Raw genomic sequence first — 144,179 nt, 5'->3', positions numbered from 1 at the left:
GACCTGTGGTGATAATGGATGAAGTATAGTAGCCAAGAGAATGGTCCAAGTGATCCCCCAGCCTTTTCTCCCTGTCATCTTGGTCGGATCAAATGTAAAGTCCGTTGTCCAGAAAGATTTCTTGTGCTGTGTAGGTAAACCCCAAATTAGTCCACATCACTTCACATATTCAGCCCTTCCGATGGACACGCTGGCCAGTTCATATGTACTTCGGTCTGGACGGCCCCATATTGGACTCAGAGATCAACACCCTTGAGACAACGCTCACATGAGTGATCTCCCAAGAAATTGCTGATCTGCAGCATTCCCTACCTGGTCCATGAGGTATTGTGGATTTGCTCGGGTGTGGATCTCTGGACTCGTTCTTAGGGCATATAGAAGATGAAGTCTAGGACTCTTCATGTCTCAATGATTGGGCATCCAAACAATGCTCTGAGCCTCCGTGGCCAGTGGGCTGGCCAACCATAGCCCAGAGTGCAAGATGTGTGTCACCCAAGACCAATCTCTACGGAATAGACCTCCTCATTCTCTAGCCTCATGTGTGTCAGAGACAGAGCCCACTCCCTTCCAGGAGGGAACTTTCAAGACCCTCCAATTGCAGGCATCATCACAGGGCTCCTGGAAGTTCAGGCAATCGACCCACCTTTCCTTCCATATGACTGTAGACACAACAAACACACTGGTACTGGCCCCAGGCACCACACTCCCAGTAAGCACTCCATGAGAGGGAGGGCTTGTGCTTATCCACCTGTGGAACAGGCACCTGAAATAGTCCGGTTACATCTCGGTAAAAATGCCTCTGTTTGGAGGGCTCCCCTGTGGCTTCGGCTATGGAAATATGGATTCCGAAGTGTGGAGCTGAAAATGCCCCATTGGGAATGTCTTCTTCAGGGGTTCCACCCAGGGCCTCCTGCTTGGGGGAGAGCATTGAGGCATGGTTGCCTTGTTTGTGCACCGTGAAGTCTTGTTTCAAATAGCCATGAAGCACAATTCTTTTTTCACAGGTAGGAACTCCCTTGAGGTATTCTGCCCACTGATCCCCTGAAGATATCACATGTTCCAACACCAAGCCTCTAGAATCCACCTTTAGCTTGGGAGCCTGATGAGAGTGGTGGCTATGAGTCTACAGATGGAGATAATAGTGTTCCTCCAAGAGGACCACCCATCTGATGGATCCAATTTTCCATCAACCTCGACATACCTCCAGAGCAAGAGCTCATGGAGTCCATCGTTGAACTCCCAAGGTTTGAGGGTGAGAATTTCCCACATATGGCCCATCACACACCTCTTTTCTCACAGAGAGGTTGTCAGGTCACAAGGCTCCATGGGCATAATATCAGTGCCATGGCCACCTCTGAGACTGCACCTTTCAGAAGGAAGGCAACTCCACACACACTGGGGAACCAAATTTTCACTATCATGATCGATATCTGATAACATGGGTAGCACTTCAGGGTCAAGTGCTTTCTCAGTCACGGCCTCACACGAATACACAGGACAGAATCTCTTTTGGAGAGAAAATATGTCATTCCAAACACCCAAGCAAAACTCCCCTGGACAATGACATCAAGGAACGACTGAGGAAGAACACCCTATGAGCTGCAATTTCAATAGGAAGGGACTTTTCCGCTTAGGGACAGTAAAGTGTGTCATTTAACTTGACCCACACCTCGTGTCCTTTGAGAAGACATGGGAGCCACGCAGGGAGGACTGCTTGCAACCGACATATTTCTAGAGACAGGCCAAGAACGAGTGAAAATCTCATGCAGGAGGCCTGATATAGCCTTCGTGTCTGATAGTCCCCGGAAACACAGACAAGGCCATGGGAATGAAACTGTGCCCTGGAATGTGGCTTCTATCCAAATCTCATCTCTCTCTCTCTCTCTCTCTCACTCTCACTCTCTCTCTCTCTCTCTCTCTCTCTCTCTCTCTCTCTCTCTCTCTCTCTCCCTGGCTCTCGGCTTCTTCCTCCTTCACATTCTCTCAAATCCTACGCATCCAAGGTTATCTGTGCTGGTCCAGGTTGGCATATCTCAGCCTGGAGGGCAGTCAAATTCTTTCACCAAGATTTTCCATCAGTCTTCCAAACTCCTATCAAATATGAAAGCATTTTTCCTGAAATAACTACTCTGCTTGTATGGAGATATCCCACCATTCACAGTACCCCTATCTTACCATTGTCAGCCCTTCACACTGACCGATAACCATCCCATTGGTACTGCGTTCTATATGGTCACATATTTACTCCGAGATCAACATCTTTTCAACCACCTACACCTAAGGGACCTAGTGAGAATTCACTTATCTGCAGCACGCCCCAAGTGTGCTCGTGAGGTGGATCTCTCGACTCCTTCTAAGGGGAGTTGGGAGATGAAGTCTCTGACTCTCCATGTCTCACTGAAGTGGCACCTCAGAAGTGGTCTGAGACCCTTCAGCAGGGTTTCAATGACAATGGGACAGAGGTCAAGTATTCGGTCCCCTAAAACCAGTCTCCATTTGGGACAATCCTCCTCCTGCTCTACACCCTCAATTGGCAGGCCAGAGGCCCCTCTCGTCCAAGAGGGAAACCTCAAGACTTGCCATGGAGCCCTCACCACAGGGCTCACGGAGGAGAAGAAGAGAGACTCCTGAAATGCCTGACACCTGAGTATCCCACAAAACAGCCAGCAGTGGAACTAGTCACCCCACTTCAATCCAGCACCCCATTAGACAGGACTTGTTCTGATCAACCTGTGAAATACCCACCAGACATATTCCAGCTTCATTCTCAGGCAATTTGTTACTGTGGATAGCTAGTGCGTGATTTCATCTATTGACGTGTATGTTCAGAAGCAGGGAATGGTCCTTCTCCCCATTCCATTATTTCCTCAGGATTGATACTGAAGGCCTCGTCCTCGGGTGAAGGCAGAGGGGTCTAGTTTCAAGGTTTGAGCTCTGGAATGAGATTTATCATCCCGGGAATACTTAGGCGTCTTTTTTCCCCTGTTGGAAAAGACTGGAAGTGATATGCTCATGGTCCCTTTCAGATATTTCTTAATGCAAAAGCAAGCCTGAGCAGTGGATATTTATTTACTCAGGAGCAGGATGAGAATGGTGGCCCTGAGAAGAATGCTGGAAAGAACACTTATCATCCAATTGTTCAATACATCCAATGGATCGTCCTTTAATTTAGTATCAACCTACCTCCAGATCATGAGCTCAGGCTCCCCCATGTACAACAATTGAGGGGAGACGGTGAGAGCTTCCCACTTTGGGCCCATCCCTCGCCTCTCTTCTCACAGAGGGTCTGTGGTGTCACAATGCTTGGTGGGCAGCATGCCATTGCCATGCCAACCATTGGGCCTGAACTTCTCAGATGGAAGGCAACTCCAACTCCTCTGTGCCCACCTGCTCTCTACAGAAGGATGGCTCTTCCCCTGAACGTGTGTCAGGCTCAACACGGTGATTCAAGAACTGCTTCCCAGGAATACAGAGTCTACAATCTCATTTGGAAAGAACATATGTGATAGAAAATGACCCACTCCCCACGGAGCCTGTACATGAAAACCATGCCCGATGGAGGAAGAACAACACACGAGCATCCCTTTCCATGGGAGGATGCTGTTACACTGAAGAAAACTATTCAATAACTTTTAACCTGATTTCCACCCCATGCCATTGGAGAAGATATAGGGACCATACCAAGGCTTTCAAACCTGTCTTCCAATATGGAGCTGGTATTGTAATGGACACATTTTGGGAGTCAGGCCAGGAAGGAGAGAAGACTCTGGTGCAAGTGTGCTGGTTTGTCCCATTCGTGTATATCCACCTGAAACAAACACATGTCCTTGGAGAAATTATCCTGCCATTGACCGTTGCTTGACTCAACAGCTCCTTTACCTCTCTCTCGCCTTCTTTTGATCTCCTTCTCTCTAGCTCTCTCACTCCCTCCTTTGCCCCCCTTCAAATTCTCTTGAATCCTCCTGCTACAAGTTGACCTGTGGTGATAATGGATGAAGTATAGTAGCCAAGAGAATGGTCCAAGTGATCCCCCAGCCTTTTCTCCCTGTCATCTTGGTCGGATCAAATGTAAAGTCCGTTGTCCAGAAAGATTTCTTGTGCTGTGTAGGTAAACCCCAAATTAGTCCACATCACTTCACATATTCAGCCCTTCCGATGGACACGCTGGCCAGTTCATATGTACTTCGGTCTGGACGGCCCCATATTGGACTCAGAGATCAACACCCTTGAGACAACGCTCACATGAGTGATCTCCCAAGAAATTGCTGATCTGCAGCATTCCCTACCTGGTCCATGAGGTATTGTGGATTTGCTCGGGTGTGGATCTCTGGACTCGTTCTTAGGGCATATAGAAGATGACGTCTAGGACTCTTCATGTCTCAATGATTGGGCATCCAAACAATGCTCTGAGCCTCCGTGGCCAGTGGGCTGTCCAACCATAGCCCAGAGTGCAAGATGTGTGTCACCCAAGACCAATCTCTACGGAATAGACCTCCTCATTCTCTAGCCTCATGAGTGTCAGAGACAGAGCCCACTCCCTTCCAGGAGGGAACTTTCAAGACCCTCCAATTGCAGGCATCATCACAGGGCTCCTGGAAGTTCAGGCAATCGACCCACCTTTCCTTCCATATGACTGTAGACACAACAAACACACTGGCACTGGCCCCAGGCACCACACTCCCAGTAAGCACTCCATGAGAGGGAGGGCTTGTGCTTATCCACCTGTGGAACAGGCACCTGAAATAGTCCGGTTACATCTCGGTAAAAATGCCTCTGTTTGGAGGGCTCCCCTGTGGCTTCGGCTATGGAAATATGGATTCCGAAGTGTGGAGCTGAAAATGCCCCATTGGGAATGTCTTCTTCAGGGGTTCCATCCAGGGCCTCCAGCTTGGGGGAGAGCATTGGGGCATGGTTTCCTTGTTTGTGCACCGTGAGGTCTTGTTTCAAATAGCCATGAAGCACAATTCTTTTTTCACAGGTAGGAACTCCCTTGAGGTATTCTGCCCACTGATCCCCTGAAGATATCACATGTTCCAACACCAAGCCTCTAGAATCCACCTTTAGCTTGGGAGCCTGATGAGAGTGGTGGCTATGAGTCTACAGATGGAGATAATAGTGTTCCTCCAAGAGGACCACCCATCTGATGCATTCAACTTTCCATCAACCTCGACATACCTCCAGAGCAAGAGCTCATGGAGTCCATCGTTGAACTCCCAAGGTTTGAGGGTGAGAATTTCCCACATATGGCCCGTCACACACCTCTTTTCTCACAGAGAGGTTGTCAGGTCACAAGGCTCCATGGGCATAATATCAGTGCCATGGCCACCTCTGAGACTGCACCTTTCAGAAGGAAGGCAACTCCACACACACTGGGGAACCAAATTTTCACTATCATGATCGATATCTGATAACATGGGTAGCACTTCAGGGTCAAGTGCTTTCTCAGTCACGGCCTCACACGAATACACAGGACAGAATCTCTTTTGGAGAGAAAATATGTCATTCCAAACACCCAAGCAAAACTCCCCTGGACAATGACATCAAGGAACGACTGAGGAAGAACACCCTATGAGCTGCAATTTCAATAGGAAGGGACTTTTCCGCTTAGGGACAGTAAAGTGTGTCATTTAACTTGACCCACACCTCGTGTCCTTTGAGAAGACATGGGAGCCACGCAGGGAGGACTGCTTGCAACCGACATATTTCTAGAGACAGGCCAAGAACGAGTGAAAATCTCATGCAGGAGGCCTGATATAGCCTTCGTGTCTGATAGTCCCCGGAAACACAGACAAGGCCATGGGAATGAAACTGTGCCCTGGAATGTGACTTCTATCCAAATCTCATCTCTCTCTCTCTCTCTCTCTCACTCTCACTCTCTCTCTCTCTCTCTCTCTCTCTCTCTCTCTCTCTCTCTCCCTGGCTCTCGGCTTCTTCCTCCTTCACATTCTCTCAAATCCTACGCATCCAAGGTTATCTGTGCTGGTCCAGGTTGGCATATCTCAGCCTGGAGGGCAGTCAAATTCTTTCACCAAGATTTTCCATCAGTCTTCCAAACTCCTATCAAATATGAAAGCATTTTTCCTGAAATAACTACTCTGCTTGTATGGAGATATCCCACCATTCACAGTACCCCTATCTTACCATTGTCAGCCCTTCACACTGACCGATAACCATCCCATTGGTACTGCGTTCTACATGGTCACATATTTACTCCGAGATCAACATCTTTTCAACCACCTACACCTAAGGGACCTAGTGAGAATTCACTTATCTGCAGCACGCCCCAAGTGTGCTCGTGAGGTGGATCTCTCGACTCCTTCTAAGGGGAGTTGGGAGATGAAGTCTCTGACTCTCCATGTCTCACTGAAGTGGCACCTCAGAAGTGGTCTGAGACCCTTCAGCAGGGTTTCAATGACAATGGGACAGAGGTCAAGTATTCGGTCCCCTAAAACCAGTCTCCATTTGGGACAATCCTCCTCCTGCTCTACACCCTCAACTGGCAGGCCAGAGGCCCCTCTCGTCCAAGAGGGAAACCTCAAGACTTGCCATGGAGCCCTCACCACAGGGCTCACGGAGGAGAAGAAGAGAGACTCCTGAAATGCCTGACACCTGAGTAGCCCACAAAACAGCCAGCAGTGGAACTAGTCACCCCACTTCAATCCAGCACCCCATTAGACAGGACTTGTTCTGATCAACATGTGAAATACCCACCAGACATATTCCAGCTTCATTCTCAGGAAATTTGTTACTGTGGATAGCTAGTGCGTGATTTCATCTATTGACGTGTATGTTCAGAAGCAGGGAATGGTCCTTCTCCCCATTCCATTATTTCCTCAGGATTGATACTGAAGGCCTCGTCCTCGGGTGAAGGCAGAGGGGTCTAGTTTCAAGGTTTGAGCTCTGGAATGAGATTTATCATCCCGGGAATACTTAGGCGTCTTTTTTCCCCTGTTGGAAAAGACTGGAAGTGATATGCTCACTGGTCCCTTTCAGATATTTCTTAATGCCAAAGCAAGCCTGAGCAGTGGATATTTATTTACTCAGGAGCAGGATGAGAATGGTGGCCCTGAGAAGAATGCTGGAAAGAACACTTATCATCCAATTGTTCAATACATCCAATGGATCGTCCTTTAATTTAGTATCAACCTACCTCCAGATCATGAGCTCAGGCTCCCCCATGTACAACAATTGAGGGGAGACGGTGAGAGCTTCCCACTTTGGGCCCATCCCTCGCCTCTCTTCTCACAGAGGGTCTGTGGTGTCACAATGCTTGGTGGGCAGCATGCCATTGCCCTGCCAACCATTGGGCCTGAACTTCTCAGATGGAAGGCAACTCCAACTCCTCTGTGCCCACCTGCTCTCTACAGAAGGATGGCTCTTCCCCTGAACGTGTGTCAGGCTCAACACGGTGATTCAAGAACTGCTTCCCAGGAATACAGAGTCTACAATCTCATTTGGAAAGAACATATGTGATAGAAAATGACCCACTCCCCACGGAGCCTGTACATGAAAACCATGGCCGATGGAGGAAGAACAACACACGAGCATCCCTTTCCATGGGAGGATGCTGTTACACTGAAGAAAACTATTCAATAACTTTTAACCTGATTTCCACCCCATGCCATTGGAGAAGATATAGGGACCATACCAAGGCTTTCAAACCTGTCTTCCAATATGGAGCTGGTATTGTAATGGACACATTTTGGGAGTCAGGTCAGGAAGGAGAGAAGACTCTGGTGCAAGTGTGCTGGTTTTTCCCATTCGTGTGATATCCCCCTTAAACAAACACATGTCCTTGGAGAAATTATCCTGCCATTGACCGTTGCTTGACTCAACAGCTCCTTTACCTCTCTCTCGCCTTCTTTTGATCTCCTTCTCTCTAGCTCTCTCACTCCCTCCTTTGCCCCCCTTCAAATTCTCTTGAATCCTCCTGCTACAAGTTGACCTGTGGTGATAATGGATGAAGTATAGTAGCCAAGAGAATGGTCCAAGTGATCCCCCAGCCTTTTCTCCCTGTCATCTTGGTCGGATCAAATGTAAAGTCCGTTGTCCAGAAAGATTTCTTGTGCTGTGTAGGTAAACCCCAAATTAGTCCACATCACTTCACATATTCAGCCCTTCCGATGGACACGCTGGCCAGTTCATATGTACTTCGGTCTGGACGGCCCCATATTGGACTCAGAGATCAACACCCTTGAGACAACGCTCACATGAGTGATCTCCCAAGAAATTGCTGATCTGCAGCATTCCCTACCTGGTCCATGAGGTATTGTGGATTTGCTCGGGTGTGGATCTCTGGACTCGTTCTTAGGGCATATAGAAGATGACGTCTAGGACTCTTCATGTCTCAATGATTGGGCATCCAAACAATGCTCTGAGCCTCCGTGGCCAGTGGGCTGTCCAACCATAGCCCAGAGTGCAAGATGTGTGTCACCCAAGACCAATCTCTACGGAATAGACCTCCTCATTCTCTAGCCTCATGAGTGTCAGAGACAGAGCCCACTCCCTTCCAGGAGGGAACTTTCAAGACCCTCCAATTGCAGGCATCATCACAGGGCTCCTGGAAGTTCAGGCAATCGACCCACCTTTCCTTCCATATGACTGTAGACACAACAAACACACTGGCACTGGCCCCAGGCACCACACTCCCAGTAAGCACTCCATGAGAGGGAGGGCTTGTGCTTATCCACCTGTGGAACAGGCACCTGAAATAGTCCGGTTACATCTCGGTAAAAATGCCTCTGTTTGGAGGGCTCCCCTGTGGCTTCGGCTATGGAAATATGGATTCCGAAGTGTGGAGCTGAAAATGCCCCATTGGGAATGTCTTCTTCAGGGGTTCCATCCAGGGCCTCCAGCTTGGGGGAGAGCATTGGGGCATGGTTTCCTTGTTTGTGCACCGTGAGGTCTTGTTTCAAATAGCCATGAAGCACAATTCTTTTTTCACAGGTAGGAACTCCCTTGAGGTATTCTGCCCACTGATCCCCTGAAGATATCACATGTTCCAACACCAAGCCTCTAGAATCCACCTTTAGCTTGGGAGCCTGATGAGAGTGGTGGCTATGAGTCTACAGATGGAGATAATAGTGTTCCTCCAAGAGGACCACCCATCTGATGCATTCAACTTTCCATCAACCTCGACATACCTCCAGAGCAAGAGCTCATGGAGTCCATCGTTGAACTCCCAAGGTTTGAGGGTGAGAATTTCCCACATATGGCCCGTCACACACCTCTTTTCTCACAGAGAGGTTGTCAGGTCACAAGGCTCCATGGGCATAATATCAGTGCCATGGCCACCTCTGAGACTGCACCTTTCAGAAGGAAGGCAACTCCACACACACTGGGGAACCAAATTTTCACTATCATGATCGATATCTGATAACATGGGTAGCACTTCAGGGTCAAGTGCTTTCTCAGTCACGGCCTCACACGAATACACAGGACAGAATCTCTTTTGGAGAGAAAATATGTCATTCCAAACACCCAAGCAAAACTCCCCTGGACAATGACATCAAGGAACGACTGAGGAAGAACACCCTATGAGCTGCAATTTCAATAGGAAGGGACTTTTCCGCTTAGGGACAGTAAAGTGTGTCATTTAACTTGACCCACACCTCGTGTCCTTTGAGAAGACATGGGAGCCACGCAGGGAGGACTGCTTGCAACCGACATATTTCTAGAGACAGGCCAAGAACGAGTGAAAATCTCATGCAGGAGGCCTGATATAGCCTTCGTGTCTGATAGTCCCCGGAAACACAGACAAGGCCATGGGAATGAAACTGTGCCCTGGAATGTGACTTCTATCCAAATCTCATCTCTCTCTCTCTCTCTCTCTCACTCTCACTCTCTCTCTCTCTCTCTCTCTCTCTCTCTCTCTCTCTCTCTCCCTGGCTCTCGGCTTCTTCCTCCTTCACATTCTCTCAAATCCTACGCATCCAAGGTTATCTGTGCTGGTCCAGGTTGGCATATCTCAGCCTGGAGGGCAGTCAAATTCTTTCACCAAGATTTTCCATCAGTCTTCCAAACTCCTATCAAATATGAAAGCATTTTTCCTGAAATAACTACTCTGCTTGTATGGAGATATCCCACCATTCACAGTACCCCTATCTTACCATTGTCAGCCCTTCACACTGACCGATAACCATCCCATTGGTACTGCGTTCTACATGGTCACATATTTACTCCGAGATCAACATCTTTTCAACCACCTACACCTAAGGGACCTAGTGAGAATTCACTTATCTGCAGCACGCCCCAAGTGTGCTCGTGAGGTGGATCTCTCGACTCCTTCTAAGGGGAGTTGGGAGATGAAGTCTCTGACTCTCCATGTCTCACTGAAGTGGCACCTCAGAAGTGGTCTGAGACCCTTCAGCAGGGTTTCAATGACAATGGGACAGAGGTCAAGTATTCGGTCCCCTAAAACCAGTCTCCATTTGGGACAATCCTCCTCCTGCTCTACACCCTCAACTGGCAGGCCAGAGGCCCCTCTCGTCCAAGAGGGAAACCTCAAGACTTGCCATGGAGCCCTCACCACAGGGCTCACGGAGGAGAAGAAGAGAGACTCCTGAAATGCCTGACACCTGAGTAGCCCACAAAACAGCCAGCAGTGGAACTAGTCACCCCACTTCAATCCAGCACCCCATTAGACAGGACTTGTTCTGATCAACATGTGAAATACCCACCAGACATATTCCAGCTTCATTCTCAGGAAATTTGTTACTGTGGATAGCTAGTGCGTGATTTCATCTATTGACGTGTATGTTCAGAAGCAGGGAATGGTCCTTCTCCCCATTCCATTATTTCCTCAGGATTGATACTGAAGGCCTCGTCCTCGGGTGAAGGCAGAGGGGTCTAGTTTCAAGGTTTGAGCTCTGGAATGAGATTTATCATCCCGGGAATACTTAGGCGTCTTTTTTCCCCTGTTGGAAAAGACTGGAAGTGATATGCTCACTGGTCCCTTTCAGATATTTCTTAATGCCAAAGCAAGCCTGAGCAGTGGATATTTATTTACTCAGGAGCAGGATGAGAATGGTGGCCCTGAGAAGAATGCTGGAAAGAACACTTATCATCCAATTGTTCAATACATCCAATGGATCGTCCTTTAATTTAGTATCAACCTACCTCCAGATCATGAGCTCAGGCTCCCCCATGTACAACAATTGAGGGGAGACGGTGAGAGCTTCCCACTTTGGGCCCATCCCTCGCCTCTCTTCTCACAGAGGGTCTGTGGTGTCACAATGCTTGGTGGGCAGCATGCCATTGCCCTGCCAACCATTGGGCCTGAACTTCTCAGATGGAAGGCAACTCCAACTCCTCTGTGCCCACCTGCTCTCTACAGAAGGATGGCTCTTCCCCTGAACGTGTGTCAGGCTCAACACGGTGATTCAAGAACTGCTTCCCAGGAATACAGAGTCTACAATCTCATTTGGAAAGAACATATGTGATAGAAAATGACCCACTCCCCACGGAGCCTGTACATGAAAACCATGGCCGATGGAGGAAGAACAACACACGAGCATCCCTTTCCATGGGAGGATGCTGTTACACTGAAGAAAACTATTCAATAACTTTTAACCTGATTTCCACCCCATGCCATTGGAGAAGATATAGGGACCATACCAAGGCTTTCAAACCTGTCTTCCAATATGGAGCTGGTATTGTAATGGACACATTTTGGGAGTCAGGCCAGGAAGGAGAGAAGACTCTGGTGCAAGTGTGCTGGTTTGTCCCATTCGTGTATATCCACCTTAAACAAACACATGTCCTTGGAGAAATTATCCTGCCATTGACCGTTGCTTGACTCAACAGCTCCTTTACCTCTCTCTCGCCTTCTTTTGATCTCCTTCTCTCTAGCTCTCTCACTCCCTCCTTTGCCCCCCTTCAAATTCTCTTGAATCCTCCTGCTACAAGTTGACCTGTGGTGATAATGGATGAAGTATAGTAGCCAAGAGAATGGTCCAAGTGATCCCCCAGCCTTTTCTCCCTGTCATCTTGGTCGGATCAAATGTAAAGTCCGTTGTCCAGAAAGATTTCTTGTGCTGTGTAGGTAAACCCCAAATTAGTCCACATCACTTCACATATTCAGCCCTTCCGATGGACACGCTGGCCAGTTCATATGTACTTCGGTCTGGACGGCCCCATATTGGACTCAGAGATCAACACCCTTGAGACAACGCTCACATGAGTGATCTCCCAAGAAATTGCTGATCTGCAGCATTCCCTACCTGGTCCATGAGGTATTGTGGATTTGCTCGGGTGTGGATCTCTGGACTCGTTCTTAGGGCATATAGAAGATGACGTCTAGGACTCTTCATGTCTCAATGATTGGGCATCCAAACAATGGTCTGAGCCTCCGTGGCCAGTGGGCTGGCCAACCATAGCCCAGAGTGCAAGATGTGTGTCACCCAAGACCAATCTCTACGGAATAGACCTCCTCATTCTCTAGCCTCATGTGTGTCAGAGACAGAGCCCACTCCCTTCCAGGAGGGAACTTTCAAGACCCTCCAATTGCAGGCATCATCACAGGGCTCCTGGAAGTTCAGGCAATCGACCCACCTTTCCTTCCATATGACTGTAGACACAACAAACACACTGGCACTGGCCCCAGGCACCACACTCCCAGTAAGCACTCCATGAGAGGGAGGGCTTGTGCTTATCCACCTGTGGAACAGGCACCTGAAATAGTCCGGTTACATCTCGGTAAAAATGCCTCTGTTTGGAGGGCTCCCCTGTGGCTTCGGCTATGGAAATATGGATTCCGAAGTGTGGAGCTGAAAATGCCCCATTGGGAATGTCTTCTTCAGGGGTTCCATCCAGGGCCTCCTGCTTGGGGGAGAGCATTGGGGCATGGTTTCCTTGTTTGTGCACCGTGAGGTCTTGTTTCAAATAGCCATGAAGCACAATTCTTTTTTCACAGGTAGGAACTCCCTTGAGGTATTCTGCCCACTGATCCCCTGAAGATATCACATGTTCCAACACCAAGCCTCTAGAATCCACCTTTAGCTTGGGAGCCTGATGAGAGTGGTGGCTATGAGTCTACAGATGGAGATAATAGTGTTCCTCCAAGAGGACCACCCATCTGATGCATTCAACTTTCCATCAACCTCGACATACCTCCAGAGCAAGAGCTCATGGAGTCCATCGTTGAACTCCCAAGGTTTGAGGGTGAGAATTTCCCACATATGGCCCGTCACACACCTCTTTTCTCACAGAGAGGTTGTCAGGTCACAAGGCTCCATGGGCATAATATCAGTGCCATGGCCACCTCTGAGACTGCACCTTTCAGAAGGAAGGCAACTCCACACACACTGGGGAACCAAATTTTCACTATCATGATGGATATCTGATAACATGGGTAGCACTTCAGGGTCAAGTGCTTTCTCAGTCACGGCCTCACACGAATACACAGGACAGAATCTCTTTTGGAGAGAAAATATGTCATTCCAAACACCCAAGCAAAACTCCCCTGGACAATGACATCAAGGAACGACTGAGGAAGAACACCCTATGAGCTGCAATTTCAATAGGAAGGGACTTTTCCGCTTAGGGACAGTAAAGTGTGTCATTTAACTTGACCCACACCTCGTGTCCTTTGAGAAGACATGGGAGCCACGCAGGGAGGACTGCTTGCAACCGACATATTTCTAGAGACAGGCCAAGAACGAGTGAAAATCTCATGCAGGAGGCCTGATATAGCCTTCGTGTCTGATAGTCCCCGGAAACACAGACAAGGCCATGGGAATGAAACTGTGCCCTGGAATGTGGCTTCTATCCAAATCTCATCTCTCTCTCTCTCTCTCTCTCACTCTCACTCTCTCTCTCTCTCTCTCTCTCTCTCTCTCTCTCTCTCTCTCTCCCTGGCTCTCGGCTTCTTCCTCCTTCACATTCTCTCAAATCCTACGCATCCAAGGTTATCTGTGCTGGTCCAGGTTGGCATATCTCAGCCTGGAGGGCAGTCAAATTCTTTCACCAAGATTTTCCATCAGTCTTCCAAACTCCTATCAAATATGAAAGCATTTTTCCTGAAATAACTACTCTGCTTGTATGGAGATATCCCACCATTCACAGTACCCCTATCTTACCATTGTCAGCCCTTCACACTGACCGATAACCATCCCATTGGTACTGCGTTCTACATGGTCACATATTTACTCCGAGATCAACATCTTTTCAACCACCTACACCTAAGGGACCTAGTGAGAATTCACTTATCTGCAGCACGCCCCAAGTGTGCTCGTGAGGTGGATCTCTCGACTCCTTCTAAGGGGAGTTGGGAGATGAAGTCTCTGACTCTCCATGTCTCACTGAAGTGGCACCTCAGAAGTGGTCTGAGACCCTTCAGCAGGGTTTCAATGACAATGGGACAGAGGTCAAGTATTCGGTCCCCTAAAACCAGTCTCCATTTGGGACAATCCTCCTCCTGCTCTACACCCTCAATTGGCAGGCCAGAGGCCCCTCTCGTCCAAGAGGGAAACCTCAAGACTTGCCATGGAGCCCTCACCACAGGGCTCACGGAGGAGAAGAAGAGAGACTCCTGAAATGCCTGACACCTGAGTAGCCCACAAAACAGCCAGCAGTGGAACTAGTCACCCCACTTCAATCCAGCACCCCATTAGACAGGACTTGTTCTGATCAACCTGTGAAATACCCACCAGACATATTCCAGCTTCATTCTCAGGCAATTTGTTACTGTGGATAGCTAGTGCGTGATTTCATCTATTGACGTGTATGTTCAGAAGCAGGGAATGGTCCTTCTCCCCATTCCATTATTTCCTCAGGATTGATACTGAAGGCCTCGTCCTCGGGTGAAGGCAGAGGGGTCTAGTTTCAAGGTTTGAGCTCTGGAATGAGATTTATCATCCCGGGAATACTTAGGCGTCTTTTTTCCCCTGTTGGAAAAGACTGGAAGTGATATGCTCACTGGTCCCTTTCAGATATTTCTTAATGCCAAAGCAAGCCTGAGCAGTGGATATTTATTTACTCAGGAGCAGGATGAGAATGGTGGCCCTGAGAAGAATGCTGGAAAGAACACTTATCATCCAATTGTTCAATACATCCAATGGATCGTCCTTTAATTTAGTATCAACCTACCTCCAGATCATGAGCTCAGGCTCCCCCATGTACAACAATTGAGGGGAGACGGTGAGAGCTTCCCACTTTGGGCCCATCCCTCGCCTCTCTTCTCACAGAGGGTCTGTGGTGTCACAATGCTTGGTGGGCAGCATGCCATTGCCCTGCCAACCATTGGGCCTGAACTTCTCAGATGGAAGGCAACTCCAACTCCTCTGTGCCCACCTGCTCTCTACAGAAGGATGGCTCTTCCCCTGAACGTGTGTCAGGCTCAACACGGTGATTCAAGAACTGCTTCCCAGGAATACAGAGTCTACAATCTCATTTGGAAAGAACATATGTGATAGAAAATGACCCACTCCCCACGGAGCCTGTACATGAAAACCATGGCCGATGGAGGAAGAACAACACACGAGCATCCCTTTCCATGGGAGGATGCTGTTACACTGAAGAAAACTATTCAATATCTTTTAACCTGATTTCCACCCCATGCCATTGGAGAAGATATAGGGACCATACCAAGGCTTTCAAACCTGTCTTCCAATATGGAGCTGGTATTGTAATGGACACATTTTGGGAGTCAGGTCAGGAAGGAGAGAAGACTCTGGTGCAAGTGTGCTGGTTTGTCCCATTCGTGTGATATCCACCTTAAACAAACACATGTCCTTGGAGAAATTATCCTGCCATTGACCGTTGCTTGACTCAACAGCTCCTTTACCTCTCTCTCGCCTTCTTTTGATCTCCTTCTCTCTAGCTCTCTCACTCCCTCCTTTGCCCCCCTTCAAATTCTCTTGAATCCTCCTGCTACAAGTTGACCTGTGGTGATAATGGATGAAGTATAGTAGCCAAGAGAATGGTCCAAGTGATCCCCCAGCCTTTTCTCCCTGTCATCTTGGTCGGATCAAATGTAAAGTCCGTTGTCCAGAAAGATTTCTTGTGCTGTGTAGGTAAACCCCAAATTAGTCCACATCACTTCACATATTCAGCCCTTCCGATGGACACGCTGGCCAGTTCATATGTACTTCGGTCTGGACGGCCCCATATTGGACTCAGAGATCAACACCCTTGAGACAACGCTCACATGAGTGATCTCCCAAGAAATTGCTGATCTGCAGCATTCCCTACCTGGTCCATGAGGTATTGTGGATTTGCTCGGGTGTGGATCTCTGGACTCGTTCTTAGGGCATATAGAAGATGAAGTCTAGGACTCTTCATGTCTCAATGATTGGGCATCCAAACAATGCTCTGAGCCTCCGTGGCCAGTGGGCTGTCCAACCATAGCCCAGAGTGCAAGATGTGTGTCACCCAAGACCAATCTCTACGGAATAGACCTCCTCATTCTCTAGCCTCATGTGTGTCAGAGACAGAGCCCACTCCCTTCCAGGAGGGAACTTTCAAGACCCTCCAATTGCAGGCATCATCACAGGGCTCCTGGAAGTTCAGGCAATCGACCCACCTTTCTTTCCATATGACTGTAGACACAACAAACACACTGGCACTGGCCCCAGGCACCACACTCCCAGTAAGCACTCCATGAGAGGGAGGGCTTGTGCTTATCCACCTGTGGAACAGGCACCTGAAATAGTCCGGTTACATCTCGGTAAAAATGCCTCTGTTTGGAGGGCTCCCCTGTGGCTTCGGCTATGGAAATATGGATTCCGAAGTGTGGAGCTGAAAATGCCCCATTGGGAATGTCTTCTTCAGGGGTTCCACCCAGGGCCTCCTGCTTGGGGGAGAGCATTGGGGCATGGTTTCCTTGTTTGTGCACCGTGAGGTCTTGTTTCAAATAGCCATGAAGCACAATTCTTTTTTCACAGGTAGGAACTCCCTTGAGGTATTCTGCCCACTGATCCCCTGAAGATATCACATGTTCCAACACCAAGCCTCTAGAATCCACCTTTAGCTTGGGAGCCTGATGGGAGTGGTGGCTATGAGTCTACAGATGGAGATAATAGTGTTCCTCCAAGAGGACCACCCATCTGATGGATCCAACTTTCCATCAACCTCGACATACCTCCAGAGCAAGAGCTCATGGAGTCCATCGTTGAACTCCCAAGGTTTGAGGGTGAGAATTTCCCACATATGGCCCATCACACACCTCTTTTCTCACAGAGAGGTTGTCAGGTCACAAGGCTCCATGGGCATAATATCAGTGCCATGGCCACCTCTGAGACTGCACCTTTCAGAAGGAAGGCAACTCCACACACACTGGGGAACCAAATTTTCACTATCATGATCGATATCTGATAACATGGGTAGCACTTCAGGGTCAAGTGCTTTCTCAGTCACGGCCTCACACGAATACACAGGACAGAATCTCTTTTGGAGAGAAAATATGTCATTCCAAACACCCAAGCAAAACTCCCCTGGACAATGACATCAAGGAACGACTGAGGAAGAACACCCTATGAGCTGCAATTTCAATAGGAAGGGACTTTTCCGCTTAGGGACAGTAAAGTGTGTCATTTAACTTGACCCACACCTCGTGTCCTTTGAGAAGACATGGGAGCCACGCAGGGAGGACTGCTTGCAACCGCCATATTTCTAGAGACAGGCCAAGAACGAGTGAAAATCTCATGCAGGAGGCCTGATATAGCCTTCGTGTCTGATAGTCCCCGGAAACACAGACAAGGCCATGGGAATGAAACTGTGCCCTGGAATGTGACTTCTATCCAAATCTCATCTCTCTCTCTCTCTCTCTCTCTCTCTCTCTCTCCCTGGCTCTCGGCTTCTTCCTCCTTCACATTCTCTCAAATCCTACGCATCCAAGGTTATCTGTGCTGGTCCAGGTTGGCATATCTCAGCCTGGAGGGCAGTCAAATTCTTTCACCAAGATTTTCCATCAGTCTTCCAAACTCCTATCAAATATGAAAGCATTTTTCCTGAAATAACTACTCTGCTTGTATGGAGATATCCCACCATTCACAGTACCCCTATCTTACCATTGTCAGCCCTTCACACTGACCGATAACCATCCCATTGGTACTGCGTTCTACATGGTCACATATTTACTCCGAGATCAACATCTTTTCAACCACCTACACCTAAGGGACCTAGTGAGAATTCACTTATCTGCAGCACGCCCCAAGTGTGCTCGTGAGGTGGATCTCTCGACTCCTTCTAAGGGGAGTTGGGAGATGAAGTCTCTGACTCTCCATGTCTCACTGAAGTGGCACCTCAGAAGTGGTCTGAGACCCTTCAGCAGGGTTTCAATGACAATGGGACAGAGGTCAAGTATTCGGTCCCCTAAAACCAGTTTCCATTTGGGACAATCCTCCTCCTGCTCTACACCCTCAATTGGCAGGCCAGAGGCCCCTCTCGTCCAAGAGGGAAACCTCAAGACTTGCCATGGAGCCCTCACCACAGGGCTCACGGAGGAGAAGAAGAGAGACTCCTGAAATGCCTGACACCTGAGTATCCCACAAAACAGCCAGCAGTGGAACTAGTCACCCCACTTCAATCCAGCACCCCATTAGACAGGACTTGTTCTGATCAACATGTGAAATACCCACCAGACATATTCCAGCTTCATTCTCAGGAAATTTGTTACTGTGGATAGCTAGTGCGTGATTTCATCTATTGACGTGTATGTTCAGAAGCAGGGAATGGTCCTTCTCCCCATTCCATTATTTCCTCAGGATTGATACTGAAGGCCTCGTCCTCGGGTGAAGGCAGAGGGGTCTAGTTTCAAGGTTTGAGCTCTGGAATGAGATTTATCATCCCGGGAATACTTAGGCGTCTTTTTTCCCCTGTTGGAAAAGACTGGAAGTGATATGCTCATGGTCCCTTTCAGATATTTCTTAATGCAAAAGCAAGCCTGAGCAGTGGATATTTATTTACTCAGGAGCAGGATGAGAATGGTGGCCCTGAGAAGAATGCTGGAAAGAACACTTATCATCCAATTGTTCAATACATCCAATGGATCGTCCTTTAATTTAGTATCAACCTACCTCCAGATCATGAGCTCAGGCTCCCCCATGTACAACAATTGAGGGGAGACGGTGAGAGCTTCCCACTTTGGGCCCATCCCTCGCCTCTCTTCTCACAGAGGGTCTGTGGTGTCACAATGCTTGGTGGGCAGCATGCCATTGCCATGCCAACCATTGGGCCTGAACTTCTCAGATGGAAGGCAACTCCAACTCCTCTGTGCCCACCTGCTCTCTACAGAAGGATGGCTCTTCCCCTGAACGTGTGTCAGGCTCAACACGGTGATTCAAGAACTGCTTCCCAGGAATACAGAGTCTACAATCTCATTTGGAAAGAACATATGTGATAGAAAATGACCCACTCCCCACGGAGCCTGTACATGAAAACCATGCCCGATGGAGGAAGAACAACACACGAGCATCCCTTTCCATGGGAGGATGCTGTTACACTGAAGAAAACTATTCAATAACTTTTAACCTGATTTCCACCCCATGCCATTGGAGAAGATATAGGGACCATACCAAGGCTTTCAAACCTGTCTTCCAATATGGAGCTGGTATTGTAATGGACACATTTTGGGAGTCAGGCCAGGAAGGAGAGAAGACTCTGGTGCACGTGTGCTGGTTTGTCCCATTCGTGTATATCCACCTGAAACAAACACATGTCCTTGGAGAAATTATCCTGCCATTGACCGTTGCTTGACTCAACAGCTCCTTTACCTCTCTCTCGCCTTCTTTTGATCTCCTTCTCTCTAGCTCTCTCACTCCCTCCTTTGCCCCCCTTCAAATTCTCTTGAATCCTCCTGCTACAAGTTGACCTGTGGTGATAATGGATGAAGTATAGTAGCCAAGAGAATGGTCCAAGTGATCCCCCAGCCTTTTCTCCCTGTCATCTTGGTCGGATCAAATGTAAAGTCCGTTGTCCAGAAAGATTTCTTGTGCTGTGTAGGTAAACCCCAAATAAGTCCACATCACTTCACATATTCAGCCCTTCCGATGGACACGCTGGCCAGTTCATATGTACTTCGGTCTGGACGGCCCCATATTGGACTCAGAGATCAACACCCTTGAGACAACGCTCACATGAGTGATCTCCCAAGAAATTGCTGATCTGCAGCATTCCCTACCTGGTCCATGAGGTATTGTGGATTTGCTCGGGTGTGAATCTCTGGACTCGTTCTTAGGGCATATAGAATATGACGTCTAGGACTCTTCATGTCTCAATGATTGGGCATCCAAACAATGGTCTGAGCCTCCGTGGCCAGTGGGCTGTCCAACCATAGCCCAGAGTGCAAGATGTGTGTCACCCAAGACCAATCTCTACGGAATAGACCTCCTCATTCTCTAGCCTCATGTGTGTCAGAGACAGAGCCCACTCCCTTCCAGGAGGGAACTTTCAAGACCCTCCAATTGCAGGCATCATCACAGGGCTCCTGGAAGTTCAGGCAATCGACCCACCTTTCCTTCCATATGACTGTAGACACAACAAACACACTGGCACTGGCCCCAGGCACCACACTCCCAGTAAGCACTCCATGAGAGGGAGGGCTTGTGCTTATCCACCTGTGGAACAGGCACCTGAAATAGTCCGGTTACATCTCGGTAAAAATGCCTCTGTTTGGAGGGCTCCCCTGTGGCTTCGGCTATGGAAATATGGATTCCGAAGTGTGGAGCTGAAAATGCCCCATTGGGAATGTCTTCTTCAGGGGTTCCACCCAGGGCCTCCTGCTTGGGGGAGAGCATTGGGGCATGGTTTCCTTGTTTGTGCACCGTGAGGTCTTGTTTCAAATAGCCATGAAGCACAATTCTTTTTTCACAGGTAGGAACTCTCTTGAGGTATTCTGCCCACTGATCCCCTGAAGATATCACATGTTCCAACACCAAGCCTCTAGAATCCACCTTTAGCTTGGGAGCCTGATGAGAGTGGTGGCTATGAGTCTACAGATGGAGATAATAGTGTTCCTCCAAGAGGACCACCCATCTGATGGATCCAATTTTCCATCAACCTCGACATACCTCCAGAGCAAGAGCTCATGGAGTCCATCGTTGAACTCCCAAGGTTTGAGGGTGAGAATTTCCCACATATGGCCCGTCACACACCTCTTTTCTCACAGAGAGGTTGTCAGGTCACAAGGCTCCATGGGCATAATATCAGTGCCATGGCCACCTCTGAGACTGCACCTTTCAGAAGGAAGGCAACTCCACACACACTGGGGAACCAAATTTTCACTATCATGATGGATATCTGATAACATGGGTAGCACTTCAGGGTCAAGTGCTTTCTCAGTCACGGCCTCACACGAATACACAGGACAGAATCTCTTTTGGAGAGAAAATATGTCATTCCAAACACCCAAGCAAAACTCCCCTGGACAATGACATCAAGGAACGACTGAGGAAGAACACCCTATGAGCTGCAATTTCAATAGGAAGGGACTTTTCCGCTTAGGGACAGTAAAGTGTGTCATTTAACTTGACCCACACCTCGTGTCCTTTGAGAAGACATGGGAGCCACGCAGGGAGGACTGCTTGCAACCGACATATTTCTAGAGACAGGCCAAGAACGAGTGAAAATCTCATGCAGGAGGCCTGATATAGCCTTCGTGTCTGATAGTCCCCGGAAACACAGACAAGGCCATGGGAATGAAACTGTGCCCTGGAATGTGGCTTCTATCCAAATCTCATCTCTCTCTCTCTCTCTCTCTCACTCTCACTCTCTCTCTCTCTCTCTCTCTCTCTCTCTCTCTCTCTCTCTCCCTGGCTCTCGGCTTCTTCCTCCTTCACATTCTCTCAAATCCTACGCATCCAAGGTTATCTGTGCTGGTCCAGGTTGGCATATCTCAGCCTGGAGGGCAGTCAAATTCTTTCACCAAGATTTTCCATCAGTCTTCCAAACTCCTATCAAATATGAAAGCATTTTTCCTGAAATAACTACTCTGCTTGTATGGAGATATCCCACCATTCACAGTACCCCTATCTTACCATTGTCAGCCCTTCACACTGACCGATAACCATCCCATTGGTACTGCGTTCTACATGGTCACATATTTACTCCGAGATCAACATCTTTTCAACCACCTACACCTAAGGGACCTAGTGAGAATTCACTTATCTGCAGCACGCCCCAAGTGTGCTCGTGAGGTGGATCTCTCGACTCCTTCTAAGGGGAGTTGGGAGATGAAGTCTCTGACTCTCCATGTCTCACTGAAGTGGCACCTCAGAAGTGGTCTGAGACCCTTCAGCAGGGTTTCAATGACAATGGGACAGAGGTCAAGTATTCGGTCCCCTAAAACCAGTCTCCATTTGGGACAATCCTCCTCCTGCTCTACACCCTCAATTGGCAGGCCAGAGGCCCCTCTCGTCCAAGAGGGAAACCTCAAGACTTGCCATGGAGCCCTCACCACAGGGCTCACGGAGGAGAAGAAGAGAGACTCCTGAAATGCCTGACACCTGAGTATCCCACAAAACAGCCAGCAGTGGAACTAGTCACCCCACTTCAATCCAGCACCCCATTAGACAGGACTTGTTCTGATCAACATGTGAAATACCCACCAGACATATTCCAGCTTCATTCTCAGGCAATTTGTTACTGTGGATAGCTAGTGCGTGATTTCATCTATTGACGTGTATGTTCAGAAGCAGGGAATGGTCCTTCTCCCCATTCCATTATTTCCTCAGGATTGATACTGAAGGCCTCGTCCTCGGGTGAAGGCAGAGGGGTCTAGTTTCAAGGTTTGAGCTCTGGAATGAGATTTATCATCCCGGGAATACTTAGGCGTCTTTTTTCCCCTGTTGGAAAAGACTGGAAGTGATATGCTCACTGGTCCCTTTCAGATATTTCTTAATGCCAAAGCAAGCCTGAGCAGTGGATATTTATTTACTCAGGAGCAGGATGAGAATGGTGGCCCTGAGAAGAATGCTGGAAAGAACACTTATCATCCAATTGTTCAATACATCCAATGGATCGTCCTTTAATTTAGTATCAACCTACCTCCAGATCATGAGCTCAGGCTCCCCCATGTACAACAATTGAGGGGAGACGGTGAGAGCTTCCCACTTTGGGCCCATCCCTCGCCTCTCTTCTCACAGAGGGTCTGTGGTGTCACAATGCTTGGTGGGCAGCATGCCATTGCCCTGCCAACCATTGGGCCTGAACTTCTCAGATGGAAGGCAACTCCAACTCCTCTGTGCCCACCTGCTCTCTACAGAAGGATGGCTCTTCCCCTGAACGTGTGTCAGGCTCAACACGGTGATTCAAGAACTGCTTCCCAGGAATACAGAGTCTACAATCTCATTTGGAAAGAACATATGTGATAGAAAATGACCCACTCCCCACGGAGCCTGTACATGAAAACCATGGCCGATGGAGGAAGAACAACACACGAGCATCCCTTTCCATGGGAGGATGCTGTTACACTGAAGAAAACTATTCAATAACTTTTAACCTGATTTCCACCCCATGCCATTGGAGAAGATATAGGGACCATACCAAGGCTTTCAAACCTGTCTTCCAATATGGAGCTGGTATTGTAATGGACACATTTTGGGAGTCAGGTCAGGAAGGAGAGAAGACTCTGGTGCAAGTGTGCTGGTTTGTCCCATTCGTGTGATATCCCCCTTAAACAAACACATGTCCTTGGAGAAATTATCCTGCCATTGACCGTTGCTTGACTCAACAGCTCCTTTACCTCTCTCTCGCCTTCTTTTGATCTCCTTCTCTCTAGCTCTCTCACTCCCTCCTTTGCCCCCCTTCAAATTCTCTTGAATCCTCCTGCTACAAGTTGACCTGTGGTGATAATGGATGAAGTATAGTAGCCAAGAGAATGGTCCAAGTGATCCCCCAGCCTTTTCTCCCTGTCATCTTGGTCGGATCAAATGTAAAGTCCGTTGTCCAGAAAGATTTCTTGTGCTGTGTAGGTAAACCCCAAATTAGTCCACATCACTTCACATATTCAGCCCTTCCGATGGACACGCTGGCCAGTTCATATGTACTTCGGTCTGGACGGCCCCATATTGGACTCAGAGATCAACACCCTTGAGACAACGCTCACATGAGTGATCTCCCAAGAAATTGCTGATCTGCAGCATTCCCTACCTGGTCCATGAGGTATTGTGGATTTGCTCGGGTGTGGATCTCTGGACTCGTTCTTAGGGCATATAGAAGATGACGTCTAGGACTCTTCATGTCTCAATGATTGGGCATCCAAACAATGCTCTGAGCCTCCGTGGCCAGTGGGCTGTCCAACCATAGCCCAGAGTGCAAGATGTGTGTCACCCAAGACCAATCTCTACGGAATAGACCTCCTCATTCTCTAGCCTCATGTGTGTCAGAGACAGAGCCCACTCCCTTCCAGGAGGGAACTTTCAAGACCCTCCAATTGCAGGCATCATCACAGGGCTCCTGGAAGTTCAGGCAATCGACCCACCTTTCCTTCCATATGACTGTAGACACAACAAACACACTGGCACTGGCCCCAGGCACCACACTCCCAGTAAGCACTCCATGAGAGGGAGGGCTTGTGCTTATCCACCTGTGGAACAGGCACCTGAAATAGTCCGGTTACATCTCGGTAAAAATGCCTCTGTTTGGAGGGCTCCCCTGTGGCTTCGGCTATGGAAATATGGATTCCGAAGTGTGGAGCTGAAAATGCCCCATTGGGAATGTCTTCTTCAGGGGTTCCATCCAGGGCCTCAGGCTTGGGGCAGAGCATTGGGGCATGGTTTCCTTGTTTGTGCCCTGGGATGTCTTGTTTCAAATGGCCATGAAGCCCAATTCCTTTTTCACATGTAGGAACTCCCTTGAGGTATTCTGCCCACTGATCCCCTGAAGATATCACATGTTCCAACACCAAGCCTCTAGAATCCACATTGAGCTTGGGAGCCTGATGAGAGTGGTGGCTATGAGTCTACAGATGGAGATAATAGTGTTCCTCCAAGAGGACCACCCATCTGATGCATCCAATTTTCCATCAACCTCGACATACCTCCAGAGCAAGAGCTCATGGAGTCCATCGTTGAACTCCCAAGGTTTGAGGGTGAGAATTTCCCACATATGGCCCGTCACACACCTCTTTTCTCACAGAGAGGTTGTCAGGTCACAAGGCTCCATGGGCATAATATCAGTGCCATGGCCACCTCTGAGACTGCACCTTTCAGAAGGAAGGCAACTCCACACACACTGGGGAACCAAATTTTCACTATCATGATGGATATCTGATAACATGGGTAGCACTTCAGGGTCAAGTGCTTTCTCAGTCACGGCCTCACACGAATACACAGGACAGAATCTCTTTTGGAGAGAAAATATGTCATTCCAAACACCCAAGCAAAACTCCCCTGGACAATGACATCAAGGAACGACTGAGGAAGAACACCCTATGAGCTGCAATTTCAATAGGAAGGGACTTTTCCGCTTAGGGACAGTAAAGTGTGTCATTTAACTTGACCCACACCTCGTGTCCTTTGAGAAGACATGGGAGCCACGCAGGGAGGACTGCTTGCAACCGCCATATTTCTAGAGACAGGCCAAGAACGAGTGAAAATCTCATGCAGGAGGCCTGATATAGCCTTCGTGTCTGATAGTCCCCGGAAACACAGACAAGGCCATGGGAATGAAACTGTGCCCTGGAATGTGACTTCTATCCAAATCTCATCTCTCTCTCTCTCTCTCTCTCTCTCTCTCTCTCTCTCTCTCTCTCTCTCTCTCTCTCTCTCCCTGGCTCTCGGCTTCTTCCTCCTTCACATTCTCTCAAATCCTACGCATCCAAGGTTATCTGTGCTGGTCCAGGTTGGCATATCTCAGCCTGGAGGGCAGTCAAATTCTTTCACCAAGATTTTCCATCAGTCTTCCAAACTCCTATCAAATATGAAAGCATTTTTCCTGAAATAACTACTCTGCTTGTATGGAGATATCCCACCATTCACAGTACCCCTATCTTACCATTGTCAGCCCTTCACACTGACCGATAACCATCCCATTGGTACTGCGTTCTACATGGTCACATATTTACTCCGAGATCAACATCTTTTCAACCACCTACACCTAAGGGACCTAGTGAGAATTCACTTATCTGCAGCACGCCCCAAGTGTGCTCGTGAGGTGGATCTCTCGACTCCTTCTAAGGGGAGTTGGGAGATGAAGTCTCTGACTCTCCATGTCTCACTGAAGTGGCACCTCAGAAGTGGTCTGAGACCCTTCAGCAGGGTTTCAATGACAATGGGACAGAGGTCAAGTATTCGGTCCCCTAAAACCAGTCTCCATTTGGGACAATCCTCCTCCTGCTCTACACCCTCAATTGGCAGGCCAGAGGCCCCTCTCGTCCAAGAGGGAAACCTCAAGACTTGCCATGGAGCCCTCACCACAGGGCTCACGGAGGAGAAGAAGAGAGACTCCTGAAATGCCTGACACCTGAGTATCCCACAAAACAGCCAGCAGTGGAACTAGTCACCCCACTTCAATCCAGCACCCCATTAGACAGGACTTGTTCTGATCAACATGTGAAATACCCACCAGACATATTCCAGCTTCATTCTCAGGCAATTTGTTACTGTGGATAGCTAGTGCGTGATTTCATCTATTGACGTGTATGTTCAGAAGCAGGGAATGGTCCTTCTCCCCATTCCATTATTTCCTCAGGATTGATACTGAAGGCCTCGTCCTCGGGTGAAGGCAGAGGGGTCTAGTTTCAAGGTTTGAGCTCTGGAATGAGATTTATCATCCCGGGAATACTTAGGCGTCTTTTTTCCCCTGTTGGAAAAGACTGGAAGTGATATGCTCACTGGTCCCTTTCAGATATTTCTTAATGCCAAAGCAAGCCTGAGCAGTGGATATTTATTTACTCAGGAGCAGGATGAGAATGGTGGCCCTGAGAAGAATGCTGGAAAGAACACTTATCATCCAATTGTTCAATACATCCAATGGATCGTCCTTTAATTTAGTATCAACCTACCTCCAGATCATGAGCTCAGGCTCCCCCATGTACAACAATTGAGGGGAGACGGTGAGAGCTTCCCACTTTGGGCCCATCCCTCGCCTCTCTTCTCACAGAGGGTCTGTGGTGTCACAATGCTTGGTGGGCAGCATGCCATTGCCCTGCCAACCATTGGGCCTGAACTTCTCAGATGGAAGGCAACTCCAACTCCTCTGTGCCCACCTGCTCTCTACAGAAGGATGGCTCTTCCCCTGAACGTGTGTCAGGCTCAACACGGTGATTCAAGAACTGCTTCCCAGGAATACAGAGTCTACAATCTCATTTGGAAAGAACATATGTGATAGAAAATGACCCACTCCCCACGGAGCCTGTACATGAAAACCATGGCCGATGGAGGAAGAACAACACATGAGCATCCCTTTCCATGGGAGGATGCTGTTACACTGAAGAAAACTATTCAATAACTTTTAACCTGATTTCCACCCCATGCCATTGGAGAAGATATAGGGACCATACCAAGGCTTTCAAACCTGTCTTCCAATATGGAGCTGGTATTGTAATGGACACATTTTGGGAGTCAGGCCAGGAAGGAGAGAAGACTCTGGTGCAAGTGTGCTGGTTTGTCCCATTCGTGTGATATCCACCTTAAACAAACACATGTCCTTGGAGAAATTATCCTGCCATTGACCGTTGCTTGACTCAACAGCTCCTTTACCTCTCTCTCGCCTTCTTTTGATCTCCTTCTCTCTAGCTCTCTCACTCCCTCCTTTGCCCCCCTTCAAATTCTCTTGAATCCTCCTGCTACAAGTTGACCTGTGGTGATAATGGATGAAGTATAGTAGCCAAGAGAATGGTCCAAGTGATCCCCCAGCCTTTTCTCCCTGTCATCTTGGTCGGATCAAATGTAAAGTCCGTTGTCCAGAAAGATTTCTTGTGCTGTGTAGGTAAACCCCAAATTAGTCCACATCACTTCACATATTCAGCCCTTCCGATGGACACGCTGGCCAGTTCATATGTACTTCGGTCTGGACGGCCCCATATTGGACTCAGAGATCAACACCCTTGAGACAACGCTCACATGAGTGATCTCCCAAGAAATTGCTGATCTGCAGCATTCCCTACCTGGTCCATGAGGTATTGTGGATTTGCTCGGGTGTGAATCTCTGGACTCGTTCTTAGGGCATATAGAAGATGACGTCTAGGACTCTTCATGTCTCAATGATTGGGCATCCAAACAATGGTCTGAGCCTCCGTGGCCAGTGGGCTGGCCAACCATAGCCCAGAGTGCAAGATGTGTGTCACCCAAGACCAATCTCTACGGAATAGACCTCCTCATTCTCTAGCCTCAGGATTGTCAGGGGCAGAGCCCACTCCCTTCCAGGAGGGAACTTTCAAGACCCTCCAATTGCAGGCATCATCACAGGGCTCCTGGAAGTTCAGGCAATCGACCCACCTTTCCTTCCATATGACTGTAGACACAACAAACACACTGGCACTGGCCCCAGGCACCACACTCCCAGTAAGCACTCCATGAGAGGGAGGGCTTGTGCTTATCCACCTGTGGAACAGGCACCTGAAATAGTCCGGTTACATCTCGGTAAAAATGCCTCTGTTTGGAGGGCTCCCCTGTGGCTTCGGCTATGGAAATATGGATTCCGAAGTGTGGAGCTGAAAATGCCCCATTGGGAATGTCTTCTTCAGGGGTTCCATCCAGGGCCTCCTGCTTGGGGGAGAGCATTGGGGCATGGTTTCCTTGTTTGTGCACCGTGAGGTCTTGTTTCAAATAGCCATGAAGCACAATTCTTTTTTCACAGGTAGGAACTCCCTTGAGGTATTCTGCCCACTGATCCCCTGAAGATATCACATGTTCCAACACCAAGCCTCTAGAATCCACCTTTAGCTTGGGAGCCTGATGAGAGTGGTGGCTATGAGTCTACAGATGGAGATAATAGTGTTCCTCCAAGAGGACCACCCATCTGATGGATCCAACTTTCCATCAACCTCGACATACCTCCAGAGCAAGAGCTCATGGAGTCCATCGTTGAACTCCCAAGGTTTGAGGGTGAGAATTTCCCACATATGGCCCGTCACACACCTCTTTTCTCACAGACAGGTTGTCAGGTCACAAGGCTCCATGGGCATAATATCAGTGCCATGGCCACCTCTGAGACTGCACCTTTCAGAAGGAAGGCAACTCCACACACACTGGGGAACCAAATTTTCACTATCATGATGGATATCTGATAACATGGGTAGCACTTCAGGGTCAAGTGCTTTCTCAGTCACGGCCTCACACGAATACACAGGACAGAATCTCTTTTGGAGAGAAAATATGTCATTCCAAACACCCAAGCAAAACTCCCCTGGACAATGACATCAAGGAACGACTGAGGAAGAACACCCTATGAGCTGCAATTTCAATAGGAAGGGACTTTTCCGCTTAGGGACAGTAAAGTGTGTCATTTAACTTGACCCACACCTCGTGTCCTTTGAGAAGACATGGGAGCCACGCAGGGAGGACTGCTTGCAACCGACATATTTCTAGAGACAGGCCAAGAACGAGTGAAAATCTCATGCAGGAGGCCAGATATAGCCTTCGTGTCTGATAGTCCCCGGAAACACAGACAAGGCCATGGGAATGAAACTGTGCCCTGGAATGTGGCTTCTATCCAAATCTCATCTCTCTCTCTCTCTCTCTCTCTCACTCTCTCTCTCTCTCTCTCCCTGGCTGTCGGCTTCTTCCTCCTTCACATTCTCTCAAATCCTACGCATCCAAGGTTATCTGTGCTGGTCCAGGTTGGCATATCTCAGCCTGGAGGGCAGTCAAATTCTTTCACCAAGACTTTCCATCAGTCTTCCAAACTCCTATCAAATATAAAAGCATTTTTCCTGAAATAACTACTCTGCTTGTATGGAGATATCCCACCATTCACAGTACCCCTATCTTACCATTGTCAGCCCTTCACACTGACCGATAACCATCCCATTGGTACTGCGTTCTACATGGTCACATATTTACTCCGAGATCAACATCTTTTCAACCACCTACACCTAAGGGACCTAGTGAGAATTCACTTATCTGCAGCACGCCCCAAGTGTGCTCGTGAGGTGGATCTCTCGACTCCTTCTAAGGGGAGTTGGGAGATGAAGTCTCTGACTCTCCATGTCTCAGTGAATTGGCACCTCAGAAGTGGTCTGAGACCCTTCAGCAGGGTTTCAATGACAATGGGACAGAGGTCAAGTATTCGGTCCCCTAAAACCAGTCTCCATTTGGAACAATCCTCCTCCTGCTCTGCACCCTCAATTGGCAGGCCAGAGGCCCCTCTCGTCCAAGAGGGAAACCTCAAGACTTGCCATGGAGCCCTCACCACAGGGCTCACGGAGGAGAAGAAGAGAGACTCCTGAAATGCCTGACACCTGAGTAGCCCACAAAAGAGCCAGCAGTGGAACTAGTCACCCCACTTCAATCCAGCACCCCATTAGACAGGACTTGTTCTGATCAACCTGTGAAATACCCACCAGACATATTCCAGCTTCATTCTCAGGAAATTTGTTACTGTGGACAGCTAGTGCGTGATTTCATCTATTGACGTGTATGTTCAGAAGCAGGGAATGGTCCTTCTCCCCATTCAAATATTTCCTCAGGATTGATACTGAAGGCCTCGTCCTCGGGTGAAGGCAGAGGGGTCTAGTTTCAAGGTTTGAGCTCTGGAATGAGATTTATCATCCCGGGAATACTTAGGCGTCTTTTTTCCCCTGTTGGAAAAGACTGGAAGTGATATGCTCATGGTCCCTTTCAGATATTTCTTAATGCAAAAGCAAGCCTGAGCAGTGGATATGTATTTACTCAGTAGCAGGATGAGAATGGTGGCCCTGAGAAGAATGCTGGAAAGAACACTTATCATCCAAATGTTCAATACATCCAATGGATCCTCCTTTAATTTAGTATCAACCTACCTCCAGATCATGATCTCAGGCTGCCCGATGTACAACAATTGAGGGGAGACGGTGAGAGCTTCCCACTTTGGGCCCATCCCTCGCCTCTCTTCTCACAGAGGGTCTGTGGTGTCACAATGCTTGGTGGGCAGCATGCCATTGCCATGCCAACCATTGGGCCTGAACTTTTCAGATGGAAGGCAACTCCACCTCCTCTGTGCCCACCTGCTCTCTACAGAAGGATTGCTCTTCCACTGAACGTGTGTCGGGCTCAACACTGTGATACAAGAACTGCTTCCCAGGAATACAGAGTCTACAATCTCATTTGGAAAGAACATATGTGATAGAAAATGACCCACTCCCCACGAAGCCTGTACATGAAAACCATGGCCGATGGAGGAAGAACAACACACGAGCATCCCTTTCCATGGGAGGATGCTGTTACACTGAAGAAAACTATTCAATATCTTTTAACCTGATTTCCACCCCATGCCATTGGAGAAGATATAGGGACCATACCAAGGCTTTCAAACCTGTCTTCCAGTATGGAGCTGGTATTGTACTGGACACATTTTTGGAGTCAGGCCAGGAAGAAGAGAAGACTCTGGTGCAAGAGTGGTGGTTTGTCCCATTCGTGTGATATCCACCTTAAACAAACACATGTCCTTGGAGAAATTATCCTGCCATTGACCGTTGCTTGACTCAACAGCTCCTTTACCTCTCTCTCGCCTTCTTTTGATCTCCTTCTCTCTAGCTCTCTCACTCTCTCCTTTGCCCCCCTTCAAATTCTCTTGAATCCTCCTGCTACAAGTTGACCTGTGGTGATAATGGATGAAGTATAGTAGCCAAGAGAATGGTCCAAGTGATCCCCCAGCCTTTTCTCCCTGTCATCTTGGTCGGATCAAATGTGAAGTCCGTTGTCCAGAAAGATTTCTTGTGCTGTGTAGGTAAACCCCAAATAAGTCCACATCACTTCACATATTCAGCCCTTCCGATGGACACGCTGGCCAGTTCATATGTACCTCGGTCTGGACGGCCCCATATTGGACTCAGAGATCAACACCCTTGAGACAACGCTCACATGAGTGATCTCCCAAGAAATTGCTGATCTGCAGCACTCCCTACCTGGTCCATGAGGTATTGTGGATTTGCTCGGGTGTGGATCTCTGGACTCGTTCTTAGGGCATATAGAAGATGACGTCTAGGACTCTTCATGTCTCAATGATTGGGCATCCAAACAATGCTCTGAGCCTCCGTGGCCAGTGGGCTGGCCAACCATAGCCCAGAGTGCAAGATGTGTGTCACCCAAGACCAATCTCTACGGAATAGACCTCCTCATTCTCTAGCCTCAGGATTGTCAGGGACAGAGCCCACTCCCTTCCAGGAGGGAACTTTCAAGACCCTCCAATTGCAGGCATCATCACAGGGCTCCTGGAAGTTCAGGCAATCGACCCACCTTTCCTTCCATATGACTGTAGACACAACAAACACACTGGCACTGGCCCCAGGCACCACACTCCCAGTAAGCACTCCATGAGAGGGAGGGCTTGTGCTTATCCACCTGTGGAACAGGCACCTGAAATAGTCCGGTTACATCTCGGTAAAAATGCCTCTGTTTGGAGGGCTCCCCTGTGGCTTCGGCTATGGAAATATGGATTCCGAAGTGTGGAGCTGAAAATGCCCCATTGGGAATGTCTTCTTCAGGGGTTCCATCCAGGGCCTCCTGCTTGGGGGAGAGCATTGGGGCATGGTTTCCTTGTTTGTGCACCGTGAGGTCTTGTTTCAAATAGCCATGAAGCACAATTCTTTTTTCACAGGTAGGAACTCCCTTGAGGTATTCTGCCCACTGATCCCCTGAAGATATCACATGTTCCAACACCAAGCCTCTAGAATCCACCTTTAGCTTGGGAGCCTGATGAGAGTGGTGGCTATGAGTCTACAGATGGAGATAATAGTGTTCCTCCAAGAGGACCACCCATCTGATGGATCCAACTTTCCATCAACCTCGACATACCTCCAGAGCAAGAGCTCATGGAGTCCATCGTTGAACTCCCAAGGTTTGAGGGTGAGAATTTCCCACATATGGCCCGTCACACACCTCTTTTCTCACAGACAGGTTGTCAGGTCACAAGGCTCCATGGGCATAATATCAGTGCCATGGCCACCTCTGAGACTGCACCTTTCAGAAGGAAGGCAACTCCACACACACTGGGGAACCAAATTTTCACTATCATGATGGATATCTGATAACATGGGTAGCACTTCAGGGTCAAGTGCTTTCTCAGTCACGGCCTCACACGAATACACAGGACAGAATCTCTTTTGGAGAGAAAATATGTCATTCCAAACACCCAAGCAAAACTCCCCTGGACAATGACATCAAGGAACGACTGAGGAAGAACACCCTATGAGCTGCAATTTCAATAGGAAGGGACTTTTCCGCTTAGGGACAGTAAAGTGTGTCATTTAACTTGACCCACACCTCGTGTCCTTTGAGAAGACATGGGAGCCACGCAGGGAGGACTGCTTGCAACCGACATATTTCTAGAGACAGGCCAAGAACGAGTGAAAATCTCATGCAGGAGGCCTGATATAGCCTTCGTGTCTGATAGTCCCCGGAAACACAGACAAGGCCATGGGAATGAAACTGTGCCCTGGAATGTGGCTTCTATCCAAATCTCATCTCTCTCTCTCTCTCTCTCTCACTCTCTCTCTCTCTCTCTCCCTGGCTGTCGGCTTCTTCCTCCTTCACATTCTCTCAAATTCTACGCATCCAAGGTTATCTGTGCTGGTCCAGGTTGGCATATCTCAGCCTGGAGGGCAGTCAAATTCTTTCACCAAGATTTTCCATCAGTCTTCCAAACTCCTATCAAATATGAAAGCATTTTTCCTGAAATAACTACTCTGCTTGTATGGAGATATCCCACCATTCACAGTACCCCTATCTTACCATTGTCAGCCCTTCACACTGACTGATAACCATCCCATTGGTACTGCGTTCTACATGGTCACATATTTACTCCGAGATCAACATCTTTTCAACCACCTACACCTAAGGGACCTAGTGAGAATTCACTTATCTGCAGCACGCCCCAAGTGTGCTCGTGAGGTGGATCTCTCGACTCCTTCTAAGGGGAGTTGGGAGATGAAGTCTCTGACTCTCCATGTCTCACTGAAGTGGCACCTCAGAAGTGGTCTGAGACCCTTCAGCAGGGTTTCAATGACAATGGGACAGAGGTCAAGTATTCGGTCCCCTAAAACCAGTCTCCATTTGGGACAATCCTCCTCCTGCTCTACACCCTCAATTGGCAGGCCAGAGGCCCCTCTCGTCCAAGAGGGAAACCTCAAGACTTGCCATGGAGCCCTCACCACAGGGCTCACGGAGGAGAAGAAGAGAGACTCCTGAAATGCCTGACACCTGAGTATCCCACAAAACAGCCAGCAGTGGAACTAGTCACCCCACTTCAATCCAGCACCCCATTAGACAGGAAGTGTTCTGATCAACCTGTGAAATACCCACCAGACATATTCCAGCTTCATTCTCAGGAAATTTGTTACTGTGGATAGCTAGTGCGTGATTTCATCTATTGACGTGTATGTTCAGAAGCAGGGAATGGTCCTTCTCCCCATTCAAATATTTCCTCAGGATTGATACTGAAGGCCTCGTCCTCGGGTGAAGGCAGAGGGGCCTAGTTTCAAGGTTTGAGCTCTGGAATGAGATTTATCATCCCGGGAATACTTAGGCGTCTTTTTTCCCCTGTTGGAAAAGACTGGAAGTGATATGCTCATGGTCCCTTTCAGATATTTCTTAATGCAAAAGCAACCCTGAGCAGTGGATATGTATTTACTCAGTAGCAGGATGAGAATGGTGGCCCTGAGAAGAATGCTGGAAAGAACACTTATCATCCAAATGTTCAATACATCCAATGGATCCTCCTTTAATTTAGTATCAACCTACCTCCAGATCATGATCTCAGGCTGCCCGATGTACAACAATTGAGGGGAGACGGTGAGAGCTTCCCACTTTGGGCCCATCCCTCGCCTCTCTTCTCACAGAGGGTCTGTGGTGTCACAATGCTTGGTGGGCAGCATGCCATTGCCATGCCAACCATTGGGCCTGAACTTCTCAGATGGAAGGCAACTCCACCTCCTCTGTGCCCACCTGCTCTCTACAGAAGGATTGCTCTTCCACTGAACGTGTGTCGGGCTCAACACTGTGATACAAGAACTGCTTCCCAGGAATACAGAGTCTACAATCTCATTTGGAAAGAACATATGTGATAGAAAATGACCCACTCCCCACGAAGCCTGTACATGAAAACCATGGCCGATGGAGGAAGAACAACACACGAGCATCCCTTTCCATGGGAGGATGCTGTTACACTGAAGAAAACTATTCAATATCTTTTAACCTGATTTCCACCCCATGCCATTGGAGAAGATATAGGGACCATACCAAGGCTTTCAAACCTGTCCTCCAGTATGGAGCTGGTATTGTAATGGACACATTTTGGGAGTCAGGCCAGGAAGGAGACTCTGGTGCAAGTGTGCTGGTTTGTCCCATTCGTGTGATATCCACCTTAAACAAACACATGTCCTTGGAGAAATTATCCTGCCATTGACCGTTGCTTGACTCAACAGCTCCTTTACCTCTCTCTCGCCTTCTTTTGATCTCCTTCTCTCTAGCTCTCTCACTCCCTCCTTTGCCCCCCTTCAAATTCTCTTGAATCCTCCTGCTACAAGTTGACCTGTGGTGATAATGGATGAAGTATAGTAGCCAAGAGAATGGTCCAAGTGATCCCCCAGCCTTTTCTCCCTGTCATCTTGGTCGGATCAAATGTAAAGTCCGTTGTCCAGAAAGATTTCTTGTGCTGTGTAGGTAAACCCCAAATAAGTCCACATCACTTCACATATTCAGCCCTTCCGATGGACACGCTGGCCAGTTCATATGTACTTCGGTCTGGACGGCCCCATATTGGACTCAGAGATCAACACCCTTGAGACAACGCTCACATGAGTGATCTCCCAAGAAATTGCTGATCTGCAGCACTCCCTACCTGGTCCATGAGGTATTGTGTATTTGCTCGGGTGTGGATCTCTGGACTCGTTCTTAGGGCATATAGAAGATGACGTCTAGGACTCTTCATGTCTCAATGATTGGGCATCCAAACAATGCTCTGAGCCTCCGTGGCCAGTGGGCTGGCCAACCATAGCCCAGAGTGCAAGATGTGTGTCACCCAAGACCAATCTCTAAGGAATAGACCTCCTCATTCTCTAGCCTCAGGATTGTCAGGGACAGAGCCCACTCCCTTCCAGGAGGGAACTTTCAAGACCCTCCAATTGCAGGCATCATCACAGGGCTCCTGGAACTTCAGGCAATCGACCCACCTTTCCTTCCATATGACTGTAGACACAACAAACACACTGGCACTGGCCCCAGGCACCACACTCCCAGTAAGCACTCCATGAGAGGGAGGGCTTGTGCTTATCCACCTGTGGAACAGGCACCTGAAATAGTCCGGTTACATCTCGGTAAAAATGCCTCTGTTTGGAGGGCTCCCCTGTGGCTTCGGCTATGGAAATATGGATTCCGAAGTGTGGAGCTGAAAATGCCCCATTGGGAATGTCTTCTTCAGGGGTTCCATCCAGGGCCTCCTGCTTGGGGGAGAGCATTGGGGCATGGTTTACTTGTTTGTGCACCGTGAGGTTTTGTTTCAAATAGCCATGAAGCACAATTCTTTTTTCACATGTAGGAACTCCCTTGAGGTATTCTGCCCACTGATCCCCTGAAGATATCACATGTTCCAACACCAAGCCTCTAGAATCCACCTTTAGCTTGGGAGCCTGATGAGAGTGGTGGCTATGAGTCTACAGATGGAGATAATAGTGTTCCTCCAAGAGGACCACCCATCTGATGGATCCAACTTTCCATCAACCTCGACATACCTCCAGAGCAAGAGCTCATGGAGTCCATCGTTGAACTCCCAAGGTTTGAGGGTGAGAATTTCCCACATATGGCCCGTCACACACCTCTTTTCTCACAGACAGGTTGTCAGGTCACAAGGCTCCATGGGCATAATATCAGTGCCATGGCCACCTCTGAGACTGCACCTTTCAGAAGGAAGGCAACTCCACACACACTGGGGAACCAAATTTTCACTATCATGATGGATATCTGATAACATGGGTAGCACTTCAGGGTCAAGTGCTTTCTCAGTCACGGCCTCACACGAATACACAGGACAGAATCTCTTTTGGAGAGAAAATATGTCATTCCAAACACCCAAGCAAAACTCCCCTGGACAATGACATCAAGGAACGACTGAGGAAGAACACCCTATGAGCTGCAATTTCAATAGGAAGGGACTTTTCCGCTTAGGGACAGTAAAGTGTGTCATTTAACTTGACCCACACCTCGTGTCCTTTGAGAAGACATGGGAGCCACGCAGGGAGGACTGCTTGCAACCGACATATTTCTAGAGACAGGCCAAGAACGAGTGAAAATCTCATGCAAATGGCCTGATATAGCCTTTGCCTCTAATAGTCCCCTTAAACACAGACGTGGGCTTGGGAATGAAATTGTGCCCTGGAATATGGCTTCTATCCAAATCTCATCTCTCTCTCTCTCACTATCTCTCTCGGCTTCTTCCTCCTTCACATTCTCTCGAATCCTCCTCATCCAAGGTGATCTGTGCTGTCCAGGTTGGCTTATCTCAACTAGGAGTGCAGTCAAATTCTTGAACCAAGATTTTCCATCAGTCTTCCAAAATGCGATCAAATACCGAAGCATTACTCCTGAAAAACCTATTCTGTTTGTATGAAGAATTTCCACCTTACACAGTGTACCCCTATCTTGCCATTGTCAGCCCTTCACACTGAGAGTTAACCATCCCATTAGTACTGCGTTCTACATGGTCACATATTTGACTTCGCGATCAACATCTTTTCAACCACCTACACATAAGGGACCTAGTGAGAATTCACTTCTCTGCAGCACACCCCACGTTTGGGATCAGGTGTGTGAATTTGCTGGTGAGGTGTATCTCTCGACCCTTTCTAAGTGGATTTCGGAAATGAAGTCTCTGACTCTCCATGTCCCAGTGAATTGGCATCTAAGAAGGGGTCTGGTCACCCTTCCGCATGATCTGAATGACAATGGGACAGAGTGTAAGGATTCGGTCCCCTAAAACCAGTCTCCATTTGGGACAATCCTCCTCCTTCTCTAGACCCTCAATTGGCAGGCCAGAGGCCCCTCTCATCCAGAGGGAATCCTCAAGACCTGCCCATGTAGCCCTCACCGCAGGGCTCACGGAGGAGAAGAAGAGAGACTCCTGAAATTCCTGACAATTGTGTGCCTCACAAACAAGCCAGCATTGGAACTAGTCACCCCACTTCAATCCAGCACCCCTTTACACAGCACCTATTCTGATCAACGTGTGAAATACGCACCAGACATATCCAAGCTTCATTCTCAGGAAATTTGTTACTGTGGATAGCTAGTGTGTGCTTTCATCTATTGACATGTATGTTCCAAAGTAGGGAATTTTCCTTCCCCACATTCCAATATTTCCTCAGGTTTGATATTGAGGTCCTCGTCCTTGGTTGAAAGCAGAGGGGCCTATTTTCATGGTTTGAGCTCTGGAATGAGATTTATCATCCCGGTAATACTTTGGATTCTTTTTTACCCTGTTGGCAATGACTGGAAGTGATATGCTCACTGGTCCCTTTCAGATAAGTCATAATCCAAAATCATGCCTGAGCAGTGGCTATTTACTCATGAGCCTGATGATGATGGTGGCCAGGAGAAAATTGCTGCAAGTACTACTTATCATCAAGTGTCCAATTCATCCAATGGATCATGCTTTAATTTAGTATCAACCTACCTCCAAGTCGTGAGCTCAGGCTGCCCGATGTACAACTATTGAGGGGTGACGTTGAGAGCTTCCCACTTTGGACCCATCCCTCGCCTCTCTTCTCACAGAGGGTCTGTGGTGTCACAATGCTTGGTGGGCAGCATGCCATTGCCATGGCAACGATTGGGCCAGAACTTCTCAGATGGAAGGCAACTCCACCTCCTCTGTGCCCACCTGCTCTCTACAGAAGGATGGCTCTTCCCCTGAACGTGTGTCGGGCTCAACACGGTGTTTCATGAACTGCTTCCCAGGAATTCACAGGTTACAATCTCATTTGGAAAGAAAATATGTGATTGAAAATGTCCCACTCGCTAGATATTGGCCAAGATAACGGAGGAATTGGGGGACATGCTCACCCTCTCCCACAATCACACCAAAATTCTACATCTACAAAATAAATGACTCACTCAGAACTGCAAAAAAACTTTTGCAGAGGATCCCAAACTCCAATAACAGCAAGAAGGTCATGACATTATTGGGCAGAACGGGGGAAAATCGGAGAGTGAGAGAAGGTTAATCCGAGCGAGGCGGGTGCTCACGAAAGGGAACTGCAGTGGAGAAAGGGATACCCCACCCTGTAATTTCATCTACCAGGGGAATTTTCAAAGGAAACGGAGGCATCTCCAGATGCAGAGAACAATGTAGAAGTAAGTTGGAGTACAGAGAAGCCGATCAAAACCCAACGGACCTTCTGAACTTGGGGACAGTCACCAAAACTTGAGATGAGTGTGTGGAGGCTTGGCACCGAGACCTCGGCTCCAGAGGTAAGTCCCCAGGCTGGGGGGTCAGGGCAGAGTGGAAACAACTTGGCAGGTCTAGAAACCATTTGACGGGGCAGAGTCTGCCTGGGAGACTAGAAAACAAAGCTGTCGCAGAGGAAGAGAACAATACTCTAGGAGCAGGGAAGTGGAAAGCCGCATCAGAAGGATCCTGGGAGAAGAGCCTGGACAGCGCCCCTGCTGGGGAGGGGAGAGAAGAAGGGGTGGGTCCCCATAGAATACCCCCCATGCCAGAGGAAGGTTACAAGCACGCTAGCTAGCTGAAAGCTGTGCTTCCTAGTGCATCCCCTCCACCCACACCTGCCACCCCCTATGCTCTCACAAGACATGGGGCTGTCTGCCATTCAGGAGGGCTGGACTCAAAAATTGCCTGAAGCCTACCACCGCAGGGGCTGTCCCTGAGCAGGCCTGCTTGCGCTTTGGAGGGGCTACACTTCCACAGAGAAGCACCAAACACCACCAGCCCCCAAGAAAATGCCTGCAGCCCAGAAAAGCTAGAACAAGCTTAGCCAGGCTGTGAATAGATCGGCCTAATTCTTGGACAGTTTTTCTGATTCGGGTTGCCCTGGTGAGGAGCCTCTTGGGTATCCAACGGCCCTGCTACCCACCCAAGCCCGCAGGGGATGCTCTAGTAGATCAGCTGCATAGGACTGCCAGCTCCAGGCAGGATCCCTTGCAGCCCAGAAAAGCTGCAACAAGCCTGGCTGAGTCGGGAAAAGATCTCAGATGGTTTTTCTGAGTCAGGCTGCCCTGGGGAGGAGCATCTTGGGTCTCCAACGGCCCTGACACGCGCCCAAGCCCCCGGGGGGTGCCCTACTCCCGTGAAATAACTGCTCAGCACCTCCGGTCCCCTGGAGGACCACCTGCAGCCCAGAAAAGCTGCCACAAGCTCAGCCAGACTGTGAAAAGAACCGCCTACATTCTCAGGCTGTCCTTCTGAGTTGGGCTGCCCTAGGGAAGAGCCTCTTATGTGCTCAGTGACCCAGATAGCTGCTTCAGCCCCCAGGGGGGGCTGCACCCCTGAGGAGCAGCTGCCCAACACAGCCAACCCCCTGCAAGAACCCCACAGCCTCAAAACACCAGAGCAAGCTCTGCAGGACCAAGTGAACTCTGCTACCATCGTGCTGTGGACCTCCCAGTCCTGGCTGCCCTCAGGAAGTCCTCCTTTGCTTCAAAGAAACACTGTTAGACCCATCAACACTCCAGAAAAGCCACACTGCCTCAAAAAATTGACCAACAATGCCAGCCCTCAGGAAATATTCCACGGCAGTGACAAGGCAAACACTGCCCAGTCACGGAGAGTACAACTCGCTCAGGAGAAAGAAAACAACAAGCAAGATGAAGAAGCTGAGAAACCACCCCCAGTCAAACCAACAGGAGGACTCACCTAAAACAGTCAACAATGAAACAGATCTCGGCAGTCTGACAGACCTGGAGTTCAAAAGAGAAATAGTGAATATACGGAAGGAATTAAGAGAAGATAGGAACAGTAATGCAGATACCCACAGAAGGGAACTAGAAAATATAAGGAGGAGCCAAGAAAAACTAGAACATTCATTTGCAGAGATGCAAACTGAACCAGGGCCAGTAAAAACCAGAATGAATAATGCAGAAGAACGAATCAGTGATATGGAAGATAGAATAATGGAAATCCCTCCATCCGGTCAACAGACAGAAAACCGAATCAAAACACTGGAAAGCAATATAAGAGACCTATGGGATAATATAAAGCAGGCCAATCTACGCATAATAGGAATTCCAGAAGGAGTAGAAAAAGATAAGGGAATGGAAAATATATTTGAAGAAATTATCGCTGGAAATTTCCCAAATCTAAAGGATACTGGGTTGAAGATACAAGAAGCACAGAGCGCCCCAAACAAACGGAACACAAACAGACTCACACCAAGACACATCTTAATAAAAATGGCAAAAGTTAGGGATAAAGAGAGGATCCTAAAGGCAGCAAGAGAAAAACAGAATGTTCCCTACAAGGGAACCCCCATAAGCATATCAGCTGATTTCTCTACAGAAACACTACAGGCCAGGAGGGAATGGCAAGAGATATTTAAAGTGTTCAAAGGAGATAATATGCAACCTGGAATACTCTATCCAGAAAGAATATCATTTCAAATAGAAGGGGAAATGAAAACTTTTCCAAACAAACAAAAATGGAAAGAATACAGCAACACAAAACCCAGGTTAAAGGAAATATTGAAAGGGCTTCTCTAAACCAAAAAGAAAGGAAGGAAAGGGAGGAAAAGGGAAAAGAAAACAAAAAGAAGAAGAAGAAGAGGAAGAACTAGGACTGAGGAAACCGCAATCAGAGAGCAGTCACTCAAATATTTAATCCTGAACATGCTTCAAACAAAATAAAAGTAAAAAGAAAAAAATAAAAAAGAGTCATCAAAACCATAAAATGTGGGCAAGGGATGTTAGGAATTAAATAACCCTTTTTGTTTGTTTGTATGCCTCTCTTCTTAATTTTATATGGTAATGAAGTGTTTGAACTTACAGGAACATCAGGCTAAAACACGCAGTTATGGGAAGGGGTTAGCATACTTAAAAAACAGGGAAACCACAAGCCAAAACCAAAGATTGCATTTCCACTAATTAAAAAAATATACTCAAGCAGATAATAACAGGAGACCAACCAATCAAAAAAAAAAAAAAAAGGAAGAATGGAGAACCATAGAATCAACTGGAACACGAGGTTCAAATGGCAATAAATAATCATATATCCATTATCACCTTAAATATCAATGGGCTGAATGCCCCAATCAGAAGACACAGAGTGGCTGAGTGGATAAAAAGGCAAAACCCTTCAATATGCTGCCTGCAAGAAACTCACCTTAGGACAAAAGACACATATAGACTGAAAGGGAAAGGGTGGGGAAAAATATTTCACGCCAATCGACATGACAGAAAAGCAGGAGTCGCAACGCTCATATCAGACAAAAGAGACTTTAAAACAAAAGACATAAAGAAAGACAAAGAAGGACACTATTTAATGATTAAGGGATCCATCCAAGGAGAGGATGTTACTATCATCAACATATATGCCCCAAATATAGGAGCACACAGATACATACAACAAATATTCACAGACATAAAGGGAGATATTGATGAGAATACAGTCATAGTAGGAGACCTCAATACCCACCTCACATCAATGCACAGATCCTCTAGACAGAAAACCAATAAAGCAACAGACATCCTAAAGGAAACAAGAGAAAAGGTAGACTTCATTGATATCTTCAGGACACGACATCCAAGAAAAGCAGAATACACATTCTTCTCAAATGCTCATGGAACACTCTCAAGAATCGACCACATCTTGGGACACAAAGCGAATCTCAATAAATTTAGGAGCGTAGAAATTATCTCAAGTATCTTCTCTGACCACAAGGCCATGAAATTAGAAATCAACCATGGGAGAAGCAAAGAGAAAAAACCTACTCCATGGAGACTACACAACATGCTACTAAAAAACCAATGGGTCAATGAGGAAATCAAGAAGGACATTAAAAACTACCTTGAAACAAAGGATAATGAAGACACAACCTCTCCAAGTCGATGGGATGCTGCGAACGCAGTGCTCAGAGGGAAATGTACAGCAATGCAGGCCTTTCTCAAAAAAGAAGAAAGATCCCAAATGGACAACTTAACCCTCCACCTAAACGAACGAGAAAAAGAAGAACCAAAAAGTCCTCAAGTCAGCAGAAGGAAGGAAATTGTAAAAATCAAAGAAGAAATCAATAAAATAGAGACGCAAAAAGCAATAGAGAAAAGTAATAAAACCAAGAGCTTGTTCTTTGAAAAGGTGAACAAAATGGACAAACCCCTGGCCAGAATCACTCAAAAGAGGAGAGAAAGAACCCACATAACCAAAATTAGAAATGAAAAAGGAGAAATCACAACGGATACAGCAGAAATACAAAAAACCATAAGAGAATACTATGAACAACTGTATGGCAACAAGTTGGACAATCTGGAAGAAACGGACCATTTTCTAGAATCTTACAGCCTGCCAAAACTGAATCAAGAAGAAACAGACCAACTGAACAGACCGATCACTAGAAATGAAATTGAAGAGGTCATAAAATCACTGCCTACAAATAAAAGTCCAGGACCAGATGGCTTCACAGGTGAATTCTATCAAACATATAACGAGGAATTGGTGCCCATCCTCCTTAAACTCTTTCAAAAGGTGGAAGAAGAAGGAATACTCCCAAAGACATTCGATGAGGCCACCATCACCCTCATTCCAAAACCAGACAGACATACCACCAGAAAAGAAAACTATCGCCCGATATCATTGATGAATATAGATGCAAAAATTCTCAACAAAGCTAGCTAACCGAAACCAACAACATACCAAAAAAATTATACAGCATGACCAGGTTGGGTTCATCCCAGGTTCAGAAGGATGGTTCAACATACGCAAATCAATCAGCATCATACACCACATGAACAATCAAAAGTCAAAAATCATAAGATCATCTCAATAGACGCAGAAAAAGCATGTGACAAAGTTCCACATCCATTCCTGATCAAGACCCTCGCAAAAGTGGGTATAGAGGGAACATTCCTGAATATCATCAAAGCCATTTATGAGAAACCCACAACAAATATAATCCTCAATGGGGAAAAACGGAAAGCCTTCTCACTCAAATCGAACCAGACAGCATGCCGACTCTCACCACTGCTCTTCAGCATCGTTTTGGAACTCCTAGCCACAGCAATTAGACAAAAAAAACTACAACAGCAATTACACAAACAAAAGAAATAAAAGGCATCCATATAGGAAGAGAAGAGATCAAACTGTCACTGTATGAAAATGACATGATACCATACCTAGAAAACCCTAAGGACTCAACCCCAAAACTCCTTCAACTGATTAATAACTTCAGCAAAGTAGCAGGATATAAGATTAACATTCAGAAGTCAGTTGAATTTCTGTTTACCAGCAATGAAACATTAGAAAAGGAATACAAAAATACGATACCTTTAAAATTGTACCTCACAAAATCAAATACCTCGGAATACACCCTACCGAGGAGGTAAAGGACGTATATGCCGAGAACTATAAAACTTTAATCAAAGAAATCAAAGAAGATGTAAAGAAATGGAAAGCTAGTCCATGTTCCTGGACTGTCAAAATCAATATTGCAAAAATGGCCATCCTACCCAAAGCAATCTACAGATTCAAGGCCATCCCTATCAAATTACCCATGACATTTTTCTCAGAACTAAAACAAACAATCCAAACATTTATATGGAGCAACAAAAGACCCTAATCGCCAAAGAAATCCTGAGAAACAAAAACCAAGCAGGAGGCGTAACGCTCCCAGACTTCAAGAAATACTACAAAGCCACAGTCATCAAAACAGTGTGGTATTGGTACCAAAACAGACAGACAGACCAATGCAACAGAATAGAGAATCCGGAAAGAAACGCTGACACCAAGGGTCAATTAATCTTGGACAAGGGAGGCAAGAACATCAAATGGGAAAAGGAAAGACTATTGAGCAAGCATTGCTGGGAAACCTGGACAGCTGCATGCAAAGCAATGAATCGAGAACACACCCTCACACCATGCACACAAATAAACTCAAAATGGCTGAAAGACTTAAATATACGACAGGACACCATCAAATTCCTAGAAGTAAACATATGCAAAACAACCTCTGACATCAACATCATGAATATTTTCTCAGGTCAGCCTCCCAAAGCAATAGACATTAGAGCAAAAATAAACCCATGGGACCTCATCAAACTGAAAAGCTTTTGCACAGCAAAGGAAACCCAAAAGAAAACAAAAAGACACCTTACAAAATGGGAGACAATATTTTCAAATGATGCAACGGACAAGGGCTTATCTCTAGAATATATAAACAACGTATACAACTCCACAGCATAAAAACCAATCAATCAATGGAAAAATGGGCAAAAGACCTGAATAGACATTTATCCAAAGAAGATATACAGATGGCCAACAAACACATGAAAAAATGTTCAACATCCCTGATTATAAGAGAAATGCAAACCAAAACTACCCTGAGATTCCACCTCACACCAGTCACAATGGCCATCATTAATAAATCCACAAATAACAAGTGCTGGAGGGGCTGTGGAGAAAAGGGAAGCCTCCTGCACTGCTGGTGGGAATGTCAACTGGTACAGCCACTATGGAGAACAGACTTGAGATACCTTAGGAATCTATATATAGAATTTCCATATGACCCCGCAATCCCACTCTTGGGCATCTATCTAGACAAAACTCTACTTAAAAGAGACACATGCACCCACATGTTCATTGCAGCACTATTCACAATAGCCAGGACATGGAAACAACCCAAATGTCCATCGACAGATGATTGGATTCGGAAGAGGTGGGATATATACACAATGGAATACTACTCAGCCTTAAAAAAGATTACATAATGCCATTTGCAGCAACATGGATGGAACTAGAGACTCTCATCCCGAGTGAAGTGCGCCAGAAAGACAAAGACAAATACCATATGATATCACTTATAACTGGAATCTAATATCCAGCACAAAGGAACATCTCCTCAGAAAAGAAAATCATGGACTTGGAGAAGAGACTTGTGGTTGCCTGATGGGAAGGGGAGGGAGTGGGAGGGATCGGGAGCTTGGGCTTATCAGACACAACATAGAATAGATTTACAAGGAGATCCTGCTGAATAGCATTGAGAACTATATCTAGATACACAAGTTGTAACAGAAGAAAGGGTGGGGGAGAAAGTGTAAGTGCAATGTATACATGTAAGGATAAAATGACACCCTTGCAGTACAGTGGGAAAAAAAAAAAAAAGACCCACTCCCAACGGACCCTGAACATGAAAACAATGGCCGATGGAGGAAGAACAACACACGAGCATCCCTGTCCATGGGAGGAGGCTTTTCTACGGAGGGAAATTATGGAATATCTTTTAACCTGATTTCCACCCCATGCCATTGGAGAAGATATAGGTACCATACCAAGGCTTTCAAACCTGTCTTCCAGGATGGAGCAGGGATTGTAATGGACACATTTTGGGAGTCAGGCCAGGAAGGAGAGAAGACTCTGGCACAAGTGTGCTGGTTTGTCCCATTTGTGGAATATCCACCTTAAAAAAAGACATGTCCTTGGAGAAATTATCCTGCCATTGACGGTTGTATGAATCAACAGTTTCTTTACCTCTCTCTCTCCTTCTTTTGATCTCCTTCTCTCTAGCTCTCTCATTCTGCCCTTTATCCCCCTTCAATTTCTCTTGAATCTTCCTGCTACAAGTTGACCTGTGGTGATAATGGATGAAGTATAGTAGCCAAGAGAATTGTCCAAGTGATCCCCCAGCCTTTTCTCCCTGTCATCCTAGGTCTGATCAAATGTAAAATGAGTTGTCCAGAAAGACTTCCTGTGCTTTGTGGAGAAACACCAACTAGGTCCTCCTTCCACAACACTTCCCATATTCAGCCCTTCATATGGACACGCTAACCACTAAATATGTACCTCGGTCTGGAGGGTCTCATATGGGACTCAGAGAGTAACACACTTGAAACAACGTTCACCTGAGTGCTCTCCCAAGAAATTGCTGATCTGCAGCATTCCCTACCTGGTCCATGAGGTATTGTGGATTTGCTCGGGTGTGGATCTCTGGACTAGTTCTTAGCGGATATAGAATATTAAGCCTTTGACTCTTCATGCCTCAATGATTTGGCATCCAAACAATGGTCTGAGCATCCTTGGCCAGCGGACTAGCCAACCATAGCCCAGAGTGCAAGACGTATGTCAACCAAAACCAGTCTCTGGAATATACCTCCTCATTCTCTAGCCTCATGAGTGTCTGGGACAGAGCCCTCTCCCTTCCAAGATGGACATACAATACCCTCAAATTGCAGGCATCCTCACTGGGCTCCTGGAAGATCAGACAATCGACCCACCTTTCCTTCCATATGACTGTAGACGCAACAAACACACTGGCACTGACCCCAGGCACCACTGTGCCAGTAAGCACTCAGAGAGGGAGGGCTTGTTCTTATCCACCTGTGCAAAAGACACCTGAAATTGACTGGGTACATCTCGGTTAAAATGCCTCTGTTTGGAGGGCTCCCCTGTGGCTTAGGCTATGGAAATATGGATTCCGAAGTGTGGAGCTGAAAATGCCCCATTGGGAATGTCATCTTCAGGGGTTCCATCCAGGGCCTCATGCTTGGTGGATAGCATTGGGGCATGGTTTCCCTAGTGTGTACTGGGATGTCTTGTTTCAAATAGCCATGAAGCACAATTCTTTTTTCACATGTAGTAACTCCCTGAAGGTATTCTGCCCATCGATCCCCTTAAGATATCACATGTTCAAACACCAAGCCTCTAGAATCCACCTTTAGCTTGGGAGCCTGATGAGAGTGGTGGCTATGAGTCTACAGATGGAGATAATAGTGTTCATCCAAGAGGACCACCCATCTAATTGATCCCCTTTTCCTTCAACTTCAACATACCTCCAGAGCAAGAGCTCAGGGTGTCCATCCTTTAACTCTCAAGATGTGAGGGGAGAATTTCCCACATATGGCCAATCACACATCTCTTTTCTCACAGAGAGGTTGTCAGGTCACAAGGCTCCATGGGCATAATATCATGGCCTTGGCCACCTCTGGGACTGCACCTTTCAGAAGGAGGGCAACGCCACACACGGGGGAACCCAATTTGCTCTATCATGATGGATATTGATAACATGGGTAGCACTTCAGGGTCAAGTGCTTTCTCAGTCACGGCCTCACACGAATACACAGGACAGAATCACTTTTGGAGAGAAAATATGTCATTCCAAACACCCAAACAAAAGTCCCCTGGACAATGAAATCAAGGAACGACTGAGGAAGAACACCCTATGAGCTGCCATTTCAATAGGAAGGGACTTTTCCGCTTAGAGAAAATATAGGGTGACCTTAAACTTGACCCACACCTCTTGTCCTTTGAGAAGACTTGGATGCCAAAAAGGGGGCGGCTTGCAACCAACATATTTCTAGAGACATGCCAAGATCGAGTGAAAATCTCATGCAAGAGTGCTGATAGAGCCTTTGTGTCTAATAGTCCCCAGAAACACAGACAAGGGCTTGGGAAGAAAACTGTGCCCTGGAATGTGGCTTGTATCCAAATTTCATCTCTCTCTCACACTCTCTCTCTCAGCTTCTTCCTCCTTCACATTCTCTCGAATCCCCCTCATCAATGGTGATCTGTGCTGTCCAGGTTGGCATATCTCAGCCAGGAGATCAGTCAAATTCTTGAAGTAAGATTTTCCATCAGTCTTCCAAACTCCTATCAAATATGAAAGCATTTTTCCTGAGAGAACTCCTCTGTTTTTTATGGAGATATTCCACCTTACACAGTGTACCACTATCTCACCATTGGCAGCCCATCACACTGACAGATAACCATCCCATTTGCACTGCGTTCTACATGGTCACAGATTTGACTCCGCGATCAACATCTTTTAAACCACCTACACATAAGGGACCGAGTGAGAATTCACTTATCTGCAGCACACCCCACGTGTGGGATAAGCTCTGTGAAGTTGCTGGTAAGGTGGATCTCTCTACTCTTTCTAAGTGGAGTTTAGAAATGAAGTCTCTGAGTCTCCATGTCTCAGTGAAGTGACATCTAAGAAGGGGTCTGAGCACACTTCAACATGGTCTGAGTGACAATGGGTAAGAATTCAAGTATTTGGTCCCCTAAAACCAGTCTCCATTTGGGACAATCCTCCTCCTTCTCTAGACCCTCAATTGGCAGGCCAGAGGCCCCTCTCGTCCAAGAGGGAAACCTCAAGACCTGCCCACGTAGCCCTCACCACAGGGCTCACGGAGGAGAAGAAGAGAGACTCCTGAAATTCCTGACAATTGTGTACTCCACAAACAAGCCAGCATTGGAATTAGTCACCCCATTAACATCCAGCACCCCATTAGACAGGACATATTTTAGCAACCTGTGAAATACCCACCAGACATATCGCAGCTTCATTCTCAGGAAATTGGTTACTGTGTATAACTAGTGTTTGCTTTCACCTATTGACCTGTATGTTCCAAAGCAGGCAATGGTCTTTCCCCCCATTCAAATATTTCCTCACGTTTGCTACTGAGGGCCGCGTCCTTGGTTGAAGGCAGGGGGGACTACTTTCATGGTTTGAGCTCTGTAATGAGATTTATCATCCCGGTCATACTTAGGAGTCTTTTTTTCCTCTGTTGGAAAAGACTGGAAGTGATAAGCTCACTGGTCCCTTTCTGATATATCATAATCCAAATGCAAGCCTGAGCAGTGGGTATTTATGCAGGAGCCTGATGAGAATGGTGGCCCTGAGAAGAATGCTGGAAAGAATACTTATCATCCTATTTTTCAATACATCCAATGGATCATCCTCTATTTTAGTATCAACATACCTCCAGATCATGAGCTCAGGCTCCCCAATGCGCTTCAGTTGAGAGGTGATGGTGAGAGCCTCCCACTTTGGGCCCATCCCTCGCCTCTCTTCTCACAGAGGGTCTGTTTTGTCACAACGCTTGGTGGGCAAATGCCATTGCCATGGCAACCATTGGGCTGGAACTTCTCAGATGGAAAGCCACTCCACCTCTTCTGTGCCCACCTGCTCTCCACAGAAGGATGGCTCCTCCCCTGAACGTGTGTGAGGCTCAACACAGTAGTTCAAGAACTGCTTCCCAGGAATACACAGTCTACAATCTCATTTGGAAAGAAAATATGTGATTGAAAATGACCCACTCGCTAGAGAGGGAACAAGATGTTGGAGGAGTAGGGGGTCATGCTGGCCCTCTCCCACAAACACAACAGAAATCACATCTACAGAATAAATGACTCACACAGAATAGCAACCAATCCCTGGCAGAGGAACCTAAAGTCCAATAACGGCAAGAAGTTCGTTACATTTAGGGCAGAAAGGGAGAAATTTGGAGGTTGAGAGAAGGTGAATCTGAGCGGGACAGGTGCTCCTGAAAGGGAACTGTGGAAGAGAAAGGGATCCCGCACCCTTTAAAGTCACCTACCAGGGGAAAGATCAAACGAACCAGAGGAATCTCAGATGCAGGGAAGTGTGTAGCAGTAAGGTGAGTACAGAAACCCGATCAAGAACCCAACGGACGATCTGAACTACCGGCACAGTCACCAAAATATGAGACGCCTGGTAGGGGCCTGGGCACCGAATCCTTGGTCCAGAGGTGAGTCCCCGAGAAAGGGCCGGGAGATGCCTGGGTGGGGGCTCTTCACCGAGACCTCATCTCCAGAGGTTAGTCTATGAGAGGGGGCCGGGGGACACCTGGGTGGGGGCTGGGCACAGAAACCTCGCCTCTGAAGTTTAGTCCCCGAGAAAGGGCCAGGGGACGCCTGGGTGGGGGCTGGGCACCGAGACCTCACTTCCGAAGTGTAGTCCCCATGAAAGTGCGAGGGTACGCCACCTGGGTGGGGGCTGGGCAAGGAGTCCTTGGCTCCAGAGTTTAGTCCAGGGGCAGGGGGAGCGGGGCAGAGCGGAAATTACTTGGGAGGTCTAGAAACAATTTGACTGGGCAGAGGCTGCCTGGGAGACTAGAAAACAAAGCTGTAGCAGCGGAAGGGAACAATACTCTAGGAGCAGGGAAGTGGAAAGCCGCATCAGAGGGAACCTGGGAGAAAAGCCTGGTCTGCACCCCTGCTGGGGAGGGGAGAGAAGAAGGGGTGGGTCCCCATAGAATACCCCCCATGCCACAGCAAGCTTACAAGCCCACCTGCTAGCTGAAAGCTGTACTTCCCAGTGCATCCCCACCCCCACCCCTGCCACCCCTATGCACTCACCTGACCTGTGGCTGCCTGCCATTCAGGAGGGCTGGACTCAACAATTGCCAGAAGCCTACCACCGCAGGGGCTGTCCCTGCACAGGCCTGCGTGCCCTATGGAGGGGCTACACTTCCACAGAGCAGCCTCAAACACCACCAGCCCCCAAGAAAATGCCTGCAGCCCAGAAAAGGTGCAACAAGCCTGGCAGAGTTGGGAAAAGATCTCAGATGCTTTTTCTGAGTTGGGTTGCCCTGGGGAGGAGCCTCTTGGGTCTCCAACGGCCCTGCTACACGCTCAAGACATCAGGGGGTGCCCCAATACCGTGAAATAACTGCTCAGCACCACCAGCCTCCTGGAAGAGCCCCTGCAGCCCAGAAAAGCTGTAACAACCTCGGCCAAACTGTGAAAAGAACCGCCTACATTCTCAGGTTGTCCTTCTGAGTTGGGCTGCCCTAGGGAAGAGCCTCTTATGTGCTCAGTGACCCAGATAGCTGCTCCAGCCCCCAGGGGGTGATGCACCACTGAAGAGCAGCTGCCCAACACTGCCAATCCCCTGCAAGAACCCCACAGCCTCAAAACACCAGAGAAAGCTCTGCATTACCACGTGAACTCTGCTACCATCGTGCTGTGGACCTCCCAGTCCTGGCTGCCCTCAGGAAGTCCTCCTTTGCTTCAAAGAAACACTGTTAGCCCCATCAACACTCCAGAAAAGCCACACTGCCTAAAAAGATTGACCAAAAACGCCAGCCCTCAGGAAATATTCCACGGCAGTGACAAGGCAAACATTGCCCGGTCACGGAGAGTACTACTACTTAAGGAGAAAGAAAACAACAAGCAAGATGAAGAAGCTGAGAAACCACCCCCAGTCAAACCAACAGGAGGACTCACCTAAAACAGTCAACAATGAAACAGATCTCGGCAGTCTGACAGACCTGGAGTTCAAAAGAGAAATAGGGAAAATACTGAAGGAATTAAGAGAAGATAGGAACAGTAATGCAGATACCCACAGAAAGGAACTAGAAAACAAAAGGAGGAGCCAGGAAAAACTAGAACATTCATTTGCAGAGATGCAAACTGAATTAGGGGCAGTAAAAACCAGAATGAATAATGCAGAAGAACGAATCAGTGATATGGAAGATAGAATAATGGAAATCACTCCATCCAGTCAACAGACAGAAAACCGAATCAAAACACTGGAAAGCAATATAAGAGACCTATGGGATAATATAAAGCATGCCAATCTACACATAATAGGAATTCCAGAAGGAGTAGAAAAAATAAGGGAATGGAAAATATCTTTGAAGAAATTATCGCTGGAAACTTCGCAAATCTAAAGAATACTGGGTTCAAGATACAAGAAGCACAGAGCGCCCCAAACAAACGGAACCCAAACAGACCCACACCAAGACACATCATAATGCAAATGGCAAAAGTTAGGGATAAAGAGAGGATCCTAAAGGCAGCAAGAGAAAAACAGAATGTTCCCTACAAGGGAACCCCCATCAGCATATCAGCTGATTTCTCTACAGAAACACTACAGGCCAGGAGGGAAAGGCAAGAGATATTTAAAGTGCTAAAAGGAAAACTTATGCAACCTAGAATACTCTATCCAGCAAGAATATCATTTAAAATAGAAGGGGAAATAAAAATTTTTCCCAACAAACAAAAACGTAAAGAATACAGCAACACAAAACCCAGGTTAAAGGAAATATTGAAAGGGCTTCTCTAAACCAAAAAGAAAGGAAGGAAAGGGAGGAAAAGGGAAAAGAAAAAAAGAAGAAGAAGAGGAAGAACTAGGACTGAGGAAACCACAATCAGAGAGCAGTCACTGAAATAAGTCAGCATACAGATTTAATCATGAACAAGCTTCAAACAAAATAAAAGTAAAAAGAAAAAAATAAAAAAGAGTCATCAAAACCGTAAAAAGTGGGCAAGGGATGTTAGGAAGTAAATAACCCCTTTTGTTTGTTTGTACGCCTCTCTTCTTAATTTTAATATAGTAATGAAGTGTTTGAACTTACAGGACCATCAGGCTAAAACACACAGTTATGGGAAGGGGTTAGCATACTTAAAAAACAGGGAAACCACAAGCCAAAACCAAAGATTGCATTTGAAAAAAATGAAAAAAAAATATATTCAAGCAGATAAGAACAGGAGACCATTCAACCAAAAAAAAAAAAAAAAAAAAAAAAGAAAGGAAGAATGGAGAACCATAGAATAAACTACAACACGAGGTTGAAATGGCAATAAATAATCATCTCTCAATTATCACCTTAAATATCAATGGGCTGAATGCCCCAATCAAAAGACACAGAGTGGCTGAGTGGATAAAAAGGCAAAACCCTTCAATATGCTGCCTACAAGAAACTCACCTTAGGACAAAAGATACATATAGACTGAAAGGGAAAGGGTGGGGAAAAATATTTCACGCCAATCGACATGACAGAAAAGCAGGAGTCGCAACGCTCATATCAGACAAAAGAGACTTTAAAACAAAAGACATAAAGAAAGACAAAGAAGGACACTATTTAATGATTAAGGGATCCATCCAAGGAGAGGATGTTACTATCATCAACATATATGCCCCAAATACAGGAGCACCCAGATACATAGAACAAATATTCACAGACATAAAGGGAGATATTGATGAGGATACAGTCATAGTAGGAGACCTCAATACCCACCTCACATCAATGCACAGATCCTCTAGACAGAAAACCAATAAAGCAACAGACATCCTAAAGGAAACAAGAGAAAAGGTAGACTTCATTGATATCTTCAGGACACGACATCCAAGAAAAGCAGAATACACATTCTTCTCAAATGCTCATGGAACACTCTCAAGAATCGACCACATCTTGGGACACAAAGCGAATCTCAATAAATTTAGGAGCGTAGAAATTATCTCAAGTATCTTCTCTGACCACAAGGCCATGAAATTAGAAATCAACCATGGGAGAAGCAAAGAGAAAAAACCTACTCCATGGAGACTACACAACATGCTACTAAAAAACCAATGGGTCAATGAGGAAATCAAGAAGGACATTAAAAACTACCTTGAAACAAAGGATAATGAAGACACAACCTCTCCAAGTCGATGGGATGCTGCGAAAACAGTGTTCAGAGGGAAATTTATAGCAATACAGGCCTTTCTCAAAAAAGAAGAAAGATCCCAAATGGACAACTTAACCCTCCACCTAAACGAATGAGAAAAAGAAGAACCAAAAAGTCCTCAAGTCAGCAGAAGGAAGGAAATTGTAAAAATCAAAGAAGAAATCAATAAAATAGAGACGCAAAAAGCAATAGAGAAAAGTAATAAAACCAAGAGCTTGTTCTTTGAAAAGGTGAACAAAATGGACAAACCCCTGGCCAGAATCACTCAAAAGAGGAGAGAAAGAACCCACATAACCAAAATTAGAAATGAAAAAGGAGAAATCACAACGGATACAGCAGAAATACAAAAAACCATAAGAGAATACTATGAACAACTGTATGGCAATAAGTTTGACAATCTGGAAGAAATGGACCATTTTCTAGAATCTTACAGTCTGCCAAAACTGAATCAAGCAGAAACAGACCAACTGAACAGACCGATCACTAGAAATGAAATTGAAGAAGTCATAAAATCACTGCCTACAAATAAAAGTCCAGGACCAGATGGCTTCACAGGTGAATTCTATCAAACATATAACGAGGAATTGGTGCCCATCCTCCTTAAACTCTTTCAAAAGGTGGAAGAAGAAGGAATACTCCCAAAGACATTCGATGAGGCCACCATCACCCACATTCCAAAACCAGACAGACATACCACCAAAAAAGAAAATTATCGCCCAATATCATTGATGAATATAGATGCAAAAATTACCAACAAAGTCTTAGCCAACTGAATCCAACAACATACCAAAAAAATTATACAGCATGACCAGGTTGGGTTCATCCCAGGTTCAGAAGGATGGTTCAACATACGCAAATCAATCAGCATCATACACCACATGAACAATCAAAAGTCAAAAATCATAAGATCATCTCAATAGACGCAGAAAAAGCATGTGACAAAGTTCCACATCCATTCCTGATCAAGACCCTCGCAAAAGTGGGTATAGAGGGAACATTCCTGAATATCATCAAAGCCATTTATGAGAAACCCACAACAAATATAATCCTCAATGGGGAAAAACGGAAAGCCTTCTCACTCAAATCTGGAACAAGACAGGGATGCCGACTCTCACCACTGCTCTTCAACATCGTTTTGGAAGTCCTAGCCACAGCAATTAGACAAACAAAAGAAATAAAAGGCATCCATATAGGAAGAGAAGAGATCAAACTGTCACTGTATGAAAATGACATGATTCTATACCTAGAAAACCCTAAGGACTCAACCCCAAAACTCCTTCAATTGATTAATAACTTCAGCAAAGTGGCATAATATGAGATTAACATTCAGAAGTCAGTTGAATTTCTGTATAGCAGCAAGGAAACATTAGAAAAGGAATACAAAAATACGATACCTTTTAAAATTGCACCTCACAAAATCAAATACCTGGGAATACACCCTACCAAGGAGGTAAAGGACGTATATGCCGAGAACTATAAAACTTTAATCAAAGAAATCAAAGAAGATGTAAAGAAATGGAAAGCTAGTCCATGTTCCTGAATTGGGAAAATCAATACTGTACAAATGGCCAACCTACCCAAAGCAATCTACAGATTCAATGCAGTCTCTATCAAATTACCCAGGACATTGTTCACAGAACTAGAAGAAACAATCCATACATTTCTATGGAGCAACAAAAGACCCAGAATCGCCAAAGCAATCCTGAGAAACAAAAACCAAGCAGGAGGCATAACGCTCCCAGACTTCAAGAAATACTACAAAGCCACAGTCATCAAAACAGTGTGGTATTGGTACCAAAACAGACAGACAGACCAATGCAACAGAATAGAGAATCCGGAAAGAAACGCTGACACCAAGGGTCAATTAATCTTGGACAAGGGAGGCAAGAACATCAAATGGGAAAAAGAAAGTCTATTCAGCAAGCATTGCTGGGAAAGCTGGACAGCTGCATGCAAAGCAATGAAACGAGAACACACCCTCACACCATGCACAAAAATAAACTCCAAATGGCTGAAAGACACCATCAAATTCCTAGAAGTAAACATATGCAAAACAACCTCTGACATCAACATCATGAATATTTTCTCAGGTCAGTCTCCCAAAGCAATAGACATTAGAGCAAAAATAAACCCATGGGACCTCATCAAACTGAAAAGCTTTTGCACAGCAAAGGAAACCCAAAAGAAAACAAAAAGACACCTTACAAAATGGGAGACAATATTTTCAAATGATGCAACGGACAAGGGCTTATCTCTAGAATATATAAACAACGTATACAACTCCACAGCAAAAAAGCCAATCAATCAATGGAAAAATGGGCCAAAGACCTGAATAGACATTTCTCCAAAGAAGATATACAGATGGCCAACAAACACATGAAAAAATGCTCAACATCGCTGATTATAAGAGAAATGCAAATCAAAACTACCCTGAGATAGCACCTCACCCCAGTCAGAATGGCCATCATTAATAAATCCACAAATAACAAGTGCTGGAGGGGCTGTGGAGAAAATGGAAGCCTCCTGCACTGCTGGTGGGAATGTCAACTGGTACAGCCACTATGGAGAACAGTTGGGAGATACCTTAGAAGTCTCTACATAGAACGTGCATATGACCCCGCAATCCCACTCTTCGGCATCTATCCGGACAAATCTCTACTTAAAAGAGACACATGCACCCGCATATTCATTGCAGCACTATTGACAATAGCCAGGACATGGAAACAACCCATATGACCATCGACAGAGGATTGGATTCGGAAGAGGTGGGATATATACACAATGGAAAGATACTCAGCCATAAAAAAGGATGACATTATGCCATTTGCAGCAACATGGATGGAACTAGAGAATCTCATCCTGAGTGAAATGAGCCAGAAAGACAAAGACAAATACCATATGATATCACTTATAACTGGAATCTAATATCCAGCACAAAGGAACATCTCCTCAGAAAAGAAAATCATGGACTTGGAGAAGAGACTTGTGGTTGCCTGATGGGAGGGGGAGGGAGTGTGAGGGATCGGGAGCTTGGGCTAATCAGACACAACCTAGAATAGATTTAAAGGTGATCCTGCTGAATAGCATCAAGAATTATGTCTAGACAATCAAGTTTCAACGGAAGAAAGGGTGGGGGAAAAACACAAATTGCAATGTAGACATGTAAGGATAACCTGACCCACAAGCTGTAGAGTAGGGAAAAAAAAATTCTTTAACCAAGACTTTCCATCAGTATTCAAACTCCTATCAAATATAAAAGCATTTTTCGTGAAATAACTCCTCTGTTTCTATGGAGACATACCACCTGACACAGTGTACCACAATTTACAATTGTCAGCACGTCACACTGACAGATAACCATCCCATTTGCACTGCGTTCTACATGGTCACATATTTGACCCCGAGATCAACATCTATTCAACCACCTACGCATAAGGGACCTAGTGAGAATTCACTTATCTGCAACACACCCCACGTGTGGGATCAGGTCTGTGAAGTTGCTGGTGAGGTGGATCTCTCGACACTTTCTAAGGGGAGATAGGAAATGTAGTCTCAGACACTCCATGTCTCAGTGAATTGGCATCTAAGAAGGGGTCTGAGCACCCTTCAGCAGGGTCTGAATGACAATGGGACAGAGTGCAAGGATTCGGTCCCCTAAAACCAGTCTCCATTTGGGACAATCCTCCTCCTTCTCTAGACCCTCAACTGGCAGGCCAGAGGCCCCTCTCGTCCAAGAGGGAAACCTCAAGACCTGCCCATGTAGCCCTCACCACAGGACTCACGGAGGAGAAGAAGAGAGACTCCTGAAATTCCTGACACCTGAGTATCCCACAAAACAGCCAGCAGTGGAACTAGTCACCCCACTTCAATCCAGCACCCCATTAGACAGGACTTATTCTGATCAACTAGTGAAATACCCACCAGACATATTCCAGCTTCATTCTCAGGAAATTTGTTACTATGGATAGCTAGTGTGTGATTTCATCTATTGACGTGTATGTTCAGAAGCAGGGAATTGTCCTTCCCCCCATTCCAATATTTCCTCAGGGTTGATATTGAGGGCCTCGTCCATTTTGAAGGCAGAGGGGCCTATTTTCAAGGTTTGAGCTCTGGAATGAGATTCATCATCACGGTCATACTTAGGAGCCTTTTATCCGCTGTTGGAAAAGACTGGAAGTGATAAGCTCACTGGTCCCTTTCAGATATATCATAATCCAAAAGCAAGCATGAGCACTGGCTATTTATTTACTCAGCAGCCTGATGAGAATGGTGGCCATGTGAAGAATGCCGGAAAGAACACTTATCCTCAAAATGTCCAATACATCCAATGGATCATCCTTAAATTTAGTATCAACCTACCTCCAGGTCATTAGCTCAGGCTGCCCGATGTACAATTGAGGAGGGAGGGTGAGAGCGTCCCACTTTGGGCACATCCCTTCCTCTATTCTCACAGAGGGTATGTGGTGTCACAATGCTTGGTGGGCAGCATGCCATTGCCATGGCCACCATTGGGCCTGAACTTCTCAGATGGAAGGCAACTCCACCTCCTCTGTGCCCACTTGCTCTCTACAGAAGGATGGCCTTTCCCCTGAGCGTGTGTCAGGCTGAACACGGTGGTTCCAGAACTGCTTCCCAGGAATACACAGTCTACAGTCTCATTTGAAAAGAAAATAAGTTATTAAAAAAGACCCACTCCCCTAGGGATTGTAATGGACACATTTTGGGCGTCAGGCCAGGAAGGTGAGAAGACTCTGGTACAAGTGTGCTGGTTTGTCCCATTTCTGGGATATCCACCTTTAACAAAGACATGTCCTTGGAGCAATTATCCTGCCTTTGACGGTTGCTTGAATCAACAGCTCCTGTACCTCTCTCTCTCCTTCCTTTGATCTCCTTCTCCCTATATCTCTCATTGTCCCCTTGTCCCCCCTACACTTTATCTTGAATCCTCCTGCTACAATTGACCTGTGGTGATAATGGATGAAATATAAGCCAAGAGAATGGTCCAAGTTATCCCCCAGCCTTTTCTCCGTGTCATCCTAGGTCTGATCACATATGAAATCCATTGTCCAGAAAGACTTCCTGTGCTGTGTGGAGACAAATCAACTAGGTCCTCCTTCCACAACACTTCCCATATTCAGTCCTTCCGATGGACACGCTGGCCAGTTCAGATGTACTTCGGTCTGAAGGGTCCCATAATGGACTCAGAGAGCAACACACTTGAAACAACGTTCACATGAGTGCTCTCCCAAGAAATTGCATCTCTGCAGCATTCACTAACCTGGTCCATGAGGTATTGTGGATTTGCTCGTGTCTGGAACTCTGGACTCGTTTTTAGGGGATACAGAATATGAAGTCTAGGACTCTTCATGTCTCAATGATTGGGCATCCAAACAATGGTCTGAGCATTCTTGCCAGTGGGATGGCCTACCATAGCCCAGAGTGCAAGATGTCTGTCAACCAGAACCAGTCTCTATGGAATACACCTCCTCATTCTCTAGCCTCATGATTGTCAGGGACAGAGCCCACTCCCTTCCAGGAGGGAATTTTCAACACCCTCAAATTGCAGGAATCATCACAGGGCTCCTGGAAGATCAGACAATCGACCCACTTTTACTTCCTTATGACTGTAGACACAACAAACACACTGGCCCTTGCCTCAGGCACCACACTCCCAGTAAGCACTCAATGAGAGGGCGGGCTTGTTTTTATGCACCTGTGGAAAACGCACCTGATGTAGACCGGTTACATCTCGGTTAAAATGCCTCTGTTTGGAGGGCTCCCCTGTGGCTTAGGCTATGGAAATATGGTTTCAGAACTGTGGAGCTGAAATGCCCTATAGGGAATATCTTCTTCAGTGGTTCCATCCAAGGCCTCAGGCTTGGTGGAGAGTATTGGGGCATGGATTCCCTATTTAGGCACTGGGATGACTTGTTTCAAATGGCCATGAAGCACAATTCTTTTTTCACATGTAGAAACTCCCTTGAGGTATTCTGCCCATCGATCCCCTTAAGATATCACATGTTCAAACACCAAGGCTCTAGAATCCACCTTTAGCTTTGGAGCCTGATGAGAGTGGTGGCTAAGAGTGTACAGATGGAGATAATATGGTTGATCCAAGAGGACCACCCATCTGATTGATCCTCCTTTACATCAACTTCGACATACCTCCAGAGCAAGACGTCATGCTGTGCATCATAACGCTCAAGTTTTGAGGTTGAGAATTTCCCACATATGGCCCATCACACACCTGTATTCTCACAGAGAAGTTGTTTGAGCAGAAGGCTCCATGGGCATACTATCAGTGCCATGGCCACATCTGGGACTGCACCTTTCAAGGAAGGCAACTCCATACCCTGGGGAACACAATTTTCTCTATCATGATGGATCTCTGATAACATGTGTAGCACTTCAGGGTCAAGTGCTTTCTCAGTCACTGCCTCACACGAATACACAGGACAGAATATCTTTGGAGAGAAAAGATGTCATTCCAAACACTCAAATAAAACTCACCTGAACAATGAAATCAAGGAACGACTGAGGAAGAACACCCTATGAGCTGCTATTTCAATAGGAAGCGTCTTTTCCGCATAGGGAAAATAGAGGGTGTCAGTTAAATTGACCCACACCTCGTGTTCTTTGATAAGACATGTGTACCCAACAGGGAGACTGCTTGCAACAGACATATTTCTAGAGAGAGCTCAAGAACGAGTGAAAATCTCATGCAAGAGTCCTTATATAGCCTTTGTGTCTAATCGTCCTTGAGAAAACAGAGAAGGGCTTGGGAAGGAAATTGTGCCCTGAAATGTGGCTTGTATCCAAATCTCATCTCTCTCTCTCACTCTCTCTATCAGCTTCTTCCTCCTTGAAATTCTCTCGAATCCTCCTCATCCATAGTTATCTGTGCTGGTCCCGGTTGGCATATCTCAGCCAGGAGAGCAGTCAAATTCTTTCACCAAGTTTTTCCATCAGTCCTCCAAACTCCTATCAAATACGAAAGCATTTTTCCTGAAAGAACTACTCTGTTTGTATGGAGATATTCCACCTTACACAGTGTACCCCTATTCCACCATTTTCAGCCCTTCACACTGAGATATAACCATCCCATTTGTACTGCGTTCTACATGGTCAAAGATTTGACTCACTGTTCAACATGTTTCAACCACCTACACATAAGGGACCTAGTGAGAATTCACTTCTCTGCAGCACACCCCACGTGTGCTATCTGGTCTGTGAAGTTGCTGCTGAGGTGGATCTCTCGACTTTTTCTAAGGGGAGTTAGGAAGTGAAGTCTCTGACTCTCCATGTCTCATTGAATTGGCAACTAAGAAGGGGTTTGAGCACCCTTCAGCAGGGTCTGAATGACAATGCGACAAGTGCAAGGATTTGGTCCCCTAAAACCTGTCTCCATTTGGGACCATCCTCCTCCTTCTCTAGACCCTCAATTGGCAGGCCAGAGGCCCTTCTCGTCCAAGAGGGAAACCTCAAGACCTGCCAATATATCCCTCACCGCAGTGCTGACGGAGGAAAAGAAGAGAGACTCCTGAAATTCCTGACAATTGTGTACCCCACAAACAAGCCAGCGGTGGAACTAGTCATCCCACTTCCATCCAGCACCCCATCAGACACGACGTATTCTGATCAACCTGTGAACTGCCCACCAGATGTATCCCAGCTTCATTCTCGGGATATTTGTTCCTGTGGATATCTAGTGTGTGCTTTCATCTATTGATGTGAATTTTCAGAAGCAGGGAATTGTCATCCCCCCATTCCAATATTTCCTCAGGGTTGATATTGAGGGCCTCGTCCTTGGCTGAAGGCAGAGGGGCCTGTTTTCATGGTTTGAGCTCTGGAATGAATTTTATCATCCCGGTCATACTTAGGAGTCTTTTTTCACCTCTTGGAAAAGACAGGAAGTGATAAGCTCACTGGTCCCTTTCAGATATATCATAATACAAATGCAATCCTGAGCAGTGGATAGTTATTTACTCAGGAGCAGGATGAGAATGATGGCCCTGAGAAGAATGCTGGAAAGAACACTTATCATCAATGTGTCCAATACATCCAATGGATCATCCGTTAATTTAGTATCAACATACCTCCAGAACATGAGCTCAGGCTGCCGGATGTACAACAATTGAGGGGTGATGGTGAGAGTGTCCCACTATGGGCCCATCACTCGCCTCTCTTCTCACAGACGGTCTGTGGGGTCACAATGCTTGGTGGGCAGCATGCCATTGCCATGGCAACCATTGCGCCTGAACTTCTCAGACGCAAGGCAACTCCACCTCCTCTGTGCCCACCTGCTCTCTACAGAAGGATGGCCCTTCCCCTGAGCGTGAGTCAGGCTGAACACGGTGGTTCCAGAACTGCTTCCCAGGAATACACAGTCTACAATCTCATTGGTAAAGAAAATATGTGGTTGAAAAAAACCCACTCCCCACGGAGCCTGAGCATAAAAACCATGGCCGTTGGAGGAAGAACAACACACGAGCATCCCTATCCAGGGGTGGAGGCTTTTCCACGTAAAGAAACTATGGAATATCTTTCAATATGATTTGAACCGCATGCCATTGGAGAACATATAGGTACCATAACAAGGCTTTCAAACCTGTCTTCCAGTAGGGACCAGGGATTGTAATGGACACATTTTGGGAGTCAGGCCAGGAAGGAGAGAAGATTCTGGTTCAAGTGTGCTGGTTTGTCCCATTTGTGTGATATCTACTTTAAACAAAGACATGTCCTTGGAGAAATTATCCTGCCATTGACGATTGCTTGAATCAACAGCCCCTGTACATCCCTCTCTCCTTCTTTTGATCTTCTTCTCTATAGCTCTCTCCCACTCCATTTGCCCACCTTCAATTTCTCTTGAATCCTACTGCTACATGTTGACCAGTGGTGATAATGGAAGAAATATAGTAGCCAAGGGAATGGTTCAATTAAAACCTCAGCCTTTCCTCCCTGTCATCCTAGGTCTGATCAAATATAAAATCAGTGGTCCAGAAAGACTTCCTGTGCTGTGTGGAGACACCCATACTAGGTCAACCTTCCACAACACTTCCCATATTCAGCCCTTCATATGGACACGCTGAACACTTCAGATGTACTTCGGTCTGTAGGGTCTCATATTGGACTCAGAGAGCAACACACTTGAAGCAATGTTCACATGAGTGTTCTCCCAAGAAATTGCTGATCTGCAGCATTTCCTACCTGGTCCATGAGGTATTGTGGATTTGCTCGCGTGTGGATCTCTGGACTCGTTCTAAGGGGATATAGAGTATGAAGTCTATGACTCTTCATGTCTCAATGATTGGGCATCCAAACAATGCTCTGAGCATCCGTGGCCAGTGGGCTGGCCAACCATAGCCCAGAGTGCAAGATGTCTGTCAACCAGAACAAGTCTCTATGGAATATACCTCCTCATTCCCTAGCCTCATGATTGTCAGGGACAGAGCCCACTCCCTTCCAGGATGGAACTTTCAATACCCTCAAATTGCAGGCATCATCACAGGGCTCCTGGACGATCAGACAATTGACCCACCTTTCCTTCCTTATGACTGTAGACACAACAAACACACTGGCACTGGACCCTGGCGCCACTATCCCAGTAAGCACTCAATAAGAGGGCGGGCTTTTTCTTATCCACCTGTGGAAATGGCACCTAAAATACACCGGTTTTATCTCGGTTAAAATGCCTCTGTTTGGAGGGCTCCCCTGTGGCTTAGGCTATGGAAATATATTTTCAGAGGTGTGGAGCTGAAAATGCCCCTTCGGGAATGTCTTCCTCAGGGGTTTCATCCAGGGCCTCATGCTTGGTGAGAGCATTGGGTCATGGTCTCCTTGTTTGTGCACTGGGATGTCTTGTTTCAAATGGCCATGAAGCACAATTAATTCTTCACATGTAGCAACTCCCTGGAGGTATTCTGCCTACTGATCCCCTTAAGATATCACTTGTTCAAACTCCAAGCCTCTATAATCCACATTTAGCTTGGGAATCTGATGAGAGTGGTGGCTATGAGTCTGCAGATGGAGATAATAGTGTTTATTCAAGAGGACCACCCATCTGGTTGATCCTCCTTTCCATCAACTTCGACATACCTCCAGAGCAAGAGCTCATCGTGTCCATCATTTAACTCTCAAAGTTTGAGGGTGAGAATGCCCACATAGGGCCCATCACACACCCCTTTTCTCACAGAGAGATTGTTTTGTCCCATTGGCACCTTGGGCATCATATCAGTGCCATAGCCACCTCTGGTACTGCACCTTTCAGAAGGAAGGCAACTCCACAAAATGTGGAACCCAATTTTCTCTATCATGAGGTATCTCTATAACATGTGTAGTGTTCAAGGACAAGTGCTTTCTTAGTAACTGCCTGACACGAATACACATTACAGAATCACTTTTGGAGAGAAAAGATGTCATTCCAAACACCCAAACAAAAGTCCCGTGGATAATGACATCAAAGAACTATTGAGGAAGAACACACTATGAGCTGCCATTTCAATAGGAATCATCTTTACCGCTTAGGGGAAATAGAGGGTGTCATTTAACTTGACCCACACCTGGTGTCCTTTGAGAAGACATGGGTGCCAAGCAGGGAGGACTGCTTGCAACCGACATATCTCTAGAGACAGGCCAAGAACGAGTGAAGTTCTCATGCAAGAGTCCTGATATAGCCTTTGTGTCTAATTGCTCCCGGAAACACAGAAAAAGTCTTGGGAAGGAAATTGTGCCCTGCAATGTGGCTTTATGCAAATCTCATCTCTCTCTCTCTCTCTCTCTCTCTCACTCTCTCTCTCGGCTTCTTACTCCTTCACATTGTCTCGAATCCTCATCCAAGTTTATCTGTGCTGGTCCACGTTGGCATATCTCAGCCAGGAGAGCAGTCAAATCTTTAACCAACATTCTCCATCAGTCTTCCAAACTCCTACCAATTATAAAAGCATTCTCCCTGAAGTAACTACTCTTTTTGTATGGAGATATTCCACCTTACACAGTGTACCACTATCTCATCATTGTCAGCCGTTCACACTGACAGATAACTATCCCATTTGTACTGCGTTCTACATGGTCACAGATTTGACTCACAGTTGAACATCTTTTCTACCACCTACACATAAGGGACCTAGTGAGAATTCACTTATATGCAGCACACCCCACGTGTGGAATCAGGTCTGTGAAGTGGCTGCTGAGGTGGTTCTCTCGTCTCTTTCTAAGGGGAGTTAGGTCATAAAGTCTCTGAATCTCCATGTCTCAGTGAAGTGGCATCTAAGAAGGGGTCTGAGCACCCTTCAGCAGGGTCTGAATGACAATGGGACGGAGATCAAATATTTGGTCACCTAAAACCAGTCTCCATTTGGGACAATCCTCCTCCTTCTCCAGACCTTCAATTGGCAGGCCAGAGGCCCCTCTCGTCCAAGAGGGAAACTTCAAGACCTGCCCATGTAGCCCTCACCACAGGGCTCAAGGAGGAGAAGAAGAGAAACTCCTGAATTTCCTGAAAATTGTGTACCGCACAAACAAGGCAGCAGTGGATTTAGACACCACTTTTCCATCCAGCACCCCAGTAGACAGGACTTATTCTCATCAACCTGTGAAATACCCACCAGACATATCCCAGCTTCATTCTCGGGAAATTTGTTACTGTGGATAGCTAGTGTGTGCTTTCGTCTATTGATGTGTATATTTAGAAGCAGGGAGGTGTCCTTCCCCCCATTCCAATATTTCCTCAGGTTTGATATTGGACGCCTCATACATGGTTGCAGGCAGAGGTGCCTACTTTCATGGTTTGAGCTCTGTAATGAGATTTATCATCCCGGTCATACTTAGGAGTCTTTTTTCCCCTGTTGGAAAAGACTGGAAGTGACAAGCTCACTGGTCCCTTTCTGATATATCATAATCCAAAAGCAAGCCTGAGCAGTGGCTCTTTACTCAGGAACCTGATTAGAATGGTGGCCATGAGAAGAATGCTGGAAAGAATACTTATCTTCCAATTGTTCAATACATGCAATGGATCATCCTTTACTTTAGTATCAAAATACCTCCAGATCATGAGCTCAGGCTACCTGATATACCACAATTGAGAGGTGACGTTGAGAACTCCCCACATTGGGCCCATCCCTCGCCTCTCTCCTCACAGAGGGTCTGTGGTGTCACAACGCTTGGTGGGCAAATGCCATTGCCATGGCAACCATTGGGCCGGAATTTCTCAGATGGAGGCAACTCCACCTCTTCTGTGCCCACCTGCTCTCCACAGAAGGATTGCTCTTCCCCTGAACGTGTGTGAGGCTCAACACAGTATTTCAAGAACTGCTTCCCAGGAATACACAGTCTACAATCTCATTTGGAAAGAAAATATGTGATTGAAAATGACCCACTCGCTAGAGAGGGAACAAGATGTTGGAGGAGTAGGGGGTCATGCTGGCCCTCTCCCACAAACACAACAGAAATCACATCTACAGAATAAATGACTCACACAGAACAGCAACTAATCCCTGGCAGAGGAACCTAAAGTCCAATAACGGCAAGAAGTTCGTTACATTTAGGGCAGAAAGGGAGAAATGTGGAGGTTGAGAGAAGGTGAATCTGAGCAGGATGGATGTTCCTGAAAGGGAATTGTGGAAGAGAAAGGGATCCCGCACCCTTGAAAGTCACCTACCAGGGGAAAGATCAAACGAACCGGAGGAATCTCAGATGCAGGGAAGTGTGTAGCAGTAAGGTGGAGTACGGAAAACCCGATCAAGAACCCAACGGACGATCTGAACTACCGGCACAGTCACCAAAATTTGAGACGCCTGGTTGGGACCTGGGCACCGAATCCTTTGCTCCAGAGGTGAGTCCCCGAGAGAGGGCCGGGAGAGGCCTGGGTGGGGGCTGTTCACCGAGACCTCATCTCCAGAGGTTAGTCTGTGAGAGGGGGCCGGGGGACGCCTGGGTAGGGGCTGGGCATCAAAACCTCACCTCTGAAGTTTAGTCCCCGAGAAAGGGCAGTGGACCTCTGGGTGGGGGCTGGGCACCGAGACCTCAGCTCAAGAGGTTAGTTCCTGAGAAAGTGCCGGAGGACGCCTGGGTGGGGGCTGGGAACTGAAACCTCGCCTCAGAAGCTTAGTCCCCGAGAAAGGGCCAAGGTACGCCACCTGGCTGGGGGCTGGGCACCGAGACCTAGGCTCCAGAGGTTAGTCCACAGGCTGGGGAACGGGGCAGAGCAGAAACTGCTTGGGAAGTCTAGAAACCATTTGACGGGGCAGAGACTGCCTGGGAGCCTAGAAAACAAAGCTGTAGCAGAGGAAGGGAGCAATATACTAGGAGCGGGGAAGTGGAAAGCCGCATCAGAGGGAACCTGGGAGAAAAGCCTGGTCTGCGCCCGTGCTGGGGAGGGGAGAAAGGAAGGGGTGGGTCCCCATAGAATACACCCCATGCCACAGCAAGATTACAGGCCCGCTAGCTAGCTGAAAGCTGTACTTCCCAGTGCATACCCACCCCAACCCCTGCCACCCCTATGCTCTCACCTGACCTGTGGCTGCCTGCCATTCAGGAGGGCTGGACTCAACAATTGCCAGAAGCCTACCACCGCAGGGGCTGTCCCTGCACAGGCCTGTTTGCCCTTTGGAGGGGCTACACTTCCGCAGAGAAGCACCAAACACCACCAGCCCCCAAGAAAAGGCCTGCAGCCCAGAAAAGCTAGAACAAGCTTAGCCAGGCTGTGAATACATCGGCCTAATTCTCACATGGTTTTTCTGAGTCGGGTTCTCCAGGGAGGAGGCTCTTGGGTTTCCAACAGCCCTGCTACCCGCCCAAGCCCACAGAGGATGCTCTAGTGTATCAGCTGCATAGGACTGCCAGCTCCAGGCAGGACCCCCTGCAGCCCAGAAAAGCTACAACAAGCCTGGCCAAGTCAGAAAAAGATCTCAGACGGTTTTTCTGAGTCAGGCTGCCCTGGGGAGGAGCATCTTTGGTCTCCAATGGCCCTGCTACCAGCCAAAGCCCCAATGGGGTGACCCAATACCGTGAAATAACTGCTCAGCACCACCAGCCCCCTGGAAGAGCCCCTGCAGCCCAGAAAGCTGCAACAACCTCGGCCAGACTGTGAAAAGATCCGCCTACATTCTCAGGCTGTCCTTCTGATTTGGGCTGCCCTAAGGAAGAGCCTCTTAGGTTCTCAGTGACCCAGATATCTGCGCCAGTCCCCAGGGGCTGATGCACCTCTGAGGAGCAGCTGCCCAACACCACCAACCACCTGCAAGAACCCCACAGCCTCAAAACACCAGAGCAAGCTCTGCAGGACCAAGTGAACTCTGCTACCATCGTGCTGTGGACCTCCCAGTCCTGGCTGCACTCAGGAAGTCCTCCTTTGCTTCAAAGAAACACTGTTAGACACATCAACACTCCAGAAAAGCCAAACTGCCTCAAAAAATATTGACCAAACACATCAGCCCGCAGGAAATGTTCCACAGCAGTGACAAGGCAAACACTGCCCAGTCACGGAGAGTACAACTCGCTCAGGAGAAAGAAAACAACAAGCAAGATGAAGAAGCTGAGAAACCACCCCCAGTCAAACCAACAGGAGGACTCACCTAAAACAGTCAACAATGAAACAGATCTCGGCAGTCTGACAGACCTGGAGTTCAAAAGAGAAATAGTGAGAATACTGAAGGAATTAAGAGAAGATAGGAAAAGTAAAGCAGATACCCTCAGAAAGGAACTAGGAAATATAAGGAGGAGCCAAGAAAAACTAGAACATTCATTTGCAGAGATGCAAACTGAACTAGCGGCAGTAAAAACCAGAATGAGTAATGCAGAAGAACGAATCAGTGATATGGAAGATAGAATAATGGAAATCACTCCATTAGGTCAACAGACAGAAAACCGAATCATAAAACTGGAAAGCAATATAAGAGACGTATGGGATAATATAAAGTGGGCCAATCCACGCATAATAGGAATTCCAGAAGGAGTAGAAAAAATAAGGGAATGGAAAATATATTTAAAAAATTATCGCTGGAAACTTCGCAAATCTAAAGGATACTGGGTTGAAGATACAAGAAGCACAGAGGGCCCCAAACAAACGGAACCCAAACAGACCCACACCAAGACACATCATAATACAAATGGCAAAAGTTAGGGATAAAGAGAGGATCCTAAAGGCAGCAAGAGATAAACAGAATGTTACCTACAAGGGAACCCCCATCAGCATATCAGCGGATTTCTCTACAGAAACACTACAGGCCAGGAGGGAATGGCAAGAGATATTTAAAGTGCTCAAAAGAAAAAATATGCAACCTAGAATACTCTATCGAGCAAGAATATCATTTCAAATAGAAGGGGAAAAGAAAATTTTTCCCAACAAACAAAAACGTAAAGAATTCAGCACCACAAAACCCAGGTTTAAGGAAATATTGAAAGGGCTCCTCTAAACCAAATAGAAAGGAAGGAAAGGGAGGAAAAGAGAAAAGAATAAAAAAAGAAGAAGAAGAGGAAGAACTAGGACTGAGGAAACAGCAATCAGAGAGCAGTCACTCAAATAAGCCAGCATACAGATTTAACCATGAACATGCTTCAAACAAAATAAAAGTAAAAAGAAAAAATAAAAAAGAGTAATCAAAACATAAAATATGGGCAAGGGATATTAGGAAGTAAATAACCCCTTTTGTGTGTTTCTATGCCTCTCTTCTTAATTTTAATATAGTAATGAAGTGTTTGAACTTACAGGACCATCAGGCTAAAACACACAGTTATGGGAAGGGGTTAGCATACTTAAAAAACAGGGCAACCGCAAGACAAAACCAAATATTGCAATTGCAACATATGAAAAAAAATATATTCAAGCAGATAATAACAGGAGACCATCCAACCAAAAAAAAAAAAAAAAAGAAAGGAAGAATGGAGAACCATAGAATCAACTGGAACACGAGGTTGAAATGGCAATAAATAATCATCTCTCAATTATCACCTTAAATATCAATGGGCTGAATGCCCCAATCAAAAGACACAGAGTGGCTGAGTGGATAAAAAGACAAAAACCTTCAATATGCTGCCTACAAGAAACTCACCTTAGGACAAAAGATACATATAGATTGAAAGGGAAAGGGTGGGGAAAAATATTTCACGGCAATAGACATGACAGAAAAGCAGGAGTCGCAACACTCATTTCAGACATAATAGACTTTAAAACAAAAGACATAAAGAAAGACAAAGAAGGACGCTATTTAATAATTAAGGGATCCATCCAAGGAGAGGATGTTACTATCATCAACATATATGCCCCAAATATAGGAGCACCCAGACACATAAAACAAATATTCACAGACATAAAGGGAGATACTGATGAGAATACAATCATAGTAGGAGACCTCAATAACCCCTCAAATCAATGCACAGATCCTCTAGACAGAAAACCAATAAAGCAACAGACATCCTAAAGGAAACAAGAGAAAAGGTAGACTTCATTGATATCTTCAGGACACGACATCCAAGAAAAGCAGAATACACATTCTTCTCAAATGCTCATGGAACACTCTCAAGAATCCACCACATCTTGGGACACAAAGCGAATCTCAATAAATTTAGGAGCGTAGAAATTATCTCAAGTATCTTCTCTGACCACAAGGCCATGAAATTAGAAATCAACCATGGGAGAAGCAAAGAGAAAAAACCTACTCCGTGGAGACTACACAACATGCTACTAAAAAACCAATGGGTCAATGAGGAAATCAAGAAGGACATTAATAACTACCTTGAAACAAAGGATAATGAAGACACAACCTCTCCAAATCGATGGGATGCTGCGAAAACAGTGTTCAGAGGGAAATTTATAGCAATACAGGCCTTTCTCAAAAAAGAAGAAAGATCCCAAATGGACAACTTAACCCTCCACCTAAACGAACGAGAAAAACAAGAACAGAAAGTCCTCAAGTCAGCAGAAGGAAGGAAATAATAAAGATCAAAGAAGAAATCAATAAAATAGAGACTCAAAAAACAATAGAGAAAAGTAATAAAACCAAGAGCTTGTTCTTTGAAAAGGTGAACAAAATGGACAAACCCCTGGCCAGAATCACTCAAAAGAGGAGAGAAAGAACCCACATAACCAAAATTAGAAATGAAAAAGGAGAAATCACAACGGATACAGCAGAAATACAAAAAACCATAAGAGAATACTATGAACAACTGTATGGCAATAAGTTTGACAATCTGGAAGAAATGGACCATTTTCTAGAATCTTACAGCCTGCCAAAACTGAATCAAGAAGAAACAGACCAACTGAACAGACCGATCACTAGAAATGAAATTGAAGAGGTCATAAAATCACTGCCTACAAATAAAAGTCCAGGACCAGATGGCTTCACAGGTGAATTCTATCAAACATATAACGAGGAATTGGTGCCCATCCTCCTTAAACTCTTTCAAAAGGTGGAAGAAGAAGAAATACTCCCAAAGACATTCGATGAGGTCACCATCACCCTCATTCCAAATCCAGACAGAGATACCACCAAAAAAGAAAACTATCGCCCAATATCATTGATGAATATAGATGCAAAAATTACCAACAAAGTCTTAGCCAACTGAATCCAACAACATACCAAAGAAATTATACAGCATGACCAGGTTGGGTTCATCCCAGGTTCACAAGGATGGTTCAACATACGCAAATCAATCAGCATCATACACCACATGAACAAACAAAAGTCAAAAATCATATGATCATCTCTATAGACGCAGAAAAAGCATTTGACAAAGTTCCACATCCATTCATGATCAAGACCCTCGCCAAAGTGGGGATAGAGGGAACATTCCTGAACATAACCGAAGCTATTTATGAGAAACCCACAGCAAATATAATCCTCAATGGGGAAAAACGGAAAGCCTTCTCACTCAAATCTGGAACCATACAGGGATGCCCACTCTCACCACTGCTCTTCAGCATCGTTTTGGAAGTCCTAGCCACAGCAATTAGACAAAAAAAAGAAATAAAAGGCATCCATATAGGAATAGAAGAGATCAAACTGTCACTGTATGCAAAGGACATGATACTATACCTAGAAAACCCTAAGGACTCAACACCAAAACTCCTTCAACTGATTAATAACTTCAGCAAACTTTCCGAATATGAGATTAACATTCAGAAGTCAGTTGCATTTCTGTACACCAGCAGTGAAACATTAGAAAAGGAATACAAAAAAACAATACCTTTTAAAATTGTACCTCCCAAAATCAAATACCTCGGAATACACCTGACCAAGGAGGTAAAGGACCTATATGCCGAGAACTATAAGACTTTCATCAAAGAAATCAAAGAAGATGTAAAGAAATGGAAAGATAGTCCATGTTCCTGGATTGGGAAAATCAATACTGAAAAAATGGCCATCCTACACAAAGCAATCTACAGATTCAATGCAATCCCTACCAAATTACCCATGAAATTTTTCACAGAACTAGAACAAACAATCCAAACATTTATATGGAGCAACAAAAGACCCAGAATCGCCAAAGCAATCCTGAGAAACAAAAACCAAGCAGGAGGCATCACGCTCCCAGACTTCGAGAAATACTACAAAGCCACAGTCATCAAAACAGTGTGGTATTGGTACCAAAACAGACAGACAGACCAATGCAACAGAATAGAGAATCCGGAAAGAAACCCTGACACCTAGGGTCAATTAATCTTGGACAAGGGAGGCAAGAACATCAAATCGGAAATGGAAAGTCTATTCAGCAAGCATTGCTGGGAAACCGGGACAGCTGCATGCAAAGCAATGAAACGAGAACACACCCTCACACCATGCACAAAAATAAACTCCAAATGGCTGAAAGACACCATCAAATTCCGAGAAGAAAACATAGGCAAAACACTCTCTGACATCAACATCATTAATATTTTCTCAGGTCGGTCTCCCAAAGCAATAGACATTAGAGCATAAATAAACCCATGGGACCTCATCAAACTGAAAAGCTTTTGCACAGCAAAGGAAACCCAAAAGAAAACAAAAAGACACCTTAGAGAATGGGAGAAAATAATGTCAAATGATGCAACGGACAAGGGCTTATCTCTAGAATATATAAGCAACGTATACAACTCCACAGCAAAAAAGCCAATCAATCAATGGAAAAATGGGCCAAAGACCTGAATAGACATTTCTCCAAAGAAGATATACAGATGGCCAACAAATACATGAAAAAATGCTCAACATCGCTGATTATAAGAGAAATGCAAATCAAAACTACCGTGAGATTCCACCTCACCCCAGTCACAATGGCCATCATTAATAAATCCACAAATAACACATGCCTCCTGCACTGCTGGTGGGAATGTAAACTGGTACAGCCACTATGGAGAACGGTTGAGAGATACCTTAGAAGTCTCTACATAGAACGTGCATATGACCCCGCAATCCCACTCTTGGGCATATATCCGGACAAAACTCTACTTAAAAGAGACACATGCAACCGAATGTTCATTGCAGCACTATTGACAATAGCCAGAACATGGAGAAAACCCAAATGTCCATCAACAGATAATTGGATTCGGAAAAGGTGGGATATATACACAATGGAAAGATACTCAGCCATAAAAAAGGATGACATTATGCCATTTGCAGCAACATGGATGGAACTAGAGAATCTCATCCTGAGTGAAATGAGCCAGAAAGACAAAGACAAATACCATATGATATCACTTATAACTGGAATCTAATATCCAGCACAAAGGAACATCTCCTCAGAAAAGAAAATCATGGACTTGGAGAAGAGACTTGTGGTTGCCTGATGGGAGGGGGAGGGAGTGTGAGGGATCGGGAGCTTGGGCTAATCAGACACAACCTAGAATAGATTTAAAGGTGATCCTGCTGAATAGCATCAAGAATTATGTCTAGACAATCAAGTTTCAACGGAAGAAAGGGTGGGGGAAAAACACAAATTGCAATGTAGACATGTAAGGATAACCTCACCCACGTGCTGTAGAGTGGGGAAAAAAAAAATCTTTAACCAAGACTTTCCATCAGTCTTCAAACTCCTATCAAATATAAAAGCATTTTTCCTGAAATAACTAATCAGTTTGTATGGAGATATTCCACCTTACACAGTGTAGCCGTATCTTACCATTGTCAGCACGTCACACTGACAGATAACCATCCCATTTGTACTGCGTTCTACATGGTCACAGATTTGACTCCGAGATCAACATCTTTCAACCACCTACACAAAAGGGACCGAGTTAGGATTCACCTCTCTGAGCACACCCTACGTGTGTGATCAGGTTTGTCAAGTTGGGAGTGAGGTGGATCTCTCGACTCTTTCTAAGGGGAGTTAGGACATGAAGTCTCTGCCTCTCCATGTCTCAGTGACTTGGCATCTAAGAAGGGGTTTAAGCCCCTTCAGCAGGGTCTGAATGACAATGGGACAGAGTTCAACGATTCGGTCAATAAAACCAGTCTCCATTTTGGAAAATCCTCCTCCTTCACTAGTCCCTCAATTGGCAGGCCAGAGGCCCCTCTGGTCCAAGAGGGAAACCTCAAGACCTGCCCATGTAGTCCTCACCACAGGGCTCACGGAGGATAACAAGAGAGACTCCTTAATTTCCTGACAATTGTGTACGCCTCAAAGAAGCCAGCAGTGGAACTACTCACCCCACTTCCATCCAGCACCCCATTAGACAGGACTTATTCTGATCAACTAGTGAAATACACATCAGACATATCCCAGCTTCATTCTCGGGAAATTTGTTACTGTGAATAGCTAGTGTGTGCTTTCATCTATTGACGTGTATGTTCAGAAGCAGGGAATGGTCCTTCCCCCCATTCCAATATTTCCTCAGGGTTTATATTGAGGGCCTCGTCCTTGGTTGAAGGCAGAGGGGCCTATTTTCATGGTTTGAGCTCTGGAATGAGATTCATCATCCCGGTCATACTTAGGAATCTTTTTCCCCTGTTGGAAAAGTCTCGAAGTGATAAGCTCACTGGTCCCTCTCAGATATATCATAATCCAAAAGCAAGCATGAGCAGTGGCTAATTATTTACTCAGGAGCCTGATGATAATGGTGGCCATGAGAAGAGTGCTGGAAAGAATACTTATCATCAAAGTGTCCAATACATCCAATGGATCATCCGTTAATTTAGTATCAACCTACCTCCAGGTCATGAGCTCAGGCTGCCCGATGTACAACAATTGAAGGGTGACGGTGAGAGCTTCCCACTTTGGGCCCATCACTCGCCTCTCTGCTCACAGAGGGTCTGTCGTGTCACAAGGCTTGGTGGGCAGCATGCCTTTGTCATGGCAAAAATTGGGCCTGAACTTCTCAGATGGAAGGCAACTCCACCTCCTCTGTGCCCACCTGCTCTCTACAGAAGGATGGCTCTTCCCCTGAATGTGTGTCCGGGTCAACACGGTGGTTCAAGAACTGCTTACCAGGAATACGCAGTCTACAATCTCATTTGCAAAGAAAATATGTGATTGAAAGAGACCCACTCCCCACGGAGCCTGAACATGAAAACAATGGCTGATGGAGGATGAACTACACACAAGCATCCCTTTCCATAGGAGGAGGCTTTTCCAAGGAAGGGAAATATTTAATATGTTTTAACCTGATTTCCACTCCATGCCATTGGAGAAGATTTAGGTACCATACCAAGGCTTTCAAACCTGCCTTCCAGTATGGAGCAGGGATTGTAATGGACACATGTTGGGAGTCAGGCCAGGAAGGAGAGAAGACTCTCGTACACGTGTGCTGGTTTGTCCCATTTGTGGGATATCCACCTTAAAAAAAGACACGTTCTAGGAGAAATTATCCTGCCATTGACGGTTGCTTGAATCAACAGCTCCTGTACCTCTCTCTGTCCTTCTTTTTATATCCTTCTCTCTATATCTCTCAGTCTCCCTTTGTCCCACCTTCAATTTCTCTTGAATCCTCCTGCTACAAGTTAACCTGTGGTGATAATGAGTGAAATATATTAGTCAAGAGAAAGGTCCAAATTATCCCCCAAGCTTTTGTCCCTGTCATCTTAGTTCTGATGACATATGAAAACCGTTGTCCAGAAAGACGTCCTGTGCTGTGTGGAGAAACCCCAACTAGGTCATCCTTCCACAACAATTCCAATATTGAGCCATTTATATGGACACGCTGACCATTTCATATGTACTTCGGTCTGTAGGGTCCCATATTGGACTCAGAGAGCAACACATTTGAAACAACGTTCACATGAGTGCTCTCCCAAGAAATGGCTTCTCTGCAACATTCCCTACCTGGTCCATGTGGTGTTGTGGATTTGCTGGGGTGTGGATCTCTGGACTCGTTGTTAGCGGATATAGAATATGAAGTCTATGACTCTTCATGTCTCAATGACTGGGCATCCAAACCATGGTCTGAGCATCCTTGGCCAGTGGACTGGCCAACCATAGCCCAGAGTGCAAGATGTCTGGCAACCCAAACCTGTCTCTTTGGAATATACCTCCTCATTCTCTAGCCACAGGATGGTCAGGAACAGAGCCCACTCCCTTCCAGGAGGGAACTTTCAATACCCTCAAATTGCAGGTATCATCACAGGGCTCCTGGAAGATCAGACAATCGACCCACATCTCCTTCCTTATGATTGTGGAAACAACAAACACACTGGCACTGGCCCAAGCACCACACTCCCAGGAAGCCCTCAATGGGAGGGAGGGCTTGTACTTATCCACCTGTGGAAAAAGCACCTGAAATAGACCGGTTACATCTCGGTAAAAATGCCTCTGTTTGGAGGGCTCCCCTGTGGCTTAGGCTATGGAAATATGGATTCAGAAGTGTGGAGCTGAAAATTCCCCATTGGGAATGTCTTCTTCAGTGGTTACGTCCAGGGCCTCATTCTTAGTGGAGAGCATTGTGGCATTCTTTGTTTGTGCCCTGCGATGTCTTGTTTTAAGTGGACATGAAGCACAATTCTTTTTTCACATGTAGGAACTCCCTTGAGGTATTCTGCCCACTGATCCCCTGAAGATATCACATGTTCCAACACCAAGCCTCTAGAATCCACCTTTAGCTTTGGAGCCTGATGAGAGTGGTGGCTATGAGTCTACAGATGGAGATAATAGTGTTCATGCAAGAGTACCACCCATCTGATGTATCCTCCTTTGCATCAACTTCGACATAACTCCAGAAGAAAAGCTCATGGTGTCCATTATTTAACTCTCAATGTTTTAGGTTGAGAATTTCCCACATATGGCACATCACACACGTCTTTTCTCACAGAGAGGTTGTTTGGGCACAAGGCTCCATTGGCATAATATCAGTGCCATGGCCACGTCTGGGACTGCACCTTTCAGAAGGAAGTCAACTCCACACCCTGGGGAAAACAATTTTCTCTATCATGAGGGATCTCTGATAACATGTGTAGCACTTCAGGGTCAAGTGCTTTCTCAGTCACTGTCTCACACGAATACACAGTACAGAATCTGTTTTGGAGAGAAAACATGTCATTACAAACACTCAAATAAAACTCACCTGGACAATTAAATCCAGGAAAACTGAGGAAGAATTCCCTATGAGCTGCCATTTCAATAGGAGGGGACTTTTCGGCTTATGAAAGAGAAGATGTCATTTAGCTGACCCACCCCTCATTTCATTTGAGGTGACATGGGTTCCAAGCAGGGAGGACTGCTTGCAACTCACCTAGTTCTAGAGACAGGTCAAGAACGAGTGAAAATCTCATGCCAGAGTCCTAATATTACCTTTGTGTCTAAAAGTCCCCTGAAACACAGACAAGGGCTTGGGAAGGAAATTGTACCCTGGAACGTGGCTTCTATCCAAATCTCATCTCTCTCTCTCTCTATCACCCTCTCTCTCGGCTTCTTCCTCCTTCACATTCTCTCGAATCCTCCTTATCCAAGGTTATCTGTGCTGGACCTGGTTGGCGTATCTCAGCCAGGAGAGCAGTCAAATTCTTTAACCAATATTTTCCATCAGTCTTCCAAATTCCTATCAAATATGAAAGCATTTTTCCTGAAAGAACGACTCTGTATGTATGGAGATATTCCACCTTACACAGTGTACCACTATCTTACCATTGTCAGCCCTTCACATTTAGAGACAACCATCCCATTTGTACTGCGTTCTACATGGCTACAGATTTGACTACGAGATCAACATCTTTTCAAACACATACACATAAGGGACCTAGTGAGAATTCACATACCTGGAAAACACCTCACCTGTGTGATGAGATCTGTGTAGTTTTTGTGAGGGAGATCTCTTAACACTTTCTACGGGGAGTTAGGACATGAAGTCTCTGACTCTCCATGTCTCAGTGAATTGGCATCTAAGAAGGGGTCCGAGCACCCTTCAGCAGGGTCTGAATGACAATGGGACAGAGTGCAAGGATTCGGTCCCCTAAAACCAGTCTCCATTTGGGACAATCCTCCTCCTTCTCTAGACCCTCAACTGGCAGACCAGAGGCCCATCTCGTCTAAGAGGGAAACCTCAAGACCTGCCCATGGAGCCCTCACCGCACGGCTCACGGAGGAGAAGAAGAGAGACTCCTGAAATTCCTGACAATTGTGGACCCCACAAACAAGCCAGCGGTGGAACTAGTCACCCATTTCAATCCAGCACCCCAGTAGGCAGGACTTAAACTTATCAACCTGTGAAATACCCACCAGACATATCCCAGCTTCATTCTCAGGGAATTTGTTACTGTGGATAGCTAGTGTGTGATTTCATCTATTGATATGTATATTCCAAAGCAGGGAATTCTCCTTCCCCCATTCCAATATTTCCTCAGGGTTGATATTGAGGGCCTCGTACTTGGCTGAAGGCAGATGGGCCTATTTTTGAAGGGTGACGTTGAAACATACCACTTTGGGCCCATCCCTCGCCTCTCTTCTCACAGAGGGTCTGTGGTGTCACAATGCTTGGTGGGCAGCATGCCATTGCCATGGCAACGATTGGGCCAGAACTTCTCAGATCACGGCAACTCCACCTCTTCTGTGTCCACCTGCTCTCTACAGAAGGATGGCTCTTCCCCTGAACGTGTGTCAGGCTCAACACGGTGGTTCAAGAACTGTTTCCCAGGAATACACAGTCTACAATCTCATTGGTAAAGAAAATATGTGATTGAAAGAGACCCACTCCCCACGGAGCCTGAACATGAAAACCATGGCCGATGGAGGAAGAACAACACACGAGCATCCCTTTCCATGGGAGGAGGCTTTCCTCTGAAGGAAAGTATGGAATATGTTTTAACCTGATTTCCACCGCATGCCATTTGAGAAGATATAGGTTCCATACCAAGGCTTTCAACCCTGTCTTCCAGTATGGAGCAGGGATTGTAATGGACTCATTTTGGGTTAAGACAAGGAAGGAGAGAAGATTGTGGCACAAGTGTGCTGGTTTGTCCCATGTGTGGGATATCCAACTTCACCAAAGACATGTCCTAGGAGAAATCATCCTGCCATTGACGGTTGCTGGAATGCACAGCTCCTTTACCTCTCTCTCTCCTTCTTTTGATCTCCTTCTCTCTAGCTCTCTCACTCTCCCCTTTGCCCCCCTTCAATGTCTCTTGAATCCTCCTGCTACAAGTTGACCTGTGGTGATAATGGATGAAGTATAGTAGCCAAGAGAATGGTCCCAGCGATCCCCCAGCCTTTTCCCCCTGTCATCCTAGGTCTGATGACATATAAAATCCGTGGTCCAGAAAGACTTCCTGTGCTGTGTGGAGACACCCCAACTAGGTCATCCTTCCACAACACTTTCCATATTCAGCCCTTCCTATGGACACGCTGGCCACTTCATATGTACTTCGGGCTGTAGGGTCTCATATTGGACTCAGAGAGCAACACATTTGAAACAACGTTCACCGGAGTGGTCTCTCCAGAAATTGCTGATCTGCAGCATTCCCTACCTGGTCCATGAGGTATTGTGGATTGGCTCGTGTGTGGATCTCTGGACTCGTTCTTAGGGGATATAGAATATGAAGTCTAGGACTCTTCATGTCTCAATGATTGGGCATCCAAACCATGGTCTGCGCATCCTTGGCCAGTGAGCTGCCCAACCATAGCCCAGAGTGCAAGATGTCTGTCCACCAAAACCAGTCGCTATGGAATAGACCTCCTCATTCTCTATCCTCATGATGGTCAGGGACAGAGCCCACTCCCTTCCAGGAGGGAACTTTCAATACCCTCAAATTGCAGGTATCATCACAGGGCTCCTGGAAGATCAGACAATCGACCCACATCTCCTTCCTTATGAGTGTAGACACAACAAACACACTGGCACTGGACCCATGCACCACACTCCCAGTAAGCACTCAATGGGAGGGAGGGCTTGTCATTATCCACCTGTGGAAAAGGCACCTGAAATAGACCGGTTACATCTCGGTTAAAATGCCTCTGTTTGGAGGGCTCCCCTGTGGCTTAGGCTATGGAAAAATAGATTCCGAAGTGTGGAGATGAAAATGCCCCATTGGGAATATCTTCTCAGGGGTTACATCCAGGGCCGCATGCTTGGTGGAGAACATTGGGGCATGGTTTCCTTGTTTGTGCCCTGGGATGTCTTGTTTCAAATGGCCATGAAGCACAATTCTTTTTTCACAGGTAGGAACTTCCTTGAGGTATTCTGCCTACTGATCCCCTTAAGATATCACATGGTCAAACACCAAGCCTCGATAATCCACATTTAGCTTTGGAGCCTGAGGAGAGTGGTGGCTATGAGTCTACAGATGGAGATAATAGTGTTCATCCAAGAGGACCACCCACCTGATTGATCCTCCTTTACATCAGATTTGACATACCTCCAGAGCAAGAGCTCATGGTGTCCATCTTTTAACTCTCAAGTTTTGAGGGTGAGACTGTCCCACATATGGCCCATCTCACTCCTCTTTTCTCACAGAGAGTTTTTTTAGACACAAGGTTCCAAGGGCATAATATCAGCGCCATGGGCACCTCTGGGACTGCACCTTTCAGAAGAAAGTCATATCCACCCACTGGGGAACCCAATTTTCTCTATCATGAGGGATCTCTGATAGCATGTGTAGCACTTCAGGCTCAAGTGCTTTCTCAGTCACTGCCTCACATGAATACACAGGACAGAATTTCTTTTGGAGTGAAAAGATGTCGTTCCAAACAGCCAAACAAAAGTCCCCTGGACAATGACATCAAGGAACAACTGAGGAAGAACAACCTATGAGCTGACATTTCAATAGGACGGGACTTTTCCGATCAGGGAAAATAGAGGGTGTCATTTAACTTGACCCACACCGTGTGTCATTTGAGAAGTCATGGGGCCAAGCAGGGAGTACTGTTTGCAACCGACGTATTTCTAGAGACATGCCAAGAAAGAGTGAAATTCTCATGCAAGAATCCTGATATAGCTTTTGGATCTAATAGTGCCCGGAAACACAGACAAGGGCTTGGGAAGGAAATTGTGCCCTGGAATGTGGCTTCTATCCAAATCTCATCTCTCTCTCTCTCACTCACTCTCTCTCTCAGCTTCTTCCTCCTTCACATTCTCTCGAATCCTCCTCATCCAAGGTTATCTGTGCTGGTCCTGGTTGGCATATCTCAACCAGGAGGGCAGTCAAATCCATTAACCAAGATTTTCCATCAGTCTTCCAAACTCCTATCAAATATGAAAGCATTTTTCCTGAAAGAACGACTCTGTTTGTATGGAGATATTCCACCTTACACAGTGTCCCACTGTCTTACCATCGTCAGCCCTTCACACTGACAGATAACCCTCCCATTTGCACTGCGTTCTACATGGTCACAGATTTGACTCCGCGATCAACGTCTTTTCAATCACCTACACATAAGGGACCTAGTGAGAATTCACTTCTCTGCAGCACACCCCACGTGTGGGATGAGGGCTGTGAAGTTGCTGGTGAGGTGGATCTGTCGCCTCTTTCTAAGGGGAGTTAGGACATGAAGTCTCTGACTCTCCATGTCTCAGTGAATTGGCATCTAAGAAGGGGTCCGAGCACCCTTCAGCAGGGTCTGAATGACAATGGGACAGAGTGCAAGGATTCGGTCCCCTAAAACCAGTCTCCATTTGGGACAATCCTCCTCCTTCTCTAGACCATCAACTGGCAGGCCAGAGGCCCCTCTCGTCCAAGAGGGAAACCTCAAGACCTGCCCATGGAGCCCTCACCGCACGGCTCACGGAGGAGAAGAAGAGAGACTCCTGAAATTCCTGACAATTGTGGACCCCACAAACAAGCCAGCGGTGGAACTAGTCACCCCACTTCTATCCAGCACCCCATTAGACACGACGTATCCTTATCAACGTGTGAAATACGCACCAGACATATCCCAGCTTCATTCTCAGGAAATTTGTTTACTGTGGATAGCTAGTGTGTGATTTCATCTATTGACATGTATGTTCAGAAGCATGGAATTGTCCTTCCCCCCATTCCAATATTTCCTCAGGGTTGATATGGAGGGCCTCGTCCTTGGTGGAAGGCAGAGGGGCCTATTTTCATGGTTTGAGCTCTGGAAGGAGATTTATCATCCTGGGAATACTTAGGAGTCTTTTTTCCCCTGTTCTAAAAGACTGGAAGTGTTAAGCTCATTGGTCCCTTTCAGATATATCATAATCCAAAAGCAAGCCTGAGCAGTGGCTCTTTACTCAGGAGCCTGATGAGAATGGTGGCCATGAGAAGAATCCTGGAAATACATATTGTCCAATACATCCAATGGATCATCCTTTAATTTAGTATCAACCTACCTCCAGGTCATGAGCTCAGGCTGCCCGATGTACAACAATTGAGGGGTGACGTTGAGAGCTTCCCACTTTGGGCCCATCCCTCGCCTCTCTTCTCACAGAGGGTCTGTGGTGTCACAAGGCTTGGTGGGCAGCATGCCATTGCCATGTCAACCATTGGGCCAGAACTTCTCAGATGGAAGGCAACTCCACCTCCTCGGTGCCCACCTGCTCTCTACAGAAGGATGGCTCTTCCCCTGAACGTGTGTCGGTCTCAACACGGTGATTCAAGAACTGTTTCCCAGGAATACACAGTCTACAATCTCATTGGTAATGAAAATATGTGATTGAAAGAGACCCACTCCCCACGGAGCCTGAACATGAAAACCATGGCCGATGGAGGAAGAACAACACACGAGCATCCCTTTCCATGGGAGGAGGCTTTCCTCTGAAGGAAAGTATGGAATATGTTTTAACCTGATTTCCACCGCATGCCATTTGAGAAGATATAGGTTCCATACCAAGGCTTTCAACCCTGTCTTCCAGTATGGAGCAGGGATTGTAATGGACTCATTTTGGGTTAAGACAAGGAAGGAGAGAAGATTGTGGCACAAGTGTGCTGGTTTGTCCCATGTGTGGGATATCCAACTTCACCAAAGACATGTCCTAGGAGAAATCATCCTGCCATTGACGGTTGCTGGAATGCACAGCTCCTTTACCTCTCTCTCTCCTTCTTTTGATCTCCTTCTCTCTAGCTCTCTCACTCTCCCCTTTGCCCCCCTTCAATGTCTCTTGAATCCTCCTGCTACAAGTTGACCTGTGGTGATAATGGATGAAGTATAGTAGCCAAGAGAATGGTCCCAGCGATCCCCCAGCCTTTTCCCCCTGTCATCCTAGGTCTGATGACATATAAAATCCGTGGTCCAGAAAGACTTCCTGTGCTGTGTGGAGACACCCCAACTAGGTCATCCTTCCACAACACTTTCCATATTCAGCCCTTCCTATGGACACGCTGGCCACTTCATATGTACTTCGGGCTGTAGGGTCTCATATTGGACTCAGAGAGCAACACATTTGAAACAACGTTCACCGGAGTGGTCTCTCCAGAAATTGCTGATCTGCAGCATTCCCTACCTGGTCCATGAGGTATTGTGGATTGGCTCGTGTGTGGATCTCTGGACTCGTTCTTAGGGGATATAGAATATGAAGTCTAGGACTCTTCATGTCTCAATGATTGGGCATCCAAACCATGGTCTGCGCATCCTTGGCCAGTGAGCTGCCCAACCATAGCCCAGAGTGCAAGATGTCTGTCCACCAAAACCAGTCGCTATGGAATAGACCTCCTCATTCTCTATCCTCATGATGGTCAGGGACAGAGCCCACTCCCTTCCAGGAGGGAACTTTCAATACCCTCAAATTGCAGGTATCATCACAGGGCTCCTGGAAGATCAGACAATCGACCCACATCTCCTTCCTTATGAGTGTAGACACAACAAACACACTGGCACTGTACCCATGCACCACACTCCCAGTAAGCCCTCAATGGGAGGGAGGGCTTGTCATTATCCACCTGTGGAAAAGGCACCTGAAATAGACCGGTTACATCTCGGTTAAAATGCTTCTGTTTGGAGGGCTCCCCTGTGGCTTAGGCTATGGAAATATAGATTCAGAAGTGTTGAGTTGAAAATGCCCCATTGGGAATGTCTTCTTCAGGGGTTACATCCAGGGCCGCATGCTTGGTGGAGAACATTGGGGCATGGTTTCCTAGTTTGTGCCCTGGGATGTCTTGTTTCAAATGGCCATGAAGCACAATTCTTTTTTCCCATGTAGGAACTTCCTTGAGGTATTCTGCCTACTGATCCCCTTAAGATATCACATGGTCAAACACCAAGCCTCTATAATCCACATTTAGCTTTGGAGCCTGTGGAGAGTGGTGGCTATGAGTCTAAAGATGGAGATAATAGTGTTCATCCAAGAGGACCACCCACCTGACTGATCCTCTTTACATCAAATTTGACATACCTCCAGAGCAAGAGCTCATGGTGTCCATCTTTTAACTCTCAAGTTTTGAGGGTGAGAATGTCCCACATATGGCCCATCACACTCCTCTTTTCTCACAGAGAGTTTTTTTAGACACAAGGTTCCAAGGGCATAATATCAGCGCCATGGGCACCTCTGGGACTGCACCTTTCAGAAGAAAGTCATATCCACCCACTGGGGAACCCAATTTTCTCTATCATGAGGGATCTCTGATAGCATGTGTAGCACTTCAGGCTCAAGTGCTTTCTCAGTCACTGCCTCACATGAATACACAGGACAGAATTTCTTTTGGAGTGAAAAGATGTCGTTCCAAACAGCCAAACAAAAGTCCCCTGGACAATGACATCAAGGAACAACTGAGGAAGAACAACCTATGAGCTGACATTTCAATAGGAAGGGACATTTCCGATCAGGGAAAATAGAGGGTGTCATTTAACTTGACCCACACCGTGTGTCATTTGAGAAGTCATGGGGCCAAGCAGGGAGTACTGTTTGCAACCGACGTATTTCTAGAGACATGCCAAGAAAGAGTGAAATTCTCATGCAAGAATCCTGATATAGCTTTTAGATCTAATAGTGCCCGGAAACACAGACAAGGGCTTGGGAAGGAAATTGTGCCCTGGAATGTGGCTTCTATCCAAATCTCATCTCTCTCTCTCTCACTCACTCTCTCTCTCAGCTTCTTCCTCCTTCACATTCTCTCGATTCCTCCTCATCCAAGGTTATCTGTGCTGGTCCTGGTTGGCATATCTCAACCAGGAGGGCAGTCAAATCCATTAACCAAGATTTTCCATCAGTCTTCCAAACTCCTATCAAATATGAAAGCATTTTTCCTGAAAGAACGACTCTGTTTGTATGGAGATATTCCACCTTACACAGTGTCCCACTGTCTTACCATCGTCAGCCCTTCACACTGACAGATAACCCTCCCATTTGCACTGCGTTCTACATGGTCACAGATTTGACTCCGCGATCAACGTCTTTTCAATCACCTACACATAAGGGACCTAGTGAGAATTCACTTCTCTGCAGCACACCCCACGTGTGGGATGAGGGCTGTGAAGTTGCTGGTGAGGTGGATCTGTCGCCTCTTTCTAAGGGGAGTTAGGACATGAAGTCTCTGACTCTCCATGTCTCAGTGAATTGGCATCTAAGAAGGGGTCCGAGCACCCTTCAGCAGGGTCTGAATGACAATGGGACAGAGTGCAAGGATTCGGTCCCCTAAAACCAGTCTCCATTTGGGACAATCCTCCTCCTTCTCTAGACCATCAACTGGCAGGCCAGAGGCCCCTCTCGTCCAAGAGGGAAACCTCAAGACCTGCCCATGGAGCCCTCACCGCACGGCTCACGGAGGAGAAGAAGAGAGACTCCTGAAATTCCTGACAATTGTGGACCCCACAAACAAGCCAGCGGTGGAACTAGTCACCCCACTTCTATCCAGCACCCCATTAGACACGACGTATCCTTATCAACGTGTGAAATACGCACCAGACATATCCCAGCTTCATTCTCAGGAAATTTGTTTACTGTGGATAGCTAGTGTGTGATTTCATCTATTGACATGTATGTTCAGAAGCATGGAATTGTCCTTCCCCCCATTCCAATATTTCCTCAGGGTTGATATGGAGGGCCTCGTCCTTGGTGGAAGGCAGAGGGGCCTATTTTCATGGTTTGAGCTCTGGAAGGAGATTTATCATCCTGGGAATACTTAGGAGTCTTTTTTCCCCTGTTCTAAAAGACTGGAAGTGTTAAGCTCATTGGTCCCTTTCAGATATATCATAATCCAAAAGCAAGCCTGAGCAGTGGCTCTTTACTCAGGAGCCTGATGAGAATGGTGGCCATGAGAAGAATCCTGGAAATACATATTGTCCAATACATCCAATGGATCATCCTTTAATTTAGTATCAACCTACCTCCAGGTCATGAGCTCAGGCTGCCCGATGTACAACAATTGAGGGGTGACGTTGAGAGCTTCCCACTTTGGGCCCATCCCTCGCCTCTCTTCTCACAGAGGGTCTGTGGTGTCACAAGGCTTGGTGGGCAGCATGCCATTGCCATGTCAACCATTGGGCCAGAACTTCTCAGATGGAAGGCAACTCCACCTCCTCGGTGCCCACCTGCTCTCTACAGAAGGATGGCTCTTCCCCTGAACGTGTGTCGGTCTCAACACGGTGATTCAAGAACTGTTTCCCAGGAATACACAGTCTACAATCTCATTGGTAATGAAAATATGTGATTGAAAGAGACCCACTCCCCACGGAGCCTGAACATGAAAACCATGGCCGATGGAGGAAGAACAACACACGAGCATCCCTTTCCATGGGAGGAGGCTTTCCTCTGAAGGAAAGTATGGAATATGTTTTAACCTGATTTCCACCGCATGCCATTTGAGAAGATATAGGTTCCATACCAAGGCTTTCAACCCTGTCTTCCAGTATGGAGCAGGGATTGTAATGGACTCATTTTGGGTTAAGACAAGGAAGGAGAGAAGATTGTGGCACAAGTGTGCTGGTTTGTCCCATGTGTGGGATATCCAACTTCACCAAAGACATGTCCTAGGAGAAATCATCCTGCCATTGACGGTTGCTGGAATGCACAGCTCCTTTACCTCTCTCTCTCCTTCTTTTGATCTCCTTCTCTCTAGCTCTCTCACTCTCCCCTTTGCCCCCCTTCAATGTCTCTTGAATCCTCCTGCTACAAGTTGACCTGTGGTGATAATGGATGAAGTATAGTAGCCAAGAGAATGGTCCCAGCGATCCCCCAGCCTTTTCCCCCTGTCATCCTAGGTCTGATGACATATAAAATCCGTGGTCCAGAAAGACTTCCTGTGCTGTGTGGAGACACCCCAACTAGGTCATCCTTCCACAACACTTTCCATATTCAGCCCTTCCTATGGACACGTAGGCCACTTCATATGTACTTCGGTCTGTAGGGTCTCATATTGGACTCAGAGAGCAACACATTTGAAACAACGTTCACCGGAGTGGTCTCTCCAGAAATTGCTGATCTGCAGCATTCCCTACCTGGTCCATGAGGTATTGTGGATTGGCTCGGGTGTGGATCTCTGGACTCGTTCTTAGGGGATATAGAATATGAAGTCTAGGACTCTTCATGTCTCAATGATTGGGCATCCAAACCATGGTCTGCGCATCCTTGGCCAGTGAGCTGCCCAACCATAGCCCAGAGTGCAAGATGTCTGTCCACCAAAACCAGTCTCTGTGGAATAGACCTCCTCATTCTCTATCCTCATGATTGTCAGGGACAGAGCCCACTCCCTTCCAGGAGGGAACTTTCAATACCCTCAAATTGCAGGTATCATCACAGGGCTCCTGGAAGATCAGACAATCGACCCACATCTCCTTCCTTATGAGTGTAGACACAGCAAACACACTGGCACTGTACCCATGCACCACACTCCCAGTAAGCCCTCAATGGGAGGGAGGGCTTGTCATTATCCACCTGTGGAAAAGGCACCTGAAATAGACCGGTTACATCTCGGTTAAAATGCTTCTGTTTGGAGGGCTCCCCTGTGGCTTAGGCTATGGAAATATAGATTCAGAAGTGTTGAGTTGAAAATGCCCCATTGGGAATGTCTTCTTCAGGGGTTACATCCAGGGCCGCATGCTTGGTGGAGAACATTGGGGCATGGTTTCCTAGTTTGTGCCCTGGGATGTCTTGTTTCAAATGGCCATGAAGCACAATTCTTTTTTCCCATGTAGGAACTTCCTTGAGGTATTCTGCCTACTGATCCCCTTAAGATATCACATGGTCAAACACCAAGCCTCTATAATCCACATTTAGCTTTGGAGCCTGTGGAGAGTGGTGGCTATGAGTCTAAAGATGGAGATAATAGTGTTCATCCAAGAGGACCACCCACCTGACTGATCCTCTTTACATCAAATTTGACATACCTCCAGAGCAAGAGCTCATGGTGTCCATCTTTTAACTCTCAAGTTTTGAGGGTGAGAATGTCCCACATATGGCCCATCACACTCCTCTTTTCTCACAGAGAGTTTTTTTAGACACAAGGTTCCAAGGGCATAATATCAGCGCCATGGGCACCTCTGGGACTGCACCTTTCAGAAGAAAGTCATATCCACCCACTGGGGAACCCAATTTTCTCTATCATGAGGGATCTCTGATAGCATGTGTAGCACTTCAGGCTCAAGTGCTTTCTCAGTCACTGCCTCACATGAATACACAGGACAGAATTTCTTTTGGAGTGAAAAGATGTCGTTCCAAACAGCCAAACAAAAGTCCCCTGGACAATGACATCAAGGAACAACTGAGGAAGAACAACCTATGAGCTGACATTTCAATAGGAAGGGACATTTCCGATCAGGGAAAATAGAGGGTGTCATTTAACTTGACCCACACCGTGTGTCATTTGAGAAGTCATGGGGCCAAGCAGGGAGTACTGTTTGCAACCGACGTATTTCTAGAGACATGCCAAGAAAGAGTGAAATTCTCATGCAAGAATCCTGATATAGCTTTTAGATCTAATAGTGCCCGGAAACACAGACAAGGGCTTGGGAAGGAAATTGTGCCCTGGAATGTGGCTTCTATCCAAATCTCATCTCTCTCTCTCTCACTCACTCTCTCTCTCAGCTTCTTCCTCCTTCACATTCTCTCGATTCCTCCTCATCCAAGGTTATCTGTGCTGGTCCTGGTTGGCATATCTCAACCAGGAGGGCAGTCAAATCCATTAACCAAGATTTTCCATCAGTCTTCCAAACTCCTATCAAATATGAAAGCATTTTTCCTGAAAGAACGACTCTGTTTGTATGGAGATATTCCACCTTACACAGTGTCCCACTGTCTTACCATCGTCAGCCCTTCACACTGACAGATAACCCTCCCATTTGCACTGCGTTCTACATGGTCACAGATTTGACTCCGCGATCAACGTCTTTTCAACCACCTACACATAAGGGACCTAGTGAGAATTCACTTCTCTGCAGCACACCCCACGTGTGGGATGAGGGCTGTGAAGTTGCTGGTGAGGTGGATCTGTCGCCTCTTTCTAAGGGGAGTTAGGACATGAAGTCTCTGACTCTCCATGTCTCAGTGAATTGGCATCTAAGAAGGGGTCCGAGCACCCTTCAGCAGGGTCTGAATGACAATGGGACAGAGTGCAAGGATTCGGTCCCCTAAAACCAGTCTCCATTTGGGACAATCCTCCTCCTTCTCTAGACCCTCAACTGGCAGGCCAGAGGCCCCTCTCGTCCAAGAGGGAAACCTCAAGACCTGCCCATGGAGCCCTCACCGCACGGCTCACGGAGGAGAAGAAGAGAGACTCCTGAAATTCCTGACAATTGTGGACCCCACAAACAAGCCAGCGGTGGAACTAGTCACCCCACTTCTATCCAGCACCCCATTAGACACGACGTATCCTTATCAACGTGTGAAATACGCACCAGACATATCCCAGCTTCATTCTCAGGAAATTTGTTTACTGTGGATAGCTAGTGTGTGATTTCATCTATTGACATGTATGTTCAGAAGCATGGAATTGTCCTTCCCCCCATTCCAATATTTCCTCAGGGTTGATATGGAGGGCCTCGTCCTTGGTGGAAGGCAGAGGGGCCTATTTTCATGGTTTGAGCTCTGGAAGGAGATTTATCATCCTGGGAATACTTAGGAGTCTTTTTTCCCCTGTTCTAAAAGACTGGAAGTGTTAAGCTCATTGGTCCCTTTCAGATATATCATAATCCAAAAGCAAGCCTGAGCAGTGGCTCTTTACTCAGGAGCCTGATGAGAATGGTGGCCATGAGAAGAATCCTGGAAATACATATTGTCCAATACATCCAATGGATCATCCTTTAATTTAGTATCAACCTACCTCCAGGTCATGAGCTCAGGCTGCCCGATGTACAACAATTGAGGGGTGACGTTGAGAGCTTCCCACTTTGGGCCCATCCCTCGCCTCTCTTCTCACAGAGGGTCTGTGGTGTCACAAGGCTTGGTGGGCAGCATGCCATTGCCATGGCAACCATTGGGCCAGAACTGCTCAGATGGAAGGCAACTCCACCTCCTTGGTGCCCACCTGCTCTCTACAGAAGGATGGCTCTTCCCCTGAACGTGTGTCAGGCTCAACACGGTGGTTCAAGAACTGTTTCCCAGGAATACACAGTCTACAATCTCATTGGTAAAGAAAATATGTGATTGAAAGAGACCCACTCCCCACGGAGCCTGAACATGAAAACCATGGCCGATGGAGGAAGAACAACACACGAGCATCCCTTTCCATGGGAGGAGGCTTTCCTCTGAAGGAAAGTATGGAATACGTTTTAACCTGATTTCCACCGCATGCCATTTGAGAAGATATAGGTTCCATACCAAGGCTTTCAACCCTGTCTTCCAGTATGGAGCAGGGATTGTAATGGACTCATTTTGGGTTAAGACAAGGAAGGAGAGAAGACTGTGGCCCAAGTGTGCTGGTTTGTCCCATGTGTGGGATATCCAACTTCACCAAAGACATGTCCTAGGAGAAATCATCCTGCCATTGACGGTTGCTGGAATGCACAGCTCCTTTACCTCTCTCTCTCCTTCTTTTGATCTCCTTCTCTCTAGCTCTCTCACTCTCCCCTTTGCCCCCCTTCAATGTCTCTTGAATCCTCCTGCTACAAGTTGACCTGTGGTGATAATGGATGAAGTATAGTAGCCAAGAGAATGGTCCCAGCGATCCCCCAGCCTTTTCCCCCTGTCATCCTAGGTCTGATGACATATAAAATCCGTGGTCCAGAAAGACTTCCTGTGCTGTGTGGAGACACCCCAACTAGGTCATCCTTCCACAACACTTTCCATATTCAGCCCTTCCTATGGACACGCTGGCCACTTCATATGTACTTCGGGCTGTAGGGTCTCATATTGGACTCAGAGAGCAACACATTTGAAACAACGTTCACCGGAGTGGTCTCTCCAGAAATTGCTGATCTGCAGCATTCCCTACCTGGTCCATGAGGTATTGTGGATTGGCTCGTGTGTGGATCTCTGGACTCGTTCTTAGGGGATATAGAATATGAAGTCTAGGACTCTTCATGTCTCAATGATTGGGCATCCAAACCATGGTCTGCGCATCCTTGGCCAGTGAGCTGCCCAACCATAGCCCAGAGTGCAAGATGTCTGTCCACCAAAACCAGTCTCTGTGGAATAGACCTCCTCATTCTCTATCCTCATGATTGTCAGGGACAGAGCCCACTCCCTTCCAGGAGGGAACTTTCAATACCCTCAAATTGCAGGTATCATCACAGGGCTCCTGGAAGATCAGACAATCGACCCACCTTTCCTTCCTTATGAGTGTAGACACAACAAACACACTGGCACTGTACCCATGCACCACACTCCCAGTAAGCCCTCAATGGGAGGGAGGGCTTGTCATTATCCACCTGTGGAAAAGGCACCTGAAATAGACCGGTTATATCTCGGTTAAAATGCTTCTGTTTGGAGGGCTCCCCTGTGGCTTAGGCTATGGAAATATAGATTCAGAAGTGTTGAGTTGAAAATGCCCCATTGGGAATGTCTTCTTCAGGGGTTACATCCAGGGCCGCATGCTTGGTGGAGAACATTGGGGAATGGTTTCCTAGTTTGTGCCCTGGGATGTCTTGTTTCAAATGGCCATGAAGCACAATTCTTTTTTCCCATGTAGGAACTTCCTTGAGGTATTCTGCCTACTGATCCCCTTAAGATATCACATGGTCAAACACCAAGCCTCTATAATCCACATTTAGCTTTGGAGCCTGTGGAGATTGGTGGCTATGAGTCTAAAGATGGAGATAATAGTGTTCATCCAAGAGGACCACCCACCTGACTGATCCTCTTTACATCAAATTTGACATACCTCCAGAGCAAGAGCTCATGGTGTCCATCTTTTAACTCTCAAGTTTTGAGGGTGAGAATGTCCCACATATGGCCCATCACACTCCTCTTTTCTCACAGAGAGTTTTTTTAGACACAAGGTTCCAAGGGCATAATATCAGCGCCATGGGCACCTCTGGGACTGCACCTTTCAGAAGAAAGTCATATCCACCCACTGGGGAACCCAATTTTCTCTATCATGAGGGATCTCTGATAGCATGTGTAGCACTTCAGGCTCAAGTGCTTTCTCAGTCACTGCCTCACATGAATACACAGGACAGAATTTCTTTTGGAGTGAAAAGATGTCGTTCCAAACAGCCAAACAAAAGTCCCCTGGACAATGACATCAAGGAACAACTGAGGAAGAACAACCTATGAGCTGACATTTCAATAGGAAGGGACTTTTCCGATCAGGGAAAATAGAGGGTGTCATTTAACTTGACCCACACCGTGTGTCATTTGAGAAGTCATGGGGCCAAGCAGGGAGTACTGTTTGCAACCGACGTATTTCTAGAGACATGCCAAGAAAGAGTGAAATTCTCATGCAAGAATCCTGATATAGCTTTTGGATCTAATAGTGCCCGGAAACACAGACAAGGGCTTGGGAAGGAAATTGTGCCCTGGAATGTGGCTTCTATCCAAATCTCATCTCTCTCTCTCTCACTCACTCTCTCTCTCAGCTTCTTCCTCCTTCACATTCTCTCGATTCCTCCTCATCCAAGGTTATCTGTGCTGGTCCTGGTTGGCATATCTCAACCAGGAGGGCAGTCAAATCCATTAACCAAGATTTTCCATCAGTCTTCCAAACTCCTATCAAATATGAAAGCATTTTTCCTGAAAGAACGACTCTGTTTGTATGGAGATATTCCACCTTACACAGTGTCCCACTGTCTTACCATCGTCAGCCCTTCACACTGACAGATAACCCTCCCATTTGCACTGCGTTCTACATGGTCACAGATTTGACTCCGCGATCAACGTCTTTTCAACCACCTACACATAAGGGACCTAGTGAGAATTCACTTCTCTGCAGCACACCCCACGTGTGGGATGAGGGCTGTGAAGTTGCTGGTGAGGTGGATCTGTCGCCTCTTTCTAAGGGGAGTTAGGACATGAAGTCTCTGACTCTCCATGTCTCAGTGAATTGGCATCTAAGAAGGGGTCCGAGCACCCTTCAGCAGGGTCTGAATGACAATGGGACAGAGTGCAAGGATTCGGTCCCCTAAAACCAGTCTCCATTTGGGACAATCCTCCTCCTTCTCTAGACCCTCAACTGGCAGGCCAGAGGCCCCTCTCGTCCAAGAGGGAAACCTCAAGACCTGCCCATGGAGCCCTCACCGCACGGCTCACGGAGGAGAAGAAGAGAGACTCCTGAAATTCCTGACAATTGTGGACCCCACAAACAAGCCAGCGGTGGAACTAGTCACCCCACTTCTATCCAGCACCCCATTAGACACGACGTATCCTTATCAACGTGTGAAATACGCACCAGACATATCCCAGCTTCATTCTCAGGAAATTTGTTTACTGTGGATAGCTAGTGTGTGATTTCATCTATTGACATGTATGTTCAGAAGCATGGAATTGTCCTTCCCCCCATTCCAATATTTCCTCAGGGTTGATATGGAGGGCCTCGTCCTTGGTGGAAGGCAGAGGGGCCTATTTTCATGGTTTGAGCTCTGGAAGGAGATTTATCATCCTGGGAATACTTAGGAGTCTTTTTTCCCCTGTTCTAAAAGACTGGAAGTGTTAAGCTCATTGGTCCCTTTCAGATATATCATAATCCAAAAGCAAGCCTGAGCAGTGGCTCTTTACTCAGGAGCCTGATGAGAATGGTGGCCATGAGAAGAATCCTGGAAATACATATTGTCCAATACATCCAATGGATCATCCTTTAATTTAGTATCAACCTACCTCCAGGTCATGAGCTCAGGCTGCCCGATGTACAACAATTGAGGGGTGACGTTGAGAGCTTCCCACTTTGGGCCCATCCCTCGCCTCTCTTCTCACAGAGGGTCTGTGGTGTCACAAGGCTTGGTGGGCAGCATGCCATTGCCATGGCAACCATTGGGCCAGAACTGCTCAGATGGAAGGCAACTCCACCTCCTTGGTGCCCACCTGCTCTCTACAGAAGGATGGCTCTTCCCCTGAACGTGTGTCAGGCTCAACACGGTGGTTCAAGAACTGTTTCCCAGGAATACACAGTCTACAATCTCATTGGTAAAGAAAATATGTGATTGAAAGAGACCCACTCCCCACGGAGCCTGAACATGAAAACCATGGCCGATGGAGGAAGAACAACACACGAGCATCCCTTTCCATGGGAGGAGGCTTTCCTCTGAAGGAAAGTATGGAATACGTTTTAACCTGATTTCCACCGCATGCCATTTGAGAAGATATAGGTTCCATACCAAGGCTTTCAACCCTGTCTTCCAGTATGGAGCAGGGATTGTAATGGACTCATTTTGGGTTAAGACAAGGAAGGAGAGAAGACTGTGGCCCAAGTGTGCTGGTTTGTCCCATGTGTGGGATATCCAACTTCACCAAAGACATGTCCTAGGAGAAATCATCCTGCCATTGACGGTTGCTGGAATGCACAGCTCCTTTACCTCTCTCTCTCCTTCTTTTGATCTCCTTCTCTCTAGCTCTCTCACTCTCCCCTTTGCCCCCCTTCAATGTCTCTTGAATCCTCCTGCTACAAGTTGACCTGTGGTGATAATGGATGAAGTATAGTAGCCAAGAGAATGGTCCCAGCGATCCCCCAGCCTTTTCCCCCTGTCATCCTAGGTCTGATGACATATAAAATCCGTGGTCCAGAAAGACTTCCTGTGCTGTGTGGAGACACCCCAACTAGGTCATCCTTCCACAACACTTTCCATATTCAGCCCTTCCTATGGACACGCTGGCCACTTCATATGTACTTCGGGCTGTAGGGTCTCATATTGGACTCAGAGAGCAACACATTTGAAACAACGTTCACCGGAGTGGTCTCTCCAGAAATTGCTGATCTGCAGCATTCCCTACCTGGTCCATGAGGTATTGTGGATTGGCTCGTGTGTGGATCTCTGGACTCGTTCTTAGGGGATATAGAATATGAAGTCTAGGACTCTTCATGTCTCAATGATTGGGCATCCAAACAATGGTCTGCGCATCCTTGGCCAGTGAGCTGCCCAACCATAGCCCAGAGTGCAAGATGTCTGTCCACCAAAACCAGTCTCTGTGGAATAGACCTCCTCATTCTCTATCCTCATGATTGTCAGGGACAGAGCCCACTCCCTTCCAGGAGGGAACTTTCAATACCCTCAAATTGCAGGTATCATCACAGGGCTCCTGGAAGATCAGACAACCGACCCACCTTTCCTTCCTTATGAGTGTAGACACAACAAACACACTGGCACTGTACCCATGCACCACACTCCCAGTAAGCCCTCAATGGGAGGGAGGGCTTGTCATTATCCACCTGTGGAAAAGGCACCTGAAATAGACCGGTTATATCTCGGTTAAAATGCTTCTGTTTGGAGGGCTCCCCTGTGGCTTAGGCTATGGAAATATAGATTCAGAAGTGTTGAGTTGAAAATGCCCCATTGGGAATGTCTTCTTCAGGGGTTACATCCAGGGCCGCATGCTTGGTGGAGAACATTGGGGCATGGTTTCCTAGTTTGTGCCCTGGGATGTCTTGTTTCAAATGGCCATGAAGCACAATTCTTTTTTCCCATGTAGGAACTTCCTTGAGGTATTCTGCCTACTGATCCCCTTAAGATATCACATGGTCAAACACCAAGCCTCTATAATCCACATTTAGCTTTGGAGCCTGTGGAGAGTGGTGGCTATGAGTCTAAAGATGGAGATAATAGTGTTCATCCAAGAGGACCACCCACCTGACTGATCCTCTTTACATCAAATTTGACATACCTCCAGAGCAAGAGCTCATGGTGTCCATCTTTTAACTCTCAAGTTTTGAGGGTGAGAATGTCCCACATATGGCCCATCACACTCCTCTTTTCTCACAGAGAGTTTATTTAGACACAAGGTTCCAAGGGCATAATATCAGCGCCATGGGCACCTCTGGGACTGCACCTTTCAGAAGAAAGTCATATCCACCCACTGGGGAACCCAATTTTCTCTATCATGAGGGATCTCTGATAGCATGTGTAGCACTTCAGGCTCAAGTGCTTTCTCAGTCACTGCCTCACATGAATACACAGGACAGAATTTCTTTTGGAGTGAAAAGATGTCGTTCCAACAGCCAAACAAAAGTCCCCTGGACAATGACATCAAGGAACAACTGAGGAAGAACAACCTATGAGCTGACATTTCAATAGGAAGGGACATTTCCGATCAGGGAAAATAGAGGGTGTCATTTAACTTGACCCACACCGTGCGTCATTTGAGAAGTCATGGGGCCAAGCAGGGAGTACTGTTTGCAACCGACGTATTTCTAGAGACATGCCAAGAAAGAGTGAAATTCTCATGCAAGAATCCTGATATAGCTTTTGGATCTAATAGTGCCCGGAAACACAGACAAGGGCTTGGGAAGGAAATTGTGCCCTGGAATGTGGCTTCTATCCAAATCTCATCTCTCTCTCTCTCACTCACTCTCTCTCTCAGCTTCTTCCTCCTTCACATTCTCTTGTATCCTCCTCATCCAAGGTTATCTGTGCTGGTCCTGGTTGGCATATCTCAACCAGGAGGGCAGTCAAATCCTTTAACCAAGATTTTCCATCAGTCTTCCAAACTCCTATCAAATATGAAAGCATTTTTCCTGAAAGAACGACTCTGTTTGTATGGAGATATTCCACCTTACACAGTGTCCCACTGTCTTACCATCGTCAGCCCTTCACACTGACAGATAACCCTCCCATTTGCACTGCTTTCTACATGGTCACAGATTTGACTCCGCGATCAACGTCTTTTCAACCACCTACACATAAGGGACCTAGTGAGAATTCACTTCTCTGCAGCACACCCCACGTGTGGGATGAGGGCTGTGAAGTTGCTGGTGAGGTGGATCTGTCGCCTCTTTCTAAGGGGAGTTAGGACATGAAGTCTCTGACTCTCCATGTCTCAGTGAATTGGCATCTAAGAAGGGGTCCGAGCACCCTTCAGCAGGGTCTGAATGACAATGGGACAGAGTGCAAGGATTCGGTCCCCTAAAACCAGTCTCCATTTGGGACAATCCTCCTCCTTCTCTAGACCCTCAACTGGCAGGCCAGAGGCCCCTCTCGTCCAAGAGGGAAACCTCAAGACCTGCCCATGGAGCCCTCACCGCACGGCTCACGGAGGAGAAGAAGAGAGACTCCTGAAATTCCTGACAATTGTGGACCCCACAAACAAGCCAGCGGTGGAACTAGTCACCCCACTTCTATCCAGCACCCCATTAGACACGACGTATCCTTATCAACGTGTGAAATACGCACCAGACATATCCCAGCTTCATTCTCAGGAAATTTGTTTACTGTGGATAGCTAGTGTGTGATTTCATCTATTGACATGTATGTTCAGAAGCATGGAATTGTCCTTCCCCCCATTCCAATATTTCCTCAGGGTTGATATGGAGGGCCTCGTCCTTGGTTGAAGGCAGAGGGGCGTATTTTCATGGTTTGAACTCTGGAAGGAGATTTATCATCCTGGGAATACTTAGGAGTCTTTTTTCCCCTGTTCTAAAAGACTGGAAGTGTTAAGCTCATTGGTCCCTTTCAGATATATCATAATCCAAAAGCAAGCCTGAGCAGTGGCTCTTTACTCAGGAGCCTGATGAGAATGGTGGCCATGAGAAGAATCCTGGAAATACATATTGTCCAATACATCCAATGGATCATCCTTTAATTTAGTATCAACCTACCTCCAGGTCATGAGCTCAGGCTGCCCGATGTACAACAATTGAGGGGTGACGTTGAGAGCTTCCCACTTTGGGCCCATCCCTCGCCTCTCTTGTCACAGAGGGTCTGTGGTGTCACAAGGCTTGGTGGGCAGCATGCCATTGCCATGGCAACGATTTTGCCAGAACTGCTCAGATGGAAGGCAACTCCACCTCCTTGGTGCCCACCTGCTCTCTACAGAAGGATGGCTCTTCCCCTGAACGTGTGTCAGGCTCAACAGGGTGGTTCAAGAACTGTTTCCCAGGAATACACAGTCTACAATCTCATTGGTAAAGAAAATATGTGATTGAAAGAGACCCACTCCCCACGGAGCCTGAACATGAAAACCATGGCCGATGGAGGAAGAACAACACACGAGCATCCCTTTCCATGGGAGGAGGCTTTCCTCTGAAGGAAAGTATGGAATACGTTTTAACCTGATTTCCACCGCATGCCATTTGAGAAGATATAGGTTCCATACCAAGGCTTTCAACCCTGTCTTCCAGTATGGAGCAGGGATTGTAATGGACTCATTTTGGGTTAAGACAAGGAAGGAGAGAAGACTGTGGCCCAAGTGTGCTAGTTTGCCCCATGTGTGGGATATCCAACTTCACCAAAGACATGTCCTAGGAGAAATCATCCTGCCATTGACGGTTGCTGGAATGCACAGCTCCTTTACCTCTCTCTCTCCTTCTTTTGATCTCCTTCTCTCTAGCTCTCTCACTCTCCCCTTTGCCCCCCTTCAATGTCTCTTGAATCCTCCTGCTACAAGTTGACCTGTGGTGATAATGGATGAAGTATAGTAGCCAAGAGAATGGTCCCAGCGATCCCCCAGCCTTTTCCCCCTGTCATCCTAGGTCTGATGACATATAAAATCCGTGGTCCAGAAAGACTTCCTGTGCTGTGTGGAGACACCCCAACTAGGTCATCCTTCCACAACACTTTCCATATTCAGCCCTTCCTATGGACACGCTGGCCACTTCATATGTACTTCGGGCTGTAGGGTCTCATATTGGACTCAGAGAGCAACACATTTGAAACAACGTTCACCGGAGTGGTCTCTCCAGAAATTGCTGATCTGCAGCATTCCCTACCTGGTCCATGAGGTATTGTGGATTGGCTCGTGTGTGGATCTCTGGACTCGTTCTTAGGGGATATAGAATATGAAGTCTAGGACTCTTCATGTCTCAATGATTGGGCATCCAAACAATGGTCTGCGCATCCTTGGCCAGTGAGCTGCCCAACCATAGCCCAGAGTGCAAGATGTCTGTCCACCAAAACCAGTCTCTGTGGAATAGACCTCCTCATTCTCTATCCTCATGATTGTCAGGGACAGAACCCACTCCCTTCCAGGAGGGAACTTTCAATACCCTCAAATTGCAGGTATCATCACAGGGCTCCTGGAAGATCAGACAACCGACCCACCTTTCCTTCCTTATGAGTGTAGACACAACAAACACACTGGCACTGTACCCATGCACCACACTCCCAGTAAGCCCTCAATGGGAGGGAGGGCTTGTCATTATCCACCTGTGGAAAAGGCACCTGAAATAGACCGGTTATATCTCGGTTAAAATGCTTCTGTTTGGAGGGCTCCCCTGTGGCTTAGGCTATGGAAATATAGATTCAGAAGTGTGGAGTTGAAAATGCCCCATTGGGAATGTCTTCTTCAGGGGTTACATCCAGGGCCGCATGCTTGGTGGAGAACATTGGGGCATGGTTTCCTAGTTTGTGCCCTGGGATGTCTTGTTTCAAATGGCCATGAAGCACAATTCTTTTTTCCCATGTAGGAACTTCCTTGAGGTATTCTGCCTACTGATCCCCTTAAGATATCACATGGTCAAACACCAAGCCTCTATAATCCACATTTAGCTTTGGAGCCTGTGGAGAGTGGTGGCTATGAGTCTAAAGATGGAGATAATAGTGTTCATCCAAGAGGACCACCCACCTGACTGATCCTCTTTACATCAAATTTGACATACCTCCAGAGCAAGAGCTCATGGTGTCCATCTTTTAACTCTCAAGTTTTGAGGGTGAGAATGTCCCACATATGGCCCATCACACTCCTCTTTTCTCACAGAGAGTTTATTTAGACACAAGGTTCCAAGGGCATAATATCAGCGCCATGGGCACCTCTGGGACTGCACCTTTCAGAAGAAAGTCATATCCACCCACTGGGGAACCCAATTTTCTCTATCATGAGGGATCTCTGATAGCATGTGTAGCACTTCAGGCTCAAGTGCTTTCTCAGTCACTGCCTCACATGAATACACAGGACAGAATTTCTTTTGGAGTGAAAAGATGTCGTTCCAAACAGCCAAACAAAAGTCCCCTGGACAATGACATCAAGGAACAACTGAGGAAGAACAACCTATGAGCTGACATTTCAATAGGACGGGACTTTTCCGATCAGGGAAAATAGAGGGTGTCATTTAACTTGACCCACACCGTGTGTCATTTGAGAAGTCATGGGGCCAAGCAGGGAGTACTGTTTGCAACCGACGTATTTCTAGAGACATGCCAAGAAAGAGTGAAATTCTCATGCAAGAATCCTGATATAGCTTTTGGATCTAATAGTGCCCGGAAACACAGACAAGGGCTTGGGAAGGAAATTGTGCCCTGGAATGTGGCTTCTATCCAAATCTCATCTCTCTCTCTCTCACTCACTCTCTCTCTCAGCTTCTTCCTCCTTCACATTCTCTCGATTCCTCCTCATCCAAGGTTATCTGTGCTGGTCCTGGTTGGCATATCTCAACCAGGAGGGCAGTCAAATCCATTAACCAAGATTTTCCATCAGTCTTCCAAACTCCTATCAAATATGAAAGCATTTTTCCTGAAAGAACGACTCTGTTTGTATGGAGATATTCCACCTTACACAGTGTCCCACTGTCTTACCATCGTCAGCCCTTCACACTGACAGATAACCCTCCCATTTGCACTGCGTTCTACATGGTCACAGATTTGACTCCGCGATCAACGTCTTTTCAACCACCTACACATAAGGGACCTAGTGAGAATTCACTTCTCTGCAGCACACCCCACGTGTGGGATGAGGGCTGTGAAGTTGCTGGTGAGGTGGATCTGTCGCCTCTTTCTAAGGGGAGTTAGGACATGAAGTCTCTGACTCTCCATGTCTCAGTGAATTGACATCTAAGAAGGGGTCCGAGCACCCTTCAGCAGGGTCTGAATGACAATGGGACAGAGTGCAAGGATTCGGTCCCCTAAAACCAGTCTCCATTTGGGACAATCCTCCTCCTTCTCTAGACCCTCAACTGGCAGGCCAGAGGCCCCTCTCGTCCAAGAGGGAAACCTCAAGACCTGCCCATGGAGCCCTCACCGCACGGCTCACGGAGGAGAAGAAGAGAGACTCCTGAAATTCCTGACAATTGTGGACCCCACAAACAAGCCAGCGGTGGAACTAGTCACCCCACTTCTATCCAGCACCCCATTAGACACGACGTATCCTTATCAACGTGTGAAATACGCACCAGACATATCCCAGCTTCATTCTCAGGAAATTTGTTTACTGTGGATAGCTAGTGTGTGATTTCATCTATTGACATGTATGTTCAGAAGCATGGAATTGTCCTTCCCCCCATTCCAATATTTCCTCAGGGTTGATATGGAGGGCCTCGTCCTTGGTGGAAGGCAGAGGGGCCTATTTTCATGGTTTGAGCTCTGGAAGGAGATTTATCATCCTGGGAATACTTAGGAGTCTTTTTTCCCCTGTTCTAAAAGACTGGAAGTGTTAAGCTCATTGGTCCCTTTCAGATATATCATAATCCAAAAGCAAGCCTGAGCAGTGGCTCTTTACTCAGGAGCCTGATGAGAATGGTGGCCATGAGAAGAATCCTGGAAATACATATTGTCCAATACATCCAATGGATCATCCTTTAATTTAGTATCAACCTACCTCCAGGTCATGAGCTCAGGCTGCCCGATGTACAACAATTGAGGGGTGACGTTGAGAGCTTCCCACTTTGGGCCCATCCCTCGCCTCTCTTCTCACAGAGGGTCTGTGGTGTCACAAGGCTTGGTGGGCAGCATGCCATTGCCATGGCAACGATTGGGCCAGAACTGCTCAGATGGAAGGCAACTCCACCTCCTCGGTGCCCACCTGCTCTCTACAGAAGGATGGCTCTTCCCCTGAACGTGTGTCAGGCTCAACACGGTGGTTCAAGAACTGTTTCCCAGGAATACACAGTCTACAATCTCACTGGTAAAGAAAATATGTGATTGAAAGAGACCCACTCCCCACGGAGCCTGAACATGAAAACCATGGCCGATGGAGGAAGAACAACACACGAGCATCCCTTTCCATGGGAGGAGGCTTTCCTCTGAAGGAAAGTATGGAATACGTTTTAACCTGATTTCCACCGCATGCCATTTGAGAAGATATAGGTTCCATACCAAGGCTTTCAACCCTGTCTTCCAGTATGGAGCAGGGATTGTAATGGACTCATTTTGGGTTAAGACAAGGAAGGAGAGAAGACTCTGGCACAAGTGTGCTGGTTTGCCCCATGTGTGGGATATCCAACTTCACCAAAGACATGTCCTAGGAGAAATCATCCTGCCATTGACGGTTGCTGGAATGCACAGCTCCTTTACCTCTCTCTCTCCTTCTTTTGATCTCCTTCTCTCTAGCTCTCTCACTCTCCCCTTTGCCCCCCTTCAATGTCTCTTGAATCCTCCTGCTACAAGTTGACCTGTGGTGATAATGGATGAAGTATAGTAGCCAAGAGAATGGTCCCAGCGATCCCCCAGCCTTTTCCCCCTGTCATCCTAGGTCTGATGACATATAAAATCCGTGGTCCAGAAAGACTTCCTGTGCTGTGTGGAGACACCCCAACTAGGTCATCCTTCCACAACACTTTCCATATTCAGCCCTTCCTATGGACACGCTGGCCACTTCATATGTACTTCGGGCTGTAGGGTCTCATATTGGACTCAGAGAGCAACACATTTGAAACAACGTTCACCGGAGTGGTCTCTCCAGAAATTGCTGATCTGCAGCATTCCCTACCTGGTCCATGAGGTATTGTGGATTGGCTCGGGTGTGGATCTCTGGACTCGTTCTTAGGGGATATAGAATATGAAGTCTAGGACTCTTCATGTCTCAATGATTGGGCATCCAAACCATGGTCTGCGCATCCTTGGCCAGTGAGCTGCCCAACCATAGCCCAGAGTGCAAGATGTCTGTCCACCAAAACCCGTCTCTATGGAATAGACCTCCTCATTCTCTAGCCTCATGATTGTCAGGGACAGAGCCCACTCCCTTCCAGGAGGGAACTTTCAATACCCTCAAATTGCAGGTATCATCACAGGGCTCCTGGAAGTTCAGACAATCGACCCACATCTCCTTCCTTATGAGTGTAGACACAGCAAACACACTGGCACTGGACCCATGCACCACACTCCCAGTAAGCCCTCAATGGGAGGGAGGGCTTGTCATTATCCACCTGTGGAAAAGGCACCTGAAATAGACCGGTTACATCTCGGTTAAAATGCCTCTGTTTGGAGGGCTCCCCTGTGGCTTAGGCTATGGAAATATAGATTCAGAAGTGTGGAGTTGAAAATGCCCCATTGGGAATGTCTTCTCAGGGGTTACATCCAGGGCCGCATGCTTGGTGGAGAACATTGGGGCATGGTTTCCTAGTTTGTGCCCTGGGATGTCTTGTTTCAAATGGCCATGAAGCACAATTCTTTTTTCCCATGTAGGAACTTCCTTGAGGTATTCTGCCCACGGATCCCCTTAAGATATCACATGGTCAAACACCAAGCCTCTATAATCCACATTTAGCTTTGGAGCCTGTGGAGAGTGGTGGCTATGAGTCTAAAGATGGAGATAATAGTGTTCATCCAAGAGGACCACCCACCTGACTGATCCTCTTTACATCAAATTTGACATACCTCCAGAGCAAGAGCTCATGGTGTCCATCTTTTAACTCTCAAGTTTTGAGGGTGAGAATGTCCCACATATGGCCCATCACACTCCTCTTTTCTCACAGAGAATTTTTTTAGACACAAGGTTCCAAGGGCATACTATCAGCGCCATGGGCACCTCTGGGACTGCACCTTTCAGAAGAAAGTCATATCCACCCACTGGGGAACCCAATTTTCTCTATCATGAGGGATCTCCGATAGCATGTGTAGCACTTCAGGCTCAAGTGCTTTCTCAGTCACTGCCTCACATGAATACACAGGACAGAATTTCTTTTGGAGTGAAAAGATGTCGTTCCAAACAGCCAAACAAAAGTCACCTGGACAATGACATCAAGGAACAACTGAGGAAGAACAACCTATGAGCTGACATTTCAATAGGAAGGGACTTTTCCGATCAGGGAAAATAGAGGGTGTCATTTAACTTGACCCACACCATGTGTCATTTGAGAAGTCATGGGGCCAAGCAGGGAGTACTGTTTGCAACCGACGTATTTCTAGAGACATGCCAAGAAAGAGTGAAATTCTCATGCAAGAATCCTGATATAGCTTTTGGATCTAATAGTGCCCGGAAACACAGACAAGGGCTTGGGAAGGAAATTGTGCCCTGGAATGTGGCTTCTATCCAAATCTCATCTCTCTCTCTCTCACTCACTCTCTCTCTCAGCTTCTTCCTCCTTCACATTCTCTCGATTCCTCCTCATCCAAGGTTATCTGTGCTGGTCCTGGTTGGCATATCTCAACCAGGAGGGCAGTCAAATCCATTAACCAAGATTTTCCATCAGTCTTCCAAACTCCTATCAAATATGAAAGCATTTTTCCTGAAAGAACGACTCTGTTTGTATGGAGATATTCCACCTTACACAGTGTCCCACTGTCTTACCATCGTCAGCCCTTCACACTGACAGATAACCCTCCCATTTGCACTGCTTTCTACATGGTCACAGATTTGACTCCGCGATCAACGTCTTTTCAACCACCTACACATAAGGGACCTAGTGAGAATTCACTTCTCTGCAGCACACCCCACGTGTGGGATGAGGGCTGTGAAGTTGCTGGTGAGGTGGATCTGTCGCCTCTTTCTAAGGGGAGTTAGGACATGAAGTCTCTGACTCTCCATGTCTCAGTGAATTGGCATCTAAGAAGGGGTCCGAGCACCCTTCCGCAGGGTCTGAATGACAATGGGACAGAGTGCAAGGATTCGGTCCCCTAAAACCAGTCTCCATTTGGGACAATCCTCCTCCTTCTCTAGACCCTCAACTGGCAGGCCAGAGGCCCCTCTCGTCCAAGAGGGAAACCTCAAGACCTGCCCATGGAGCCCTCACCGCACGGCTCACGGAGGAGAAGAAGAGAGACTCCTGAAATTCCTGACAATTGTGGACCCCACAAACAAGCCAGCGGTGGAACTAGTCACCCCACTTCTATCCAGCACCCCATTAGACACGACGTATCCTTATCAACGTGTGAAATACGCACCAGACATATCCCAGCTTCATTCTCAGGAAATTTGTTTACTGTGGATAGCTAGTGTGTGATTTCATCTATTGACATGTATGTTCAGAAGCATGGAATTGTCCTTCCCCCCATTCCAATATTTCCTCAGGGTTGATATGGAGGGCCTCGTCCTTGGTGGAAGGCAGAGGGGCCTATTTTCATGGTTTGAGCTCTGGAAGGAGATTTATCATCCTGGGAATACTTAGGAGTCTTTTTTCCCCTGTTCTAAAAGACTGGAAGTGTTAAGCTCATTGGTCCCTTTCAGATATATCATAATCCAAAAGCAAGCCTGAGCAGTGGCTCTTTACTCAGGAGCCTGATGAGAATGGTGGCCATGAGAAGAATCCTGGAAATACATATTGTCCAATACATCCAATGGATCATCCTTTAATTTAGTATCAACCTACCTCCAGGTCATGAGCTCAGGCTGCCTGATGTACAACAATTGAGGGGTGACGTTGAGAGCTTCCCACTTTGGGCCCATCCCTCGCCTCTCTTCTCACAGAGGGTCTGTGGTGTCACAAGGCTTGGTGGGCAGCATGCCATTGCCATGCCAACCATTGGGCCAGAACTTCTCAGATGGAAGGCAACTCCACCTCCTCGGTGCCCACCTGCTCTCTACAGAAGGATGGCTCTTCCCCTGAACGTGTGTCAGGCTCAACACGGTGGTTCAAGAACTGTTTCCCAGGAATACACAGTCTACAATCTCATTGGTAAAGAAAATATGTGATTGAAAGAGACCCACTCCCCACGGAGCCTGAACATGAAAACCATGGCCGATGGAGGAAGAACAACACACGAGCATCCCTTTCCATGGGAGGAGGCTTTCCTCTGAAGGAAAGTATGGAATATGTTTTAACCTGATTTCCACCACATGCCATTTGAGAAGATATAGGTTCCATACCAAGGCTTTCAACCCTGTCTTCCAGTATGGAGCAGGGATTGTAATGGACTCATTTTGGGTTAAGACAAGGAAGGAGAGAAGACTCTGGCACAAGTGTGCTGGTTTGTCCCATGTGTGGGATATCCAACTTCACCAAAGACATGTCCTAGGAGAAATCATCCTGCCATTGACGGTTGCTGGAATGCACAGCTCCTTTACCTCTCTCTCTCCTTCTTTTGATCTCCTTCTCTCTAGCTCTCTCACTCTCCCCTTTGCCCCCCTTCAATGTCTCTTGAATCCTCCTGCTACAAGTTGACCTGTGGTGATAATGGATGAAGTATAGTAGCCAAGAGAATGGTCCCAGCGATCCCCCAGCCTTTTCCCCCTGTCATCCTAGGTCTGATGACATATAAAATCCGTGGTCCAGAAAGACTTCCTGTGCTGTGTGGAGACACCCCAACTAGGTCATCCTTCCACAACACTTTCCATATTCAGCCCTTCCTATGGACACGCTGGCCACTTCATATGTACTTCGGGCTGTAGGGTCTCATATTGGACTCAGAGAGCAACACATTTGAAACAACGTTCACCGGAGTGGTCTCTCCAGAAATTGCTGATCTGCAGCATTCCCTACCTGGTCCATGAGGTATTGTGGATTGGCTCGGGTGTGGATCTCTGGACTCGTTCTTAGGGGATATAGAATATGAAGTCTAGGACTCTTCATGTCTCAATGATTGGGCATCCAAACCATGGTCTGCGCATCCTTGGCCAGTGAGCTGCCCAACCATAGCCCAGAGTGCAAGATGTCTGTCCACCAAAACCCGTCGCTATGGAATAGACCTCCTCATTCTCTATCCTCATGATTGTCAGGGACAGAGCCCACTCCCTTCCAGGAGGGAACTTTCAATACCCTCAAATTGCAGGTATCATCACAGGGCTCCTGGAAGTTCAGACAATCGACCCACATCTCCTTCCTTATGAGTGTAGACACAGCAAACACACTGGCACTGGACCCATGCACCACACTCCCAGTAAGCCCTCAATGGGAGGGAGGGCTTGTCATTATCCACCTGTGGAAAAGGCACCTGAAATAGACCGGTTACATCTCGGTTAAAATGCCTCTGTTTGGAGGGCTCCCCTGTGGCTTAGGCTATGGAAATATAGATTCAGAAGTGTGGAGTTGAAAATGCCCCATTGGGAATGTCTTCTCAGGGGTTACATCCAGGGCCGCATGCTTGGTGGAGAACATTGGGGCATGGTTTCCTAGTTTGTGCCCTGGGATGTCTTGTTTCAAATGGCCATGAAGCACAATTCTTTTTTCCCATGTAGGAACTTCCTTGAGGTATTCTGCCTACTGATCCCCTTAAGATATCACATGGTCAAACACCAAGCCTCTATAATCCACATTTAGCTTTGGAGCCTGTGGAGAGTGGTGGCTATGAGTCTAAAGATGGAGATAATAGTGTTCATCCAAGAGGACCACCCACCTGACTGATCCTCTTTACATCAAATTTGACATACCTCCAGAGCAAGAGCTCATGGTGTCCATCTTTTAACTCTCAAGTTTTGAGGGTGAGAATGTCCCACATATGGCCCATCACACTCCTCTTTTCTCACAGAGAATTTTTTTAGACACAAGGTTCCAAGGGCATACTATCAGCGCCATGGGCACCTCTGGGACTGCACCTTTCAGAAGAAAGTCATATCCACCCACTGGGGAACCCAATTTTCTCTATCATGAGGGATCTCCGATAGCATGTGTAGCACTTCAGGCTCAAGTGCTTTCTCAGTCACTGCCTCACATGAATACACAGGACAGAATTTCTTTTGGAGTGAAAAGATGTCGTTCCAAACAGCCAAACAAAAGTCCCCTGGACAATGACATCAAGGAACAACTGAGGAAGAACAACCTATGAGCTGACATTTCAATAGGACGGGACTTTTCCGATCAGGGAAAATAGAGGGTGTCATTTAACTTGACCCACACCATGTGTCATTTGAGAAGTCATGGGGCCAAGCAGGGAGTACTGTTTGCAACCGACGTATTTCTAGAGACATGCCAAGAAAGAGTGAAATTCTCATGCAAGAATCCTGATATAGCTTTTGGATCTAATAGTGCCCGGAAACACAGACAAGGGCTTGGGAAGGAAATTGTGCCCTGGAATGTGGCTTCTATCCAAATCTCATCTCTCTCTCTCTCACTCACTCTCTCTCTCAGCTTCTTCCTCCTTCACATTCTCTCGATTCCTCCTCATCCAAGGTTATCTGTGCTGGTCCTGGTTGGCATATCTCAACCAGGAGGGCAGTCAAATCCATTAACCAAGATTTTCCATCAGTCTTCCAAACTCCTATCAAATATGAAAGCATTTTTCCTGAAAGAACGACTCTGTTTGTATGGAGATATTCCACCTTACACAGTGTCCCACTGTCTTACCATCGTCAGCCCTTCACACTGACAGATAACCCTCCCATTTGCACTGCGTTCTACATGGTCACAGATTTGACTCCGCGATCAACGTCTTTTCAACCACCTACACATAAGGGACCTAGTGAGAATTCACTTCTCTGCAGCACACCCCACGTGTGGGATGAGGGCTGTGAAGTTGCTGGTGAGGTGGATCTGTCGCCTCTTTCTAAGGGGAGTTAGGACATGAAGTCTCTGACTCTCCATGTCTCAGTGAATTGGCATCTAAGAAGGGGTCCGAGCACCCTTCAGCAGGGTCTGAATGACAATGGGACAGAGTGCAAGGATTCGGTCCCCTAAAACCAGTCTCCATTTGGGACAATCCTCCTCCTTCTCTAGACCCTCAACTGGCAGGCCAGAGGCCCCTCTCGTCCAAGAGGGAAACCTCAAGACCTGCCCATGGAGCCCTCACCGCACGGCTCACGGAGGAGAAGAAGAGAGACTCCTGAAATTCCTGACAATTGTGGACCCCACAAACAAGCCAGCGGTGGAACTAGTCACCCCACTTCTATCCAGCACCCCATTAGACACGACGTATCCTTATCAACGTGTGAAATACGCACCAGACATATCCCAGCTTCATTCTCAGGAAATTTGTTTACTGTGGATAGCTAGTGTGTGATTTCATCTATTGACATGTATGTTCAGAAGCATGGAATTGTCCTTCCCCCCATTCCAATATTTCCTCAGGGTTGATATGGAGGGCCTCGTCCTTGGTTGAAGGCAGAGGGGCGTATTTTCATGGTTTGAACTCTGGAAGGAGATTTATCATCCTGGGAATACTTAGGAGTCTTTTTTCCCCTGTTCTAAAAGACTGGAAGTGTTAAGCTCATTGGTCCCTTTCAGATATATCATAATCCAAAAGCAAGCCTGAGCAGTGGCTCTTTACTCAGGAGCCTGATGAGAATGGTGGCCATGAGAAGAATCCTGGAAATACATATTGTCCAATACATCCAATGGATCATCCTTTAATTTAGTATCAACCTACCTCCAGGTCATGAGCTCAGGCTGCCCGATGTACAACAATTGAGGGGTGACGTTGAGAGCTTCCCACTTTGGGCCCATCCCTCGCCTCTCTTCTCACAGAGGGTCTGTGGTGTCACAAGGCTTGGTGGGCAGCATGCCATTGCCATGGCAACGATTGGGCCAGAACTGCTCAGATGGAAGGCAACTCCACCTCCTCGGTGCCCACCTGCACTCTACAGAAGGATGGCTCTTCCCCTGAACGTGTGTCAGGCTCAACACGGTGGTTCAAGGACTGTTTCCCAAGAATACACAGTCTACAATCTCATTGGTAAAGAAAATATGTGATTGAAAGAGACCCACTCCCCACGGAGCCTGAACATGAAAACCATGGCCGATGGAGGAAGAACAACACACGAGCATCCCTTTCCATGGGAGGAGGCTTTCCTCTGAAGGAAAGTATGGAATACGTTTTAACCTGATTTCCACCGCATGCCATTTGAGAAGATATAGGTTCCATACCAAGGCTTTCAACCCTGTCTTCCAGTATGGAGCAGGGATTGTAATGGACTCATTTTGGGTTAAGACAAGGAAGGAGAGAAGACTCTGGCACAAGTGTGCTGGTTTGTCCCATGTGTGGGATATCCAACTTCACCAAAGACATGTCCTAGGAGAAATCATCCTGCCATTGACGGTTGCTGGAATGCACAGCTCCTTTACCTCTCTCTCTCCTTCTTTTGATCTCCTTCTCTCTAGCTCTCTCACTCTCCCCTTTGCCCCCCTTCAATGTCTCTTGAATCCTCCTGCTACAAGTTGACCTGTGGTGATAATGGATGAAGTATAGTAGCCAAGAGAATGGTCCCAGCGATCCCCCAGCCTTTTCCCCCTGTCATCCTAGGTCTGATGACATATAAAATCCGTGGTCCAGAAAGACTTCCTGTGCTGTGTGGAGACACCCCAACTAGGTCATCCTTCCACAACACTTTCCATATTCAGCCCTTCCTATGGACACGCTGGCCACTTCATATGTACTTCGGGCTGTAGGGTCTCATATTGGACTCAGAGAGCAACACATTTGAAACAACGTTCACCGGAGTGGTCTCTCCAGAAATTGCTGATCTGCAGCATTCCCTACCTGGTCCATGAGGTATTGTGGATTGGCTCGGGTGTGGATCTCTGGACTCGTTCTTAGGGGATATAGAATATGAAGTCTAGGACTCTTCATGTCTCAATGATTGGGCATCCAAACCATGGTCTGCGCATCCTTGGCCAGTGAGCTGCCCAACCATAGCCCAGAGTGCAAGATGTCTGTCCACCAAAACCAGTCGCTATGGAATAGACCTCCTCATTCTCTATCCTCATGATTGTCAGGGACAGAGCCCACTCCCTTCCAGGAGGGAACTTTCAATACCCTCAAATTGCAGGTATCATCACAGGGCTCCTGGAAGGTCAGACAATCGACCCACATCTCCTTCCTTATGAGTGTAGACACAACAAACACACTGGCACTGTACCCATGCACCACACTCCCAGTAAGCCCTCAATGGGAGGGAGGGCTTGTCATTATCCACCTGTGGAAAAGGCACCTGAAATAGACCGGTTACATCTCGGTTAAAATGCCTCTGTTTGGAGGGCTCCCCTGTGGCTTAGGCTATGGAAATATAGATTCAGAAGTGTGGAGCTGAAAATGCCCCATTGGGAATATCTTCTTCAGGGGTTACATCCAGGGCCGCATGCTTGGTGGAGAACATTGGGGCATGGTTTCCTTGTTTGTGCCCTGGGATGTCTTGTTTCAAATGGCCATGAAGCACAATTCTTTTTTCCCATGTAGGAACTTCCTTGAGGTATTCTGCCTACTGATCCCCTTAAGATATCACATGGTCAAACACCAAGCCTCTATAATCCACATTTAGCTTTGGAGCCTGTGGAGAGTGGTGGCTATGAGTCTAAAGATGGAGATAATAGTGTTCATCCAAGAGGACCACCCACCTGACTGATCCTCTTTACATCAAATTTGACATACCTCCAGAGAAAGAGCTCATGGTGTCCATCTTTTAACTCTCAAGTTTTGAGGGTGAGAATGTCCCACATATGGCCCATCACACTCCTCTTTTCTCACAGAGAATTTTTTTAGACACAAGATTCCATGGGCATACTATCAGCGCCATGGGCACAGCTGGGACTGCACCTTTCAGAAGAAAGTCATATCCACCCACTGGGGAACCCAATTTTCTCTATCATGAGGGATCTCTGATAGCATGTGTAGCACTTCAGGCTCAAGTGCTTTCTCAGTCACTGCCTCACATGAATACACAGGACAGAATTTCTTTTGGAGTGAAAAGATGTCGTTCCAAACAGCCAAACAAAAGTCCCCTGGACAATGACATCAAGGAACAACTGAGGAAGAACAACCTATGAGCTGACATTTCAATAGGACGGGACTTTTGCGATCAGGGAAAATAGAGGGTGTCATTTAACTTGACCCACACCGTGTGTCATTTGAGAAGTCATGGGGCCAAGCAGGGAGTACTGTTTGCAACCGACGTATTTCTAGAGACATGCCAAGAAAGAGTGAAATTCTCATGCAAGAATCCTGATATAGCTTTTGGATCTAATAGTGCCCGGAAACACAGACAAGGGCTTGGGAAGGAAATTGTGCCCTGGAATGTGGCTTCTATCCAAATCTCATCTCTCTCTCTCTCACTCACTCTCTCTCTCAGCTTCTTCCTCCTTCACATTCTCTCGATTCCTCCTCATCCAAGGTTATCTGTGCTGGTCCTGGTTGGCATATCTCAACCAGGAGGGCAGTCAAATCCATTAACCAAGATTTTCCATCAGTCTTCCAAACTCCTATCAAATATGAAAGCATTTTTCCTGAAAGAACGACTCTGTTTGTATGGAGATATTCCACCTTACACAGTGTCCCACTGTCTTACCATCGTCAGCCCTTCACACTGACAGATAACCCTCCCATTTGCACTGCGTTCTACATGGTCACAGATTTGACTCCGCGATCAACGTCTTTTCAACCACCTACACATAAGGGACCTAGTGAGAATTCACTTCTCTGCAGCACACCCCACGTGTGGGATGAGGGCTGTGAAGTTGCTGGTGAGGTGGATCTGTCGCCTCTTTCTAAGGGGAGTTAGGACATGAAGTCTCTGACTCTCCATGTCTCAGTGAATTGGATTCTACGAAGGGGTCCGAGCACCCTTCAGCAGGGTCTGAATGACAATGGGACAGAGTGCAAGGATTCGGTCCCCTAAAACCAGTCTCCACTTGGGACAATCCTCCTCCTTCTCTAGACCCTCAACTGGCAGGCCAGAGGCCCCTCTCGTCCAAGAGGGAAACCTCAAGACCTGCTCATGGAGCCCTCACCGCACGGCTCACGGAGGAGAAGAAGAGAGACTCCTGAAATTCCTGACAATTGTGGACCCCACAAACAAGCCAGCGGTGGAACTAGTCACCCCACGTCTATCCAGCACCCCATTAGACACGACGTATCCTTATCAACGTGTGAAATACGCACCAGACATATCCCAGCTTCATTCTCAGGAAATTTGTTTACTGTGGATAGCTAGTGTGTGATTTCATCTATTGACATGTATGTTCAGAAGCATGGAATTGTCCTTCCCCCCATTCCAATATTTCCTCAGGGTTGATATGGAGGGCCTCGTCCTTGGTTGAAGGCAGAGGGGCGTATTTTCATGGTTTGAGCTCTGGAAGGAGATTTATCATCCTGGGAATACTTAGGAGTCTTTTTTCCCCTGTTCTAAAAGACTGGAAGTGTTAAGCTCATTGGTCCCTTTCAGATATATCATAATCCAAAAGCAAGCCTGAGCAGTGGCTCTTTACTCAGGAGCCTGATGAGAATGGTGGCCATGAGAAGAATCCTGGAAATACATATTGTCCAATACATCCAATGGATCATCCTTTAATTTAGTATCAACCTACCTCCAGGTCATGAGCTCAGGCTGCCCGATGTACAACAATTGAGGGGTGACGTTGAGAGCTTCCCACTTTGGGCCCATCCCTCGCCTCTCTTCTCACAGAGGGTCTGTGGTGTCACAAGGCTTGGTGGGCAGCATGCCATTGCCATGGCAACGATTGGGCCAGAACTGCTCAGATGGAAGGCAACTCCACCTCCTCGGTGCCCACCTGCTCTCTACAGAAGGATGGCTCTTCCCCTGAACGTGTGTCAGGCTCAACACGGTGGTTCAAGAACTGTTTCCCAGGAATACATAGTCTACAATCTCATTGGTAAAGAAAATATGTGATTGAAAGAGACCCACTCCCCACGGAGCCTGAACATGAAAACCATGGCCGATGGAGGAAGAACAACACACGAGCATCCCTTTCCATGGGAGGAGGCTTTCCTCTGAAGGAAAGTATGGAATATGTTTTAACCTGATTTCCACCGCATGCCATTTGAGAAGATATAGGTTCCATACCAAGGCTTTCAACCCTGTCTTCCAGTATGGAGCAGGGATTGTAATGGACTCATTTTGGGTTAAGACAAGGAAGGAGAGAAGACTCTGGCACAAGTGTGCTGGTTTGTCCCATGTGTGGGATATCCAACTTCAACAAAGACATGTCCTAGGAGAAATCATTCTGCCATTGACGGTTGCTGGAATCCACAGCTCCTTTACCTCTCTCTCTCCTTCTTTTGATCTCCTTCTCTCTAGCTCTCTCACTCTCCCCTTTGCCCCCCTTCAATGTCTCTTGAATCCTCCTGCTACAAGTTGACCTGTGGTGTTAATGGATGAAGTATAGTAGCCAAGAGAATGGTCCCAGCCATCCCCCAGGCTTTTCCCCCTGTCATCCTAGGTCTGATGACATATAAAATCCGTGGTCCAGAAAGACTTCCTGTGCTGTGTGGAGACACCCCAACTAGGTCATCCTTCCACAACACTTTCCATATTCAGCCCTTCCTATGGACACGCTGGCCACTTCATATGTACTTCGGGCTGTAGGGTCTCATATTGGACTCAGAGAGCAACACATTTGAAACAACGTTCACCAGAGTGGTCTCTCCAGAAATTGCTGATCTGCAGCATTCCCTACCTGGTCCATGAGGTATTGTGGATTGGCTCGGGTGTGGATCTCTGGACTCGTTCTTAGGGGATATAGAATATGAAGTCTAGGACTCTTCATGTCTCAATGATTGGGCATCCAAACCATGGTCTGCGCATCCTTGGCCAGTGAGCTGCCCAACCATAGCCCAGAGTGCAAGATGTCTGTCCACCAAAACCAGTCTCTGTGGAATAGACCTCCTCATTCTCTATCCTCATGATTGTCAGGGACAGAGCCCACTCCCTTCCAGGAGGGAACTTTCAATACCCTCAAATTGCAGGTATCATCACAGGGCTCCTGGAAGATCAGACAACCGACCCACCTTTCCTTCCTTGTGACTGTAGACACAACAAACACACTGGCACTGGACCCACGCACCACACTCCCAGTAAGCCCTCAATGGGAGGGAGGGCTTGTCATTATCCACCTGTGGAAAAGGCACCTGAAATAGACCGGTTACATCTCGGTTAAAATGCCTCTGTTTGGAGGGCTCCCCTGTGGCTTAGGCTATGGAAATATAGATTCAGAAGTGTGGAGCTGAAAATGCCCCATTGGGAATGTCTTCTCAGGGGTTACATCCAGGGCCGCATGCTTGGTGGAGAACATTGGGGCATGGTTTCCTTGTTTGTGCCCTGGGATGTCTTGTTTCAAATGGCCATGAAGCACAATTCTTTTTTCCCATGTAGGAACTTCCTTGAGGTATTCTGCCTACTGATCCCCTTAAGATATCACATGGTCAAACACCAAGCCTCGATAATCCACATTTAGCTTTGGAGCCTGTGGAGAGTGGTGGCTATGAGTCTACAGATGGAGATAATAGTGTTCATCCAAGAGGACCACCCACCTGATTGATCCTCCTTTACATCAGATTTGACATACCTCCAGAGCAAGAGCTCATGGTGTCCATCTTTTAACTCTCAAGTTTTGAGGGTGAGACTGTCCCACATATGGCCCATCACACTCCTCTTTTCTCACAGAGAGTTTTTTTAGACACAAGGTTCCATGGGCATACTATCAGTGCCATGGGCACCTCTGGGACTGCACCTTTCAGAAGAAAGTCATATCCACCCACTGGGGAACCCAATTTTCTCTATCATGAGGGATCTCTGATAGCATGTGTAGCACTTCAGGCTCAAGTGCTTTCTCAGTCACTGCCTCACATGAATACACAGGACAGAATTTCTTTTGGAGTGAAAAGATGTCGTTCCAAACAGCAAAACAAAAGTCCCCTGGACGATGACATCAAGGAACAACTGAGGAAGAACAACCTATGAGCTGACATTTCAATAGGACGGGACTTTTCCGATCAGGGATAATAGAGGGTGTCATTTAACTTGACCCACACCATGTGTCATTTGAGAAGTCATGGGGCCAAGCAGGGAGTACTGTTTGCAACCGACGTATTTCTAGAGACATGCCAAGAAAGAGTGAAATTCTCATGCAAGAATCCTGATATAGCTTTTGGATCTAATAGTGCCCGGAAACACAGACAAGGGCTTGGGAAGGAAATTGTGCCCTGGAATGTGGCTTCTATCCAAATCTCATCTCTCTCTCTCTCACTCACTCTCTCTCTCAGCTTCTTCCTCCTTCACATTCTCTCGAATCCTCCTCATCCAAGGTTATCTGTGCTGGTCCTGGTTGGCATATCTCAACCAGGAGGGCAGTCAAATCCATTAACCAAGATTTTCCATCAGTCTTCCAAACTCCTATCAAATATGAAAGCATTTTTCCTGAAAGAACGACTCTGTTTGTATGGAGATATTCCACCTTACACAGTGTCCCACTGTCTTACCATCGTCAGCCCTTCACACTGACAGATAACCCTCCCATTTGCACTGCGTTCTACATGGTCACAGATTTGACTCCGCGATCAACGTCTTTTCAACCACCTACACATAAGGGACCTAGTGAGAATTCACTTCTCTGCAGCACACCCCACGTGTGGGATGAGGGCTGTGAAGTTGCTGGTGAGGTGGATCTGTCGACTCTTTCTAAGGGGAGTTAGGACATGAAGTCTCTGACTCTCCATGTCTCAGTGAATTGGCATCTAAGAAGGGGTCCGAGCACCCTTCAGCAGGGTCTGAATGACAATGGGACAGAGTGCAAGGATTCGGTCCCCTAAAACCAGTTTCCATTTGGGACAATCCTCCTCCTTCTCTAGACCCTCAACTGGCAGGCCAGAGGCCCCTCTCCTCCAAGAGGGAAACCTCAAGACCTGCCCATGGAGCCCTCACCGCACGGCTCACGGAGGAGAAGAAGAGAGACTCCTGAAATTCCTGACAATTGTGGACCCCACAAACAAGCCAGCGGTGGAACTAGTCACCCCACTTCTATCCAGCACCCCATTAGACACGACGTATCCTTATCAACGTGTGAAATACGCACCAGACATATCCCAGCTTCAATCTCAGGAAATTTGTTTACTGTGGATAGCTAGTGTGTGATTTCATCTATTGACATGTATGTTCAGAAGCATGGAATTGTCCTTCCCCCCATTCCAATATTTCCTCAGGGTTGATATGGAGGGCCTCGTCCTTGGTTGAAGGCAGAGGGGCGTATTTTCATGGTTTGAACTCTGGAAGGAGATTTATCATCCTGGGAATACTTAGGAGTCTTTTTTCCCCTGTTCTAAAAGACTGGAAGTGTTAAGCTCATTGGTCCCTTTCAGATATATCATAATCCAAAAGCAAGCCTGAGCAGTGGCTCTTTACTCAGGAGCCTGATGAGAATGGTGGCCATGAGAAGAATCCTGGAAATACATATTGTCCAATACATCCAATGGATCATCCTTTAATTTAGTATCAACCTACCTCCAGGTCATGAGCTCAGGCTGCCCGATGTACAACAATTGAGGGGTGACGTTGAGAGCTTCCCACTTTGGGCCCATCCCTCGCCTCTCTTCTCACAGAGGGTCTGTGGTGTCACAAGGCTTGGTGGGCAGCATGCCATTGCCATGGCAACGATTGGGCCAGAACTTCTCAGATGGAAGGCAACTCCACCTCCTCGGTGCCCACCTGAACTCTACAGAAGGATGGCTCTTCCCCTGAACGTGTGTCAGGCTCAACACGGTGGTTCAAGGACTGTTTCCCAAGAATACACAGTCTACAATCTCATTGGTAAAGAAAATATGTGATTGAAAGAGACCCACTCCCCACGGAGCCTGAACATGAAAACCATGGCCGATGGAGGAAGAACAACACACGAGCATCCCTTTCCATGGGAGGAGGCTTTCCTCTGAAGGAAAGTATGGAATATGTTTTAACCTGATTTCCACCGCATGCCATTTGAGAAGATATAGGTTCCATACCAAGGCTTTCAACCCTGTCTTCCAGTATGGAGCAGGGATTGTAATGGACTCATTTTGGGTTAAGACAAGGAAGGAGAGAAGACTCTGGCACAAGTGTGCTGGTTTGTCCCATGTGTGGGATATCCAACTTCACCAAAGACATGTCCTAGGAGAAATCATTCTGCCATTGACGGTTGCTGGAATCCACAGCTCCTTTACCTCTCTCTCTCCTTCTTTTGATCTCCTTCTCTCTAGCTCTCTCACTCTCCCCTTTGCCCCCCTTCAATGTCTCTTGAATCCTCCTGCTACAAGTTGACCTGTGGTGATAATGGATGAAGTATAGTAGCCAAGAGAATGGTCCCAGCCATCCCCCAGGCTTTTCCCCCTGTCATCCTAGGTCTGATGACATATAAAATCCGTGGTCCAGAAAGACTTCCTGTGCTGTGTGGAGACACCCCAACTAGGTCATCCTTCCACAACACTTTCCATATTCAGCCCTTCCTATGGACACGCTGGCCACTTCATATGTACTTCGGGCTGTAGGGTCTCATATTGGACTCAGAGAGCAACACATTTGAAACAACGTTCACCGGAGTGGTCTCTCCAGAAATTGCTGATCTGCAGCATTCCCTACCTGGTCCATGAGGTATTGTGGATTGGCTCGGGTGTGGATCTCTGGACTCGTTCTTAGGGGATATAGAATATGAAGTCTAGGACTCTTCATGTCTCAATGATTGGGCATCCAAACCATGGTCTGCGCATCCTTGGCCAGTGAGCTGCCCAACCATAGCCCAGAGTGCAAGATGTCTGTCCACCAAAACCAGTCTCTGTGGAATAGACCTCCTCATTCTCTATCCTCATGATTGTCAGGGACAGAGCCCACTCCCTTCCAGGAGGGAACTTTCAATACCCTCAAATTGCAGGTATCATCACAGGGCTCCTGGAAGATCAGACAACCGACCCACCTTTCCTTCCTTGTGACTGTAGACACAACAAACACACTGGCACTGGACCCACGCACCACACTCCCAGTAAGCCCTCAATGGGAGGGAGGGCTTGTCATTATCCACCTGTGGAAAAGGCACCTGAAATAGACCGGTTACATCTCGGTTAAAATGCCTCTGTTTGGAGGGCTCCCCTGTGGCTTAGGCTATGGAAATATAGATTCAGAAGTGTGGAGCTGAAAATGCCCCATTGGGAATGTCTTCTCAGGGGTTACATCCAGGGCCGCATGCTTGGTGGAGAACATTGGGGCATGGTTTCCTTGTTTGTGCCCTGGGATGTCTTGTTTCAAATGGCCATGAAGCACAATTCTTTTTTCCCATGTAGGAACTTCCTTGAGGTATTATGCCTACTGATCCCCTTAAGATATCACATGGTCAAACACCAAGCCTCGATAATCCACATTTAGCTTTGGAGCCTGTGGAGAGTGGTGGCTATGAGTCTACAGATGGAGATAATAGTGTTCATCCAAGAGGACCACCCACCTGATTGATCCTCCTTTACATCAGATTTGACATACCTCCCGAGCAAGAGCTCATGGTGTCCATCTTTTAACTCTCAAGTTTTGAGGGTGAGACTGTCCCACATATGGCCCATCACACTCCTCTTTTCTCACAGAGAGTTTTTTTAGACACAAGGTTCCATGGGCATAGTATCAGTGCCATGGGCACCTCTGGGACTGCACCTTTCAGAAGAAAGTCATATCCACCCACTGGGGAACCCAATTTTCTCTATCATGAGGGATCTCTGATAGCATGTGTAGCACTTCAGGCTCAAGTGCTTTCTCAGTCACTGCCTCACATGAATACACAGGACAGAATTTCTTTTGGAGTGAAAAGATGTCGTTCCAAACAGCAAAACAAAAGTCCCCTGGACGATGACATCAAGGAACAACTGAGGAAGAACAACCTATGAGCTGACATTTCAATAGGACGGGACTTTTCCGATCAGGGAAAATAGAGGGTGTCATTTAACTTGACCCACACCATGTGTCATTTGAGAAGTCATGGGGCCAAGCAGGGAGTACTGTTTGCAACCGACGTATTTCTAGAGACATGCCAAGAAAGAGTGAAATTCTCATGCAAGAATCCTGATATAGCTTTTGGATCTAATAGTGCCCGGAAACACAGACAAGGGCTTGGGAAGGAAATTGTGCCCTGGAATGTGGCTTCTATCCAAATCTCATCTCTCTCTCTCTCACTCACTCTCTCTCTCAGCTTCTTCCTCCTTCACATTCTCTCGATTCCTCCTCATCCAAGGTTATCTGTGCTGGTCCTGGTTGGCATATCTCAACCAGGAGGGCAGTCAAATCCATTAACCAAGATTTTCCATCAGTCTTCCAAACTCCTATCAAATATGAAAGCATTTTTCCTGAAAGAACGACTCTGTTTGTATGGAGATATTCCACCTTACACAGTGTCCCACTGTCTTACCATCGTCAGCCCTTCACACTGACAGATAACCCTCCCATTTGCACTGCGTTCTACATGGTCACAGATTTGACTCCGCGATCAACGTCTTTTCAACCACCTACACATAAGGGACCTAGTGAGAATTCACTTCTCTGCAGCACACCCCACGTGTGGGTCAGGTCTCTGAATTTGCTGGTGAGGTGGATCTGTCGACTCTTTCTAAGGGGAGTTAGGACATGAAGTCTCTGACTCTCCATGTCTCAGTGAATTGGCATCTAAGAAGGGGTCCGAGCACCCTTCAGCAGGGTCTGAATGACAATGGGACAGAGTGCAAGGATTCGGTCCCCTAAAACCAGTCTCCATTTGGGACAATCCTCCTCCTTCTCTAGACCCTCAACTGGCAGGCCAGAGGCCCCTCTCCTCCAAGAGGGAAACCTCAAGACCTGCCCATGGAGCCCTCACCGCACGGCTCACGGTGGAGAAGAAGAGAGACTCCTGAAATTCCTGACAATTGTGGACCCCACAAACAAGCCAGCGGTGGAACTAGTCACCCCACTTCTATCCAGCACCCCATTAGACACGACGTATCCTTATCAACGTGTGAAATACGCACCAGACATATCCCAGCTTCAATCTCAGGAAATTTGTTTACTGTGGATAGCTAGTGTGTGATTTCATCTATTGACATGTATGTTCAGAAGCATGGAATTGTCCTTCCCCCCATTCCAATATTTCCTCAGGGTTGATATGGAGGGCCTCGTCCTTGGTTGAAGGCAGAGGGGCGTATTTTCATGGTTTGAACTCTGGAAGGAGATTTATCCTCCTGGGAATACTTAGGAGTCTTTTTTCCCCTGTTCTAAAAGACTGGAAGTGTTAAGCTCATTGGTCCCTTTCAGATATATCATAATCCAAAAGCAAGCCTGAGCAGTGGCTCTTTACTCAGGAGCCTGATGAGAATGGTGGCCATGAGAAGAATCCTGGAAATACATATTGTCCAATACATCCAATGGATCATCCTTTAATTTAGTATCAACCTACCTCCAGGTCATGAGCTCAGGCTGCCCGATGTACAACAATTGAGGGGTGACGTTGAGAGCTTCCCACTTTGGGCCCATCCCTCGCCTCTCTTCTCACAGAGGGTCTGTGGTGTCACAAGGCTTGGTGGGCAGCATGCCATTGCCATGGCAACGATTGGGCCAGAACTGCTCAGATGGAAGGCAACTCCACCTCCTCGGTGCCCACCTGCACTCTACAGAAGGATGGCTCTTCCCCTGAACGTGTGTCAGGCTCAACACGGTGGTTCAAGGACTGTTTCCCAAGAATACACAGTCTACAATCTCATTGGTAAAGAAAATATGTGATTGAAAGAGACCCACTCCCCACGGAGCCTGAACATGAAAACCATGGCCGATGGAGGAAGAACAACACACGAGCATCCCTTTCCATGGGAGGAGGCTTTCCTCTGAAGGAAAGTATGGAATATGTTTTAACCTGATTTCCACCGCATGCCATTTGAGAAGATATAGGTTCCATACCAAGGCTTTCAACCCTGTCTTCCAGTATGGAGCAGGGATTGTAATGGACTCATTTTGGGTTAAGACAAGGAAGGAGAGAAGACTCTGGCACAAGTGTGCTGGTTTGTCCCATGTGTGGGATATCCAACTTCACCAAAGACATGTCCTAGGAGAAATCATCCTGCCATTGACGGTTGCTGGAATGCACAGCTCCTTTACCTCTCTCTCTCCTTCTTTTGATCTCCTTCTCTCTAGCTCTCTCACTCTCCCCTTTGCCCCCCTTCAATGTCTCTTGAATCCTCCTGCTACAAGTTGACCTGTGGTGATAATGGATGAAGTATAGTAGCCAAGAGAATGGTCCCAGCGATCCCCCAGCCTTTTCCCCCTGTCATCCTAGGTCTGATGACATATAAAATCCGTGGTCCAGAAAGACTTCCTGTGCTGTGTGGAGACACCCCAACTAGGTCATCCTTCCACAACACTTTCCATATTCAGCCCTTCCTATGGACACGCTGGCCACTTCATATGTACTTCGGTCTGTAGGGTCTCATATTGGACTCAGAGAGCAACACATTTGAAACAACGTTCACCGGAGTGGTCTCTCCAGAAATTGCTGATCTGCAGCATTCCCTACCTGGTCCATGAGGTATTGTGGATTGGCTCGGGTGTGGATCTCTGGACTCGTTCTTAGGGGATATAGAATATGAAGTCTAGGACTCTTCATGTCTCAATGATTGGGCATCCAAACCATGGTCTGCGCATCCTTGGCCAGTGAGCTGCCCAACCATAGCCCAGAGTGCAAGATGTCTGTCCACCAAAACCAGTCTCTGTGGAATAGACCTCCTCATTCTCTATCCTCATGATTGTCAGGGACAGAGCCCACTCCCTTCCAGGAGGGAACTTTCAATACCCTCAAATTGCAGGTATCATCACAGGGCTCCTGGAAGATCAGACAACCGACCCACCTTTCCTTCCTTGTGACTGTAGACACAACAAACACACTGGCACTGGACCCACGCACCACACTCCCAGTAAGCCCTCAATGGGAGGGAGGGCTTGTCATTATCCACCTGTGGAAAAGGCACCTGAAATAGACCGGTTACATCTCGGTTAAAATGCCTCTGTTTGGAGGGCTCCCCTGTGGCTTAGGCTATGGAAATATAGATTCAGAAGTGTGGAGCTGAAAATGCCCCATTGGGAATGTCTTCTCAGGGGTTACATCCAGGGCCGCATGCTTGGTGGAGAACATTGGGGCATGGTTTCCTTGTTTGTGCCCTGGGATGTCTTGTTTCAAATGGCCATGAAGCACAATTCTTTTTTCCCATGTAGGAACTTCCTTGAGGTATTCTGCCTACTGATCCCCTTAAGATATCACATGGTCAAACACCAAGCCTCGATAATCCACATTTAGCTTTGGAGCCTGTGGAGAGTGGTGGCTATGAGTCTACAGATGGAGATAATAGTGTTCATCCAAGAGGACCACCCACCTGATTGATCCTCCTTTACATCAGATTTGACATACCTCCCGAGAAAGAGCTCATGGTGTCCATCTTTTAACTCTCAAGTTTTGAGGGTGAGACTGTCCCACATATGGCCCATCACACTCCTCTTTTCTCACAGAGAGTTTTTTTAGACACAAGGTTCCATGGGCATACTATCAGTGCCATGGGCACCTCTGGGACTGCACCTTTCAGAAGAAAGTCATATCCACCCACTGGGGAACCCAATTTTCTCTATCATGAGGGATCTCTGATAGCATGTGTAGCACTTCAGGCTCAAGTGCTTTCTCAGTCACTGCCTCACATGAATACACAGGACAGAATTTCTTTTGGAGTGAAAAGATGTCGTTCCAAACAGCAAAACAAAAGTCCCCTGGACGATGACATCAAGGAACAACTGAGGAAGAACAACCTATGAGCTGACATTTCAATAGGACGGGACTTTTCCGATCAGGGAAAATAGAGGGTGTCATTTAACTTGACCCACACCATGTGTCATTTGAGAAGTCATGGGGCCAAGCAGGGAGTACTGTTTGCAACCGACGTATTTCTAGAGACATGCCAAGAAAGAGTGAAATTCTCATGCAAGAATCCTGATATAGCTTTTGGATCTAATAGTGCCCGGAAACACAGACAAGGGCTTGGGAAGGAAATTGTGCCCTGGAATGTGGCTTCTATCCAAATCTCATCTCTCTCTCTCTCACTCACTCTCTCTCTCAGCTTCTTCCTCCTTCACATTCTCTCGAATCCTCCTCATCCAAGGTTATCTGTGCTGGTCCTGGTTGGCATATCTCAACCAGGAGGGCAGTCAAATCCATTAACCAAGATTTTCCATCAGTCTTCCAAACTCCTATCAAATATGAAAGCATTTTTCCTGAAAGAACGACTCTGTTTGTATGGAGATATTCCACCTTACACAATGTCCCACTGTCTTACCATCGTCAGCCCTTCACACTGACAGATAACCCTCCCATTTGCACTGCGTTCTACATGGTCACAGATTTGACTCCGCGATCAACGTCTTTTCAACCACCTACACATAAGGGACCTAGTGAGAATTCACTTCTCTGCAGCACACCCCACGTGTGGGTCAGGTCTCTGAATTTGCTGGTGAGGTGGATCTGTCGACTCTTTCTAAGGGGAGTTAGGACATGAAGTCTCTGACTCTCCATGTCTCAGTGAATTGGCATCTAAGAAGGGGTCCGAGCACCCTTCAGCAGGGTCTGAATGACAATGGGACAGAGTGCAAGGATTCGGTCCCCTAAAAGCAGTCTCCATTTGGGACAATCCTCCTCCTTCTCTAGACCCTCAACTGGCAGGCCAGAGGCCCCTCTCCTCCAAGAGGGAAACCTCAAGACCTGCCCATGGAGCCCTCACCGCACGGCTCACGGAGGAGAAGAAGAGAGACTCCTGAAATTCCTGACAATTGTGGACCCCACAAACAAGCCAGCGGTGGAACTAGTCACCCCACTTCTATCCAGCACCCCATTAGACACGACGTATCCTTATCAACGTGTGAAATACGCACCAGACATATCCCAGCTTCAATCTCAGGAAATTTGTTTACTGTGGATAGCTAGTGTGTGATTTCATCTATTGACATGTATGTTCAGAAGCATGGAATTGTCCTTCCCCCCATTCCAATATTTCCTCAGGGTTGATATGGAGGGCCTCGTCCTTGGTTGAAGGCAGAGGGGCGTATTTTCATGGTTTGAACTCTGGAAGGAGATTTATCCTCCTGGGAATACTTAGGAGTCTTTTTTCCCCTGTTCTAAAAGACTGGAAGTGTTAAGCTCATTGGTCCCTTTCAGATATATCATAATCCAAAAGCAAGCCTGAGCAGTGGCTCTTTACTCAGGAGCCTGATGAGAATGGTGGCCATGAGAAGAATCCTGGAAATACATATTGTCCAATACATCCAATGGATCATCCTTTAATTTAGTATCAACCTACCTCCAGGTCATGAGCTCAGGCTGCCCGATGTACAACAATTGAGGGGTGACGTTGAGAGCTTCCCACTTTGGGCCCATCCCTCGCCTCTCTTCTCACAGAGGGTCTGTGGTGTCACAAGGCTTGGTGGGCAGCATGCCATTGCCATGGCAACGATTGGGCCAGAACTGCTCAGATGGAAGGCAACTCCACCTCCTCGGTGCCCACCTGCACTCTACAGAAGGATGGCTCTTCCCCTGAACGTGTGTCAGGCTCAACACGGTGGTTCAAGGACTGTTTCCCAAGAATACACAGTCTACAATCTCATTGGTAAAGAAAATATGTGATTGAAAGAGACCCACTCCCCACGGAGCCTGAACATGAAAACCATGGCCGATGGAGGAAGAACAACACACGAGCATCCCTTTCCATGGGAGGAGGCTTTCCTCTGAAGGAAAGTATGGAATATGTTTTAACCTGATTTCCACCGCATGCCATTTGAGAAGATATAGGTTCCATACCAAGGCTTTCAACCCTGTCTTCCAGTATGGAGCAGGGATTGTAATGGCCTCATTTTGGGTTAAGACAAGGAAGGAGAGAAGACTCTGGCACAAGTGTGCTGGTTTGTCCCATGTGTGGGATATCCAACTTCACCAAAGACATGTCCTAGGAGAAATCATCCTGCCATTGACGGTTGCTGGAATCCACAGCTCCTTTACCTCTCTCTCTCCTTCTTTTGATCTCCTTCTCTCTAGCTCTCTCACTCTCCCCTTTGCCCCCCTTCAATGTCTCTTGAATCCTCCTGCTACAAGTTGACCTGTGGTGATAATGGATGAAGTATAGTAGCCAAGAGAATGGTCCCAGCGATCCCCCAGCCTTTTCCCCCTGTCATCCTAGGTCTGATGACATATAAAATCCGTGGTCCAGAAAGACTTCCTGTGCTGTGTGGAGACACCCCAACTAGGTCATCCTTCCACAACACTTTCCATATTCAGCCCTTCCTATGGACACGCTGGCCACTTCATATGTACTTCGGTCTGTAGGGTCTCATATTGGACTCAGAGAGCAACACATTTGAAACAACGTTCACCGGAGTGGTCTCTCAAGAAATTGCTGATCTGCAGCATTCCCTACCTGGTCCATGAGGTATTGTGGATTGGCTCGTGTGTGGATCTCTGGACTCGTTCTTAGGGGATATAGAATATGAAGTCTAGGACTCTTCATGTCTCAATGATTGGGCATCCAAACCATGGTCTGCGCATCCTTGGCCAGTGAGCTGCCCAACCATAGCCCAGAGTGCAAGATGTCTGTCCACCAAAACCAGTCTCTGTGGAATAGACCTCCTCATTCTCTATCCTCATGATTGTCAGGGACAGAGCCCACTCCCTTCCAGGAGGGAACTTTCAATACCCTCAAATTGCAGGTATCATCACAGGGCTCCTGGAAGATCAGACAACCGACCCACCTTTCCTTCCTTGTGACTGTAGACACAACAAACACACTGGCACTGGACCCACGCACCACACTCCCAGTAAGCCCTCAATGGGAGGGAGGGCTTGTCATTATCCACCTGTGGAAAAGGCACCTGAAATAGACCGGTTACATCTCGGTTAAAATGCCTCTGTTTGGAGGGCTCCCCTGTGGCTTAGGCTATGGAAATATAGATTCAGAAGTGTGGAGCTGAAAATGCCCCATTGGGAATGTCTTCTCAGGGGTTACATCCAGGGCCGCATGCTTGGTGGAGAACATTGGGGCATGGTTTCCTTGTTTGTGCCCTGGGATGTCTTGTTTCAAATGGCCATGAAGCACAATTCTTTTTTCCCATGTAGGAACTTCCTTGAGGTATTCTGCCTACTGATCCCCTTAAGATATCACATGGTCAAACACCAAGCCTCGATAATCCACATTTAGCTTTGGAGCCTGTGGAGAGTGGTGGCTATGAGTCTACAGATGGAGATAATAGTGTTCATCCAAGAGGACCACCCACCTGATTGATCCTCCTTTACATCAGATTTGACATACCTCCAGAGCAAGAGCTCATGGTGTCCATCTTTTAACTCTCAAGTTTTGAGGGTGAGACTGTCCCACATATGGCCCATCACACTCCTCTTTTCTCACAGAGAGTTTTTTTAGACACAAGGTTCCATGGGCATACTATCAGTGCCATGGGCACCTCTGGGACTGCACCTTTCAGAAGAAAGTCATATCCACCCACTGGGGAACCCAATTTTCTCTATCATGAGGGATCTCTGATAGCATGTGTAGCACTTCAGGCTCAAGTGCTTTCTCAGTCACTGCCTCACATGAATACACAGGACAGAATTTCTTTTGGAGTGAAAAGATGTCGTTCCAAACAGCAAAACAAAAGTCCCCTGGACGATGACATCAAGGAACAACTGAGGAAGAACAACCTATGAGCTGACATTTCAATAGGACGGGACTTTTCCGATCAGGGAAAATAGAGGGTGTCATTTAACTTGACCCACACCATGTGTCATTTGAGAAGTCATGGGGCCAAGCAGGGAGTACTGTTTGCAACCGACGTATTTCTAGAGACATGCCAAGAAAGAGTGAAATTCTCATGCAAGAATCCTGATATAGCTTTTGGATCTAATAGTGCCCGGAAACACAGACAAGGGCTTGGGAAGGAAATTGTGCCCTGGAATGTGGCTTCTATCCAAATCTCATCTCTCTCTCTCTCACTCACTCTCTCTCTCAGCTTCTTCCTCCTTCACATTCTCTCGATTCCTCCTCATCCAAGGTTATCTGTGCTGGTCCTGGTTGGCATATCTCAACCAGGAGGGCAGTCAAATCCATTAACCAAGATTTTCCATCAGTCTTCCAAACTCCTATCAAATATGAAAGCATTTTTCCTGAAAGAACGACTCTGTTTGTATGGAGATATTCCACCTTACACAGTGTCCCACTGTCTTACCATCGTCAGCCCTTCACACTGACAGATAACCCTCCCATTTGCACTGCGTTCTACATGGTCACAGATTTGACTCCGCGATCAACGTCTTTTCAACCACCTACACATAAGGGACCTAGTGAGAATTCACTTCTCTGCAGCACACCCCACGTGTGGGTCAGGTCTCTGAATTTGCTGGTGAGGTGGATCTGTCGACTCTTTCTAAGGGGAGTTAGGACATGAAGTCTCTGACTCTCCATGTCTCAGTGAATTGGCATCTAAGAAGGGGTCCGAGCACCCTTCAGCAGGGTCTGAATGACAATGGGACAGAGTGCAAGGATTCGGTCCCCTAAAACCAGTCTCCATTTGGGACAATCCTCCTCCTTCTCTAGACCCTCAACTGGCAGGCCAGAGGCCCCTCTCCTCCAAGAGGGAAACCTCAAGACCTGCCCATGGAGCCCTCACCGCACGGCTCACGGAGGAGAAGAAGAGAGACTCCTGAAATTCCTGACAATTGTGGACCCCACAAACAAGCCAGCGGTGGAACTAGTCACCCCACTTCTATCCAGCACCCCATTAGACACGACGTATCCTTATCAACGTGTGAAATACGCACCAGACATATCCCAGCTTCAATCTCAGGAAATTTGTTTACTGTGGATAGCTAGTGTGTGATTTCATCTATTGACATGTATGTTCAGAAGCATGGAATTGTCCTTCCCCCCATTCCAATATTTCCTCAGGGTTGATATGGAGGGCCTCGTCCTTGGTTGAAGGCAGAGGGGCGTATTTTCATGGTTTGAACTCTGGAAGGAGATTTATCATCCTGGGAATACTTAGGAGTCTTTTTTCCCCTGTTCTAAAAGACTGGAAGTGTTAAGCTCATTGGTCCCTTTCAGATATATCATAATCCAAAAGCAAGCCTGAGCAGTGGCTCTTTACTCAGGAGCCTGATGAGAATGGTGGCCATGAGAAGAATCCTGGAAATACATATTGTCCAATACATCCAATGGATCATCCTTTAATTTAGTATCAACCTACCTCCAGGTCATGAGCTCAGGCTGCCCGATGTACAACAATTGAGGGGTGACGTTGAGAGCTTCCCACTTTGGGCCCATCCCTCGCCTCTCTTCTCACAGAGGGTCTGTGGTGTCACAAGGCTTGGTGGGCAGCATGCCATTGCCATGGCAACGATTGGGCCAGAACTGCTCAGATGGAAGGCAACTCCACCTCCTCGGTGCCCACCTGCACTCTACAGAAGGATGGCTCTTCCCCTGAACGTGTGTCAGGCTCAACACGGTGGTTCAAGGACTGTTTCCCAAGAATACACAGTCTACAATCTCATTGGTAAAGAAAATATGTGATTGAAAGAGACCCACTCCCCACGGAGCCTGAACATGAAAACCATGGCCGATGGAGGAAGAACAACACACGAGCATCCCTTTCCATGGGAGGAGGCTTTCCTCTGAAGGAAAGTATGGAATATGTTTTAACCTGATTTCCACCGCATGCCATTTGAGAAGATATAGGTTCCATACCAAGGCTTTCAACCCTGTCTTCCAGTATGGAGCAGGGATTGTAATGGACTCATTTTGGGTTAAGACAAGGAAGGAGAGAAGACTCTGGCACAAGTGTGCTGGTTTGTCCCATGTGTGGGATATCCAACTTCACCAAAGACATGTCCTAGGAGAAATCATCCTGCCATTGACGGTTGCTGGAATGCACAGCTCCTTTACCTCTCTCTCTCCTTCTTTTGATCTCCTTCTCTCTAGCTCTCTCACTCTCCCCTTTGCCCCCCTTCAATGTCTCTTGAATCCTCCTGCTACAAGTTGACCTGTGGTGATAATGGATGAAGTATAGTAGCCAAGAGAATGGTCCCAGCGATCCCCCAGCCTTTTCCCCCTGTCATCCTAGGTCTGATGACATATAAAATCCGTGGTCCAGAAAGACTTCCTGTGCTGTGTGGAGACACCCCAACTAGGTCATCCTTCCACAACACTTTCCATATTCAGCCCTTCCTATGGACACGCTGGCCACTTCATATGTACTTCGGTCTGTAGGGTCTCATATTGGACTCAGAGAGCAACACATTTGGAACAACGTTCACCGGAGTGGTCTCTCCAGAAATTGCTGATCTGCAGCATTCCCTACCTGGTCCATGAGGTATTGTGGATTGGCTCGGGTGTGGATCTCTGGACTCGTTCTTAGGGGATATAGAATATGAAGTCTAGGACTCTTCATGTCTCAATGATTGGGCATCCAAACCATGGTCTGCGCATCCTTGGCCAGTGAGCTGCCCAACCATAGCCCAGAGTGCAAGATGTCTGTCCACCAAAACCAGTCTCTATGGAAGAGACCTCCTCATTCTCTATCCTCATGATTGTCAGGGACAGAGCCCACTCCCTTCCAGGAGGGAACTTTCAATACCCTCAAATTGCAGGTATCATCACAGGGCTCCTGGAAGGTCAGACAACCGACCCACCTTTCCTTCCTTATGAGTGTAGACACAACAAACACACTGGCACTGGACCCACGCACCACACTCCCAGTAAGCCCTCAATGGGAGGGAGGGCTTGTCATTATCCATCTGTGGAAAAGGCACCTGAAATAGACCGGTTACATCTCGGTTAAAATGCCTCTGTTTGGAGGGCTCCCCTGTGGCTTAATCTATGGAAATATAGAATCAGAAGTGTGGAGTTGAAAATGCCCCATTGGGAATGTCTTCTCAGGGGTTACATCCAGGGCCGCATGCTTGGTGGAGAACATTGGGGCATGGTTTCCTTGTTTGTGCCCTGGGATGTCTTGTTTCAAATGGCCATGAAGCACAATTCTTTTTCCCCATGTAGGAACTTCCTTGAGGTATTCTGCCTACTGATCCCCTTAAGATATCACATGGTCAAACACCAAGCCTCTATAATCCACATTTAGCTTTGGAGCCTGAGGAGAGTGGTGGCTATGAGTCTACAGATGGAGATAATAGTGTTCATCCAAGAGGACCACCCACCTGATTGATCCTCCTTTACATCAGATTTGACATACCTCCAGAGCAAGAGCTCATGGTGTCCATCTTTTAACTCTCAAGTTTTGAGGATGAGAATGTCCCACATATGGCCCACCTCACTCCTCTTTTCTCACAGAGAGTTTTTTTAGACACAAGATTCCATGGGCATACTATCAGTGCCATGGGAACCTCTGGGACTGCACCTTTCAGAAAAAAGTCATATCCACCCACTGGGGAACCCAATTTTCTCTATCATGAGGGATCTCTGATAGCATGTGTAGCACTTCAGGCTCAAGTGCTTTCTCAGTCACTGCCTCACATGAATACACAGGACAGAATTTCTTTTGGAGTGAAAAGATGTCGTTCCAAACACCCCAACAAAAGTCCCCTGGACAATGACATCAAGGAACAACTGAGGAAGAACAACCTATGAGCTGACATTTCAATAGGAAGGGACTTTTCCGATCAGGGAAAATAGAGGGTGTCATTTAACTTGACGCACACCATGTGTCATTTGAGAAGTCATGGGGCCAAGCAGGGAGTACTGTTTGCAACCGACGTATTTCTAGAGACATGCCAAGAAAGAGTGAAATTCTCATGCAAGAATCCTGATATAGCTTTTGGATCTAATAGTGCCCGGAAACACAGACAAGGGCTTGGGAAGGAAATTGTGCCCTGGAATGTGGCTTCTATCCAAATCTCATCTCTCTCTCTCTCACTCACTCTCTCTCTCAGCTTCTTCCTCCTTCACATTCTCTCGATTCCTCCTCATCCAAGGTTATCTGTGCTGGTCCTGCTTGGCATATCTCAACCAGGAGGGCAGTCAAATCCATTAACCAAGATTTTCCATCAGTCTTCCAAACTCCTATCAAATATGAAAGCATTTTTCCTGAAAGAACGACTCTGTTTGTATGGAGATATTCCACCTTACACAGTGTCCCACTGTCTTACCATCGTCAGCCCTTCACACTGACAGATAACCCTCCCATTTGCACTGCGTTCTACATGGTCACAGATTTGACTCCGCGATCAACGTCTTTTCAACCACCTACACATAAGGGACCTAGTGAGAATTCACTTCTCTGCAGCACACCCCACGTGTGGGATGAGGGCTGTGAAGTTGCTGGTGAGGTGGATCTGTCGCCTCTTTCTAAGGGGAGTTAGGACATGAAGTCTCTGACTCTCCATGTCTCAGTGAGTTGGCATCTAAGAAGGGGTCCGAGCACCCTTCAGCAGGGTCTGAATGACAATGGGACAGAGTGCAAGGATTCGGTCCCCTAAAACCAGTCTCCACTTGGAACAATCCTCCTCCTTCTCTAGACCCTCAACTGGCAGGCCAGAGGCCCCTCTCGTCCAAGAGGGAAACCTCAAGACCTGCCCATGGAGCCCTCACCGCACGGCTCACGGAGGAGAAGAAGAGAGACTCCTGAAATTCCTGACAATTGTGGACCCCACAAACAAGCCAGCGGTGGAACTAGTCATCCCACGTCTATCCAGCACCCCATTAGACACGACGTATCCTTATCAACGTGTGAAATACGCACCAGACATATCCCAGCTTCATTCTCAGGAAATTTGTTTACTGTGGATAGCTAGTGTGTGATTTCATCTATTGACATGTATGTTCAGAAGCATGGAATTGTCCTTCCCCCCATTCCAATATTTCCTCAGGGTTGATATGGAGGGCCTCGTCCTTGGTTGAAGGCAGAGGGGCGTATTTTCATGGTTTGAGCTCTGGAAGGAAATTTATCTTCCTGGGAATACTTAGGAGTCTTTTTTCCCCTGTTCTAAAAGACTGGAAGTGTTAAGCTCATTGGTCCCTTTCAGATATATCATAATCCAAAAGCAAGCCTGAGCAGTGGCTCTTTACTCAGGAGCCTGATGAGAATGGTGGCCATGAGAAGAATCCTGGAAATACATATTGTCCAATACATCCAATGGATCATCCTTTAATTTAGTATCAACCTACCTCCAGGTCATGAGCTCAGGCTGCCCGATGTACAACAATTGAGGGGTGACGTTGAGAGCTTCCCACTTTGGGCCCATCCCTCGCCTCTCTTCTCACAGAGGGTCTGTGGTGTCACAAGGCTTGGTGGGCAGCATGCCATTGCCATGGCAACGATTGGGCCAGAACTTCTCAGATGGAAGGCAACTCCACCTCCTCGGTGCCCACCTGCTCTCTCCAGAAGGATGGCTCTTCCCCTGAACGTGTGTCAGGCTCAACACGGTGTTTCAAGAACTTTTACCCAGGAATACACAGTCTACAATCTCATTGGTAAAGAAAATATGTGATTGAAAGAGACCCACTCCCCACGGAGCCTGAACATGAAAACCATGGCCGATGGAGGAAGAACAACACATGAGCATCCCTTTCCATGGGAGGAGGCTTTCCTCTGAAGGAAAATATGGAATACGTTTTAACCTGATTTCCACCGCATGCCATTTGAGAAGATATAGGTTCCATACCAAGGCTTTCAACCCTGTCTTCCAGTATGGAGCAGGGATTGTAATGGACTCATTTTGGGTTAAGACAAGGAAGGAGAGAAGACTGTGGCCCAAGTGTGCTGGTTTGTCCCATGTGTGGGATATCCAACTTCACCAAAGACATGTCCTAGGAGAAATCATCCTGCCATTGACGGTTGCTGGAATCCACAGCTCCTTTACCTCTCTCTCTCCTTCTTTTGATCTCCTTCTCTCTAGCTCTCTCACTCTCCCCTTTGCCCCCCTTCAATGTCTCTTGAATCCTCCAGCTACAAGTTGACCTGTGGTGATAATGGATGAAGTATAGTAGCCAAGAGAATGGTCCCAGCCATCCCCCAGCCTTTTCCCCCTGTCATCCTAGGTCTGATGACATATAAAATCCGTGGTCCAGAAAGACTTCCTGTGCTGTGTGGAGACACCCCAACTAGGTCATCCTTCCACAACACTTTCCATATTCAGCCCTTCCATTGGACACGCTGGCCACTTCATATGTACTTCGGGCTGTAGGGTCTCATATTGGACTCAGAGAGCAACACATTTGAAACAACGTTCACCGGAGTGGTCTCTCCAGAAATTGCTGATCTGCAGCATTCCCTACCTGGTCCATGAGGTATTGTGGATTGGCTCGGGTGTGGATCTCTGGACTCGTTCTTAGGGGATATAGAATATGAAGTCTAGGACTCTTCATGTCTCAATGATTGGGCATCCAAACCATGGTCTGCGCAACCTTGGCCAGTGAGCTGCCCAACCATAGCCCAGAGTGCAAGATGTCTGTCCACCAAAACCAGTCGCTATGGAAGAGACCTCCTCATTCTCTATCCTCATGATGGTCAGGGACAGAGCCCACTCCCTTCCAGGAGGGAACTTTCAATACCCTCAAATTGCAGGTATCATCACAGGGCTCCTGGAAGGTCAGACAACCGACCCACCTTTCCTTCCTTATGAGTGTAGACACAACAAACACACTGGCACTGGACCCACGCACCACACTCCCAGTAAGCCCTCAATGGGAGGGAGGGCTTGTCATTATCCATCTGTGGAAAAGGCACCTGAAATAGACCGGTTACATCTCGGTTAAAATGCCTCTGTTTGGAGGGCTCCCCTGTGGCTTAATCTATGGAAATATAGATTCAGAAGTGTGGAGTTGAAAATGCCCCATTGGGAATGTCTTCTCAGGGGTTACATCCAGGGCCGCATGCTTGGTGGAGAACATTGGGGCATGGTTTCCTTGTTTGTGCCCTGGGATGTCTTGTTTCAAATGGCCATGAAGCACAATTCTTTTTTCCCATGTAGGAACTTCCTTGAGGTATTCTGCCTACTGATCCCCTTAAGATATCACATGGTCAAACACCAAGCCTCTATAATCCACATTTAGCTTTGGAGCCTGAGGAGAGTGGTGGCTATGAGTCTACAGATGGAGATAATAGTGTTCATCCAAGAGGACCACCCACCTGATTGATCCTCCTTTACATCAAATTTGACATACCTCCAGAGAAAGAGCTCATGGTGTCCATCTTTTAACTCTCAAGTTTTGAGGGTGAGACTGTCCCACATATGGCCCATCTCACTCCTCTTTTCTCACAGAGAGTTTTTTTAGACACAAGGTTCCATGGGCATACTATCAGTGCCATGGGCACCTCTGGGACTGCACCTTTCAGAAGAAAGTCATATCCACCCACTGGGGAACCCAATTTTCTCTATCATGAGGGATCTCTGATAGCATGTGTAGCACTTCAGGCTCAAGTGCTTTCTCAGTCACTGCCTCACATGAATACACAGGACAGAATTTCTTTTGGAGTGAAAAGATGTCGTTCCAAACAGCCAAACAAAAGTCCCCTGGACAATGACATCAAGGAACAACTGAGGAAGAACAACCTATGAGCTGACATTTCAATAGGACGGGACTTTTCCGATCAGGGAAAATAGAGGGTGTCATTTAACTTGACCCACACCGTGTGTCATTTGAGAAGTCATGGGGCCAAGCAGGGAGTACTGTTTGCAACCGACGTATTTCTAGAGACATGCCAAGAAAGAGTGAAATTCTCATGCAAGAATCCTGATATAGCTTTTGGATCTAATAGTGCCCGGAAACACAGACAAGGGCTTGGGAAGGAAATTGTGCCCTGGAATGTGGCTTCTATCCAAATCTCATCTCTCTCTCTCTCACTCACTCTCTCTCTCAGCTTCTTCCTCCTTCACATTCTCTCGAATCCTCCTCATCCAAGGTTATCTGTGCTGGTCCTGGTTGGCATATCTCAACCAGGAGGGCAGTCAAATCCATTAACCAAGATTTTCCATCAGTCTTCCAAACTCCTATCAAATATGAAAGCATTTTTCCTGAAAGAACGACTCTGTTTGTATGGAGATATTCCACCTTACACAGTGTCCCACTGTCTTACCATCGTCAGCCCTTCACACTGACAGATAACCCTCCCATTTGCACTGCGTTCTACATGGTCACAGATTTGACTCCGCGATCAACGTCTTTTCAACCACCTACACATAAGGGACCTAGTGAGAATTCACTTCTCTGCAGCACACCCCACGTGTGGGATCAGGTCTGTGAAGTTGCTGGTGAGGTGGATCTGTCGCCTCTTTCTAAGGGGAGTTAGGACATGAAGTCTCTGACTCTCCATGTCTCAGTGAATTGGCATCTACGAAGGGGTCCGAGCACCCTTCCGCAGGGTCTGAATGACAATGGGACAGAGTGCAAGGATTCGGTCCCCTAAAACCAGTCTCCATTTGGGACAATCCTCCTCCTTCTCTAGACCCTCAACTGGCAGGCCAGAGGCCCCTCTCGTCCAAGAGGGAAACCTCAAGACCTGCCCATGGAGCCCTCACCGCACGGCTCACGGAGGAGAAGAAGAGAGACTCCTGAAATTCCTGACAATTGTGGACCCCACAAACAAGCCAGCGGTGGAACTAGTCACCCCACGTCTATCCAGCACCCCATTAGACACGACGTATCCTTATCAACGTGTGAAATACGCACCAGACATATCCCAGCTTCATTCTCAGGAAATTTGTTTACTGTGGATAGCTAGTGTGTGATTTCATCTATTGACATGTATGTTCAGAAGCATGGAATTGTCCTTCCCCCCATTCCAATATTTCCTCAGGGTTGATATGGAGGGCCTCGTCCTTGGTTGAAGGCAGAGGGGCGTATTTTCATGGTTTGAGCTCTGGAAGGAGATTTATCCTCCTGGGAATACTTAGGAGTCTTTTTTCCCCTGTTCTAAAAGACTGGAAGTGTTAAGCTCATTGGTCCCTTTCAGATATATCATAATCCAAAAGCAAGCCTGAGCAGTGGCTCTTTACTCAGGAGCCTGATGAGAATGGTGGCCATGAGAAGAATCCTGGAAATACATATTGTCCAATACATCCAATGGATCATCCTTTAATTTAGTATCAACCTACCTCCAGGTCATGAGCTCAGGCTGCCCGATGTACAACAATTGAGGGGTGACGTTGAGAGCTTCCCACTTTGGGCCCATCCCTCGCCTCTCTTCTCACAGAGGGTCTGTGGTGTCACAAGGCTTGGTGGGCAGCATGCCATTGCCATGGCAACGATTGGGCCAGAACTGCTCAGATGGAAGGCAACTCCACCTCCTTGGTGCCCACCTGCTCTCTACAGAAGGATGGCTCTTCCCCTGAACGTGTGTCAGGCTCAACACGGTGGTTCAAGAACTGTTTCCCAGGAATACATAGTCTACAATCTCATTGGTAAAGAAAATATGTGATTGAAAGAGACCCACTCCCCACGGAGCCTGAACATGAAAACCATGGCCGATGGAGGAAGAACAACACACGAGCATCCCTTTCCATGGGAGGAGGCTTTCCTCTGAAGGAAAGTATGGAATATGTTTTAACCTGATTTCCACCGCATGCCATTTGAGAAGATATAGGTTCCATACCAAGGCTTTCAACCCTGTCTTCCAGTATGGAGCAGGGATTGTAATGGACTCATTTTGGGTTAAGACAAGGAAGGAGAGAAGACTCTGGCACAAGTGTGCTGGTTTGTCCCATGTGTGGGATATCCAACTTCACCAAAGACATGTCCTAGGAGAAATCATCCTGCCATTGACGGTTGCTGGAATCCACAGCTCCTTTACCTCTCTCTCTCCTTCTTTTGATCTCCTTCTCTCTAGCTCTCTCACTCTCCCCTTGGCCCCCCTTCAATGTCTCTTGAATCCTCCTGCTACAGGTTGACCTGTGGTGATAATGGATGAAGTATAGTAGCCAAGAGAATGGTCCCAGCCATCCCCCAGGCTTTTCCCCCTGTCATCCTAGGTCTGATGACATATAAAATCCGTGGTCCAGAAAGACTTCCTGTGCTGTGTGGAGACACCCCAACTAGGTCATCCTTCCACAACACTTTCCATATTCAGCCCTTCCTATGGACACGCTGGCCACTTCATATGTACTTCGGGCTGTAGGGTCTCATATTGGACTCAGAGAGCAACACATTTGAAACAACGTTCACCGGAGTGGTCTCTCCAGAAATTGCTGATCTGCAGCATTCCCTACCTGGTCCATGAGGTATTGTGGATTGGCTCGGGTGTGGATCTCTGGACTCGTTCTTAGGGGATATAGAATATGAAGTCTAGGACTCTTCATGTCTCAATGATTGGGCATCCAAACCATGGTCTGCGCAACCTTGGCCAGTGAGCTGCCCAACCATAGCCCAGAGTGCAAGATGTCTGTCCACCAAAACCAGTCGCTATGGAATAGACCTCCTCATTCTCTATCCTCATGATGGTCAGGGACAGAGCCCACTCCCTTCCAGGAGGGAACTTTCAATACCCTCAAATTGCAGGTATCATCACAGGGCTCCTGGAAGATCAGACAACCGACCCACCTTTCCTTCCTTGTGACTGTAGACACAACAAACACACTGGCACTGGACCCACGCACCACACTCCCAGTAAGCCCTCAATGGGAGGGAGGGCTTGTCATTATCCACCTGTGGAAAAGGCACCTGAAATAGACCGGTTACATCTCGGTTAAAATGCCTCTGTTTGGAGGGCTCCCCTGTGGCTTAGGCTATGTAAATATAGATTCAGAAGTGTGGAGCTGAAAATGCCCCATTGGGAATGTCTTCTTCAGGGGTTACATCCAGGGCCGCATGCTTGGTGGAGAACATTGGGGCATGGTTTCCTTGTTTGTGCCCTGGGATGTCTTGTTTCAAATGGCCATGAAGCACAATTCTTTTTTCCCATGTAGGAACTTCCTTGAGGTATTCTGCCTACTGATCCCCTTAAGATATCACATGGTCAAACACCAAGCCTCTATAATCCACATTTAGCTTTGGAGCCTGAGGAGAGTGGTGGCTATGAGTCTACAGATGGAGATAATAGTGTTCATCCAAGAGGACCACCCACCTGATTGATCCTCCTTTACATCAGATTTGACATACCTCCAGAGCAAGAGCTCATGGTGTCCATCTTTTAACTCTCAAGTTTTGAGGGTGAGACTGTCCCACATATGGCCCATCTCACTCCTCTTTTCTCACAGAGAGTTTTTTTAGACACAAGGTTCCATGGGCATACTATCAGTGCCATGGGCACCTCTGGGACTGCACCTTTCAGAAGAAAGTCATATCCACCCACTGGGGAGCCCAATTTTCTCTATCATGAGGGATCTCTGATAGCATGTGTAGCACTTCAGGCTCAAGTGCTTTCTCAGTCACTGCCTCACATGAATACACAGGACAGAATTTCTTTTGGAGTGAAAAGATGTCGTTCCAAACAGCAAAACAAAAGTCCCCTGGACGATGACATCAAGGAACAACTGAGGAAGAACAACCTATGAGCTGACATTTCAATAGGACGGGACTTTTCCGATCAGGGAAAATAGAGGGTGTCATTTAACTTGACCCACACCATGTGTCATTTGAGAAGTCATGGGGCCAAGCAGGGAGTACTGTTTGCAACCGACGTATTTCTAGAGACATGCCAAGAAAGAGTGAAATTCTCATGCAAGAATCCTGATATAGCTTTTGGATCTAATAGTGCCCGGAAACACAGACAAGGGCTTGGGAAGGAAATTGTGCCCTGGAATGTGGCTTCTATCCAAATCTCATCTCTCTCTCTCTCACTCACTCTCTCTCTCAGCTTCTTCCTCCTTCACATTCTCTCGAATCCTCCTCATCCAAGGTTATCTGTGCTGGTCCTGGTTGGCATATCTCAACCAGGAGGGCAGTCAAATCCATTAACCAAGATTTTCCATCAGTCTTCCAAACTCCTATCAAATATGAAAGCATTTTTCCTGAAAGAACGACTCTGTTTGTATGGAGATATTCCACCTTACACAGTGTCCCACTGTCTTACCATCGTCAGCCCTTCACACTGACAGATAACCCTCCCATTTGCACTGCGTTCTACATGGTCACAGATTTGACTCCGCGATCAACGTCTTTTCAACCACCTACACATAAGGGACCTAGTGAGAATTCACTTCTCTGCAGCACACCCCACGTGTGGGATCAGGTCTGTGAAGTTGCTGGTGAGGTGGATCTGTCGCCTCTTTCTAAGGGGAGTTAGGACATGAAGTCTCTGACTCTCCATGTCTCAGTGAATTGGCATCTACGAAGGGGTCCGAGCACCCTTCCGCAGGGTCTGAATGACAATGGGACAGAGTGCAAGGATTCGGTCCCCTAAAACCAGTCTCCATTTGGGACAATCCTCCTCCTTCTCTAGACCCTCAACTGGCAGGCCAGAGGCCCCTCTCGTCCAAGAGGGAAACCTCAAGACCTGCCCATGGAGCCCTCACCGCACGGCTCACGGAGGAGAAGAAGAGAGACTCCTGAAATTCCTGACAATTGTGGACCCCACAAACAAGCCAGCGGTGGAACTAGTCATCCCACGTCTATCCAGCACCCCATTAGACACGACGTATCCTTATCAACGTGTGAAATACGCACCAGACATATCCCAGCTTCATTCTCAGGAAATTTGTTTACTGTGGATAGCTAGTGTGTGATTTCATCTATTGACATGTATGTTCAGAAGCATGGAATTGTCCTTCCCCCCATTCCAATATTTCCTCAGGCTTGATATTGAGGGCCTCGTCCATGCTTGAATGCAGAGGGGCCTATTTTCATGGTTTGAGCTCTGGAAGGAGATTTATCCTCCTGGGAATACTTAGGAGTCTTTTTTCCCCTGTTCTAAAAGACTGGAAGTGTTAAGCTCATTGGTCCCTTTCAGATATATCATAATCCAAAAGCAAGCCTGAGCAGTGGCTCTTTACTCAGGAGCCTGATGAGAATGGTGGCCATGAGAAGAATCCTGGAAATACATATTGTCCAATACATCCAATGGATCATCCTTTAATTTAGTATCAACCTACCTCCAGGTCATGAGCTCAGGCTGCCCGATGTACAACAATTGAGGGGTGACGTTGAGAGCTTCCCACTTTGGGCCCATCCCTCGCCTCTCTTCTCACAGAGGGTCTGTGGTGTCACAAGGCTTGGTGGGCAGCATGCCATTGCCATGGCAACGATTGGGCCAGAACTTCTCAGATGGAAGGCAACTCCACCTCCTCGGTGCCCACCTGCTCTCTACAGAAGGATGGCTCTTCCCCTGAACGTGTGTCAGGCTCAACACGGTGGTTCAAGAACTGTTTCCCAAGAATACACAGTCTACAATCTCATTGGTAAAGAAAATATGTGATTGAAAGAGACCCACTCCCCACGGAGCCTGAACATGAAAACCATGGCCGATGGAGGAAGAACAACACACGAGCATCCCTTTCCATGGGAGGAGGCTTTCCTCTGAAGGAAAGTATGGAATATGTTTTAACCTGATTTCCACCGCATGCCATTTGAGAAGATATAGGTTCCATACCAAGGCTTTCAACCCTGTCTTCCAGTATGGAGCAGGGATTGTAATGGACTAATTTTGGGTTAAGACAAGGAAGGAGAGAAGACTCTGGCACAAGTGTGCTGGTTTGTCCCATGTGTGGGATATCCAACTTCACCAAAGACATGTCCTAGGAGAAATCATCCTGCCATTGACGGTTGCTGGAATCCACAGCTCCTTTACCTCTCTCTCTCCTTCTTTTGATCTCCTTCTCTCTAGCTCTCTCACTCTCCCCTTTGCCCCCCTTCAATGTCTCTTGAATCCTCCAGCTACAAGTTGACCTGTGGTGATAATGGATGAAGTATAGTAGCCAAGAGAATGGTCCCAGCCATCCCCCAGCCTTTTCCCCGTGTCATCCTAGGTCTGATGACATATAAAATCCGTGGTCCAGAAAGACTTCCTGTGCTGTGTGGAGACACCCCAACTAGGTCATCCTTCCACAACACTTTCCATATTCAGCCCTTCCTATGGACACGCTGGCCACTTCATATGTACTTCGGGCTGTAGGGTCTCAAATTGGACTCAGAGAGCAACACATTTGAAACAACGTTCACCGGAGTGGTCTCTCCAGAAATTGCTGATCTGCAGCATTCCCTACCTGGTCCATGAGGTATTGTGGATTGGCTCGTGTGTGGATCTCTGGACTCGTTCTTAGGGGATATAGAATATGAAGTCTAGGACTCTTCATGTCTCAATGATTGGGCATCCAAACCATGGTCTGCGCATCCTTGGCCAGTGAGCTGCCCAACCATAGCCCAGAGTGCAAGATGTCTGTCCACCAAAACCCGTCTCTATGGAATAGACCTCCTCATTCTCTATCCTCATGATTGTCAGGGACAGAGCCCACTCCCTTCCAGGAGGGAACTTTCAATACCCTCAAATTGCAGGTATCATCACAGGGCTCCTGGAAGATCAGACAACCGACCCACCTTTCCTTCCTTGTGACTGTAGACACAACAAACACACTGGCACTGGACCCACGCACCACACTCCCAGTAAGCCCTCAATGGGAGGGAGGGCTTGTCATTATCCACCTGTGGAAAAGGCACCTGAAATAGACCGGTTACATCTCGGTTAAAATGCCTCTGTTTGGAGGGCTCCCCTGTGGCTTAGGCTATGGAAATATAGATTCAGAAGTGTGGAGCTGAAAATGCCCCATTGGGAATGTCTTCTTCAGGGGTTACATCCAGGGCCGCATGCTTGGTGGAGAACATTGGGGCATGGTTTCCTTGTTTGTGCCCTGGGATGTCTTGTTTCAAATGGCCATGAAGCACAATTCTTTTTTCCCATGTAGGAACTTCCTTGAGGTATTCTGCCTACTGATCCCCTTAAGATATCACATGGTCAAACACCAAGCCTCTATAATCCACATTTAGCTTTGGAGCCTGAGGAGAGTGGTGGCTATGAGTCTACAGATGGAGATAATAGTGTTCATCCAAGAGGACCACCCACCTGATTGATCCTCCTTTACATCAAATTTGACATACCTCCAGAGCAAGAGCTCATGGTGTCCATCTTTTAACTCTCAAGTTTTGAGGGAGAGAATGTCCCACATATGGCCCATCACACTCCTCTTTTCTCA

Source organism: Sus scrofa, chromosome Y (assembly GCF_054392235.1).
Source record: "Sus scrofa isolate SSC_HxYL_T2T_F1_AM1 chromosome Y, Sscrofa_HxYL_maternal_Yorkshire_Landrace_v2.0, whole genome shotgun sequence".
Taxonomy (NCBI): domain Eukaryota; kingdom Metazoa; phylum Chordata; class Mammalia; order Artiodactyla; family Suidae; genus Sus; species Sus scrofa.
Note: the sequence above shows the minus strand (reverse complement) of the source record.